General features: G+C 37.4%; 4 protein-coding genes, 2 non-coding genes and 2 pseudogenes across 8 annotated transcripts; 4 read left to right on the top strand and 4 right to left on the bottom strand.

Moving 5' to 3' along the window:
- LOC130973417 (GDSL esterase/lipase WDL1-like) overlaps positions 1 to 12,395 on the top strand; it is a 16,815-nt pseudogene extending 4,420 nt beyond the window's left edge.
- Positions 12,396 to 22,202: 9,807 nt separating this feature from the next.
- Positions 22,203 to 22,306, bottom strand: LOC130977501 (small nucleolar RNA R71). Its single transcript, XR_009085190.1, has one exon. It is a non-coding gene; the product is annotated as a small nucleolar RNA R71 (small nucleolar RNA).
- Positions 22,307 to 31,116: 8,810 nt separating this feature from the next.
- On the bottom strand, positions 31,117 to 32,340 carry LOC130975372 (probable L-type lectin-domain containing receptor kinase VII.2; annotated as a pseudogene).
- A 524-nt stretch (positions 32,341 to 32,864) lies between these two features.
- LOC130973086 (thioredoxin-like 4, chloroplastic) lies at positions 32,865 to 37,616 on the top strand. Of its 2 annotated transcripts, XM_057897483.1 has the most exons (6): positions 32,866 to 33,211; positions 34,698 to 34,761; positions 35,273 to 35,496; positions 35,821 to 36,459; positions 36,559 to 36,612; positions 37,093 to 37,615. In XM_057897483.1, exons 4-6 carry the CDS (start codon positions 35,989 to 35,991, stop codon positions 37,219 to 37,221), a joined length of 654 nt encoding a protein of 217 aa, XP_057753466.1. In that variant the 5' UTR covers positions 32,866 to 33,211; positions 34,698 to 34,761; positions 35,273 to 35,496; positions 35,821 to 35,988; the 3' UTR covers positions 37,222 to 37,615. The 2 variants fall into 2 exon arrangements, with proteins under 2 accessions (XP_057753467.1, XP_057753466.1); XM_057897484.1 differs by lacking the exon at positions 35,273 to 35,496 and having other exon boundaries at positions 32,865 to 33,211; positions 37,093 to 37,616.
- A 146-nt stretch (positions 37,617 to 37,762) lies between these two features.
- Positions 37,763 to 43,626, bottom strand: LOC130975373 (uncharacterized). Its single transcript, XM_057900179.1, has 5 exons — positions 43,602 to 43,626; positions 43,376 to 43,387; positions 38,948 to 39,132; positions 38,348 to 38,476; positions 37,763 to 38,023 (listed from the first exon to the last, which is right to left on the bottom strand). Exons 1-5 carry the CDS (start codon positions 43,624 to 43,626, stop codon positions 37,898 to 37,900), a joined length of 477 nt encoding a protein of 158 aa, XP_057756162.1. The 3' UTR covers positions 37,763 to 37,897.
- An 18,506-nt stretch (positions 43,627 to 62,132) lies between these two features.
- LOC130975374 (uncharacterized) lies at positions 62,133 to 65,738 on the top strand. Its single transcript, XM_057900180.1, has 3 exons — positions 62,133 to 62,894; positions 63,390 to 64,952; positions 65,058 to 65,738. Exons 1-3 carry the CDS (start codon positions 62,133 to 62,135, stop codon positions 65,736 to 65,738), a joined length of 3,006 nt encoding a protein of 1,001 aa, XP_057756163.1.
- Positions 65,739 to 69,718: 3,980 nt separating this feature from the next.
- LOC130976183 (GDSL esterase/lipase WDL1-like) lies at positions 69,719 to 71,780 on the top strand. 2 transcript variants are annotated; one of them, XM_057900964.1, is made up of 6 exons: positions 69,719 to 69,889; positions 70,315 to 70,392; positions 70,507 to 70,647; positions 70,730 to 70,803; positions 70,925 to 71,074; positions 71,425 to 71,780. In XM_057900964.1, the coding sequence occupies exons 1-6, from the start codon at positions 69,779 to 69,781 to the stop codon at positions 71,636 to 71,638; spliced, it is 768 nt and encodes a 255-aa protein (XP_057756947.1). In that variant the 5' UTR covers positions 69,719 to 69,778; the 3' UTR covers positions 71,639 to 71,780. The 2 variants fall into 2 exon arrangements, with proteins under 2 accessions (XP_057756947.1, XP_057756948.1); XM_057900965.1 differs by having other exon boundaries at positions 70,742 to 70,803.
- A 19,444-nt stretch (positions 71,781 to 91,224) lies between these two features.
- LOC130978453 (small nucleolar RNA R71) lies at positions 91,225 to 91,332 on the bottom strand. The gene has a single exon (XR_009086096.1). It is a non-coding gene; the product is annotated as a small nucleolar RNA R71 (small nucleolar RNA).
- Positions 91,333 to 144,179: the final 52,847 nt, after the last annotated feature.

Here is a 144,179-nt window from a genome sequence, read left to right on the forward strand (position 1 = left end):
TGCCTCAACCCGCAAGTTCTTGATCCATCTCTCAACCCGTACCAGAGACATCTTGTACATTGGCGCCGTCTGTGGGAAACTTGCGCCAGCCGAGCCGGATGGGGGACGTTCTGGAGGAAACCCCCTCAAGCCAGGATGACTCCCGACCGCTTCATCCAACCCCAGAACACCAGGAGGTCACAAACCAAGCAAGAATATCAAGCACCGTCCACCACGCGAACAACCACGTCGTTACAAAACAACGACCTCCCGAGAAAACTAGGGACAAAGCGGCACAGATCATCCAGGATCTCTGCCTCCGGGTCCAGGAGCTCGAAGGCAAATTGACCGATAAAAAAAACACAACAACGAACACGGAAGCCAGGCAACTTCCAGATCAAGATCTCGCCGCGGCAGGTCGCCAAACCGATGACACGATAGGAGAGACGGCCGCAGTGCCTCACGCGACCACGGGCGCGAGAAATCGCCAGAACGGCGATACAACAAGAAGCACAACCGCAGTACTTCCCAAGATCTAAGTCGTCAACACGACTCAGACGAAGATCGGAGGTACCGGAATACCAAGCGCACAAGAAACGACCACACAATAATGGGAGCTACACCCTTTACAGAAAGAATCCTAAGAGCAAAACTCCCCAAAGGCTTCGACAAACCTACCGATATGAAGTACGATGGAACCAAGGATCCCCAGGAACATCTAACGGCTTTCGAGGCCAGAATGAACCTAGAAGGAGCGGCCGACGCGGTCCGATGCAGAGCCTTCCCGGTAACCCTTGCGGGGCCAGCGATCAAATGGTTCAACGCCCTCCCAAACGGATCCATAGCCAGTTTCCACGATATAACACGAAAGTTCATGGCCCAGTTCACAACTAGGATCACTAAAGCCAAACACCCCATCAGCTTACTAGGGGTCACGCAAAAACAAGAAGAATCCACAAGGAAATACCTCGACCGCTTCAACGACGAATGCCTAACGGTCGACGGACTCACGGATTCCGTCGCAAGCCTTTGCCTAACCAACGGACTCATGAACGAAGATTTTCGCAAACACCTCACCACCAGACCGGTATGGACCATGCATGAGATCCAGAACGTCGCCAAAGATTACATCAATGACGAAGAAGTCAGCCAGGTCGTCGCCGCCAACAAACGGCAGCACGGCAACACCCAACACGGCAACTCGGCTTCTCGCCAAAACCCACCACCCAGAGAAAATCAAAGGGACCACCCCAGACCGACAAATACAAGCCGACCACCGAGAATAGGCAAATTCTCTAATTACACGCCCCTGACAGCACCAATTACCGAGATATACCACCAAATAGCAGACCGAGGCATCATTCCGAAAGCCCGACAACTCAAAGAAAGGACGGGAGGCAACAAAACCCTCTACTGCGACTACCACCGAGGTTACGGTCACAAAACACAAGATTGTTTCGACCTTAAAGACGCCCTCGAACAAGCCATACGAGACGGCAAACTCCCAGAATTTGCCAAAATCATCAGAGAACCAAGACGTGTGGAAAGAGACAGGTCGTTAGAAAGAGAAGGGCGAAACCCGAGAGCTCAAAAGCAACCCCCCAGGGAAAGCCCAGAGGAAGACCTGACCATCATAGTAAACGTCATCACAGGCAAGGACGTGTCGAGCAAGTCAAAACTAACAATGAAAAAAGATCTCAAAGTAATGGCTGTCAGAAATCAAGCTCCAACCACTGCGACCCATAATACGATAACCTTCTTACCAGAGGATTGCCAGCACGGCACCTCGGCCGAAGATGCCCCGTTCGTCATCTCGGCTGGAATCGGAACAGGACTAGTGCGAAGGATACTGGTAGATACCAGAGCAGACTCGAACATCCTTTTCCGAGAAGCCTTTGATAAACTCGGGCTCCACAACGACAACCTCCAAACACACTGCAACGGTGTCACGGGACTTGGAAACAACTTTCTCAAACCAGATGGCTCAATCACCCTTCCCATCACCATAGTAGCGAGCAACCAGAAGAAGACAATCCTATCTGAATTTGTAGTCCTAAAAGACTCCACGGCCTACAACGTGATTCTCGGAAGAAAAACAATCAATGACTTCTCCGCAGTCATCTTCACCAAATACCTCCTCATAAAGTTTAGAGCCGACGACGGCTCCGTCGGTACCATCCACAGGGACCGAGAAGTCACAGCCGAATGCGACAACACCAGCCTAGCCCTAAGAAAGAAATCCCGAGATACGGCTGGGATATTCCTAGCCGATCTGGATGCCCGACAAGACGGCCAACCCAGGCCAGAGCCAGAAGGAGACATGGAAAAACTACAAATAGGGCCAACCAAAGAAGAATACACCTTCATCAATAGGAACCTCCCATATGATCTTAAAGAAGAGCTCTCCCAACTCCTGAAACAAAACAGAGACCTGTTCGCATTTACACCATCAGACATGCCGGGAATAAACCCCAACCTAATGTCTCACCATCTAGCCGTAGATCCCAAAGCCAAACCAGTGGCACAAAGGAGACGAAAAATGTCACCGGACCGAGCTGCCGAGGTCAAAAAGCAAGTTAAAGCCCTACTCGAAGCCAACTTCATCAGGGAACTCCCCTACACGACCTGGCTAGCGAACGTCGTGCTAGTGAAAAAATCTAACGGGAAATGGCGAATGTGCATCAACTACACGGATCTCAACAAAGCCTGCCCGAAGGACGCCTTTCCCCTACCAAACATCGATGGATTAGTAGACGCCGCATCCGGCCACCGATATATCAGCTTCATGGACGCATATTCTGGCTACAACCAAATCCCGATGCACCGACCAGACGAAGAGAAAACAACATTCATCACCCCAGACGGGACATACTGCTACACAGTGATACCCTTCGGCCTGAAAAATGCTGGAGCCACCTACCAAAGACTCGTCAACAAAATATTTCAAAACCTGTCCGGAAGCAAATTAGAAGTCTACATAGACGACATGCTCGCCAAAACTGAATCCGACGAACAACTCACCAACGACTTCAAAGTCATAATGGACACCCTACGAAAGCACCAAATACGACTCAACCCGGTAAAATGTGCCTTCGGGATAGAGGCAGGGAAGTTCCTCGGCTTTATGATCACGCAACAAGGAGTCGAAGCAAACCCGGAGAAATGTCGCGCCGTCCTCGAAATGACGAGCCCAAGGAACCTTAAAGACATCCAAAAGCTCACCGGCCGACTGACGGCGTTATCACGCTTTCTCGGGGCATCGGCTCAAAAAGCGATCCCTTTCTTCAAACTGATGAAAAAAGGAGCCCCTTTCAAATGGGAGATAGAATGCGAAGAAGCATTCCAACATTTCAAGAGGGTCCTAACGGAACCACCAGTCCTCACCAAACCCCAGACAGGGGAAACACTCTACCTATACCTCTCCATAACAGAAGAGGCACTCGCGGCAGCACTCATCCGTAAAAATGAGAAAAAAGAACAGAAACCCATATACTTCATAAGCAAAGTCTTACAAGACGCGGAAGCTCGCTACTCACGCTTAGAAAAGCTAGCTTTCGCACTCCTTACAGCCTCCCGACGCCTACGACAATACTTCCAAGCTCATCCCGTAACGGTACGAACCGACCAAGCGGTCAAGCAGGTCTTACAAAAACCCGACCTAGCGGGAAGAATGCTAGCGTGGACCATCGAGCTATCCCAGTTCCAGATTAAGTTCGAACCCCGAAACACAATCAAAGCACAAGCCATGGCCGATTTCATCGCCGAAATGACTCCGGGAAAGCTCACCCCCGAATCATGGAAACTGCACGTCGACGGCTCGTCAAACTTCACCTACGGAGGCGCCGGAGTCATACTAGAAAACCAAAACGGGATCACAATCGAACATTCAGTACGATACGAATTCCCAGTATCAAATAACCAAGCAGAATACGAGGCCCTCTTGGCAGGCCTGACCCTAGCCTGGGAATTCGGAGCAAAGGTCCTAGAGGTAAATACCAATTCACAGGTAGTCAGTTTCCAAGTTAACGGAGACTACCAGGCACGAGATCCCCTACTCTAACAATACCTCACCAAGGTAAACAAACTGAAAGAAGGGTTCGAGCACATTACCATACAACATGTTCCCAGGGAGCGAAACGCCAGGGCAGACCTACTTTCCAAACTAGCCAGTACCAAACCAGGACATGGTAACAAATCGTTAATTCAGGAAGTCGTTAGGTCACCCTCCGTGTCAACAACAACCAACGCTCATCTGACATCCTCGAACCAGGAATCTTGGACCTACCCTATCCTACAGTACCTCCTCGACGGAACTTTACCGCCGGACCCGAAAGAGGGAAAGCGAATAAAAAGAGAAGCCGCCAACTATGCCATCGTCGCAGGACAACTATACAAACATGGATTCTCGCAACCCCTAATCAAATGTGTCGAACCCGGGGATACGGAGTACATACTCCGCAAAATTCACGAAAGTTGCTGCGGTCACCACGTCAGAGGTAAAACATTAGCCCAAAAAGTCATCAGGGCAGGCTACTTCTGGCCTACAATTATTCGAGACTCCATACAATTAGTAAAAAACTGCGACAAATGCCAAAGGCACGCCAATATCCACCAAGCCGCCCCACACCAACTCAGCACCATATCGGCAGAGCGGCCATTCGGCACTTGGGGGATCGACCTCGTCGGGCCCTTCCCTACGGCACCCGGCCAACTCAGGTATCTCATTGTCTCCATAGATTACTATACCAAATGGATCGAGGCCGAATCCTTGGCCTCCATAACGGCAACCAAGTGCCGAAAATTCCTCTAGCGACAGATCATCACCCGGTTCGGGATCCCCGAGATCGTTATCTCGGACAACGGAACCCAGTTTGCTGACAAAAAGTTCAGAGAATTTTTAGAGGGGCTACACATATCCCATCGCTTCAGCTCGGTGGAACACCCCCAAACAAATGGACAGGTGGAATCCGCAAACAAAATAATCGTCAAAGGACTCAAAAAACGGCTCGACGAAGCCAAAGGACTGTGGGCAGACGAACTAGGATCAGTTTTATGGTCATACCGAACCACACCTCAAATGACCACGGGAGAAACACCTTTCCGATTAACATACGGTGTAGAGGCAGTCATCCCGGTAGAGATCGGAGACCCGAGCCCCAGAAAAACGGTCGGAGGTAACGACGAGAAAGCAGAACGAGACCTCATTGACGAAGAAAGAAGCATAGCTCATATCAAAGAGCTGGCCCTAAAACAGAGAATTAGCTTGAGATACAATCATGGCGTCGTCCGACGAGAATTTGCAACTGACGACCTCGTCCTACGACAAAACGATATCGGTCCCCTAATCCCGGGAGAAGGAAAACTCACCCCCAACTGGGAAGGGCCATACAGAATCAAGGCTGTAACCGGAAAGGGAGCATACAAACTCGAACGGCTAAACGGTGACGAAGTCCCAAGGACATGGAACGCCGCTAACTTACGGCGATACTACACTTAGACCAACGCCACTAAGTCACCCCTTTATTTTTATTTTTACTTCCGTTTATATATTTTTACTTATCCTCCCCTCTTACGATCCCTAAATTCCTTAAAAATTTTCGCTAAAGTATCAATCTCGGGCACTCTTTCCCGCCTTTAAAACGGAGGGTTTTAACGAGGCCCAACCATCAATAAAAATTCCATTTACAGCTATTTCTATGCTCTTGAGTGTCCCAAATACGGAACAAAGACACGGCCACGACTGGGGGACTGATCACCCCCCAGGCCCAACACACGGATATCCACCAAACCCGACTAAATGACGGTCCGATGGAACAAATAAAACACGGAATAGCTTAAAACGGAACATACAAAGGCCCGGACGGCAAAAAAACACCGTAAAACGGAATATACAAAAAGGCCCGGACAGCCGATAACTACCATTATACGGAAATATGATGTTACGAAATGTCAATTACACGGCCCTTGGCCACCCAAAATGCTCAAAACAATTCAAAATAAAAGGAAAACAAAGATAGAAGCTACTCAAGGTCGACAATCTGGCCGTCATGAACGGTCTTGAAAGCGCCCATCACGGACACATCCACACCCGGAGCCAGCACTAAAGCCTGGGCCCTCATTATCTCCTCAGTAGCCACAATCGCACCCTTTGCATCAGCCAGTAACTTCGTCTTCTCCTTCTTCAAGGCAGCAAAGTCGGCCTTCAAAGTCTCCAATTCACTGAGAAGCACGGCCGCTCGGGATCCCGCTTACGCTCCTCTGCCAATTGGGAAAGAAGTGAAGTCTCAACCTCGGAAAGTCGGAGAATCTCCGCCCCGGCTTCCTCAGAAGACTTCACCGCCTTCTCCTTCGCAGCCTCGGCGGCCTCAAGCTTCTCCTTCAACTTAGCCACCTCAGCCTGGGAATAGCGGAGCTTCTTATCCAACAAACCGACCTGAGCCATCACGGGCTCAGCCTTCCGAACAACAACGGCAGAACAAAGGAGGGCACGATACACCGACTTGGCCTGGAACGAAACATCACAGCCATAAAAAAATGGCTCTGTACCAGGCAACAAGTGTTGATCAATAAAACCCGAGGCATCGAAACGTCGGTCCATCACACTAGGGACAACACCCTCTTCCTCGAAAGTCTCGCTGCTCGGTTCCTCAGGCCTCCCTCTCTTCCGAGAAGCTTCAGCAGCTATGACCACAACGACCTCAGGCGAGTTCGCAGGACCCGGCGAAACCTGGGCATCGGCCTGCACACCCGAAGAAACTACCTCCTGAGAAACAGCCTGGGAATCCACAGCGGGATTAGAGACAAGAGTCGCCGGAGATGACGACCCCTCCTCCCGGGCCATCGCTGCCTTCAGCGTGCCAACGAAGTCAAGCCACCGGCCATCTCAACTGAAAAGAGAAAAAATCCCAGGTTACAAAAACGGGAAAACAAATCTAAAAGCCAAGAAAGGGACAGACACACACCAATATACGCCCAACAAGCCTCGGGATCCCCCATAACGTCTCGAGGATTCAACGGACGCTCGCCAAATAGATGCCACAAGACATTGGCTATGTCCTTATCCTCCGGAGACAAACTGTCATAAGTAACCTTAGTCAAAACTGACGGCCCGGCGCCAAAATTCCAATAAGTCGGAAACCGGTGCTCGCCTTCTACAGATAACCAAAAAGGATGATGCCCCCGAGCTGGGCGCACCTTAAAATACTCCCTCTTAAAACCATGAAAGTAGTCTTCAAACAAACTGAAAATGCGGCGATGAGGCTGAGCCCGGAACGACATATACCCTTTCTTATGTTTCCCCTCCTTAGACGGAAGAGTACATAAGAAAAGGAAAAGGAAGACAGGAACTGTAGCCGGGAGATCGAGATACCAGCACACAAGCTCAAAAGTTCGAACGGCTGCCCAGCTATTCGGATGAAGCTGAGACGGTGCCACGGAACACCGACTCAACAGCTCCTGAACAAACGGCGAAAAAGAAAACCGCACGCCGAGCCGAGTAAACATTGACTCGTAAACCCACATCCAATCCGGAACGGTGGGCGAAGCAAGGTTCAAATAGCAAATACGCTCGTCGGCATCCGGAAGGGCAAGCTCATATTGCCGCTCCATATCGCCGCCACCACAAATCGCCCCCTGATCATGGAGGCGTTGAAGATCGGCCTCCGTCATCCGCGACGGAACGCCCCACACATCGCTAGTCACCCAAGTGTAGCGAGCGGGGACGCCCCTGGAGGGGGCTATCGGATCACCAACACCCTCATTTCTCCGCCGATGCATACCTAAAACAGGGAGGAGCACCACCATCAGCCTACTAACCCTACGTAGAAGCAAGAATAGAAACCTACCACTACTACCAGCCCAACACGGTGGTGCACCGCCACTACTAACCAAACACAACGACACTCAGCCCCCTCAAAACTCAGATACCACCGCCCAAAACACAATGCAACAAGGAAATAACAGAGCAATACACAGCAAATGCAAGAGCGATAGGGGTACCACAAAACAAAAGAAGAAAAGTGAAGCATGCCAACCTGGTAATGCAGAAGATGATCCTGGAAAAGCTCGAGAAGAAGAAGCAGCAAGCAAACACCAAGAGAACAATATCACAAGAAGAGAGGAGATTTTTCAGAAGGAAGAACGAAAAAAGAAAATAAAATGAACAAGGGAACTCAAGTAAAAAGCCAAAACGGTTACAAAAGAAGGGGGCAAAAAGACACAATTGGCCCTAAGCAAGGTTAGACTTGTAGGGGCAAAAAAGGAAAAACGCCCCCCACATTAAATGCCCCCTCGAAAAAAGAAGCTAATAAAGCACACCTCGAAGAACGCAACAGACGCAGTGGACTCGGAAAAGTCGCGACAAACCAAAATGGTCAAACGAGCCTTCAAGCAAAGACGAGGCCGAGACACTGATCTCCCTCCAAAGAACCAAACGAACGCCCGAGAAAAACTAAAGACCTATCCCGCGGTCAACACCACACCTCCCAGCGACAGACCGACCTTGCTCGCTCTCCCGCTGTGGGGGCAACTGTTACGGATCCAGCCCATGGATCCCGGACCCAAGGTTAAGCCCGAATCCGGCACCTCGGGTCCGACCCGCCTCTCTCTTCTGGAAGGCCCAAAAACCGGCCCTCTAGAACTCCTAACCGACTTTCAAATTCAAACATCTCCCTTATCTTAGCCAAATAAGATAAGATAAGATAAGATAAAACACTCACCAACACCTATAAATTGAGGACCCAAGTCCCTCTAGGTATTTATTCATTCCTCACACCTTATACCTCTTAGATCCATTTTGACTTGAGCGTCGGAGTGTCTTTGCAGGTACCTCCCCCCATTGCTCCAGTCAAGTGATCTGACATCTGCCTCAACTCGCAAATTCTCGATCCATCTCTCAACCCGTACCAGAGACATCTTATACAGATATTATTTTATCACGGTATTATTTTCGATAGTCTTTTTTCATAAAAAATGAAAAAATAATTTTGGTCGTTTGACATATATAGACATGCTTGTTAGTTATCATTTGGAAAAATAATTATTGTGAAACGACAATAAGATAATTTGTATCCTTGTATTCAGGAACGAACCCATTCTTATTGAAGAGGGGGCATTTGCCCCCACAATATTTTTTCAAAAAAATTAATACTTATATATATATATATCACTTATTATATTATGTTTATCCTAAAATAAAATATAAATATTTTTTTATATTTTATGTTAAAAAAATATTTTGTTAAATTTAATACATATTAGTAATTATATTATTAAAATTAATTTAGTATAAAAAATAAATAAATAAATTCAAAAAATAGTAATAATTAATTTTATTATATTATTTAATTAATTGATAATTATCAATTAAATTATTAGTGATCTTTTAAAAATTATTTAAGATAAAAAAATATATTATCTATATATTAATATATTATAATTATTTTAGTTAAAAAATTTATTTGCACCATAAAGATTATAATAAGTAAATTTAATAATTAAATATAAGATAATAAAAAGTAAAATAATTTTTAAGAACATATATAAAAAATAACATTTAGTCATGTTAAAAATAAAAATAGTCATTATAAATTATTTTTTATTATTTTGAATATTATTCTGTGTATGAAATTATATTTTTATTATTTTAAATATTATAATAAGTGAGTGTGTGTATATCTCTAGTTCTTATCAATATATATAGATAGTTCTAACTTAAAATTTTAAATATATCTAAATCAATTTGGATTGGTTAAGTGATCACTTAGTCGTCCGTTTAAGTAAGTATTGGATTCGAATTCTGTCTCGTATTTATAACAACTCATTGTTAGTCAATTAGAGACTCTTAAATGAAACTCAAATTCATGACAAATTAATTTTTAACTTGTTGGGTATCATGGAAAATCTAAAAAAAATATTTATACTTAATTTTTATTATATTTTTGCCCCCACTACTAAATTTTTATGGGTCCGTCACTGCTTGTGTTACCTTTTCAGTATTATCATTCTTTGAAAATATACATATTAAAATGGTAGAAACTCAGGTGCAGTCGATTTCACGTGAAGTTGATACCTGAGAATCGTTAGATGATTTGACTGATTTAACTAAATTTTCATCTAACGACTCTCAACTATCAACTTCACGTGAAGTCGACTGCACCTGAATTTTCACTTATTAAAATACATGAACATATTTATATGTGCTTGTTAGGGGTACACGTATAATGCATGAAATGAGTTTAACATAAAAATCTTTCTTTACATAACATAGGCAGACATAGTTTTGAGAGGATACGCTGGTTGGAACTAAAGGCGTGCTCTTCAGGTTCTGGATCAAGTTTTTCCCAAGGTATTTAGCCTTAGCTTGATGATATAGATATTATTATTATTATTTTTCTTTTTACCATTTAGTTTCACACATTTGTGATTTAACATTTCTCTAAAAACTTTTATCCTTTTGCTTGGTACATAATGTTGAACGATCAGAATGCCACTAAGCAACCATCATTGGTTATTGTGTATTTTGGTGGCAATGACTCTGTTATTCCAAATAAATATGGCATTGGTCCTCATGTGCCTCTTCAAGAATACATAGAAAATATGAGGAAGATTGCTCTCCATATACAGGTAATAAATCTTTCAAATGATCTAGTTGGGGGTGTTTTGTTAGATGCATGTAATCTCTGTTCTTTGTATTTCGAATTGATGTAACAAAACTAATCGATTTAATTGTGATCTGTTCTTTTTGCACTATGGAGTTTGACTTAAATCATGTGATTATTTCAGTGCCTTTCAAAGAAGACCCGCATCATATTTCTTAGTACCCCTCCCATCAATGAGGAACAAATCGTTAATAATAGGTCTGTCTTCCATAATCAATTTAAACCTTTTCGTAATTACACATTTATCTATTTGTATACTATATATGACAGTATGAGAAAGATTGGTGTACAATTTTTTTCTCTCTAAAATATTCTTATTATATATAGTTTATAAAAAAATATTTTTTAAATTATTTCCAACACTTTATTTAAGGCACTTTAATTAAGTTATAAAACATTTGCTATCTCAAAAATAAAATTTAAGAATAAATAACTATTTCTAACCATAAAAGAGTCACGCACTTGATAAATCTAACTATAGAAAAATAAAACGAACATTATACTCATAAAAAAATATATTTCGCTTGATATAACAACCCAAATCTTAAAAAACAATTAATTTAAATTACCAAATTAACCTTCTTGATCTAGTATAACCTAATTTAAATCTCCAAACTCCAATCCTTCCTTTATTCTCTTTATTAACAACTAATTCTTTCATGATTATTTACTCTAAATTTAACAAGTGAAAAAATGAAATAACAGATATGAAAGTACCAGTCAATATACTAGTTTCTTATCACGACAAATAGAGGGATTATATATCAGTGATGATCTAACTTTTTATCTAAGAAAATTTTTAAATGGCGATTGCCACTACCAAATGTCATTAACAGTTGTGGCTGTTGAATTATTTATTTGTGAGCAAATCTCTGAAAAATTTTGGGATAGATTAATAAGTTTCTACAAAAAAATTAATAAACATACAGATTTTTTAGTTAAAAAAAAAGGAACATAGAAAATTCAATTACAACATTAGACTTATAATCTAACATTACTATTCTTTAAGAATATATTTGATATTTTTTCATCTTTAGGAAATTTTTATAAGTCCATTTTAAAATTCTTATTTGTTCTATTATTTTTGTTGTTTCTTTGTCTCTTCCAACTTGAAAATTCGTTCAATGTGATTATATTTAAATCAGTCTTTCATTTTTTCTCTAAACCAGTTAAACTCCCAAACAAAGCTAAGTGACATGTTGTTGTCGTTGTTGTATTTGATTTTCAACCTCAAAATCTCAAATACTAACGAATGAAGTGTATGGCTTTAAACCAGAGATCCACAGGGAAATCTGATAAGAACAAATGAAGCTTGTCGAGTATATTCCGAAGCATTGTTGTCACTGTCCCGCAAAATGAACATCAAGGCCATTGATCTCTGGTCTGCAATCCAAACAAGAAAAGATTGGCAAGAGATTTCTTTCATGTAAGTATAATCATTATTATTTCAATTCCATCAATATTATTTGATTCAGTAGTGTTCTATTGGTAACTTTGGTTACTAATTATTATTTCATAGTGATGGAATTCATTTAACATCTGAGGCAAGCATGACAGTGGTAAAGGAGATATTGAAAGTGCTAAAAGAAGCAGAGTGGGAGCCAAGTTTATACTGGAAGTCAATGCCAATTGAGTTTGGAGAAGATTCACCATATGATCCAGTTGCACCTGATGGAAAGTCAACTATAAATATATCTGGATTTGCCTTTCCTAATCCTGCTATGTGGGAGTTGGATTAAGCTTATTTGCAACTGTAGACTGTCTATTGATGATGTATGTGATGATGTGCCTCAATCTCATTGAATTCTTAATCCCAAAAATACTAATAATTGGCCATTATTGAAAGGTCACTTAAATAAATATATTTGAATTACTCTTTGAAGATATGGTTTGAGATAAACTTATTTAGCCAACAAGTTATAGTTCAAATGGCATAGTTTCTCTATACTCACCTAAAAGTTACGGATTCAAATTTTCTTATTTTCTCTTAAAAAAATTGACTTATTTATTCTGATACGTGATCCCAATTATAATAAAAACTTTTTTTATTTGTTATCATTGTGTAGACCTTGTCAGAGGAACACATAAGAAATTGATTTTAACATGGCTTAGCCAGATATATAAAATAAAAAATGAAGTTGAGGATTAATAATTTTAATTTGTATTGACTAGTATTTTTTGTTAATAGTTTAATATTTTTAGTCTAATTGTCCAATACTATATTTTTAACTAATATTTTTAAATATTATTGACTAATTATTAAAAAAAATTGCTATTTTAGTTAAAGTGCTCAAATAAAATTGAAAACAATTTAGATATTCTATATGGGTGTTCTAATAGTTTTAGTTATTAATCTTGATTATAAAAATATATGTAATATATAAATTAAAATCAATGACTAAAATAATTAGAATATCAGTATTTTTGGTATATTTAAAAAAAATTTATAAAATTTTGTACAAGCACGTATAGTGGAGGCCTACCTGGTCGGAAGAAAAGTGGAGAGTGTGGATGCTGGTGTGGATGATCTTGTGACGATAGTCAATTGATGGCTGCGTGAGACAAGGAGTTGTGCCACTTGAACGGGGGAATTTGGTGACCAGTGACCACTGGTCAAGCAACACATAGGGAAGCATGTTGTTTCGGGGGTTATCTGATATTGCTGATTTGGACATGAACGAGAGGTTTAGATGCCTTTTGATGGTGGTGTCGATGTATTCTCTAATGGGACGAAGCCGTCCGAGGTCATCGAGTGAGAATGGAGAGTGGTACTTATAAGGGACTCCGATACTTAAATTAGCAAGAATTTTAAGCAGGTTTAAGTATATTAGGATCAAGAAATACTTGAGTTTGATGATGTATTTATACAATAAGAAAGATAGGATTGCTATCTTTTAGTAACTTATCCACCTATAATGGTGGATGGTTACTTCTTCTTTTATTTAAGGGTTGTTAAGATCTCATATTTGAATTGTGGGTGGATCTGTAGGTGCAGTTAAGATTTTGAACGTGGGTCGGATGTACAAACCAATGGATCCATTTTTCGTGTAGGTCGGACTTGTGAAAATACAAGAAGGCTAAGAGCAAACTTAGGGAGTAAAATAAGGTTTTCAAGGAGTTTTAATAAGAGAGAACTTGTAGGGAGTTTTCATAGGAGGATTTTATTCTTGTTCATTAAAATTATAGCATAGATGATACTATATATATTTCTGTAGCATTGTAATTGAAACATCATCAAAAATAAGAAAGAAAATTAATTCACATCATATTATATAGAGTAATCACATCATATTTTCTCATATTGGCTTTGTTATAGTTAGTGCATTATTGTGAGTAGTGTTCAATTTTATATTACTTTGTATTTATTAAAAGTCCAAATTCCACTGCAGACTCAACAATTGGTATCAAGAGCCAATATTATGTTATTCATTATTTGAGTGGTAAAATTCAAGTTTAAATACAATGGCTTCTACTAGTAAAAATATCAAAGTAGGCAAATATGAAATCGATAAGTTTAATGGAAAAAATAATTTTTCTATTGGAAGATGTAGATGAAAAATTTGCTTATATCACATAAATTGCACAAGGTACTGGCGGGAAAAGAGCAAAAACCAAAGGATATGAATGATGAGGATGGGGAAGAATTAGATCTTGAAGCGCATGCTGCGATAATCTTATGCCTTGAGAGGGATGTTGCTTTCTTGGTGAATGAAGAAGCAACTGCAGCAGGTGTCTAGTTAAAGTTAGAGAGTAACTTCATGACAAAGACTCTAACTAACAGGATCTACTTAAAATCTAAATTGTATATAGGCAAGATGGAGGAAGGTACCTCAATCCGAAAATATATTAATAAGTTTGATAGGATTATATCAAACTTAAAGGATATAGATGTGAAGATTGATGATGAGGATCAGGCACTCATATTATTACTTTCATTACCAAAGTCCTATGAAAATCTAGTGCAGACTTTGATGCTGGTGGGTGACACTCTGACCATGGATGAGACGAGGGCATCACTTTTAGCGGATGATATACGTAAGGTTACTATGAGCGTAATGTCGTCTTCAAATGGAAGAGAGTATAATGATCAAGCACAAGGATTATTTGCAGCTAGAGGAAGGAGTAATGAAAGAGGAAAAGGTAAGCATGAAAAGTCTAGGCTAAAATCTAGACCTCATGCGAAGAGAACATACTTTAAATGTGGTGAGTCTGGATATTTTAAAGCAAATTGCCCAAATAAAAAGATAAATTCCAAGAAACAGAACAATGATAACTCAAAAGAAAAACAAGAAGCAAGTTACATCTCAAATGATGATGAAGATTGTTACTATATAATATATGATTCTTACGAGATATCTAATAAGTAGATGCTTGATTCTGGAGTTTCTCACCATATGTGTCCAAATAGGAAGTGGTTTACTACCTATCAAAGCATTAATGGCGGCACAGTTTTGATGGGCAACAATCATACTTGCAAAACTGTAGGGGTAAGTACTATAAGAATCAAGATGAATGATGGAGTTGTAAAAACCTTAAAGGATGTGAAACATATTCCTGACTTGCGAAAAAATCTGATATCTATAGCTCTGTTAGAGAAAAATGATTGCAAAATTATTGCTAAAATGAGGTTTTAAAAGTTGTTCGTGATTTTTTGTTAATGATGAAGGGGGTTCGTTATGGTAATCTTTATCCTCTTTTGGAGACAACTGTTACAGGTGAGCTAGCAATTGGAATTGGTGAAAGTAAAGACCAAACAGACTGCACGAGAATTTGGCACATGCGGCTTGGGCATATGTCAGAAAAGGGTCTATCATTGCTTAGCGAAAAAGATTTGCTGAAAAATATGAAGAAACCACAAATTGAGTTTTGTGAACACTGTGTATATAGAAAGGCACACAGGGTGAAATTTTCTACAAGCAAACACAAAAGCATAGGTTGTTAGACTACGTGCATACTGATGCTTGGAGTCCGGCTAAAGTTACTTCCAAGGGTGGTTCCATGTACTTTGTTATGTTTGTTGATGATTATTCAAGGTATGCTTGGGTTTACTTCCTCAAGTATAAGAATGAGGTATTCGAAACTTTTAAGCAATGTAGAGCAATGGTTGAAAATAGAACAGGTGGGAAGCTAAAAACTTTTCAAAGAGTTCTGTGATCAGGAAGGTATTGTGAGACACTGGACAGTTAGAGACACACCACAATAGAATCGAGTCGCGGAAAGACTGAATCGTACACTACTTGAGAATGCAAGGTGTATGCGGTCTAATTCTAGGTTAGGCAGAGAATGGTGGGCTGAGTCAGTTGCTACAGCGTGCTACATAATGAAATGATCTCCACATTCTTCTTTAGATGGAGCCACACCTTATAAGGTGTGGTCAGAGAAACATGAAGATTATGAAAAACTCAGAGTCTTTGGATGCACGGGTTATTATCATGTCAAAGACAATAAACTTGATGAAAGAGCTATGAAGACAATCTTTTTGGGGTATCCAAGAGGGGTTCAAGGCTATCGTCTTCGGAGCGTAAGTGATTCTAAGTTTGTAATTAGTAGGGATGTGACCTTTAATAAAAGATCCATAGTAGCTTTGCCTAAAATTATGACACCAAATGATGGTGATGTTAGAAAAACTATAAACACTCAAGTGGTGGAGATAAAGTCTAAAAAACAACTAATAGACTCTAGTCATATTTAGTTGGAGCATCTTAATACTACTCACGAAGATGAGAAAGATGATGAACTTGATCATGAAGAGATTCAGTGAAAAAATACACATGTATTACAACAGCAACAACAAGATTCATTGGTATCCACTATGCCAAAGAGAAATTACAAACTCGTATAGAAGCTTGAATCAGACAAGCCTCTAATGCATTATGGGCAATTAAATTTGGTAGAGTATGCACTCTCAGTGGAGGATGATGAGCCAGTCACCTTCAAACAAGCTAAAAATAAGGATAGTGAGAGCTGGTTGGTTACTATGGAAGAAGAGATGCAATCTCTTCATAAAAACAAGACATGGGAGGTGGTCCCATTGCTTGTGAGAAAGACTGCTATTGGTTGCAAGTGAGTGTATAAAAAAAAATAAGATCCTACTAAATCGGATGGTACAAAATTCAAGGCTAGGTTAGTGGCTCAGGGATTCGCACAGAAAGAAGGAGTTGATTATAATGAGATATTTTCTCATGTGATGAAACACACTTCCATTCGAATGTTTTAAGTCTTGTAGCTCATGGCGATATTAAGTTAGAACAACTAGATGTGAAGACAACGTTCTTACACGGTGATTTAGAGGAAGAAATTTACATGTATCAACCTGAAGGTTTCAAGGTTGAGATTAAAAAAGGTCAGGTTTGTCGCTTGAAGAAATCACTCTATGAATTGAAATAATCCCTTCGATAGTGGTACAAGCGATTTGATTTCTTTATTTTAAAACAAGTTTTCTTTAGAAGTAACTATGATTGTTGCGTATATAAGCTTCCTAGAGGTGATTATATCTATCTTTTATTGTATGTGGATGACATGCTCATTGCTTTCAAGAGCAAGGTGGAGATAAATAGGTTAAAATTTCAACTTGGTGAAGAGTTTGAAACAAAAGATTTGGGTGCTGCGAGAAAAATTTTAGGCATGGAGATTAGAAGAGAGGGATCAAGTCGAAAATTGTTCCTGAGCCAAAAAGGCTACATTGAACAGGTTATCGAAAGGTTTGGGATGAAAAATGCTAAGTCGGTGGTGACTCCATTGGCTCCACATTTCAGGCTCTCAGGTAAACAATCTCCTACAACAGCAGAAGATAAGGCTTACATGGACAATGTACCTTACGCAAGTGCTGTAGGCAGCCTAATGTACGCTATGGTGCGCACACGCCCAGACATTTCACAAGCAGTTAGTGTTGTTAATAGGTTTATGGCAAATCCGGGGAAGACACATTGGGAAGTGGTCAAGTGGATATTAAGATACTTGAAGGGTACCTTTGGCACAGGTTTATGCTTTGGTGGAAAATCATCATGTTAAATTAGCGATTTTGTTGATTCTGATTATACTGGTGATCTAGACAGACGACGATCTACAACTAGTTATGTATATAAAATATATGGTGCTCCGGTTAGTTGGCTATAGATGTTACAAGCTACAGTGACACTATCTACTATAGAGACTAAGTACATTATAGTAGCAGAAGGGGGTAAAGGAGGCATTGTAGTTAAGGGGCTTTTTAGATTATTTGGGTTTTAAGCAAGACTGTGTGAATCTTAGTTGTGATAGCCAAAATGAGATTCATTTGACTAAAAATCAGGTTCATCATGCTCGTACCAAGCATATTGATGTTAGGTATCACTTTGTGCATGATGTTATAGAGAAAGATAACATTTCTCTCGTCAAGGTACACACAAACAAAAATCCAGCAAACATGTTGACTAAAGTAGTATCGGAAAACAAATACCAGCATTGCTTGGATTTACTCAACATTATTCTATGTTAAGTAATAAATGGCGAATAACGGAACTATGTTTCATTAGATCTTAGTAAAGGATACATAGACAGTCATTGTTAAGATGGTGCAATCGGATACGACTACTACAATTTGTTCATTCAAAATTTGAGTTACTTTTTCAAATTGTGACCGAGGTAGAGAATTGTGAGAATACAAAAAGGCTAAGAGCAAATTTAGGAAGTAAAATAAGGTTTGCAAGGATTTTTAATAGGAGAATTTTATTCTAGTTCATTGAAATTTTAGCATAGATGATACTATATATATTTTTGTAGCATTGCAATTGAAACATCATGAAAAATAAGAAAGAAAATTAATTCACATCATATTATATAGAGTAATCACATCATATTTTCTCATATTGGCTTTGTTATAGTTAATGTGTTATTGTAGGTAGTGTTCAATTTCATATTACTTTGTATCTATTAGAAGACTAAATTCTGTTGTAGACTTAATGATGAGCGGATAATTTGTACGCTTTTTGGCATTGTTTTTAGTATGTTTTTAGTATGATCTAGTTAGTTTTTAGTATATTTTTATTAGTTTTTAGCTAAAATTCACTTTTCTGGACTTTACTATGAGTTTGTGTGTTTTTCTGTGATTTCAGGTATTTTCTGGCTGAAATTGAGGGACCTGAGCAAAAATCTGATTCAGAGACTCAAAAGGACTGCAGATGCTATTGGATTCTGACCTCCCTGCACTCGAAATAGATTTTCTGGAGCTACAGAAGCCCAATTGGCGCGCTCTCAACGGCGTTGGAAAGTAGACATCCTGGGCTTTCCAGCAAGATATAATAGTCCATACTTTGCCCAAGATTTGATGGCCCAAACCGGCGTTCAAAGTCACCCTCAGAATTCCCAGCGTTAAACGCCGGAACTGGCACCAAAATGGGAGTTAAACGCCCAAACTGGCATAAAAGCTGGCGTTTAACTCCAAGGAGAGTCTCTACACGAAAATGCTTCATTGTTCAGCCCAAGCACACACCAAGTGGGCCCGGAAGTGGATTTCTATGTCATTTACTCATCTCTGTACACCTTAGGCTACTAGTTCCCTATAAGTAGGACCTTTTACTATTGTATTTTTCATCTTCTGATCTTCGGACACCTAGTTCTTAGATCATTGGGAGGCTGGCCATTCGGCCATGCCTAGACCTTGTTCTTATGTATTTTCAACGGTGGAGTTTCTACACACCATAGATTAAGGTGTGGAGCTCTGCTGTACCTCGAGTATTAATGCAATTACTATTGTTCTTCTATTCAATTCCGCTTGTTCTTTGTCCAAGATATCACTTGTTCTTCAACTTGATGAATGTGATGATCCATGACACTCATCATCATTCTCACCTACGAACAAGGTGACTGACAACCACTTTTTTTCTGCAAGCAACCAAGGCTCTAGTGAATATCTCTTGGATTCCTGATACACGATGCATGGTTGATCGCCTGACAACCGAGTGCTCGCCTGACAAACGAGCCAGCCATTCCGTGAGATCAGAGTCTTCGTGGTATAGGCAAGAACTGATGGCGGCATTCAAGAGAATCCGGAAGGTCTAACCTTGTCTGTGGTATTCTGAGTAGGATTCAATGATTGAATGACTGTGACGTGCTTCAAACTCCTAGCAGGCGGGGCGTTAGTGACAGACGCAAAAGAATCACTGGATTCTATTCCGGCCTGACCGAGAACTGACAGCTGATTAGCCATATGCTGTGACAGAGCATAGGAACGTTTTCACTGAGAGGATGGGAGGTAGCCACTGACAACGGTGAAACCCTACATAAGCTTGCCATGGAAAGGAGTAAGAAGGATTGGATGAAGACAGTAAGAAAGCAGAGAGACGGAAGGGAAGGCATCTTCATACGCTTATCTGAAGTTCCTACCAATGAATTACATAAGTACCTCTATCTTTATCTTTATGCTTTATTCGTACATCACTATACCCATTTGAGTCTGCCTGACTAAGATTTACAAGGTGACCATAGCTTGCTTCATACCAACAATCTCCGTGGGATCGACCCTTACTCGCGTAAGGTTTATTACTTGGACGACCCAGTGCACTTGCTGGTTAGTTGTGCAAAGTTGTGTAGTGATCACAATTTTGCGCACCAAGTTTTTGGCACCGTTGCCGGGGATTGTTTGAGTTTGGACAACTGAAGGTTCATCTTGTTGCTTAGATTAGGTATTTTTCTTCAGAGTTCTTAAGAATAAATTCTAGTGTTTCATGATGATCTGTTGAAGTCTGGCTGGCTGAGAAGCCATGTCTAATCTTATTGGACCGAGGTTTCAACTGAGCATCACAATAGCTTGTTGATTTCTATCAATCTTGCTATTGGAGCAATGATCTGCTAAGGCTTGGCTGGCCATTGGCCATGTCTAGTGTTTTGGACCGAAGCTTTCTTTGAAAGCTTGGCTGGCTGTGAAGCCATGTCTAATTCCTGGACCGGAGTCTTAGACTAACATTGCAATGATTCCTGGAATCCAAATTGAGAATTCTGAAACCTTTATTTTCTATAATTTTCGGAAAAAAAAGAAGCACAAAAAAATTTAAAAATCATAAAAAACCAAAAATATTTTATGTTTCTTGTTTGAGTCTAGTGTCTAATTTTAAGTTTGGTGTCTTGCATGCCTTGTTTATTTGATCTTGGTTCTATTTTCAAGTCAATAGTACAGGGAACTGAAGATTCAGAACATGCAGCAGAGGAATTACACAGAAAAAGCTGGGCGTTCAAAACGCCCAGTGAAGAAGGACAGACTGGCATTTAAACGCCAGCCAAGGTACCTGGTTGGGCGTTTAACGCCCAAAAAGGTAGCATTTTGGGCGTTAAACGCCAGAATGGATACCATTCTGGGCGTTTGACGCCAGGATGGCACAAGGGGGAGGATTTTGTTTTCAAAATCAATTTTTTCAAGTTTTCAAAGTTTTTCAAAATCAAATCTTTTTCAAATCATATCTTTTCAATCAAATGTTTTCAAAATCAATTTCTTTCCTTTTTCAAAGATACTTACTAACAATTAATGATTTGATTGAACATTTTAAGTATGTTGCCTTTTCTGTTGAGAAAGGTTTAATGTTTGAATCATATCTTTTCTTGTTAGGCAAGTCATTAATTTTTAAAATCAAATCTTTTTAAATTGTTTTCAAAATCATATATTTTCAATCATATCTTTTTAAAACCATAACTTTTCAATCACATCTTTTTCAAAATAGTTTTCAAATCATATCTTTTTGATTTCTAATCTCAAAAATCTTTTTCAAAAATTTCTTGATCTCTTTCTCACTCTTGATTTTCGAAAATTAATCAATTTTTTTTAAAATGTGTTCAAAATATTTCACTTGATTTTCGAAAATTTCTTCCTCTCTTCCCACATCCTTCTATTTATGGAGTACCACTCCTTCTTAATGCACAATTCGAACTCTATCTGATCAAGTTCGAATTCTTCTACCTCTTTCTTCTATTTTTCTGTTCTTCTGACACCTCAAGGAATCTCTATACTGTGACATAGAGGATTCCACATTTTCTTGTTCTCTTCTCTTTCATATGAGCAGGAGCAGAGACAAAGGCATTCTTGTTGAAGCTTACCCTGAACCTGAAAGGACCTTGAAGCGAAAGCTAAGAGAAGCTAAGGCACAATTCTCTATAGAGGACCTAACAGAAATCTTCAAAGAAGAAGAACCCATGGCAGCCGAAAACAACAACAATGCCAACAATGCAAGGAAGGTGCTGGGTGACTTTACTGCACCTACTCCCGACTTCTATGGGAGAAGCATCTCTATCCCTGCCATTGGAGCAAACAACTTTGAGCTTAAGCCTCAATTAGTTTCTCTAATGCAACAGAATTGCAAGTTCCATGGACTTCCATTGGAAGATCCTCATCAGTTTTTAGCTGAATTCTTGCAAATCTGTGACACAGTCAAGACTAATGGGGTTGACCCTGAGGTCTACAGACTGATGCTATTCCCTTTTGCTGTAAGAGACAGAGCTAGAATATGGTTGGACTCTCAACCTAAGGAAAGCCTGGACTCTTGGGAAAAGCTAGTCAATGCCTTCTTGGCAAAGTTCTTTCCACCTCAAAAATTGAGTAAGCTTAGAGTGGAAGTCCAAACCTTCAGACAGAAGGATGGAGAATCCCTCTATGAAGCTTGGGAAAGATACAAACAATTGATCAGAAAATGTCCATCTGACATGCTTTCTGAATGGAGCATCATAGGTATTTTCTATGATGGTCTCTCTGAACTATCCAAGATGTCTTTGGATAGCTCTGCTGGAGGATCTCTTCATCTGAAGAAGACGCCTACAGAAGCTCAAGAGCTAATTGAAATGGTTGCAAATAACCAATTCATGTACACTTCTGAAAGGAATCCTGTGAACAATGGGACTAATCAGAAGAAAGGAGTTCTTGAGATTGATACTCTGAATGCCATTTTGGCTCAGAACAAGATATTGACTCAACAAGTCGATTTGATTTCTCAAAGTCTATCTGGAATGCAAAGTGCACCAAGCAGTACTAAGGATGCTTCATCTGAAGAAGAAGCTTATGATCCTGAGAACCCTTCAATGGAAGAGGTGAATTACCTAGGAGAACCCTATGGGAACACCTATAATTCTTCATGGAGAAATCACCCAAATTTCTCATGGAAGAATCAAGAGAAACCTCAACAAGGTTTCAACAACAATAATGGTGGAAGAAACAGGTTTAGCAATGGCAAGCCTTTTCCATCATCTTCTCAGCAACAGACAGAGAATTCTAAGCAGAACCCCTCTGACTTAGCAACTATGGTCTCTGATCTAATCAAAACCACTCAAAGTTTCATGACTGAAACAAGGTCCTCCATTAGGAATTTGGAGGCACAAGTGGGACAGCTGAGCAAGAAAATTACTGAACTCCCTCCAAGCACTCTTCCAAGCAACACAGAAGAAAATCCAAAAGGAGAGTGCAAGGCCATCAACATGGCCGAATTGGGAGAGGAAGGAGAGGAAGTGAACGCCACTGAGGAAGACCTCAGTGGGCGTGCACTAGCCTCCAATGAGTTCCCCAATGAGGAACCATGGGAATCTGAGGCTCAAAATGAGACCATAGAGATTCCATTGGACTTACTTCTGCCTTTCATGAGCTCTGATGAGTATTCTTCCTCTGAAGAGGATGAGTATGTCACTGAAGAGCAAGTTGCTAAATACCTTGGAGCAATCATGAAGCTAAATGACAAGTTATTTGGAAATGAGACTTGGGAGAATGAACCTCCTTTGCTCACCAAAGAACTGGATGACTTGTCTAGGCAGAAATTACCTCAAAAGAGACAAGATCCTGGGAAGTTTTCAATACCTTGTACCATAGGCACCATAACCTTCAAGAAGGCTCTGTGTGACTTAGGATCAAGTGTAAACCTCATGCCTCTCTCTGTAATGGAGAAGCTAGGGATCTTTGAGGTACAAGCTGCAAGAATCTCACTAGAGATGGCAGACAACTCAAGAAAACAAGCTCATGGACTTGTAGTGGATGTTTTGGTGAAGATTGAGGACCATTACATCCCTACTGATTTCATAGTCCTAGAGACTGGGAAGTGCATGGATGAATCCATCATCCTTGGCAGACCCTTCCTAGCCACAGCAAAGGCTGTGATTGATGTTGATAGAGGCGAACTGATCATTCAAGTGAATGAAGAATCCTTTGTGTTTAAGGCTCAAGGATATCCCTCTGTCACCATGGAGAGGAAGCATGAAGAGCTTCTCTCAAATCAGAGTCAAACAGAGCCCCCACAGTCAAACTCTAAGTTTGGTGTTGGGAGGCCACAACCAAACTCTAAGTTTGGTGTTGAACCCCCCACATTCAAACTCTAAGTTGGTGTTGGGAGGTTCCAACATTGCTCTGAGAAAATGTGAGGCTCCATGAGAGCCATCTGTCAAGCTACTGACATTAAAGAAGCGCTTGTTGGGAGGCAACCCAATGTTATATTTTGACTATTTTCTTTTGTTATTTATGTTTTTTGTAGGTTGATGATCATAAGAAGACACAAAATCAATTGAAAAAGCAAAAACGAATGAAAAACAGGAAGAAAAACAGCACACCCTGGAGGAAGAACCCACTGGCGTTTAAACGCCAGTGAGGCTAGCAGTTGGCGTTAACGCCCAGTCTGGCACCATTCTGGGCGTTTAACGCCAGAAAGGGGCACCAGACTGGCGTTAAACGCCATGAAAAGGGCAAGAACCTGGTGTTAAACGCCAGGAATGGGCACCAGCCCGGCGTTTAACGCCAGAAATGGCTCAAAACGTGATTTTGAATGCCATTTGGTGCAGGATGACTTTTCCTTGACACCACAGGATCTGGACCCCACAGGACCCCCATTCTGGGCGTTTAACGCCAGAAAGGGGCACCAGACTGGCGTTAAACGCCAGAAAAGGGCAAGAACCTGGTGTTAAACGCCAGGAATGGGCACCAGCCCGGCGTTTAACGCCAGAAATGGCTCAAAACGTGATTTTGAATGCCATTTGGTGCAGGGATGACTTTTCCTTGACACCACAGGATCTGTGGACCCCACAGGACCCCCACCAACCCCACCACTCTCTCTCTCTTCTTCACCCATTCACCAATCACCTCAATACCTCTTCCCCAAAAACCCTTCACCTATCAAATCACATCTTCCTCTTCACCACTCACATCCACCCTTCATAAAACCCCACCTACCTCACCATTCAAATTCAAACCACTTCCCACCCAAACCCACCCTCACTTGACCGAACCTTACCCACCCCCTCTCCTATATATACCCTTCTTCACCCCTTCATTTTCACACAACCTAAACACCACTTCTCCCCCTCTTTGGCCGAACACAAAAGTCATTTCCTTCTTCCTCATCTCTTCTTCTTCTACTCTCTTCTTTCTTCTTTTGCTCGAGGACGAGCAAACCTTTTAAGTTTGGTGTGGCAAAAGCGTTGCTTTTTCGTTTTTCCATAACCATTTATGGCATCTAAGGCCGGAGAAACCTCTAGAAAGAGGAAAGGGAAGGCAAAAGCTTCCACCTCTGAGTCATGGGAGATGGAGAGATTCATCTCAAGGGTGCATCAAGACCACTTCTATGAAGTTGTGGCCATGAAGAAGGGTCAACTTTGATCAAAGGTTGGACCAAGTCCTCATAGACATTTGTGAAGAGGGCGTTCAATGAAAGAGAGATTCAAGAGGGAAGCCGGTTCAACTGAGAAGGCGTGACCTCAAGCCCATTACTAAGAAAAGGATGGAGCAAACAAGAGACCCCTCTCATCATGAGATCTCTGAGATGCCTCAAGGGATGCACTTTCCTCCACAAGACTATTGGAAGCAAATTAACACCTCCCTAGGAGAGTTGAGTTCCAACATGGGACAACTAAGGGTGGAGCATCAAGAACACTCCATCATCATTAGAGAAGATCAAAGAATCATGAGAGAGGAGCAACAAAGACAAGGAAGAGACATTGAGGAGCTCAAGAACTCCATAAGACCTTCAAGAGGAAGAACAAGCCGCCATCACTAAGGTGGACCCGTTCTTTAATCTCCTTGTTCTTTATTTTTCTGTTTTTCGAAAATTATGCTTTATGTTTATCCATGTTTGTGTCTTATGATCATTAGTGTCTTAGTGTCTATGCCTTAAAGTTATGAATGTCCTATGAATCCATCACCTTTCTTAAAAGAAAACTGTTTTTATTACAAAAGAACAAGAAGTACAGGATTTCGAATTCATCTTTAAAACTAGCTTAATTAGTTTGATGTGGTGACAATACTTTTTGTTTTCTGAATGTATGCTTAAACAGTGCATATGTCTTTTGAATTTGTTATTCATGAATGTTAAAATTGTTGGCTCTTGAAAGAATGATGAAAAAGGAGACATGTTACTGAGGATCTGAAAAATCATAAAAATGATTCTTGAAGCAAGAAAAAGCAGTGAATACAAAAAAAAAGAAGGAGAAAAACAAAAAAAAAGAGAGAAAGAAAGAGAAAAAGAAAGAAAAAGAAAGAAATAAAATTGTGATCCAAGGCAAAAAGAGTGTGCTTAAGAACCTTGGACACCTCTAATTGGGGACTTTAGCAAAGTTAAGTCACAATCTGAAAAGGTTCACCCAATTATGTGTCTGTGGCATGTATGTATCCGGTGGTAATACTGGAAGACAGAGTGCTTTGGGCCACGGCCAAGACTCATAAAGTAGCTGTGTTCAAGAATCATCATACTTAACTAGGAGAATCAATAACACTATCCGGATTCTGAGTTCCTAAAGAAGCCAATCATTCTGAATTTCAAAGGATAAAGTGAGATGCCAAAACTGTTCGGAGGCAAAAAGCTACTAGTCCCGCTCATCTAATTTGGAGCTTAGTTTCATTGATAATTTGGAGTCTATAGTATATTCTCTTCTTTTTATCTTATTTGATTTTCAGTTGCTTGGGGACAAGCAACAATTTAAGTTTGGTGTTGTGATGAGCGGATAATTTGTACGCTTTTTGGCATTGTTTTTAGTATGTTTTTAGTATGGTCTAGTTAGTTTTTAGTATATTTTTATTAGTTTTTAGCTAAAATTCACTTTTCTGGACTTTACTATGAGTTTGTGTATTTTTCTGTGATTTCAGGTATTTTCTGGCTGAAATTGAGGGACCTGAGCAAAAATCTGATTCAGAGACTCAAAAGGACTGCAGATGCTGTTGGATTCTGACCTCCCTGCACTCGAAGTGGATTTTCTGGAGCTACAGAAGCCCAATTGGCGCGCTCTCAATGGCGTTGGAAAGTAGACATCCTGGGCTTTCCAGCAATATATGATAGTTCATACTTTGCCCAAGATTTGATGGCCCAAACCGGCGCTCAAAGTCACCCTCAGAATTCCCAGCGTTAAACGCTGGAACTGGCACCAAAATGGGAGTTAAACGCCCAAACTGGCATAAAAGCTGGCGTTTAACTCCAAGGAGAGTCTCTACACGAAAATGCTTCATTGCTCAGCCCAAGCACACACCAAGTGGGCCCGGAAGTGGATTTCTATGTCATTTACTCATCTCTGTACACCTTAGGCTACTAGTTCCCTATAAGTAGGACCTTTTACTATTGTATTTTTCATCTTCTGATCTTCGGACACCTAGTTCTTAGATCATTGGGAGGCTGGCCATTCGGCCATGCCTAGACCTTGTTCTTATGTATTTTCAACGGTGGAGTTTCTACACACCATAGATTAAGGTGTGGAGCTCTGCTGTACCTCGAGTATTAATGCAATTACTATTGTTCTTCTATTCAATTCCGCTTGTTCTTTGTCCAAGATATCACTTGTTCTCAACTGATGAATGTGATGATCCATGACACTCATCATCATTCTCACCTACGAACAAGGTGACTGACAACCACTTTTTTTCTGCAAGCAACCAAGGCTCTAGTGAATATCTCTTGGATTCCTGATACACGATGCTGGTTGATCGCCTGACAACCGAGTGCTCGCCTGACAAACGAGCCAGCCATTCCGTGAGATCAGAGTCTTCGTGGTATAGGCAAGAACTGATGGCGGCATTCAAGAGAATCCGGAAGGTCTAACCTTGTCTGTGGTATTCTGAGTATGTAGGATTCAATGATGAACTGTGACGTGCTTAAACTCCGGCTGTTAGTGACAGACGCAAAAGAATCACTGATTCTATTCCGGCCTGACCGAGAACTGACAGCTGATTAGCCATATGCTGTGACAGAGCATAGGAACGTTTTCACTGAGAGGAGGGAGGTAGCCACTGACAACGGTGAAACCCTACATAAGCTTGCCATGGAAAGGAGTAAGAAGGATTGGATGAAGACAGTAAGAAAGCAGAGAGACGGAAGGGAAGGCATCTTCATACGCTTATCTGAAGTTCCTACCAATGAATTACATAAGTACCTCTATCTTTATCTTTATGCTTTATTCGTACATCACTATACCCATTTGAGTCTGCCTGACTAAGATTTACAAGGTGACCATAGCTTGCTTCATACCAACAATCTCCGTGGGATCGACCCTTACTCGCGTAAGGTTTATTACTTGGACGACCCAGTGCACTTGCTGGTTAGTTGTGCAAAGTTGTGTAGTGATCACAATTTCGCGCACCACTTAACAATAATTGTGAGAATACAAGAAGGCTAAGAGTAAATTTAGGGAGTAAAATAAGGTTTGTAAGGAGTTTTAATAGGAGAGAACTTGTAGAAAGTTTTCATAAGAGAATTTTATTCTTGTTCATTGAAATTATATCATAGATAATACTATATATATTTCTGTAGCATTTTAATTGAAATCTATTAGAAGTCTAAATTGTACTGCAGACTCAACAATAATTGTGAGAATACATGAAGGTTAAGAGCAAACTTCGGGAGTAAAATAAGGTTTGCAAGGAGTTTTAATAGAAAAGAATTTGTAGGGAGTTTTCATAGGAGGATTTTATTCTGGTTCATTGAAATTATAGCATAGATGATACTATATATATTTCTGTAGCATTATAATTGGAAACATTATAAAAAAAATAAGAAAGAAAATTAATTCACATCATATTATATAGAGTAATCACATCATATTTTTTCATATTGGTTCTGTTATAGTTAGTGCATTATTGCGGATAGTATTCAATTTTATATTACTTTGTATTTATTAGAAGTCTAAATTCTATTGCAGACTCAACAATAATTGTGAGAATACAGGAAGGCTAAGAGCAAACTTTGGGAGCAAAATAAGGTTTGCAAAGAGTTTTAATAGGAGAGAACTTGTAGGAAATTTTTATAGGAGGATTTTATTCTTATTCATTGAAATTATAGCATAGATGATACTATATATATTTCTTTAGCATTGTAATTAAAACATCATGAAAAATAAGAAAGAAAATTAATTCACATCATATTTTCTTATATTGGATTTGTTATAGTTAGTGCATTATTGTAGGTAGTGTTCAATTTCATATTATTTTGTATCTATTAGAAGTCTAAATTTCATTGTAGACTCAACAGGATTGACGAAAAAAATTTTCTAGACTTCTTTTGTGTGTGTTGTGCTTGTTTACTTTGGACCTGACTTTATTATTGGGCTAGTGTATGAAAGCATGTATATCTTTATTGGATGGGATGTCCATTTGCTATACAAAGGAAAAGAAAATGTCAAGAAAGAAAAAAGATGAAAAAATATTTTTTTTTTGTTTTTTGGATGAGGGAAGAAAACTGAGTGGGAAGAAAAAAAAAGATGTTGGATCCATAAAAAAATTTTTCTCCTTAAAGATGAGATGAAAACTAAGAGAATATATGCAAATATTAACAAAATTATAGATTTAACCTTTAATTATTACTTTATTAGACAAAACAAAATATTTAAAGTCATTCTTTACTTGAGCAAAGTCATTGAAAGAGTAAGTATTTGAAATGAATAAGAAAGAGTTGTAGTTATGAATCACTAGTATTTTTATTTGATGTATGCGAATTGTATTTGGATCTAATTCGAACTTGTGAGATAGGACTATAGAATTACTACCTAACTCCTAAGTCCTACCTAATTAATGCTTTTTCAAAAGGTACTTAATTTGATCCAGAAATAAATTATAATTTGAGTAAAAATAAGATAGCAATGATGTCTTACCTGAAAAACACATCGATGCTTTTAATTTACAAATAAAAACAAAACGCTCTAAGGATCAATTTTAGATCGGTGTCAGAATAGAAGAAAATAACAAGTAAGGAAGAAGGTGTAGTTTCTTTTGCTTTAGTGTTAGATGGGATTTGTCCAAAAGCGCGCTTTTGCAATATCTTTTTGCACAATTAACTTCGAATGAGAATTAAGGGTGTTTATGGATCGGATCGGATCTACATATCTATGGTGTTTATCCGAATCCGATCCAAATATTGCGGATATGGATCCAATCGGCAATGTTATTGGATCATATCAGATTCGTATACTAATAGGATCAGATTGCTGATTTTAGGTAGGTATCCGCATATCTGTGGATCCGGAGAAATAAATAAATATTTTTTTATGTTTTATTTCAACTAACAATTATCATATATGTTGTATTATTTTATTTTTATTGTTTAAGAAAAGTATGTTTAATAATATTTTAATAGTAAACATGTTTAAAAGAGTGAAAAAAATATTTTTTTGATATTTTTTAATAAAAATAAACTTTTAAAAATATTTTTCTGTTTTGCGAATATATCCGATATCCGATCCGATGCGCATATTATCGGTTTGGATCGAATTGGATCCAAACTTAAAAAACTGCGAATATTAGATCCGATCTGATCCGCATTCATCCCTAATGAAACAAGACACACATTCACCATATGCTCCCTGTTTTTTCGATTATTTTTTATCTTATTATTAATATTTATTATTATTTTCGTTGTGACGTATAATTCTATTACAGAAGTCAATAATATATCAAAAATTTTTACTTCGATAAAAAATTTATATGTATCGATACTTAAAAATATGAACAAATAACAAAATGACATGTAGACTATGATTTTTACGTCAACATCTATTTTTTTAAAAAAATATATATTATATCAATATTTTTACTAAAACATGCTTATAATTTAATAAAAATAAAAAATATTTTTTAATTTTATAAAAAGACTTAAATATTTTTTTATGTTAGACATAAACTACCTCTTAAAATTAATCAAATTTTAAAATAATTTTAATCTTATAATTTCAAACATTAAATAATTTAAAAAATAAAAAAATGCATTTGATTATTCATCTACACTAAAGGAGATTGCTTAAATCTTATAGTAAAAGACAAATAGGTCCCTGACCTTTTAAAACGGGGACATTTTCGTCCCTCAAGATTAGAAAATACATTTCGATCCTCCACGTTTTAAAACGGCGGACAATTATACCCTTCCGTCCGTTTTGGGCCAAAAAGGGCAACGGAGCCAGCTGACATGGAGGGGCAGTGAATGACCTGACCGTTACACTTGATGAGGTGGATTGGGATGAATTCTTAATGGACAAATTCGTCCCTTAAGGCCAAAACAACGCCGCAGTGAGCCCTATTTCATGAAAATGCAAGGTGGAAGCCATGGCCGCTGCTCGAGGCTCTCCCGGTTCTTAGTAGTTCCGGTGCCATGTAGCCAACCGTTCCGATCACTCGCGAGGTGTTAGGTATCTGCTCATGATGATGCATCCGGGCGAGTCCAAAATCCCCCAACCTTGCATTCATATCCTTCTTAAGTAATACATTGTTTGCTTTTATGTCCCTATGCAACACCTTAACTTTCCAACTCTCATGCAAATACAATACCCCCATAACCACATCCTTCAGCATACCTCCAAACTCAATTATATTATGTTCTGAAAATGCTTTAGTTGCAGCATAAATGTCTTCATAACTAATACAGTGTGGCCAATACTCTAATTTTCAGTCTTCAATATCTCCCTCTTCCTCCATTCTTTTGCTTCTTTTTCTTTTGAGCAAAACAACAAACACCATAGCTGCACTACCAATAACAAAGATAAAAATTCCAAAACTGATCCCTGAAACAAAACCAAATGAAGGCAAATTCGTAGTCACCAAACCATCGCCGATCGAAAAATTTGAGTTGCTAAAGCTCCATGCCAAAATCTTATGACTCTCAACAAGTTGCCCTGTTGCCCCACAAAATCCCACAAACATTTCATCCAAAAAGACATCAGAAAGATTCACAAGTTCACTAATCAAAGGCCTATTAGGCCTTCTTTTCCCTGCAATAGCCATTGCTACATTAACTCTAGAATCTGAATACTCAATCCACACTTGATAGTTCTCACCATTGTTAAACTTCAATTCCTTAAACTTTTCATCATGTTTTTCACTGACCCAAAATTCAGCATCGTGTGAGGCCAAAGAAGTAAGAGAATTCACATCCAAACCCACATGGTTATCATTAATGTCATTGAATTCTTAGTTCTTGAACACATCAAACTCAATCCCAAAAACATAGTTTTTGGGGTTACCATTGTTGGTCAAGTTGAAGAGGCCAAGGTGCTGAGCTGAGCTAACCCCGTTTGCTCCTTCAAAAGGTGAGAACAAGAACACAAAACCATGGCCAGGGAGAAGGTGTTTGAATGGTGCAACGGAGAAGATGAAGGAGGTTGAGAACGGTAAAGGGTTGGAAGAAAAGGAAGATTTTGTTGGGATCTTGGAAGGGTAGAAAGCACGGCCAATAGAAAAAGAGGCATGGTTGGTAAGGGTGAGAATTGAAGAGTGAGAGTGAGAGTGAGAGTGATCATCAATAGTGGCGTTTGCATAGAGTTAAGGGACTAATTTGTCCACTAAAAAATTGTCCCAATCCACCTCATCAAGTGTAACGGCCAGGTCATTTACTGCCCCTCCATGTCAGCTGGCTCCGTTGTTGTTTTTGGTCCAAAACGGACAGAAGGGTATAATTGTCCGCCGTTTTAAAACGTGAGAGATCGAAATGTATTTTTCAATCTTAAGGAACGAAAAAGTCCCCGTTTTAAAAGGTTAGAGACTTATTTGTCTTTTACTCTAAATCTTATTATACTTATCTTTGAACTCTAATTTCTCATAGTCATTCATACCTGGGGTTCTAAAAATTGGATAGAATTGGTCAATCTAATCGGTTCAACCGTGAATTGGCAGCACAAACGGTTCGTTTTGTTTCGAAAAATTGATGCCTCCAAAACCGGACCCGAGCTGCTGAACTGTTTAAGAACCGGTCGGTGGGATAGAACTTGGAACTTGGAACTTGGAACTTGGCCGATTCCCCCAAACGGCGCCGTTTCGTTATCTAAAAACAAAAAACACTTCAGTTCAGTGGCTGAGCCAAGCCCCTTCTCCCCTTCTACAGAACTCAGAAGCAAGGTCTGAGAACCCTTACCTCTCTTCGTCTGTCCGTCCGTCCGTCCGTCCGTCCGTCGCACACAGGGTCTTCCCTTCGTCCATCGAGCCACTGCGCCCCCATCTCCTTCTCCAATCTTCTTCCTTCAGCAGAACTGCGAGTAGCCCTAGCCCCTCACTCAACCTCGTCTTCGTCTGCTAGCCTTCAATTCTCGAACACCTCTCATTCCCCAATCGTGTGGTCGTCCTCTGGTCTTCGTCTGGTCGCCGTCGTTCGTCGTGCTCAACCGCTCTCCGGCGTCCGTCGAAGGTCAGTGCTCACTGGTAGTACTGGTTATTCGTTTTTTATGCTCTGTTCAGAAATCAAACCCTCTTCCTGGTTTTTTTTATGCTCCCTGCTACCATTAGTGTTTTGTGTTTTTATTGAATGATTAATTGATTATTGATTAGCTCTGGCTGCTCTGCTGTGCTGCTGTTTTGTATGATCCACTTACAAATCCTTTTTGTATGATCCACTTTGTATTTGGAATGTGAAGCATAGAAAGAACTAATCTAAATTATTGAAGTGAGTGCAAATTATAATCAGAACATTTTTTATCGGAGAGTTGTGAGAAAAGCCTAGTCGACCATCTAATGAAAAACTGAGGCTGATTTAGATTCTATTTCTCCAACAAATGTTGGTGTGCAAGCTTGAAGCAACAAAACTTTTGAAGAGAATGCTGGGAAGAAGAAACTAGATTAATTGAAACTAATTAGCACTTTTGTTAAAAACTCATCATATGTATTTTGGAAATGTGATTAGTCGTAGGAACTTTTCCAAATCTTAACTAATTATAAGAAATTTCTTCAGGTTAGTTTATATTTCGTTGGTTGGTTAAATTTGTTTCAAAGATGGAAATATCTTGATGTTAATTACTCTGTGTGCTTAGGTTTTTACTTATGCTTTTGGTTCTATCATCATGGAGAACATTAGTAGGGGATCAAGTAGTACTAGTACTTTATTAGCATTTAAGCATCTAATTTGGTTCAGATGGGACAATAATTGCTTAACAAAAAAGTTATTATTATTAATTTCCATTCTCATCAATAATGAGACTAGAGTTAGATTCAAAATATATTCAAAATATATTCTAATTTCATCTATCATGGTGGAGCTAACATAGTGCTTCATTTCTCACTTGATCGTCTATTTATTATGTAGGTGTACTATGAAATGAAAAATTAGATTTTTACTTGTCAAAGTAGACTTTGGGTTTTTCACAATATTTCTATGTTTATTTACTCTTACATGTGCTTTTAATTTATTAACCTTTGTGCATATGTTGACTATGACTAAGATTGTACTATGGTTTATGTCACTGCTGCTGATTCTGATGAAAAGGAATGTTACTTGAAAATTTATCCATGAAATCTTATTGAAATTGACAGGAATGAATTTGGTTATGAAGTAAGACAACATTAATAAAATATAATGCTAGGTTAAAGTACCAAACCTAGTATGCTTTTAGTTCAAAGATTAAGCCAAGCTGCTGCACAATTAGTTTTGCTTTCAAACAAATGCATGCACATTTATCAAACAAGCAGCGCAAATTCAAAAGTTGAATGGTTTAATTTCTTTTAATTTGATGCCTGAAAGTTGCTGCATCTATATTCCGATACTATGAATTAAATTTTGTAGCACTCTTATTCATTGGAGAGAGTGAATTTAGGGAGGATTTGATTTTCTTCTTCTGAATGGAGCTGAAATTATTTCCTTGACTTGTGTAATTAATAATTAAATTCTACTGCCTTTGCAGCCTGTAACTGAAAACAATGCCAATCTAAAGACATGCTTTTTTCATGTTCTCTTCAAGCCTCAAGGTTTGGTTTATCTGATTATGATCTCTTGCCATATCTTCCTCTTCCTATGAGTCATATCTTCCTATTAGTGTGGATGAATAATCAAATGTGTTTTTGTTTTATTTTTTAAATTATTTAAAGTTTGAAATTATAAGATTAAAATTAGTTGAATTTTAAAATTTGATTAATTTAAAGGGGTAGATTTTGTCTAACATAAAGAAAGATATTTAAGTCTTTTCATAACATTTAAAAAAATATTTTTTTTATTTTTTTTAAATTATAAGGGTATTTTAGTAAAAGTATTGATATGATATATATTTTTTAAAAAAAGATTAGATGCTGACGTGGAAAATATAGTCCATGTGTCGTTTTGTTATTTGTCCACGTTCTTAACGTATCGGTACGTATGAATTTATCATTGTACCGAAACAAACACCTTTGATGTATTATTGACTTTTGCAATAGAATTACATGTCACAACGAAAATAATAATAAATATTAATAATAAGATAAAGAATAATTGGAAAAACAGGGAGGATATGGTGGGTGCGTGTCTTGTTCCCATTTGAAGTTAATTGTGCAGAGAGATATCGCAAAAGCGTGCTTTTGGACAAATCCCCTCCAATACCAAAGCAAAAGAAACTACGCCTTCTTCCTTGCTTGCTATTCTCTTCTCTTTTGACACCAATCCGAAATTGATTCTGAGAGCATCTTGTCTTTTTATCTGCAAATTAAAGGCACCAATGTGTTTCCCAGGTAAGACATCATTGCTATCTTGTTTTTGCTCAAATTAAGATTCACCAATGGATCAAGTTAAGTACCTTCTGAAAAAGCATTAGTTAGGTAGAGCTTAGGAGGTAGGTAGTGACGGCCCTCCCTCACGATCCCAAGTTAGATCTAAATACAATTTGCATACATCAAATCAAAATACTACTAGTTTGAAACTACAACTCTTGCTGATTCACTTCAAATGCTTAACCCTTCAGTGGCTTTGTTCTAATCTTAGTAATTTATTCATCACTAGTTGCTACTGAATCACAACCATTTATAATCTTTTATTTATTTTCATTTTCCAAATAGGTGGCGTGTATCGACTTGCGACATTTCATTTGTAAATCGTAATCAATCTAGCTTGGGAAAGTGAAAGTCATGTACACTTATGCTCAACTTTATTAGTCCTTTCTAAGAGATACCAACAGCTAGCAGCAAGGATTATAACATTTTGATCACAAGCCATACAAATAAAAGATGCCACAGGTTGTAAATCCCAGGCAGGATATTTTGCATACCTATTCCTCTGCCTGTTTCAGAGAGCACTTGAAGGAGCCAGCTGATTCTAGGATTTCCCATGTGGTTTTCAGCTTGTTTTCAAGGCACCATCGTGGCAAACTTTGTCTTGGTGACACAAAAGTTAAGCCTTTGAAATTGATGAGGCGCACATTATGCCCTTGTAGTAGAACAGGAGTTGTTGCAGATGAACATCAAGAAGACTTTCCTGATGAAGATGAGGACCTGTGTCCTGTTGATTGTGTAAGGGAATTCACGACGGATGAAGAGTTCTGCAGGATTCTGGACAAGGCTAAAGGAACAGGATCTTTGGTGGTGGTAGATTTCTACCGCACCTCTTGTGGAAGCTGCAAATATATAGAGCAGGGTTTTGCCAAGTTGTGCAAGAAGGCTGGTGATGATGAAGCCCCGGTTATTTTTCTAAAGCATAATGTTAGTATATATAAACATCAGTGATTCTTATCTTTTGTTGATTACTGGACTGAGCACTCATGCTATCTAGAAACTCTTTTATAATGCTATTCCTTGCAGGTAATGGACGAGTATGATGAGCAATCCGAGGTTGCAGAGCGACTAAGAATTAGGGTATCTCTCTTTAGTTTGTTATGACATGTCTTTGTAATTCTTCACAGAATCCTCAGAATTTTAAATCAGACAGTTCGGTCCCAATAAATTTTTATTCACTAGAAGTCCTCAAGAATTATTCTCATAAAGACAAATTGGTGCCTCCATAATGTTCAATTAGGTAAAAAATATTACTATAAGATAAATTAGTTCCTCTTCAAAATGACAAAAGAACCAATATGTCCAACGTGAATAACTCTTGAGGATTTTTAGAGAATAAAAATTTATTAGAGATTCTTTGGGTACCAATTTGAGTGTTTATTCTTTTTTTAATATCTCTCGAAATATTCTCGTTTCTCCCTGCTCCTTTTTGGATGATTCAATCTTCTCTATATATGGGAGTAGGTATTAAATCGTGTATCATTTGTGCTGAAAACAGCATTTTAAGTCTTCATGTTTTATGATCCTAGGAATTCTAAAATAGTAATTCAATTGGTGCAGGCTGTGCCTCTTTTCCAATTCTACAAAGATGGAGTCCTGTTGGAAGCATTCCCAACCAGAGATAAAGAAAAGATTGTCGCAGCCATCCTCAAGTATTCATCTCTTGAGCGTCAAGATATTTTGTGTTAACTTCATGGGAATAGATCACTCATGCAAAATTGGTTCTACATGACACAAGTTCTTTAAAGATAATTTTGTAGACCACACATAAAATATTTTAGCCATGTGATTGTATTTCACTTAATTGGAACACTTGCTTAGTGCAGGGATTCTCAATTTCTCATAACCCTTCAGGGGGTTTCAATAAATATTTTTTTTTGTTAACCTTGTGCGTCTTGTTTGTTTAGCTCACATGGCATTTCGCTCCCTTTGCATCTCAAAGGTTTCGGGCTCAACTTCTACTGACTGAAAAAAAAAAAAATTGACCGAAACCTTTCACTGCATATAGATTTAAATAATAGTACAGGCCTACAATAATTTGTGTGTATTTTCATTGGGAAGAAATATATGTCTTATTTACATAAACAAAGAAGGGATATGCGATAGTTTTTTTCCACTCCAGGTCACTTTTTTTCAGGAAAAAAAATCATGTTAAATTCAGGTCACTTTTAAGATTGTATAGAGTGTATTGTAGAATTCATCTACACAAATTACAAATATCATCGGGTATTAAAAACAGAAATGATCAATCGTATTCATTCAGTATTGGGAGGCACACAATCAAAAACCTTCCCAATTAATGCTGAACCTGTAAATTGATCTTAGTCCTGTTCGAGGCAAGAAACTGATATTCAAACCAATTAAATTATGCCATTTTTCTATATGACCTTTCAAGGACCTGCACCTCTGGTCCATATATTAAACGGCAATGTTTAGTAAATGAACCAACTATCCTAGAGGCTACCTCCTTGAAGAACATAGATGCAATCTGACCAACAGAAAAGGAACATTGATTAGTCACCACCCGAAAAATACATAAAAATATTAACATTAGCGGGGTTTATTGTGATGGAATGGGCTGCATAGTAGATTGTATGAACACAGATGCATGCATATAAGAGGGTTAGTCATGTCAAGTTACTGGTCATGATACTCAGCAAATAAACCCTTGGCACACATGAATTAACTAATTAAGGCCTCAAAAGTCAGGGAAAGAAAAACATAAAAGTGAGGACAGAACATTGATTCCAAAAAAGCATAATGATAGTTAAAACAAGTTCATCAAGACAGATATAGAATGACAGAACCATCCCTATCTGTGAAGAGGTGACTGAAACTTGAAATCCACCAAAACATAAAGATTGCAATTCCCTGTAATTGGGTATGGATTGAATTCCCATATGTTTATCAAATGATCAAACAGTGTACTCTGTGAAACAGTTGTCTAAAAATACAAAATATAAAGTATAAGGCTATAAGCAGAACAAAATAGCAATCAGTAGAAACAAAGAACAAAATTCTATTGCCATAAACGAGTTGATTTCGTGTTGCCCCATTCAACAAACCAGCCAACCCTAATCCTGCTAGTGGTCACTTGGCTTGACCCACTCCATAGAAGTGGAACAATTGTCAAAAGCCCAAATAACACGTGCATTTTCGCCGCCTCTAGTTTTGAGATGTAACATGATACACTCTTAACTCTTTTAGCAATTTTCACATCAGAGTGATACCAATGACTGATGACGTAATACATTATGTAGAGTTCTGTAGCGACGACATATTGGCAAAGCGACTCCATTGCATTGGCATGAACAACATACTGCCAACATTTTTATAGAAGCAGAGTCCAACAGATTTTAATTGTAAAAAAAAGAGAAAGTAACCATAATCATTCTGAGTAGAGAAAATGAACTACCTTTATACGCTTTGGTCTTTCCAATTCAACGTGAGAAACGTAACTTTCAACAAGGAATTTAAATCCATTTTCCAACTCAGCATCAAATGATCCATATGGATAGTGGCTAAGTATCTCCGACCTCTGACACCAGAGAACAAATCCATGGTAGAAGACAACAGCTGCAACAACATCAAATAATTGTTAGGAAATCATTTAAATTTTTAATTTTTTTTGTAGGTAATACATATATTAATTGTAATTATAAATTATGCTATTTCAAATTAAATAACTTATATAATGGTGATCTCATTTATTATTATAAATGTTAAATTGAATAAGTCATAATTATTTTTGATTTTGAATTAAATAAGAATAAAACTAGATATTATATTTATGGACTTTAGATAATATTTTTATTTGGATTTTAGTGTTTAATGGGTGCTATGGTCAAATATAAATAGTGGCTTTAGGATTTGGATTTCTAATATACCAAAGCTGCCTCAACAACTCTTTTCCGATCAGGGGAGTTGCAATTCAGCCATCATATTAGGTATAAAAAAGATTTTGGTGGAGGAAGACTGAGACAACTATTTTATTAATTTTTAATTTTTAATTTTTATAAATAAAAGTATACTTCTACACTATGATATATATAATTCTTAGTAATTCAATATGAATGATCTAGATTAATAAAACAATTTATTATAATAAATGATATCAGAGTCATCCATAATTTAATCATAAAAAATATTAAGTTTTTGTTATTCTTTTGAATTTAACTTCCCGATCAAAATATGTTTATATATGCCTTGCTTACATTAATATTATTGCATCGCGAAGTTATATATATTATGGATAAACACAAAATTTTCTTTTATGGTCCTGCCTATTACTGTTGTACACATATAATATGTTCTCCTTTTGATGTCGTTTAGGTTGCAATTCTTTTGTATGTGTACTGCCATGGCCATTTATATATATTATTACTTGTTTGAAAATATATATATATTGTTGCAGGGTAATACAAGCTAAGCATATTTTAGTTATTTTTTTATTTTTTTATTATTCCGAGAATTATCTAAAATATTGAGTGGGCTTGGACTTGAACGTGAAGTTTAAATTCTGAGTGAGGTGATTTTCGACTTATCTTGCTTCAAGCAGCCATCGTCCGAGTTGTTTGTGAGGAGAAGGGGGTGGTACTTGCAAAACACTCTGATGCCTAAATCAGCAAGGGTCTTAGCATGTTTAAGTATATTGGAACTTAAGTATATCTGAGGGTGTCAGTGTATTTATAGGTGATGAGCCAATAACTATCGTTGGAGTAGTTCTACTTCTGGTGATGGATAACCGTCCCTTTATCTAAGGGTTGTTGAGATTTATCCTCCAGAAGTGGGTGAGAGATATTTGAGATTAGTTATAACTCCTTCAGAGGGGAGTTATCACCTCGTAGTGTTCTGTCCGACCTCTCAAGATGTCGGTTATGTGGTATATGTCTTTTGGGCTTTTATGTGCTTTTAGGTCTGACTTATATTTTTGGGTCAAGTATGAACAGTGTCTCTGTTTGAGTCTGATCTTTTGCTTTAAGTCCGATTCAAATATAAATGAAATCGGGTAGACACCAAGGATTATGATTATCACATCGGGTCTTTCAAGTCGGTTTCTGTGTTCAAGTCAAAAAATAGACGAGATTGTATAATGCCGATTGTTGTGTCTGTTGGCTTTTCTCTTTGACATGTGGGGTGCAATTACATCTGTAACTGTGCACGTTCTTTAACGAGGGGAGGGATTTTTACAGTTTTGTCCCTTGGGTCTTTTAAATACTCTTTTCCTTTCTCTTTCTTTTTTTTCGTCTCTCCATTCCCTCTGTGATACTCGCTCCCTTTCGTTTTCTCAAGCCCCTCTTTTTCCTTCAAAACTCCTTGCATTGAAATTTTGTTCTTTCTTTGAAGAACCTTAAAGAATGTGGAGCATTTTGGGAAACTTCTTTGCTGCTTCTACCATGCCATTATCCTCCTTCAACTTCTTCGAGAAAAGAGGTTAACTTCCTTTTCTGCTTATGTAGTGCTTTTCACTGTATTAGAGTCCATTGTTTAAATGCGGAATCTATGCCAACGAGGCTGCACCTGTTGATAGTTTTATGGAGGTTAAGGTAGTTTTGGTGTATTTTTGCTACCGTATTGATGTCGTGATTCCCCGTGTGTGCTAGGATGTCCCCAAAATTACTGTGTTTTTTTAAAGATGATTTCTTTGTGGCTATTGGTTGCACCCATTTACAAAAAGAAAGTTTGCTTTGTTTCGAACTTGTTTATAATGTTTTTTTTGTGTAATGTAGGTATATTCTTCTATGTGTCTCGTCCAATCCCCTCAAAAATGTCTTCCAAGATTCTTGAAGATTTGTTAAAATGGGTAGACTCTTCGGTTTTGTGTTCGGTTCCTCTAGGAGTGTTTTTGTAGAGGAGTTCCATAAACATCATAGGATTTATAGTTCTAAGGATGATGAGGTGAAGTATGAGTTAGTGGCCCCTGACCCTGAAGACCGAGTTTGTTTTGGCCGAGTTGCTGATTCGAAAAGACATTTTATTTTCATGTATGATTGCCTTTTTACCCGACTTGGGATGGTATTTCCTTTTTCAGATTTTGAAACTGAAGTTTTGTCTTATTGTAAAGTCGCTCCTTCCCAAAGGCATCAAAATTCTTGGGGCTTTATGAAGATCTACCAGCTCGTGAGCTGTGAGCTTAGTTTTCTGATTTTTTAGAAGATATTTTTCTTTTTATTTCATCCCACCAAACCCTTCAGTACCATCTCGAACAAGCAAAAATAGGTTTCCTTCCGAGCTATCTAAGTTCGGAAGGTATTATCTATTTTTGACGAGTCATTTTTTGATTTTAAGAACTTCTTTTTTAAAGTCTGCACTGTTGAGGGTCACCATCCCTTCTTTTTGAGTGAAAATAATGAGCCTCGTTTCCAATTATATTGGGTAGAGGCAGCTCCTGTTGAGAAATATAACTTGGTTGACTTGGATGAAGTCGAGGAGGCTATAGTCGGGTTCTTCTGAGAGGTTTGGGGACGGGCTCCAAACCTTGACACTAAAAAATTCCTTCTTAGAACACCGAATTATGTCCGTACCGAGCTAGGTAGTTTTTACTACTATTTTATGGAAAACTGCTTGTTTTTCTGACTTTTTTGTTGATATCTCTTTGCTTTTTTTTTTGTAGAAAAAATGAAAAACGGTTCTAAGGCCTATCAGAAGGTTAAGGAGGCCAAGAGGAATGCCCAAACTCGAGCTACTCAGCTGCAAGAGGGTGGTAAGCCAGACACTCCCTCTTCGACCAAGTCTGATACGGGTACATCTTCTCAAATAAAATAATCACAATTCTCTTCATATATATGTATAGGAATAGAAACTATTTCTTTTTCTATTAAATAATTATTCAACAATTTTTTACTATTTAACTGAAGAGTTTATTGTACTTATGGTAGAAGTCTTTTAGACAAAAATAATTATTAAATATATATAACACTGCCAAAACTAAATATTTTATATATATATATATATATATATATATATATATATATATATATTATCTCAATCAACTATTAAGAAAAACTATTAAATACTAATAATCTATTTATATTTAAAAAGTTAGATTTAAATTTAAATAATTAGATAATTGGGTTATTATTATTTGTACTTTTTAGTTGAACGAATATAATTTTATTCAATCTCAATAGATTAAATTCATATAATACAATAACTTTTATTATATTAATATTTAATAATATAAATTTTGTACACATAAATTATTTTTTTTAAATACAGAGACAGGACACGCACATTATTACAGTAGACTCTTTATATATTTTTTTTAGGATAAAATACTAAATTAGTCCCCTACGTTTGGGCGTAATCCTGTTTTGATCCTTAAGTTTTAAAGTGTTCTATTTGAATCCAAAAAAGTTTCATTTAACTTTAATTTAGTCCCATTGTGAGGTTAAAGATAAATAATTAACGAAATGTCCTACATGACAGCAGTATAAGAACAAGGTTGATAATTTGAAGAATAAGTACAAGCTCCAGAGGCACAAAATCAACCGTGAATGCATCAATACATGTATTTAATATTTTTTTTAGTTTTATAGAAAATATTTCATTTTAATTATAAGAAAAATGATAAATAAATGTATTGATGCATCCACGGTTGATTGTGTGCCTTTAGAGCTTGTACTTATTCTCTAGATTATCGACCTTGTTCTTATACTGTTGTCATGTAGAACATTTCGTTAATTATTTATCTTTGACCTCTAGTGGGACTAAATTGAAGTTAAATGAAACTTTTTTAGATTCAAATAGGACACTTTAAACCTTAAGGGCCAAAACAGAATTACGTCCAAACGTAGAGGACCAATTTAGTACTTTACCCTATTTTTTTATTTTTAAGATTTAACAGGGGCAAACCCTAGTTGTTACTCACACTGTGTTACCTTCCTCTCTTCTATTCTATACTCTTTAAGACTCTATCACTCTCAAATTATTTTCTCTCACGGATTCATCACTGCCGACCGCCGACCGCCACCTCTTACCCTCAGTCCCTCACCGACAACGCTAAGATCCTCTCTTCTCAGTCTCGACGTCACAGCAGCAGTGATTCGTCACCATCCAAGCATCCGAACCTCTATGCCGCTTCTCAGTCTTCATCGTCTTTGCCGTTGGAGCGTCCAAGCCTCTGCTCTTCCTTCTAGTAAGTAGCTTCTGAATGTTCTTTTTCACTTTGATTTGAAGCATTTGTGATTTTGATATTAATTTTTAGTTTGTGGTTTGAAGCATAAAAAATTTTACTTTTTTTTTTACTTTGATTTTGAGTTAGGTTAACTATAATTTATGTTTTTTATTTTGATTCTAATTTTTATTATTTATGTTAAAGAGAATTCAAACTATTTTATCGACATGAGTGTTTTAAATCAAAAAAGATTTTAACTATCTTTTTTTTAAAACCATTTTTTTATATTAACATGGTGGTAGAAAGAATACTATACTGCATCTAGATTTGAAACTGTCTATGCCTAGCTTTACTTTAATCATGGTAATAGTCCAAAATTGTTAGTTTATAGAGAATCAAAGTGGATTTAATAATGAATCACAAAATGCTATGGTTCTTAAAATTTTTTTTTAATTTATTAAAACTAGATTTTTTTTTTCAGAAGTAATTCGTGGGATCATGCACTTTTTCCTATTTATATATATAAAGAAAAAAGTGCAGTTGGTTATATCTAACATATTCTTGAAATAAATAATTCGCACACACTCCCTTTCTAAAAAAAATCCAATACACTAAGCACTACACTTAGATTTATTGGATTTGTTGCTAAAATATCGATATTAAACCTAAAACTTTCGGCGGATGGCCAGTAACTCAAACAAAGGAAAGAATCGGTTACATTTTTTATATGGTCTCATCTCCTCTTCTATTATGGATAGACTAATTTTATTTCTATGATTCCGAATTTGTTTTATTTAGAATTTTTTTATGTCATTTTATGTGTTTATGTTATAGTTTCTGATTTTAATTCTGATTTATATAATTTATGTGTTTGTGTTATAATCTTTTTGAGTTAGGTTAATTATGATTTATCTTTTTTATTCTGATTCTGATTTGCATGACTTATGTTTGTAATTTCTGTAATTTATGTCTGTAGGATTTAAGTAAATTGGACTTTACTATCACTACCATTACAGCTATTACAGGATGAAAGAAGGTTTGAGAATTATGTTTGGTTGTTTATGGATTATATATATATTATTATTTTTTGTTGTTTTTTAATATAATTTGGGATTATCTTTATTTTTTATTTTTTTTATTATTTTTTTTACAAAAATTCGCAGATATCCGCGGAGATTCCGGTGGATACGGAGTCCCCGTTACTGTAGTGGGGACAGGGACATGTTTTGGAGAAGGGGGGCCAGGGGTAGGGCATATTCCCGCCTTATGGGGACTCGTTGTCATCCCTACCAGATGCCAAATATGGAAGTATGTACATCTTTATTGAATATGATGTTTTTATTTGTTATAATTTTTTTAATTATGTATGTGTATATTAAAATTAGTTATTAATATAAAATAAAAAATAAATTAAATTATATATATAAATATATTGATGATTGATTTTAATGACTAATTTTAATATAAGAATAATATTTTTATTTTATTTTCACTTTTCATTTGCTATATTTAATTTAAGTTTGCAGTATTTAACTTACTATGTTTTGCAGACCATTTTCGTTTATCAATCTAACTCCATATCCAAATATTTTTATAAACCAAATTAATCAAATCAACTCAAATTCATCAAAAATTGCTCATACATATGCGTATGGAATCACGTTTTTTATTTCTCTTTTCATAAAAAATAGTACCAAAACAATTTAATTTTGATACAAAAATTATTTAATTTTGACACAAAGTTTTTAAAGTTTTAAATTGAATGTTGTTTTTTTTCCTTTTTTCTTTATACATAATTTTTTTTTAACGTTGTGTTTATTGTCAAAAATGATAAACTAAAAAACAAAACAAAAAATTATATATTTCTTAATTTCTTCTCTTTTTTATTTTTATTCTTCTTAGGGGTGTCCATGGATCAGATCCGATCCGCATATCCGCGGTGTTTATCCGAATCCGATCCGAAAATTGCGGATATGGATCCGATCCGCAAGGCTTTCGGATCGGTGATAAACCCCATTTTTGAGGTTTATCTTGTATTGAATTTAGGGTATTTTGATAACCTTTTCTCGCATTTAACCTATGAATTGGCATGGTTTTGTAATCTCTCCCGTATTTGTGCCTAAGTGTAAAAACATGCTTTTTAAGCCTTTTTTTGATGAATTCTAGTTCTTCTTTGATTCCATAAGATGCCTTGATGTGCTTGCTAGTAATTTCAGGATGAAATAGGTTAGGCATGGATCAAGGGAGCAAGGAAGAAAGCATGCAAGTGGAGAGAAGCACTAAAAGCCAAAGAATTGATCTAGGCCATGCACGCGCACGCGCACAAGGCGCTCGCGCGCACATTGCGAAAGAAGCCAGGGACGCGCACGCGTACCGTGCGCGCACGCGTCGATGACGGCACATGACCTCACAAATGCAACACGTGCCTGGCGATTTGAGAGGGTTTCTGAACCCATTTTTGGCGCCAATTGCTAAGGGAAAGGAATAAAAGGATGAAGGATTAAGGGGATGATAATCAATCATCAATTAGTTAGTCAATTAGGGAAGCATATAGAGAATATACTTAGGATTAGTTTAGAGAGAGAAGCTCTCACTTCTCTCTAGAATTAGGATTAGGTTTGGTTCTTAGATCTAGATTTTAATCTTTGCTTTCTTCTACTTCTACCTTTCAATTCTTTGTTGTTACATTCATCTTCCTCTATTCTTTTGTTGTAATTTCCTTTATGTTGTTCTTATGTTTTGTTGTAGATCTACTATTGTTCCTTCCATTTTCTTTCAATTCAATAAGAGGTAATTCATGTAGATCTTGTTTCCTTTAATTGTTGTTGTTAATTCTTTACATTTGAATGTTGTTAGATTCTATTCATGTTGTCAATTTGCTTTGCTTTTCTTTTGTGCCTTCCAAGTGTTTGATGAAATGCTTGGTTGAATTTTAGTGTAGGTTTTGTTCCTCTTGGCCTAGGTAGAGTAATTAGTGACTCTTGAGTTATCTAATTCTTTTGTTGGTTGATAATTAGAAGTTGCTAATTGATTTGAATGCCTCTAAAGCTAGTCTTTCCTTTAGGAGTTGATTAGGACTTGAGGAATCAAATTGATTCATCCACTTGACTTTCCACCATGGTAGAGGTTAACTAAGTGGGAGCAATACACAATTCTCATCACAATTGAGAAGGATAACTAGGATAGGACTTCTAGTTCTCATATCTTGTCAAGAGCTTTGTTAGTTGTTAGTTTATTTCCTTTGCCATTTATAATTCTTGTCTATAATCTCAAAAACCCCAAAATAACACACAACCAATAACAAGACACTTTATTGTAAATCCTAGGGAGAACGACCCGAGGTTTAAATACTTCGGTTTATAAATTTTAGAGGTTTGTACTAGTGACAAACAACTTTTTGTATGAAAGGATTATTGTTTGGTTTAGAAACTATACTTTACAACGAGATTTCATTAGTTAAATTCTAAACCGTCAAAAATCAAATCATCAAAATGGCGCCGTTGCCGGGGATTTGCAATGGTGTTATGTTATTGGTTATTGTACATATGTGAATATTGTAAATAGCTTGTCTTTTGCTTGTTTACTAGATTTTGTTAGTTTTATTTTTGCTTTTCCACCATGAATTCTCACTTTGGCTATGAGTTTGGTTCCAACTATGTTGTAGGAAATGAGAGATACAATGAAGATGTGTATCAAGGATGGGACATTCAAAGGTGGGAGGAGCCATATGCATATGATCAACCCTCATGGCAACAACCTCCAACCATGCACTTTGAAGAAGAACCACTCTATGATGCATATCAATCCAATGGCTATGGTGAATCACCTTGTGACTTTCAAGAACCACCACCATATGCCTATGAATCTCATCCTCAACATGAACCTCAACCATACTCACAAGCCTCTCCATATCAAGCGCCTTCCTATAATCCATATCTATCAAATGACCAACCATCCATACCATATTCTCATGACAATTATGAGCAAGAACCCTTAGAACCACCACAACCCTATCAAGATTACTACCAAGAACCACCTCAATACACACAATCTCCACAACCTTACCAAGAAGAACCACCTTCCTATTATGAACCCTCTCTCCAAAATGATCAACCCTCCTACCCACCACAAGCCCCAATAGACGATCCTCTCACTTTGTTACTTCAAGGACAAGAAGCCATGAAGCGGGATACACTTGAGTTTGTGGCCAATTTGACCAAGGTGGTGCATACTCTAGCCCACCAATGTTTGAAGACTCAAAGCAATTCCGTAACCACATGGGAAAGGTCAAAAGAAGAGCAAAGTATGAAGGAGAAATTAGAAAATCCGGTGGAGAAGGAGGAGTCGAATTTTGTGTTAGAATATTTGGAGGAGCCTATGATCATTGAAAAAAAAGAAGAAGTGGTTGAAGATTTAGGAAATGTTGAAAGTCCATGGGAATGTAGCATCATGGAGCACCCTTCCAAGAAGCTTGATATCGATGTTGAGGAGGGTGCGCAACCTCCAAGGCATACCATCGTTGGAGATTTGGAAGAAGCTTATCAAGAAATGGATTCCATCATGGATGAATTTCTCTCTACAATGGAATCCTCTCCCATTGGACATGAAGCCACAATTATAAAAGAGTGTGCACAACCTCCCAAGGAAGACGGAAATGGCATGGTGTATATTGAAATTGAAGAATATGAAGAGGTTGATCAAGAGATGAATTCACTCGTCCATGAATTTCTGTCCAAAATTGAATCACCTCCCATTGGGTAAGATGAAGTTCTTGAAGACAACACCAAGCCAAGTGGAAAAAGGGAAAAGTTTGAAATTGAAGAAGCTTGCGAAGAGGTGGAAGCAACCAAAGAAGAGCCTAAAGAAGTAGACCTTGCATTGTCTAAGTGTGGGGAGGTCTCCCTTCCCAAAGCACCATCCATCACAACATTCAAGTGGGTACAACTCTTATCCCTAAGCTTCACCTTCTCACTTGAATATGGTTTAATTGAAAATGATGGTCAACTTAGAGCTCTTTGTGGAGTTAGGAATAAGAGCGAGTTGTGTAGTGGTTGGAAATTCGGTATAAAAATCATAAAGGTCAAGACTCTAAGGTATGGGAATGAAGATGGAACGGAAATCACCGTATATGGGTCTAGAAGGAAGCATTGGTGGAATAAAGAGAATTCTATGTGCCAATCACCCTTATGTCAACCACCCGTACGGAAATATCAGGAAACTCAACTAACGGACGGGTGTGAAGATAAGATATGGGATCCCGGTTCGCTATGTGAAGACCAACTATGGGGACTCATATCTTGGGTAGAACTTTGCCCAAGCTTGATGAAGACGGTTGGAAATTCTGTCAACCAATTGAGAAGCATGGATCATTAGAGATTCAAGGATGAGTACAAACATAAACCACCATGACAACAAGCATCTCAAAATGTCCAACTTAAGGACTTAAACTAAAAGTGCTAGGTGGGAGACACCCCACCATAGTAAACTCTTTCCACTCTCTTTTAAATTTGCTTAATAAGTGATTTGAGTTGCCATTGTAGGTAGATGTTTCATACAAATTTGTTTGTACAATTTAATTGTTAGCTTAGTCACATGTATGTTGTGTTTAGTAGTAGATGAATAATATCAAATTGCATTTTTTGTGAATTGTATGATGGTTGATTGAATAAAGAGTTGTGAACAGTATGGGGAGCACCCAGCAAAAAAATGTTTCTTAAAAAAAAAGGGGGGGTGGACACGCGCGCACTATGTACGCGCACGCGTCCCTGTGCAAATGCACCACGAGCCACATTCCAGAGAGTTGGGCCTATCTTGGGCAAACATCATGCCCTGAGCCCAACGCAACCCACGCGGACGCGCACAACGTGCGTGCGCGCCGATTATAGGAACAAGGACATGTACGCGGACGCGTACATGCCGCGTCCGCGTCGATTTGCTGCCGCAAGATTTTTGAGCCAAGCCCCAGAGAGTTGAGCCAGCTCTGGGCCATCCTTAAGCCCCTGGCCCAACTTAACCCGTGCGGACGCGTACATGCTGCGTGCGTGTCCATATGCCCAAGGAGGAACAGACACGAGCGCACGCATTGCGCTGGCGCGCCTTATCACAAATCGTCAATGTACGCGGACGCGCGCTTGCCGCGCACGCGTCCCTTACATGCTGCCACCACTCTAGGCTTCTGACCCAAGAGTTAGGCATGCGTCAAGCCCACTCTAAGCCTCAGGCCCAACCTCATGTACGCGTGCGCGCACTGTACGCGCACGCACCGTTGCATAATCTTCCAACCCACGCTAGAGTGCACTGCACGCTCACGCGTGGATCTCCATTTCCCTCAATGCACGCGGACGCGCAAGGTGCGCGCGCGCGTCGCTTCAAAAATGAGATAACCCTAGCACGCGACGCACACTGCGCAGTCGCGCACCCACCTTCTTCCTCTCCTCTCCCTCACCATCTTCTTCTCTTCTGCCATAACCGCCGGCAGCCACCACCGGACGGCCACTCTTTCTTCTTCTCTCATCACCACCTAATCTCTCTCTCTCCCACTCACTTCGTGCTCTCTCTCTTTCCTCCACCCTCTCCCTCCGCCGCAGTCTCTCACCCCTCTCACCGTAACCACCCTCTCCGCCGCCACCCTATCATCACTGCCGGCGGCAACACTCGGCGGCCCCCTCCCTCTCTTTCCTTCCTTCACATTCTCCTATCACTCTCCTCTTTCACCATCGCCGACCCTCCTTCCCTCAGTTTCTCATTCTCCCGTTGCCACCACAGCCGGCCACCCTCACCGCCACCGTCCCCGGCGGTGCGAGCTTCTACCTCTGCTGCCCTTCACAGTCCTTCTCTCAATCCCAATTTTCCTTCCCTTCACAGTTCCTCCCAGCTCCCAGGTTCCTGCTCTATTTCTGTTTGATTTTTCTGTTTTTTTTCTTTTAACTGTTCATTTCTGTAGTTACTGTAATTGTCTGTTAGTTAGTTTAAATTTAAATTTTGCATGATAGGTTAGATAGAAATATTTGCTGTTAGGTAGCTAGGACTGGATAGAGGATTCTAGGCCTGATAAGTGCTCCATACGTGCATCTTTGCTGTCTGTTTTCTTGGGTGTGTATGCTGCTTTTTAGGGTACTATTTTGTGCAATTTGTGTTTCCTGCATACTATTTCACTGTTGCTGTGTTTATTTGATGTTGCCTTCTTGCTATTTGTGCTATTTTGCTATCCGGGAACGTCCAATTTTAAGCCGGAATGCTGCCCGATTTTCAAGAAAATTAGTTTCATTTCGGTCTTTATTTCACTTTTGGGCTAGTTTCCGTTGCCTTTCCATTTCCCGGATTTGCATCATTCATTATGAACATGAACCACAACCTCTCTTTTCTTTTAGCTTATATATCATCATAGCACTAATCCACCTTTCTAACTCACTAATCTCCTTAACCATTTAACTTCCACTCGCCTTTAACCCTCTTTAACAATTCTTTAAATATATATATATATATATATATATATATATAATAAAATAAAATAATATATGATGATATTATTGCCTTTTGAATATGAGTTGTTGACTTTAATGAAGCATTACATCCTTGGTTTACTTGTTCACTTTTGCATATTCACTGCAACATCATGATTGGTATTAGCCAATTGTATCCTGAACATGCCTTCTTTGTTACATGCTAAGTGTTTTATATATTCTATCATATTTTTCAGGATGTCGGATAAAGGAAAGGCCATAGCCACTGCCTCCAAGAAAAGAAAACTCTCTGCACCTTCTATTCCCTCCATCTACAAGCATTATGCTAAGAATCCATTAAATGATGAAGAAAAAGAAAATCAGCAGTTACCTTCTACCGATCCGACTAAGTTTCCCAATCTCTATTGTGAGCTTCGATTTTCCAGATATCGAACAACAAAGCTGAATACTGAGAAGAAATTGCTCCTTCCCAATGATGTGAGACGGTCCATTACTAGTCGCATCTTAGAGTTGGGATTGGACTTTGTTGACCAAGATTTGGGGGATATCAATATATCTTGGGTGAAGGAATTCTACTGCAACTTCTTCCATCCGACTTTGGATTCGGTTCAGGTGAGGGGTAGAGAGGTTATGATTACTGAGACTGCTATAGCGGAGGCATTGCAGTGTCGGCACATTCCTGATGACTTGTGTGCACATCAGCAGGCAGAGATAGCTATCCATACCATGACCTTTGACTATGAGGCGCTTAGGCGCGTGATTGGGTTACCAAATGCTGCATGGGTTATGGATGCGACCAACACCAAGCCCAAGGGGATGTTATTCGTTCACTTGACTAGAGAGGCCAGGACTTGGCAGATGATCTTTGCCCACTACGTCTTCTACTACAGCAGCTCCATCTTCATCTACAGTTCCTCCTGTGGCACCTGAGCCTACTTACCTACTGGTCCAGCGTCTATTCCGATTCCTAGAGCGTGAGAGACTCCATGTCAGACGCCGATTAGATCGGATGGACCAGGCACTTATTTCCCTGGGTGTTGAGTTACCTCCGCTTCCCGATTCTCCGGCCTCCGATGAGCAGGATCATCAGGAGGAGGATGCGGAGGCACCGACTCAGCAGGATGCTCCTCCAGCTGCCCCAGACACCACAGAGCCACAGCCAGAGCCAGTTTCACCGCCCCAGACAGCTTCGGCACCTACCGTTGTACCTTTCACTGATCCTCCGGTTTAGTATCGAGGACGATGCTTGATCTTAAGTGTGGGGAGGGAACCGGTGAACATTTTGGACACTTTCTTAGTTACCTTATTTTGGCATATCTTTTGTATACATTTTGATGCATTTTTAGTTTACTTTGGATACCTTTACTGCTTATTTTAGATTTTAGATATTTTGATGCTTATGGATATCTTTAGATGTTTTAGATGATAGCTTTCATACTTTTAGTTGAATTTTTCTTTATACATTTTTGCATATCTTTATTTTTAGTTTGTGGTTGTGATTAGAAATCATACTTTGAATTGCAAATACTTAGTCACCCTTTTTGCATAAGAAATTGGTTTTAAGTGAAAAAGGAAAGGGTGAACTAAGGAAATTTTTGGATTTTTCAATCACAACAATGCTTAGTCAAACATTGAGATTTTTCAAGAAGTTTAAATATAGGGCATTAACCCAATTGATTGAAAGAAAATTTTTGGTGAAACTTGCTTGAATTTCATACTTTGTGAACCATGTATTGAATTGAGAACACAAGTTTGTGAGACTTGAGCCTATTGATGTGGTTACATTTTATAACCACTTATTTTTCATTCTTGTGTGAAATTGCTCTCTTTCTATAATTGTGATCCTTGATTTGCTTAATTCTATATATCCATTTATTTCTTGTATTTATGCATTTATATGATTGAGGCCATCACTTCATTAGCTCACTTATCCAAATGGCCAACCCTTTTATATTCCTTTGTTAGCCGATTTGAGCCTATGATTAACCAACTTATTCTCATTTTATCACATTACAAGCCCAAGGTGGAAAACCAATGAAAAGTCCTTGTTTGGATCTTTGATTAACCTAGGCTAGTGAGAGTGTTTATTATTCAAAGTTGGTGAGGCTTGGGAACATTGGGTGAATCAAAGGGTAGTACACTTTCATGTTTAGGAATTGGGAACATACTCATGTATTGATTAAATGTATAGACCTTATGCATTGATGTTCTTGTATATAGTTTGAAAGAAAAAGAAATAAAAGTGAAAAAGAAAAAAAGAAAAGAAAAGAATATATATAGAAAAAGAAAGAAAAAAGAAAAGCAATAAAGGGGACAAAATGCCCCAAAGTGAAGCTCAATAAGAATCAATGCATAAGTGTAGTGAAATAAAAAGAAAATGCATGAGTATGTGAAAAAGTGAAGAATGGGTAGTTAGATTAGTACTTAATTGTATAGGTCATTATATAAGATAGGTGGGAAAGTCTATGCTAATCAAAGATTCAAATCCTAGTCCACTTAACCATAAATGATCCTACCTTGACCCTAACCCCATTACAACCTAAATGAAAGACCTCATGATGAATGTATGCATGCATTGAATAAGTGTTGATTGTCAGAAGGAAATCAAATTTTGGAAAACATGACTAGAAGAGAATTGAGTGAATTAACCCTTAAACACTTGAGTGAATAGAGCGGATACACATCCGGTGAGGGTTCAAAGGTTCAATCACATGTGTTCACCCATATTATTTATATTCTTGCAAGTTTGAACTCTTTTTGATAATTCAATACAATTGTGGTTTGGACTTAATTCCTATTGCCTAGCTCTTGTGCTTGCACATGCTCTCTTGGGAATTGATTTGTTTGAACTAAGCACTTCCATTTGCTTAGATAATTGCATTTAGATAGGATTCATATAGTTTAGTTGCATTCAATAAATGTCATAACCCTTAGTTCCTTCTTATTTTAGCATGAGGACATGCTAAGGTTTAAGTGTGGGGAGGTTGATAAACCCCATTTTTGAGGTTTATCTTGTATTGAATTTAGGGTATTTTGATAACCTTTTCTCGCATTTAACCTATGAATTGGCATGGTTTTGTAATCTCTCCCGTATTTGTGCCTAAGTGTAAAAACATGCTTTTTAAGCCTTATTTTGATGAATTCTAGTTCTTCTTTGATTCCATAAGATGCCTTGATGTGCTTGCTAGTAATTTCAGGATGAAATAGGTTAGGCATGGATCAAGGGAGCAAGGAAGAAAGCATGCAAGTGGAGAGAAGCACTAAAAGCCAAAGAATTGATCTAGGCCATGCACGCGCACGCGCACAAGGCGCTCGCGCGCACATTGCAAAAGAAGCCAGGGACGTGCACGCGTCGATGACGGCACATGACCTCACAAATGCAACACGTGCCTGGCGATTTGAGAGGGTTTCTGAACCCATTTTTGGCGCCAATTGCTAAGGGAAAGGAATAAAAGGATGAAGGATTAAGGGGATGATAATCAATCATCAATTAGTTAGTCAATTAGGGAAGCATATAGAGAATATACTTAGGATTAGTTTAGAGAGAGAAGCTCTCACTTCTCTCTAGAATTATGATTAGGTTTGGTTCTTAGATCTAGATTTTAATCTTTGCTTTCTTCTACTTCTACCTTTCAATTCTTTGTTGTTACATTCATCTTCCTCTATTCTTTTGTTGTAATTTCCTTTATGTTGTTCTTATGTTTTGTTGTAGATCTACTATTGTTCCTTCCATTTTCTTTCAATTCAATAAGAGATAACTCATGTAGATCTTGTTTCCTTTAATTGTTGTTGTTAATTCTTTACATTTGAATGTTGTTAGATTCTATTCATGTTGTCAATTTGCTTTGCTTTTCTTTTGTGCCTTCCAAGTGTTTGATGAAATGTTTGGTTGGATTTTAGTGTAGGTTTTGTTCCTCTTGGCCTAGGTAGAGTAATTAGTGACTCTTGAGTTATCTAATTCTTTTGTTGGTTGATAATTAGAAGTTGCTAATTGATTTGAATGCCTCTAAAGCTAGTCTTTCCTTTAGGAGTTGATTAGGACTTGAGGAATCAAATTGATTCATCCACTTGACTTTCCTCCATGGTAGAGGTTAACTAAGTGGGAGCAATACACAATTCTCATCACAATTGAGAAGGATAACTAGGATAGGACTTCTAGTTCTCATATCTTGTCAAGAGCTTTGTTAGTTGTTAGTTTATTTCCTTTGCCATTTATAATTCTTGTCTATAATCTCAAAAACCCTAAAATAACTCACAACCAATAACAAGACACTTTATTGTAAATCCTAGGGAGAACGATCCGAGGTTTAAATACTTCGGTTTATAAATTTTAGGGGTTTGTACTAGTGACAAATAACTTTTTGTATGAAAGGATTATTGTTTGATTTAGAAACTATACTTTACAACGAGATTTCATTAGTGAAATTCTAAACCGTCAAAAATCAAATCATCAATCGGATCGGATCGGATCTGCACACTAATCGGATCGGATTGCGGATTTTGTGTTGATATCCGCATATCCGATCCGCATATCCGCGTACGTATCCGCAAAATTAAAGAAATAAATAAGTAAATATTCTTTTTATATTTTATTTCAATTAATAATTATCATATATGTTATATTATTTTAATTTATTATTTAAGAAAAGTATGTTTAATATTATTTTAAGAGTAAACATATTTAAAAGAATAGAAAAAATAAATTTTATTATTTTTTTAATAAAAATAAGCTTTTAAAAATATTTTTGTGTTTTGCGGATATATCCGATATCCGATATCCGATCCGATCCGATTCGCAAATGTGCGGATCGGATCGGATCGGATCCAACCTTAAAAGCTGCGGATATTGGATCCGATCCAATCTGATTATTTTAATGCGGATCGGATCGAATTTTTGTCCTTATCCGATCCGATCCGATCCGCAGACACCTCTAATTCTTCTTAAAGGATAAAACAATAAGAATTATGCGAGTGTAAGAAGGAGGAGGATTTGTTTAGAAAAAAACATAAAACAGAGCAATGGATTAATCTCTACATGCAAGTGATTTAGCTATACAAGTCTTACAAATCCTCTAATTGATGTTATGCTCAAACGCGTTTGTTATGCATGTATGTTTCACGCACCTCTAACAGATTTTTAACTCAATCAATGCGCGAATATATATCTTTCTTTTTTGAAAATATTTCATTTCTTTTTTCAAATTTCTTGCCTTTTCTCTTCGATCTCTTTCGTGAGTTTCTCTCTGCCTTCTCCTTCGTCGTTTACGTGCGTTTCTCTCTGCTTTCTCCTTCTTCATTTACGTACTTTTCTCTCTCTGTTCTCTTTCTTCGTTATTCTCGATTTCCATTGTTTTTTGACATCAAGCTCTAAAATCGTTTTTGAAGATAATGGATTATTCAACTTCAGATTGTCAGATGAACCAGAGCGAAGTGGATTTTGAAACTGAATCCAATGAAGTTCCTGAGGTATGATTTAGTTTTAGTTAGTAATTGAATCTAAATTTGAATTCAGTGAGTAGTTTTTGATTGTGTAGCTGAATAATGCGTGAACCTTGCCTATGAAATTTGCTGTTAATTCTTCCTTGTTTGAATTGAATCTAATGTATTAGTTCTAATTAGAATTAATATAATTCTGTCCATTTTATATCAGATGTTCAGGCGTAGATCAAGAATATTTGGGTGTATTTTAGGAAAGTTTGGGTGTATTTGCAGTTTATGACTTTTCATCTGATGGAGGGTGAATTGTCTTATTCTTTTAGTTGAATTATTTTAGTTTCTATTTAGTTATGATTCATGAATCTGGTTTCGCTATTTTTTATGATAGTTTTATAGTTGTATTTGCATTCTATAGTTTATGTTTGTTTTAATATGGTGTATTTTGGGTGTATTTTGAAGCTTTTTTGTGGTGTTGATGATCAGTTTGTCCCCAAAACTGGGATGACTTTTAACACCCTTGAAGATGCTGCAAAATTCTACAAGAATTATTCAAAGGTTGCAGGTTTTTCTACAAGAGTTCGGAGCACAAATAACAAGGGAAACGAAATTAAGAATCAATGTATATTTGTATTCGAGTATGTATTTTATACTGGTGGCTGACTTTGGTGGTTGATTTTAGTGTATACGTAACATAACTCATTTATGTATTTGCAGCAAATTTGGGTGTAAAACGAAGATATTTGGGTGTAAAATAAAGATATTTGGGTGTATTTTTATTCTGATAAGTTCTGCATAATTCAGAACTCTTCCTCTTCTTCCTCCTCATCTTCTGCTGCTTCTTCTTGTTTTTTCATCATCATAACCATCATCTTCTTTTTTCTTATTCATCTTTTTCTATTTTGTTTTACCTTCTCAAGTTTCTTCTTGTTTTACTCTCTTAACAAAAATAAAAACAAAAAGATCAAATAAAGAAGAAAAAGAAACACATAATGCTGCAAAATTACTTGGAAGAGGATGAACTTACATTCATTTAACTAAAAGAAAGCAAGAAATAAGGAAAAGAAGAAGAAGAAGAAAATGCAGCATTAGAGGAAATATTTTTCTGTACAAAAATGCTATTTATACACTAAAGTCAGCCATTAAAATCAGCCACCAATGTATTTGTGTATAAATACATGTGTGTTTTAATTTATTTTCAATGTTGTATTCCAGTATGTATTTTATACTGGTGGCTAACTTTGGTGGCTGATTTTAGTATACACATAGCATAATTTATTTCTTTATTTGCAGCAAATTTGGGTGTAAAACGAAGATATTTGGGTGTAAAACGAAGATATTTGTGTGTATTTTTATTCTGATAAGTTCTGCATAATTCAAAACTCTTCCTCTTCCTCCTCCTCATATTCTGCTGCTGCTTCCTCTTCATCTTCTTATTTCATATTCTCGTAATTCTTTTTAGGAGGAAAAAATCAAACAAAGAAAAAAATAGATGATGTTGCAAAATCAAAAGAAGAAAGAGGAGAAACACGACAATGAAGATGAATCACGCAAAAAAAAGGAGGAGAAACACCAAAAAGGAGGAGAAGAAGAAGGAAGAAGAAGAGGATGAGGAAGAGAAACGCGAAAAAAAAATGACAGTTGTGATTTTCATCGAGGAAGAAGAAGAATAGTTGTTCATAATGGTGAGTAGCGCGCTTTGGAAACAGGAAACAGTTGAGTAACGCGCGTGTATTTACTCTCGAATGTGGGAGTGTAATGTGCATGTGTTTTGTTGGGTTTGTGCCAACTTGTAGGACTTGTAAGGCAAAAAAGCTTATATGTGTAGCATACCTGAAACAGAATAGCACTAAAATTTTTTAACTTTGACATTGAAATTTTCTAACACTAACACGTAAGAATTTTAATCCTCTAAATTTTGTTTTTCACTTGAGAGGGTTTGGTGTGATCTATCATATTTGAATGTTTTCTCTTTATTTCACTTATAAAATAAATGGTGAAAGATCATACTTTATCATTTTAAGTGAAAAACAAAATTTACAAGATCCAAATGGGACACGTAAAACATAATGCTACAATTTTTTTTTTGTTTTTCTTAATCTTCTTTTTTTTCTTGTTTGGTGCAGAATTTTTGTGCTTTTATTTATAAAATTATGCATTTTGCTTTTAAAATTTTTTATGTCTAATGTTACAAAGGATAAACCAAAAAATGAAATAAAAAATTGCATATCTTCTTTTTTTTGTTTAATTTTTATTTTTATTTTTCTTAGAAGATAAAATAATAAAAATTATGGAAGTAAAAAACAAAAAAAATATGAAAATAAAGAGGAATTGTTTGAAAAAAATATAAAATAAAAAATAACACCAAAAATTTTTAATTGTAGCATAAGAATTTTTTCTTATTTTGACATCAAAATTTTTTAAGCATGACACAAAATAAAATACTACAATTTTTTTTTTATTTTTTTGAAAGAAAATAATGACGATGACGATTAGGAGAATATTAAAAAAGAATTGTGTAAAAAAAATGATACATAAAACATAATGTTGTATTCTTTTCTTATTCTATTTTAGAAGAAGGAGACGATAACAACAACGACATAACAACGACGTTAAAAAAGAAGAAGATGATGATAATAGTAGTGGTAGTGAAAGAAGAGAAGGTAAAAAAAAAATGATGATAATCATAATAATGATGATAATAAATGAGGAAAAGATTGAAAAAAAGAAAAAAATAAATAAAAAATAAAAAAAGTGTGTGAATGTAAATTTGACTTAATTATTTTTAGTTAAAAAAATTGATCGTCTAATATTTATATATCATTTATAGAGGTGATGAAAAAAGATTATAGCTATCATATAATTATGGAAGCTTTTCACCTATTTCAGTATATTTATTGGAACATGATTTAATATAAAAAAAAATCCTAAATGATCTAGATTTAAGGGACGAGATTTGTTGTGGACATCAATAAAAGAAGAGCATAGAGGATATCAACGGTTTCATCCTTTATGTAAGTTATTTAGCTTGAAAATGTTTTTTTCGTCCATGTTGGCTTCAAAAAGATCAAAGTGTTTATAGTTCTTTCATATTTTTTTGGTCTTAAATCTAAAATAGTTACCGTGAGAAATCAATACCTGATTCATTGAAGTTATACTATTTAAACATTCTTTAACCATTAAATTATAACAATTTTGTAGTGATTGTTTTATATGAAAAAAAGCAGCACAATAATCATGTTAGTGCCTGTTGGAATATCAATAATAGAGTGAATCTTCCTTATATGGAAAAAAGGTGAACAGTATTAGCATGTGTGAAATATTGAAAATGAACCGTCAAAATTTAACAGTCCAGATTGTATTTTTCTGCTGCCAAGTCGCGATCATAAAAGAAAAATATTAAAAATTTATTAAAATTTGTTACGGCCCGACCCGGAGACCCGACGGGTCGACCCTGGCCCGAGCTCCACCCGACCCGACTCCTCGCCTTTCAAACGACCCGGACACGTGTCCTGTACGACCCACACGCGGCTGCAGGACAGTGTCCTTGGGAATATGGGCCTGTCCTCATAAGGGGCCCACTACTGACATGTATATAAGGGGAAGATTGGCTCTCCCTTCGAGGTACGTCACTTTTCCACATCACTTTTCCCGCCTGCACATTTTCTGACTTAGGCGTCGGAGTGTCTTTGCAGGTGGCACCCCCCCCTCGTCCATTCACCAGAACAAGTGCTCGCTAGCTCGGCAAACCCACAATCAGCGCGACCAAGGCTAAGGCACCCTCACCTATCCACCTCTTCATTTGTGTACCCGACCTGTCCGGAATCCGACTACCGAACATTGGCGCCGTCTGTGGGGACCTTTGCCTGAATGGAAGTCGCGCCAGGTCCCGGCGACCGAGCTCGAGCAGCCGGAGCGGAGGGGGCAGCCTCCGTCGCCTCGCAAAGAGGAGGGCGGAGATCCCCTCAACAACGCACGAGAACACGACCATTCGGGGGAACGGGCGGCGATAGCGCCATAATAATGCAGGAGCTACGCCACAGAGTCCAGAACCTAGAGCGACAGCTAGCCGACCGGGAGAGGGATGGACTGTCTACCGATCCAAGCTACACCCCATCTCCCGGGAACGAGGAGGAGAGCTCTCACCGAAGCCGCTCACGGCGCATATCTGCATCCCGGATGGAAGCAGAGAGCACGCGAGAGGAGTCACCCATTCCGAGAAGACGGAATGACACAGTCATCTACTCTCGCGGCAGACAATCCCGCCGAACGGCAAGAGGTCGTGAAGACGGAGAAGGGAGATCCGAGAGAACACGACAACCTGTGATAATGGGCGTCACGCCGTTCCACCGATCTATCCTCGAGGTCCGGTTGCCGAAACACTTCGACAAACCAACGGACATGAGATACGACGGAACTCAAGACCCTCTCGAACACCTCACGGCCTTTGAGGCCAGGATGAATCTGGAAGGAGTGGGGGACGAAGTGAGATGCCGCGCCTTCCCGGTAACATTAGCAGGGCCAGCGATCAGATGGTTTAACGGCCTCCCTCAAGGTTCCATATACAGTTTCTCAGACATCAGCCGTGCATTCCTGGCCCAATTTACAACGCGGATCGTGAAGGCCAAGCACCCTATCAACCTTCTAGGGGTAACCCAGAGACCGGGAGAGCCGACCAGGAGGTACTTAGATCGGTTCAACGATGAATGCTTGGAAATCGACGGCTTAACCGACTCAGTGGCCAGTCTCTGCCTGACAAACGGCCTCCTCAACGAGAACTTCCGAAAACACCTTACCACGAAGCCGGTTAGGACAATGCATGAAATCCAGACGGTGGCCAAGGAGTACATAAACGACGAGGAAGTCAGCCGAGTCGTGGCTGCCAATAAACGGCAGTCCGTCTACGGCCAGGCTCGGCAGTCCGGTGGCGACGGTGAGAGAACAAAAGAAAAGGGCAGAGAAGAGACATCAAACAAAACACCTAGGCCGTTCCCTCGAGTCGGAAAATTTACCAACTACACTCCACTCACCCTCCCCATCGTGGAAGTCTATCAACAAATAGCTGAGAAGGGAATTCTTCCGAAACCCCGACCACTTAAGGACCGTACGGGTGGAAACAAGAACCTTTATTGTGATTACCATAAGGGGTATGGCCATCAAACACAGGACTGTTTCGACCTGAAGGATGCACTGGAACAAGCGATAAGGGAAGGAAAGCTAGCAGCGTTCTCCCATCTCATCAGGGAGCCGAGAAGACGTTATCGTGATCAAGACGAGGAAGGCAAGACACGCTCGGCCAAGCGGCGACAGGAGCCTGAAGACAGAGACCATGGCCTCACTGTGATAAACGTGGTAACGGCAAAAAACACTGCACCAAAATCCCGGTCGGCACACAAGAAAGACGCCAAGGTTCTGGCGATCTCATCCCCACCGGTGCAAAGTACCAAAAAACCTCCGTCCATTTCCTTCGGCCCAGAAGACCAATGGTTCAGCGACGCCCCGGAAAACCCCCCATGGTCATAACGGCCAGAGTGGGAACCGGCCTCGTCAAACGGATCCTTGTCGACACAGGAGCTGATTCAAACATCATGTTCCGCAACGTGTTCGACGCACTAGGGCTAAAGGATGCCGACCTGACGACTCACCAGCACGGGGTTATCGGGTTAGGCGACCACTTCATCAAACCGGACGGAGTTATTTCCCTACCGATCTCGGTGGGACAGATGCAAGGCCGAAGATCGGCGATGGCCGAATTCGTAATTCTCCGAGACTCCACAGCCTACAACATCATCTTGGGAAGAAAAACAATCAATGATTTTGAGGCCATAATCAATACCAAGCTGCTAGTTATGAAGTTTGTTACCGATGATGGATCCATAGGGACCATAAGAGGAGACCTCGAGACGGCGGTCGCTTGTGACAACGCCAGCCTTTCCCTTAGAAAAAAGTCCAAAGAAGCATCCGGCGTATTCCTAGCCGACCTTGATGCCAGAGTAGAGGACAAGCCGAGGCCAGAACCAGAAGGGGACCTGGAGAAGCTTAGAATCGGTGACGAAGGGGAAAAGTTCACATTCGTTAACAAGAACCTCCCACCTGAGCTGAAGGAGCCCTTGATTGAAATGATAAGGGCCAACAGGGACTTGTTTGCCTGGACACCAGCCGACATGCCGGGCATAGATCCAAAAATCATCTCACATCATCTAGCCGTCAAGCCGGAAGCACGCCCAGTGGCTCAACGGAGGAGAAAGATGTCGGCGGAAAGAGCAGAGGAGGTAGCCAAGCAAACGGCCGGCCTCCTAGAAGCAGGCTTCATACGGGAAGTGGACTACTCGACGTGGCTCTCAAATGTGGTATTGGTGAAAAAACACAATGGCGGGTGGAGAATGTGCGTGGACTACTCTGACCTTAACAAAGCATGCCCCAAAGATTGCTTCCCCCTCCCCAACATAGATGCACTCGTCGACGCCGCGGCGGGATACCGGTATCTGAGTTTCATGGACGCCTACTCCGGTTACAATCAAATACCGATGCACCGACCAGACGAAGACAAAACGGCGTTCATAACGCCAGGAGGAACTTTCTGCTATAAGGTAATGCCATTCGGCTTGAAAAATGCGGGGACGACATATCAAAGGCTGATGAACAGGATATTCCACGACCTCATAGGGAAAACAGTTGAAGTTTACGTGGACGACATCCTGGCAAAATCAACACGACCTGACGACCTCTTAAACGACCTGGCAAGTGTATTTGCGTCCCTCCGTCAACACGGTATGAGGCTGAACCCCCTCAAGTGCGCCTTCGCCATGGAAGCCGGCAAGTTCCTGGGATTTATGATAACTCAGAGAGGGGTAGAAGCTAACCCAAAGAAATGCCAGGCAATACTCCAGATGAAGAGTCCGGGCTGTATCAAGGACGTCCAGAGGTTGGCAGGACGGTTGACCTCACTTTCCCGGTTTCTTGGAGCCTCGGCGACAAAGGCCCTGCCATTTTTTAACCTCATGAAGAAAGGGATGGCGTTTGAGTGGACACCCGCATGCGAAGAAGCCTTTCAACACTTCAAGCAAATCCTGGCGGCACCTCCCGTTCTTGGGAAGCCAAGGGACGGGGAACCACTATACCTATACCTTGCCGTAACAAGCGAAGCCCTGGCCGCAGTACTGGTACGGGAGGACGGGAAAGCCCAACAGCCAGTCTACTTCATAAGCAGGGCCCTGCAAGGAGCAGAATTAAGGTATAGCAAGTTGGAAAAGCTAGCCTTAGCACTCCTAACTTCCTCGAGAAGGTTAAAACAGTACTTCCAAAGTCACCAAGTTGTCGTCAGAACGGACCAAGGGATCCGGCAAGTTCTCCAGAAACCCGACCTGACGGGAAGAATGATGACTTGGTCTATCGAACTCTCTCAATATGACATACGGTACGAGCCCCGGCAAGCCATCAAGGCGCAGGCCATGGTGGATTTTTTGGTTGAAGTAACAGGAGACCCAGGCGAAGACATGGGTACACGGTGGAAGCTCCATGTGGACGGAGCCTCCAACCAGACCTACGGAGGTGCCGGGATCATCCTGGAGAGCCCGATCGGGGTTGTATACGAACAGTCGGTTAGATTCGAGTTTCCCATCTCGAACAACCAAGCAGAATACGAAGCCCTCATAGGAGGCTTGACCCTAGCGGCAGAGGTCGGAGCAAGAAGGCTGGAAGTATGCAGCGATTCCCAAGTCGTCACTTCCCAAGTAAACGGCAGCTACCAAGCCAAGGACCCCTTGTTACAGAAGCACTTGGAAAAGGTTAAAAGCTTGAGCCAGAAGTTCGAAGAGGTCACGGTCCAACACGTACCCAGAGAAAGGAACACACGGGCAGACCTTCTATCAAAATTGGCCAGCACAAAGCCAGGGGAGGGGAACCGGTCTCTCATCCAAGGCATGACAAGAGAACCAGCAATTGCACTACACATAACAACCCTAAGTTCTTCATGGCTAGACCCCATCACCAACTTCCTAGAACACGGCCAAATCCCTGGTGATGAAAAGGATGCGACGAAATTAAGGAGAGAAGCGGCCAAATACGCCGTCATCCAAGGACAGCTGTTCAGAAAAGGGCTTAGCCAACCCCTACTGAAGTGCCTACACCCCGACCAGACGGACTATGTCCTCAGGGAAGTCCATGAGGGTTGCTGTGGGCACCACATCGGAGGCAAAGCCCTAGCAAGGAAATTAATCCGAGCTGGGTACTACTGGCCGTCGATGATGGCAGATTCCAAAGAGTTTGTCAAAAAGTGCATAAAGTGCCAACAGAACGCCAACTTTGCCAAGGCACCGGCCTCCGAGTTAAGCTTGCTAACGACCTCCCGGCCATTCGCTCAGTGGGGAGTCGACCTCTTAGGGCCCTTCCCGGTCGGCCCTGGGCAGGTCAAATATCTCATAGTGGCAATTGATTACTATACCAAATGGATAGAAGCCGAACCACTGGCTAGCATATCCTCGGCCAATTGCAGAAAATTCATGTGGAGGCAGGTGATAACACGATTCGGGATACCAGAAGTCGTCATCTCGGACAACGGCACACAGTTTACTGACAAGAAGTTCACTGAATTTCTCAGCGGCCTGGGTGTAAGGCAAAGGTTCTCTTCGGTAGAACACCCTCAGACGAACGGACAAGTGGAGTCCGCCAACAGGGTTATCCTTTCAGGGCTAAAAAAGAGGTTGGACAATAAAAAGGGTGCTTGGGCCGATGAACTAGCAGCGGTCCTTTGGTCCTACCGAACGACCGAACAGTCATCTACTAAAGAAACTCCTTTCCGGCTGACGTACGGTGTGGACGCGGTAATACCCGTGGAGATCGGGGAACCAAGCCCGCGGTTGCTCCTAAAGGGAGTGGAGGAAACCGTAGAAAAGGACCTGATAGATGAAACCAGGGAAATGGCCCATTTGACAGAAACGGCGCTAAAACAAAGAGTGGCTCTGCGCTACAACACCAAAGTGCTCAAGAGGGAATTCGAGCCAAACGATCTCGTCCTGAGACGAAATGATATCGGCCTGCCGACCCCTGGAGAAGGCAAGCTAGCGGCCAACTGGGAAGGCCCATATAGAATCAAGAAAGCGATGGGAAAAGGAGCATTCAAGCTAGAAAGACTTGACGGCAAGGAAGTCCCGAGAACATGGAATGCGGACAACCTAAGAAGATTCTACTCCTAGGGGAAGGCCCGACAAACCGACCAGGCTAGGTAAGTGGTCAATTCGCAAATTTATCTTTTGAACTTCTCATAGCGACTTACCTGTCCTTTATACAATTACCGAATAAGATATACTTGTGCAAATTTTCTCTCCTATTTTTTCACTTAATTTTCCAGATAAACCATCACGACCAACGACGACGCACGTCCCCGGGACTGATCACCCCGGGAACCCGTTAACCACAACCGGAACCACTACGCAAAAGGCCATGGGCCATCGACATAAGTGACGACAATAAACCAAAAACGGTTAAAAGAAACATACCACCAAACGAATAAAGAAAAGTTCACCACGACAACACGAACAGACGATTAAAACGAACATTGATCGCAAAGCCAAAATAAAACGGCTAACGTAAAATTGTTCACAAGCCAAAAACGGCTAAAAAACTAAATAAAGTTTACAAGTCAAGACAAAGCAGCTAGGCAAAAACTGTAAACAAAGGATTCATTTTTTAGGGACGTCGACAACCTTGCCATCCTGGATAACTTTGCGGACACCAATAGCCGACGTGTCGAAGTCAGGAGCAACAATTTTGATTTGAGCTTTGAGGGCTTCCTCGGTAGCCAAGATCGCACCCTTGCCCTGTTTGACGACGTCCTTATACTTTGCCTTCCAGGTCGACAGCTCGGCCTCCACGGCCTGCTTCTCTTTCTCAACCTCGGCCACACGCTTTTGCGCCTCGCCGACCTGACCCTCCAGAGCCATCTCACGCTCGACTAAACGTTCAACCGTCGTGGCCGACTCTTTCAGCTTCTTCTCAGCAGCGGTTGCCTTTTGTTCAGTGGCGGTAGCTTTCTGCTCGGCAGTGGTGGATTTCTTCTCGGCAGCATCCAACTTTTCCGAAGATTGAGTCAATTGCTCCCGAAGGGTCTCAACTTCACTTTTTAGCTGGTTATTGGCCTTCCCGGCAGAATCCAACCTCCGGCGGAGAGACTCCATACCGGACAGTTCGAACTCGGCCTTCCGAGCTATGACCGCGCCACGCAGGAGAGTGCGATACATCCACCTCGCCTGCCCGGCAAGAGACGACTCGTGGAAGTACTCTTCGGTACCGGGGATCAGCTGGGAGTCTATGAAGTGCCCGGCGTCGAAATTCCTCTCCATGACAGTAAGGACTCCCTCAGGGCTAGACGACGCCGTGGAGGCCTTCTTTCTCTTCTTCGGGTTGGGAACCTCTTCCACCTCAACATCCGGGTTAGACTCGGAACCCCCGGTTCCGATCACCTCGCGGAGAGGGGAGACATGGATCGCCTTGCCACCTTCAACCGCGGCGCCCTGAGCCGAGGTGCCGATCTCGTCGGTCGCGGCCTTTTGCTCGGAAACATCCTTGTCCTCCGGAGGAGCATCAGGCCCCTCGGGGGCGGGTTGCTCGTCACCCTCCTCGTCATCACCACCACCAAGAAAGGTTTGAAACAAGTCGGGAAGACCCGTCACCGACGCAGACATATCCACTGCAGAAAAGCAAAGAGGTCGGTTAGTCGTCACACGAATATCAATAAAAGGAAAAAAGGTAAAGGGTAAAGTTAAAAGCTTCTCACAAATATAATTACGACCGGACTCCCGGTCACCCATGAGGAGATGGGGATTTACTGGGTTCTTCCCAAAAACCGCCATCAACACCTCGGCAATCTGCTTATCCACCGCCGACATGCTTCTATAAGTTACCTTAATAAAAGTGTTGGACCCTGCCCCGAAACTCCAATAAGTCGGGATGAGTCGTACCCCCTCCAAAGACAACCAAAAGGGATGACGACCTTTGGCAGGACGGACCTTAAAATACTTGTCCTTAAACCCATGGTAGGAATCTTCAAACAATCCGAAAATCTTCCGACCCTGGGCAGCCCGGAAGGACATGAACCCTTTCCTGTGTTTCCCCTCCTTGGAAGGGTTTGTGAGGGTGAAGAAGAAGAGGAAGACATCCACGGACACCGGCAGTTCGAGATATTCACAGACCATCTCGAAACAGCGGATCGAGGCCCAACTGTTCGGATGCAACTGCGACGGTGACACGGAAATCCGATTTAAAAGCGCCATTTGAAAGGCTGAAAACGGAATACGAACTCCGACTTGAGTGAACATGGCTTTATAGAACCAGATCCAGTCGGCGACCTGACGGGGTTGGAAGTTGATTTCGTACAATCGCTCGTGAGGAGCCGGGACGAAAACATCGTAATTGGCCTCCTCGTCGGTCCCACCACATAAGTACCCGGCTTATCGGAACTCGGTGAGCTCCTCCTCGCCCATTTGATTGGGAGAATCCCTCACATCGGATACGACCCAAGCATATTGATCGTATGCTGCGGGGTTAACGGAAGCCCGGGAAACCGTGCGAGCCATACCTACATGGGGGGACCATCCAGTCAGTCTAAGAGATCGGTTGCTCAGGCCGAATACAAACACTACCCTCACGACCCCCCGACCAAGGCCAATCAGGACTAAAATGGCGAAAAGAACAAGAAAAAGCCTACCCTGGAATGGTATCTTCCCCCCTAACACGTCTACTCGCAACTAAAAGGCTACGCAACAATAGCAAAAAACCAAACAACAACGCGCAAAAATAATGCATAAAAAGGAGATTGATTCGAAAGTTACCTAAATTGATGAAAGGAAGATGAAGTTGCAAGTCTGGGAGAATGCAGGAAGAATGAACAAAGACGCCGCAACAACACTCTGAGGTCTTATGTCAAATAAGAAGAAGGAGAGGAATGGGAAGTGCAGAGAAATGCAGAAACACAAAACCAAACAGTTTAAAAACTGCTTCCCAAAAAGCGCGAAACGGCTGGGGGCAAAATGGTCCTTTCAACAAGGGTTTTTACCCCATTAAGAGCACTTAATGCTCTGCACGGAGAACGATGCGACGAAACGGTTGCTGGCGCAACCAAAGGACACGCACGCAGAGGGCACGTCCTTATCACGAACGGCCGACCAGGCGACCCCAAGTAAGAGACAAGACAACGCGCCATCGACAGCCTCCACGGCTACCATTGGCGCGTGGGGGCACTGTTACGGCCCGACCCGGAGACCCGACGGGTCGACCCTGGCCCGAGCTCCACCCGACCCGACTCCTCGCCTTTCAAACGACCCGGACACGTGTCCTGTACGACCCACACGCGGCTGCAGGACAGTGTCCTTGGGAATATGGGCCTGTCCTCATAAGGGGCCCACTACTGACATGTATATAAGGGGAAGATTGGCTCTCCCCTCGAGGTACGTCACTTTTCCACATCACTTTTTCCGCCTGCACATTTTCTGACTTAGGCGTCGGAGTGTCTTTGCAGGTGGCACCCCCCCTCGTCCATTCACCAGAACAAGTGCTCGCTAGCTCGGCAAACCCACAATTAGCGCGACCAAGGCTAAGGCACCCTCACCTATCCACCTCTTCATTTGTGTACCCAACCTGTCCGGAATCCGACTACCGAACAAAATTTATTATCTTTTATTATTATTTATTTATTAATTCAATTTTTTAATTTAATTTTTTAATTTAATAATTTAATAATATATTTTATTATATATTTTTAAATATTATTGATTAACTGAAAATTAAATATAATTCATTTTATGATCCTCTCGTCTGGCATTTATCCTCATAAAATACTAGTATTACTAATTGATGGATTTTTCAGGGGCGGGTTCCTAAAGTTGAGGACCAACACGAAAGCCCCATGATAAGGAGGGCGGACAGCCCTTTCACAGTTTCACAAACATCCAAATGCCAAGTTGCCAACTGAATAAAAAAAAAATTAATTACTAAAATAGTAAAATCAATCATTAGAATCTAATATCCACTGTCCAAAAAAAAAATCATTAGAATCTAATATAAAATATATATTAAAAATAAATCAAATTATGGTAATTAATTTTGGTTTATAAATAATATTTAAAAAATAATAATAATAAATAAAAAAGAGCAGAAAGGATCTCATATCAAGTCTATACACGTTGATCACATTGTCCATCATTCAGTGAGTGTGAAGTAATCACTAATCACTAAGAAGATGGTTGGACCAAAGAGGCCTCAGTTCGTGCTGTTTGGTTCTTCTATCGTTCAGCACAGCTTCTACGACCAAGGCTGGGCTGCCATCCTTTCTCACTTGTATGCTCGCAAGGTACACTCCTTTTCTTTCAAATAAAATTACTGTTTCTGAGGATTATCCTTACTCCAGGATTCTTTTAGGATGTGGTGCTAGTAGCAGTCTTCATTCTCAAGGCTTTCTTCTTTTTTTGGAACAAATTATCGTAGTAATATTTAATTGTTTTACGAAAGAGACTATTAAAAGGCTCATTCATAATAGTTAGACAATGAACAGCCTTTTTGAGGAAACAAGAAAAAAAAAAAGACTCAACCAACTTTTAGTTGGTGAACCGTTAGCAAAATTTAAGGTTTATAATTAAGATTTATGATTTAGGGTAATAAACCAAAAAATTTTAAAGAAGTTAGCTGATGAAATTAGTTCTAAGAAAATGATTTTAGGGATAATTGGAGTTTTGATGGAATAACAACTCATTTGACATTGATTTTGACATGGCATAGGCGGATATAGTTTTGAGAGGATACACTGGTTGGAATTCAAGGCGTGCTCTCCAGGTTCTCCAAGACATTTTCCCCAAGGTACTCTCATCCGCTACCAAATCGAATTTGAGCATTTGAAGAATCTTGAAGTTTTTGTAGTGATTAAGTTGTGTCACAAATTGATCTGTTACCCTATATATTCTCTTGATACAGGATGCCACTGAACAACCATCATTGATAATTGTGTACTTCGGTGGCAACGATTCCGTTCTTGCTCATCCGAGTGGACTCGGACAACATGTACCTCTCCAAGAATACATTCAAAATATGACCAAAATTGCTATCTATCTAAAGGTAACAAAAGTTTCACAGCAGAGCAGCATTTTCTTTTTATACAATCACTGCAAAGTTTGACATGAATGTCAATGATTGCTAGAGCCTTTCGAAGAAGACGCGCATCATATTTCTCGGTTCTCCTCCTGTCAATGAGCCACAACTTCTTGGAAACAGGTTTCGCGTTCTACCTGTACCTGAATTGCTATCATTGATTTTATAATTTCGGACACAAAAATTGTACACAAGTTATTATGCATTTTACATATGATTACTATAATTGTTGGAATGAAACCAGTGATCTACTAGGCCGGCCATTTAGGACGAACGAATCGTGTCGAATATACTCCGAGGCATGTTTGTCACTCTGCCGGGACCTGAATATCAAGGCCATTGACATCTGGTCTGCTATTCAGAGAAGGAAAGACTGGCGAGAGGTTTGCTTCATGTAAGTGGGCTCTCGTATCATTTGTAGTTAATTTCAAAGGTGGCTACTGATACAAAAATGTTTTCATGCAAAGATGATTGATAAAATACGGTATTACTAGAAAGACAAAAAAAAGTTAGAACTCTTATTTAGCATTCATTAATTATTTCAACAATTAATAAATACTAAATAAGACAAATTCTGGCTAAATGTTTTTGGTTATCAAACATTTCCGAGTAAAATATGTCAAATGTCTTGATTCTTAACTATCATCTTTATATAAAGACATTTTTATTGAAGTAGTCACCAATTTCAAAATGATTCGAATATGCATTTCCTTTAATTTGATTAGCCGTTCGGCTATTCGATAGCGATGGGATTCATCTGACAGCTGAGGGAAGCAAGATAGTGGCAAAGGAGATATTGAAGGTCCTCAAAGAAGCAGAGTGGGAACCAAGTCTGAATTGGAAGTCGATGCCAATCGAATTCGCAGAAGATTCGACCTATGATCCAATCGCGCCAGATGGAAAGACAACTATAAATATCTCTGGTTCTCCTTTCCATGGAGATTCGGAATGGGACTAGATATCTTGATCTTTTATGGCATTTCTTAGAATCTTTATGCAGCATTCCAAAAATTTAAAGCCTTTCGTGCTTTGGCTTGAAGATACAAGATTTCATATGTTTCTTTATGTTCAATAATGAAGAGGAATAATTTTTTTTTTTTTGGTGAAGACTCAAGTGCAATTGAATTGCATTTGTTTTTACATCTTTTTTCTTTCCGTTGCCATGATAATGTTATTGCTTTCTAAATCAATTGCATTTGCGTTTTTCTTTTATTGGCGGGATTTATCCTCAAACAAATGAAGTTTCTCCAAGTGTAGCAGCTACATAACATACAAATCGTAACCACAATCGTAGTTTGAAATCATATTTTAGACACACAAAACTCTTGATGATTTTGGAAGGTTCATTTCACATTGTTCAACTTCAGCCATGTATTCATGGGGAAGCAGCATGGATTTGAAGATTGGCGTGTTAACCAAGTTGTTCTTGTGTTCTGTTGTTTGTGGTGAACCTTTAACTGATGTTGTAAGAAAGTAAAATTAACTACTTTTACTGGCACATGCTGAACACGGTGTGGAAGCTAGAAGGTTAGACAACAACATAGTGGGTGTGTTACATGCTCAAAGAGGAAAAGAATTTGAGTTGTTCACGTAAAACTTACACAGTTCTATATAGATAAAATTAAAAAAGTAAAATGACTAGTCTGTCTAAATTTGCGAGTTAATCAAGTGTTGTTCAAAATAAAAGTTTATCTATTTAAAAGAAAGTTTATCAGGTTAAACAGATCAATTTGTTTATTTTTTTAAATAGATAATTTTTAATTTAAAAAAAAAAAGACATTTTCTTTAGTTAAAAATCAACTTTAAGGCAAATGTTTCCTTTTTAACAGGTTATTGGATGAAATTTGAGATATTTTGGCTGAATTGTTAAGAATATTAAAGAAATGAAAAAAAATAACAAAAAATTTAAACAGCTAAACTAACTTAAATTAGTCATTAGTTCACTTGTCTATCTAAGAAAGTGTCGATATTTTGAAGAAGTGGTGTTGGTAGTAAATTGGTAATGTTAGAAAATATGAAATTTTTGCATAACTACCAATAAAGTGTATGGAATTGTATTAAGTAATACTATGATAAGTGAGTTATCGTTTTCATAAATATTAACGGATTAAGCAACCATGATAATTGATTATTCAAGTAAGATGATTCATATTCGAGTGAGAATTAATCAAAGAACATAAATATAAAACTAAATAATTTGGCATTAAAATAAATAACTAGAAATAAATGACTGGAATTTAAATAACTTGAAGCAAAATTAATAGAAGTATTTTTACAAACATTTAGAAGATATAAAAGTAAAATATAATAAAATTGTAATAATAATAAAATCTAAAAATATCAAATGTAACAAAGTAATAAAATAATAAGAATTAAATCAACTGAAAGACATATTGTGCATAAGTAAATAAAGCAATAAACATGTATAAGTAAATGACCAGAATTTAAAGAGAACAATTAAATGACAAGAATTAAAGATAAGAAATAAATGACAAGCATTACAGGGCAAGAATTAAATAAAAGCTAGTAAATGACATGAATCTTAAAAAAACAATAAATAAATTAGAAGAGTAATATGAATTAAAACATTAAGGGTTGGAGATATTGAATCTTCATGAATCAATGAGACACACTCCCCTTTCAATCATACAAAGTTAGATTTATGACAAATCATAAGTAACTGAACTTCAATTTCTTAGTGATTCAATTTCTTTTGACTTTTTCAATTGTCAATTTATTAATCAATTGCTCATGAGAAGAGATAAAGTTTGATTTTTAATTCAAAATCACATCATTCTTGAGATTTAGATTTAGATTGATTCAATGTCACTTATCAAATTCTAAATCCAAAATCCAAAGAATGATGAGAGAAGAGTTTCAAGTTCAATTTATATGATTCCTTTTTCAAGTTCTCATAAAATTTAAGTGAGATTCAAATTATTTTCGAATAAATTTGAATCCTTGTAATAAAGAATAAAACTCTCTTTCAAAACAATAAAGCTTGAATCAAAAAGAAGAGAAAGATAACATCAATTCATTATTATTCAATAGAGCTCCTCTCCTTAATGGAGGAATTAACTACTCATAATTGAAGAAAAGAAAAATGAGTATGGAGTATGTAAAAAAAAGAATTATAAAGAAGAAGATAATGAAAAATGGGTGTGCCCAAAGAAATGGGTAAAGAGGTGTCCCTCACAATATATTATCTATGAGCTTTTATACTATTCTAGAACTTAAATTCAAATGCAAACCAAATTCAAATTACATCAAATTCAGATCTTTTAACAATTTCTAGAAGATTTTTGCTTGTTAATGGGTCTTTTGTGACTTTGATTGATTGTGAATTGTGGCTTGAATGAAGGTTTGAGTGTGTTTGTTGTATTGCCTTGCAGTGAGTTTTTTGGGCTAAAAGATGCCCGTTGTTCATTGCCCAAATGAATCTCCACTATAAATTATTATATATCGTTGAAAAGCTCTGGATGTTATTTTCTAACACCGCTGAGAGCACATCATTTGAACCTCTGAAACTCATGTTATGTTCCTTCAAAGGTGAAGAGGTTAGAGTATTGGTGGTGGCTGGTACTATGCTCAGCTCTCTTTCCATAGCAAAGAATGGTGCATTATACTCTTAGATTTAGTATCCACTATAAATGATTATATATCATTAGAAAGTTTTAGATGTCAGATTTCTAATGATACTAGAATCACTTTATTTGGAGTTTTGTAGCTCAAATTATTATTGATAGAGTATGAAGAGGTCACGGTTGCAAATTCTCTTTGAACTTCTCTTTAGTTTGTTTTCAACTTTTGTCACTTTTCTTGCTTCTCCAAAGGTCTTTTTGGTTGTCCATTTTTTTCTTTGTTCTTATCTAACATCTTTCACTAATTTCTTATAATAATCAAAGTACAAAACAACTTTAAAAGGTATTGATTAAAGCACCAAAAAACTTAACTAAAATAAGAAAATCACTAATTTTGTCCAAAGAAAGAAATTTTCAAAAACATTGATTAAAAACATAAAAATCTTAATGAAAGTACGAGATTACTACCTTTATTTAAAGAAATAATAACTAAAAATAACTAAAATGCTCTATTACTAAGAAGACAAAAAAAACAGCTAAAATAATAATTAATGAATACTAATTAAAGACAAATTTTAGCTATTTTTGGTTAATTTTATTTTATTATTAAACATTTTCAGTAGACAACAATAATATATACGTCTAATATAAATACAACAATTTTGTGTGTATTAGATGTGTCATAATTTTATAAAACTATTGAATTTCATTAAACATATATAAATCAAAAGCTACAAGCCTACATCCTACTATAAAAGAAGAACATTGACATTGATAAGTTATAATAAATATAAAATACATTAAGCATTATTAATACATAAATAAATAAATATCTTTTATAATATTTTAAATGGCAAATATATTTTTTTAAATAATAAATATAAAATATATAAATACAAAAACTATAAATCTTTTATTTATTTATTAAGATCAATTATCATGCAATGCAATTTTTATAATATTAAAAAATTATATTGAAATAATATTCTTAACTACAATACAAAAATATAAAATGATTAAATTTATTTTATACTACTTAACAAATAATTAAATTGTTATATTAAAATTTTATTAATTGATTACTTTGTTAAAAATATTATTATATAATACAAATTTTTATTGAAATATTTATAAAATATAATTTACTTTAAAATTTTATATATAATATATGAAAATATTGACATTTTTTTAAATTTTTTTAAGAAATTTGTTTTGAATAAAAAAGGAAAAAAAGAAAATAAAGAATACCCACATCTTTTATAAAAAAGAGCACATTGAAAAATAAATAAATAAATAAATCATAAGACACAACACTGCAACAAATTAAACGCAACTTTTAACAATTTTTCTTATTTTTTCCTTTTTTTTCATAAAAGATATGCGCATTCCTTATTTTCTTTTGTTTTTTCCATTTTTATTCAAAACATTTTTCTTAAAAAACTTGAAAAAAAAAAGACAATATTTTTATGTATTATATGCAATATTTTAAATAAATTATATTTTGTAAATATTTTAATAAAAAATTATATTATACGTATTTTAATAAAATAATTAGTTAATAAAATTTTAATATAATAATCTAATTATTTTTAAAGTAATATAAAATAAAATTTAATTATTTTATATTTTTATTTGCAGTTTAGAATATTATTTTAATATAATTTTTTAATATTATAAAAATTTTATTGTATGATAATTAATCTTATAAATAAAAAATTTATATTTTTTGTATTTATATATTTTATATTTATTATTTAAAATTAAAAGACTATGTTTATTATTAAAAGTATTGTATATTAAAAGATATTTTATTTATTTATGTACTAATAATGTTTAGTGTATTCTATATTTATTACAATCTATCAATATAAGTATTGATAGACTGTAATAAATATTTAAAATATCTAATAAACATAATCATTAACTTGGTTTTAAAATCGTCTTTACCTTAGAAACTAAAACTGTACGAAGGTGGCGACGAAAATTGAGATAAAGGTGGAGCTCCTTCTTCTTCTTTCCTTCCACTTTTTTCTTCTTCTCTTCTCCCTTTACAAGAGTAAAAACATTCTCTTTCTCTTCTTCTTTCTTTTTTTTATTTTATAATTTTTTTATTATGAGTAACTTGGTACAAAATTTTAATATTTAAGTAAAAATAACGATTTTAAAATTTAGTTTTAAATATTAAGAACGATTTTGTATACAAAAAAATTATTAAGGATGAAAAAAATTTTTAACCTATACCTTAAAAACTAAAATCGTACTTAATTCAAACATTTATAAGACTTCTTCCCTTCATCATTGATAGGTGCGAATATGTTTTACAAAAATAAAGAATTCATATCAGATAAAAAAATCAGTTTTTCCTTAAATTAAATTGATCAAAGAAATATCGGCAGTTAAACGTAAATTAAGTAACTTCAATAAAACTAAATAAAATTTGTAATATCAAAGATGTTGAAAGTAAAAAAATGATGACAATAAGAGAAATACAACAAAATGCATTGAACTGGCAAAAGAGAAGCAGCAAGAATAAATTAAATGAAATTATAAAAAAAAGAAATAAAAAAAATATTTTTTATGATTTAAAAAATAAATAATTAAAATGAGGCTACATTACTAGTCAGATCATTAAAGTACAATACTGTATTCACATACATACTCAGAATAACACAATACAAATAAAAATTAACATAAAATTAAACAAAACATAATTTAAATAAATACCTCAAACTATAATAAGATTCATAAAAAATTATTTATTACTGATTAAACACGTGTTAGCTTTTAATTATTCTTTTTTTTTATTTTATATATAGTCCAAAAATCAACCTTTTGAGTTGTTATCTAATTTAAGACATCATAAAAACTTATTTAGATAATTATTAAAAGATAAATAAGCAGAATCTAAAAAATTGTGAAAAAAAAAAAAGAGATTGTAGGAGTAAAAAATTGAACAGAGATTATGCGTAAAATTTTTGTAACTGTTAGTGAAATAGCTAACTGTAAAATAATTTTAAATTATGTTAGTAAGATTAAAATAGGAAATAGAAAATTGGATACCAAACTTCATCTATTAGCATTATACATTGTTATAGATTATAGATTAGTTTTTCTTCAAAGAAAAATAAATATTTAACTTTTGAAAAACATCTCAACTTGTCCTAGCCTACTGATTGGTACTCTGTCTAAATTAATGACAGATTTTTATTTATTTATTTACCGCTATTATCTCTGGATTATCATTCTCCTCTCGCAATTATATATCTCCCCCAAAGGCCAAAACCCAACTCAAAACCCAGGGAGCTCGTTACTTTTAAATTGCACAAAGTTAAAAAGTACACAAATAAAGAATAGAAAACTACAAGGGTTTTTTTTTTTTGGCAGTATTTTTTTCATGATTTTGGCTATTCTGGAGGTTCTGATCCACACGGATAACAAAATTAAGGAGACATGCCTCACAAAATAGAAGCTATCTAGATAAACTATGTTCTAATTTCGTTACATTACATTAATTGATAAATAAAGATGATATAATACCTAATTTGAAGAAGTTAGTAAAAGGGGGAGATTCATTCGAATATTGTACCACCCTCTTTTACATAAACCTACGAACTTCCACCAAGCTTTAGCAAGAAACCTAACACATTTAGGTCTTGTCATCCTATGGTACTTTTGTTGATGATCCTTTCGTCTTGAATCATCTAAAACAAATAATGGTTTTGACGATGATATTGAATAATCCACCCAAAGAAAGTGGAGATTCATTCGGATCTTGTACCACGCTCTCTTCCACAAACCTATGAATTTCCATCCAGGTTTAGCAAGACGTGAATCACCTAATAAACTATGTTGTTGTCTTGAAGGATTTGAAGCCATCTCACAAATTTGCAAGAGGAATCCTTTGATTATAGCTAGAGGAGAAAACTTGTTTTTTGATTTCCTCTAGGTTCTTTTTATATATTACATGTTGTGGCTGTTATTAACTAAATATATCCAAAGTAACAGATCTTGTATTGCCATTGTTTTATGGTTACTTGTTAGTTATTATGTTAATCCTCAGTTGTTAATTGCTGTACTTTCTTCTGTTTTGTTTAATTTAATTTATTACTAATCATCCTTTCTATTCTTGGCTTTTATTGGATTAACTTGTGGTCCATATCTAACTTGTTTAACCAAGATAACTAGTAGATATGAAGAAGAAAAATAGGTAAATATTATAAAAATTTAATTTATGTCTTTAAATAACGCCTTAATTATTTTGTTTATGAATTGTTTAGTGGTGTATTTCTTGTTGAAGATAAGTGTATATGTATGTTTTGTTGAAAAATTATTTAATTTTATAATTTGTTTGTGGATAATACATATATTAATTATAATAACAAATTATGCTATTTTAAATTAAATGATTTATATAATGATGATCTTATTTATTGTTATAAATGTTAAATTGAATAAGTTATAACTACTTTTGATTTGGAATTAAATGAGAATAAAACCAAATAATATCTTTTAGGTTTTAGATACTATTTTTATTTGAATTTTAGGGTTTTAATTAATTCTATTCCGAAGGTTACCTGAAACAGTGGTTTGAGCCTGAACGCAAAGTCCAGACTCCTTGTGAGGCAGCGTCCGACTTGTTTTTATACTGAGGTGCGCCGTCCGAGTTCCTCGTGAGGAGGTGAAGGGTGGTACTTGCAAGAGATTTCAATGCTTAAGTTAGTAAAGGTTTTAAGCAGATTTTTAGTAGATTAGAACGTGAATATACCTGAGAGGTGTTAGTGTATTTACAGTAGAGTTGGTAACCACCTTTTTGGAGTAGTTCCACCTTTGTTGGTAGATAACTGTTTCCTTTATTTTGGGAGTTTATTGGGTTCTATCTTTAAGTGGAGATAAAGATAGTAGGAGAGATTTGGGGAGGTAATTACTTATTATGGATAAGTAAAGCTAGACCATTTTGTTGTGTTCGACCTCTTAGGAGGTCCGATAAGTTTGGAGAGGCCATCCTTTTTGGATGGACCTTTTATCTTTATTGGGCTTGACTTTGTTTCTGAGTCAGTGTATGAACAGTACCCCTGTTTGAATCCGAGCTTTCACGAGGTCGGGTTCAAGCATTTATGATTCCTACTTCCTATTTCGGGTACGCCACCTTTATGAGGTCGGATACTTGACGTGTTTCAAATTTTGAAATGTTGTCACTTTAATGATATGGCGAACGTTACGTGGCAGTATTTTTGAAAATCTGCGCGTGGCTTTAAAGAGGGGTGCGAAATATATTTTTTTCCCTTGTTTCTTATAAAAGTGGTGCACGAAATTGTGATACACAATGGCGCTAACAACTTGGTACGCACAATTGTAATCTCAACTCTTTTTCACAACTTTTCACAACTAACTAGCAAGTGCACTGGGTCGTCCAAGTAATAAAACCTTACGTGAGTAAGGGTCGATCCCACGGAGATTGTCGGCTTGAAGCAAGCTATAGTCATCTTGTAAATCTCAATCAGGCGGATTCAAATGGTTATGGAGTTTTAATAATTAAAATATAAATAAAACATAAAATAAAGATAGAGATACTTATGTAATTCATTGGTGGGAATTTCAGATAAGCGTATGGAGATGCGTTGTTCCTTCTGAATCCTTGCTTTCCTATTGCCTTCATCCAATCCTTCATACTCCTTTCCATGGCAAGCTGTACGTTAGGTGTCACCGTTGTCAATGGCTACTTCCCATCCTCTCAGTGAAAATGGTCCTCTACAATTTCTGTACGGCTAATCAACTGTCGGATTGCTCGTTTCGGATGAAAAATACCATGCACAGATATCGTAAGGCTAATCAGCTGTTGGTTCTCGATCGTGTAAGAATAGGATTTACTATCCTTTTGCGTCTGTCACCACGCCCTACAGTCGTGAGTTTGAAGCTCGTCACAGTCATCCCATCCCAGATCCTACTCGGAATACCACAGACAAGGTTTAGACTTTCCGGATCTCAAGAATGCTGCCAATGGATTCTAGCCTATACCACGAAGACTCTAATCTCATATTCAGATGCCCCATTGTCAGAGGGGAGTCAATGTGAATCATTGATTAGAAACCCAAGAGATATACATTCAAGCTTGTTTTCATGTAGAACGGAAGTGGTTGTCAATCACGCGTTCATAAGTGAGAATGGTGATGAGTGTCACATAATCATCACATTCATCATGTTCTTGTGTGCGAATGAATATCTTAGAAAAAGAATAAGCATGAATTGAATAAAAGAATAATAGTACTTTGCATTAATACTCGAGGAACAGCAGAGCTCTACACCTTAATCTATGGTGTGTAGAAACTCCACCGTTGAAAATACATAAGTGAAAATAAGATAGGCATGGTCGTGAGGCCAGCCCCCAATGTCTAAGGACTAACAATGATCAAAGATGTTCCAAAAGCTCGTCCAAAGATCGTCTAAAGATGATCTAAGGATAATCCAAAGATAATATGAGTACAATAGTAAAAAGTCCTATTTATACTAAACTAGTTACTAGTATACTAAACTAGTTACTAGGGTTACAGAAATAAGTAAATGATGCAGAAATCCACTTCCGGGCCCATTTGGTGTGTGCTTGGGCTGAGAATTGAAGCTTTCATGTGTAGAGGTCTTCCTTGGAGTTAAACGCCAGTTTGTAACTTGTTTTTGGCGTTTGACTCTAGCTTGCAACTTGTTTCTGGCGTTTAACGCCAGAATAGGGCAGAAAGCTGGCGTTGAACGCCAGTTTGCGTCATCTAAACTCGGGTAAAGTATGGACTATTATATATTGCTGGAAAGCCCTAGATGTCTACTTTCTAATGCAATTAAGAACGCGCCATTTGGGTTTCTGTAGCTCCAAAAATTCCATTTTGAGTGTAGGAAGGTCAAAATTCAACAGCATCAGCAGTCCTTTTTCAACCTCTGAATCAGATTTTTGCTCAGGTCCCTCAATTTCAGCCAGAAAATACCCGAAATTACAGAAAAACACACAAATTCATAGTAAAGTCTAGAAATATGATTTTTGCATAAAAACTAATAAAAATATACTAAAAAGTAGCTAGATCCTACTAAAAACTACCTAAAAATAATGCCAAAAAGCGTATAAATTATCCGCTCATCACAACACCAAACTTAAATTGTTGCTTGTCCCCAAGCAACTGAAAATAAAATAGGATAAAAAGAAGAGAATATACAATAAATCTCACAATATCAATGAAACTTAGTCCCAATTAGATGAGCGGGACTAGTAGCTTTTTGCCTCTGAACAGTTTTGGCATCTCACTTTATCCTTTGAAATTCAGAATGATTGGCATCTATAGGAACTCAGAATTTTAGATAGTGTTATTGATTCTCCTAATCCAGTGCATTGATTTTTGAACACAGCTACTTCATGAGTCTTGGCTGTGGCCCTAAGCACTTTGTTTTCCAGTATTACCACCGGATACATAAATGCCACAGACACATAACTAAGTGAACCTTTTTAGATTGTGACTCAGCTTTGCTAAAGTCTCCAATTAGAGGTGTCCAGAGTTCTTAAGCACACACTTTTTGCTTTGGATCACGACTTTAACCACTCAGTCTCAAGCTTTTCATTTGGACCTTCATGACACAAGCATATGGTTAGGGACAACTTGATTTAGCCGCTTAGTCCTGGATTTTATTTCCTTGGGCCCTCCTATCCATTAATGCTCAAAGCCTTGGATCCTTTTTACCCTTGCCTTTTGGTTTAAAGGGCTATTGGCTTTTTCTGCTTGCTTTCTCTTTTTTTTCGTTTTCTTTTTTGCCATTTTTCTTTTTTTCTTTTTTTTGCCACTTTTTTTTCACTGCTTTTTCTTGCTTCAAGAATCAATTTCATGATTTTTCAGATTACCAACAACATTTCTCTTTGTTCATCATTCTTTCAAGAGCCAACAATTTTAACATTCATAAACTTCACTATAAAAAATATGCACTGTTCAAGCATTCATTCAGAAAACAAAAAGTATTGCCACCACATCAAAATAATTAAACTAATTTCAAGATAAAATTTAAAATTCAAGTACTTCTTGTTCTTTTGTAATTGGGCACATTTTTCATTTAAGAGAGGTGAAGGATTCATGGAATTATTCACAGCTTTAAGACATAGACACTAGATACTAATGATCATGTAATGGAGACACAAACATGGATAAACATGAAGCATAAAAATCAAAAAACAGAAAAATAAGAGCAAGGAGATTAAGGAATGAGTCCACCTTAGTGAGGGTGGCGTCTTCCTCTTGAAGAACCAATAGTGCTCTTGAGCTTCTCTATGTCTCTTCCTTGCCTCTGTTGCTCCTCCCTCATAGCTCTTTGATCTTCTCTAATATCATGGAGAATGATGGAGTGCTCTTGGTGCTCCACCCTTAGTTGGTCCATGTTGTAACTAAATATTTCAGGTAAAAAACATGTTACCTGAAACGATGGTTTGAGCCTGAACGCAAAGTCCAGACTCATTGTGAGGCAGTGTTCGACTTGTTCTTATACCGAGGTGCCGCCGTCTGAATTCCTCGTGAGGAGACGAGGGGTGGTACTTGCAAGAGATTTCAATGCTTAAGTTAGCAAAGGCTTTAAGCATATTTTTAGTAGATTAGAACGTGAATATACCTAAGAGGTGTTAGTGTATTTACAGTGGAGTCGGTAACCACCTTTTCGGAGTAGTTCCATCTTTGTTGGTAGATGACTATTTCCTTTATTTTGGGAATTTGTTGGATTCTATCTTTAAGTGGAAATAAAGATAGTAGGAAAGATTTGGGGAAGCAATTACTTATTTTGGATAAGTAAAGTTGGACCATTTTGTTGTGTCCGACCTCTTAAGAGGTCGGATAAGTTTGGAGAGGTCATCCTTTTTGAATGGACCTTTTATCTTTATTGGACTTGACTTTATTTCTGAATCAGGGTATAAACATTGCCCCTATTTAAATCCGAGCTTTCATGAGGTCGGGTTCAAGCATTTATGATTCTTGCTTCCTATTTCGGGTACGCCGCCTTTATGAAGTCGGATACTCGACGTGTTTCAAATTTTGAAACATTGCCACTTTAATGATATGGCGAACGTTACGCGGCAGTATTTTTGAAAATTTGCGCGTGGCTTTAAAGAGGGGTGCGAAATGTCTTTTTTTCCTTGTTTCTTATAAAAGCTTGGTGCCTTTCTTCTTTTATCTTTTCCATTTTTTGAAAACACATCTTTTTGCTTCATTTCCTTTATCCAAAACCATTTGCTCTTCTTCCCCTGTTCTTACTTCACAACAACATTCTTAGCTCAAGATTTCTCCATCTGAATCTTTTGGAGATTTTTGTGTGCTTCGAAGAGGAACGTTCGAGCTTTCTTGCTGTTTGATGTGCCTTTCCATTCATGCGTTTTTTCAAAATTGGTGTTTTTATCCATCTTCTTTGTTGTTTTCAATTGTTCTGGATTCTTGTATCTATTTTGAATGATACTTTGAATGATGTTTGAAAATATTTGTTGATGAGGAGTTTTGTTTTTCCCTTTAATTACCACTGCTTGTTTGTTCTTGAAAATGTTTTTCAATTTGTCTATTGTTTGAGATTGTTGCTATAGACTTTGATTGTGTTTCTCCCAAATGATGTCGGGTTTGCTTGCTCGAAAGTGACATCATTTTCTAACTGTTGAATTTTGTTATGAAAAATTCTTTTGAAATCGTGTTTTTAACGCTATTCTATGAAAATCCAACTTTCTTTGCTTGGTGTCCGAGTTCGTTTCATGATGGTTTCTTTGTTTGTTGTATTTGTAGATATATCTTGATTTCTCGATCTATTATTCACGATATGTCAACAAAAGTCTCCTCTTCTCTTTTAACTTGGGTAGATACTTCTGTCCTTATTCCTGTTCCTGTGATTGATAGAGAATATACCAAAACTTTTCGTAGGCACCATAGGTTGTGTGAGAATCGGGAAGATGAGCAAAACTATGAAATAGTAGTGGCTGATCCCGAGGAGAGGGTATGTTTTTCCCCCATTAGATAGGTCAGAACGCCCATTATTTTACACTTATGATTGCTTTTTCACTAAGCTAGACATTAGGCTCCTTTTTTCCAACTTTAAGATGAATGTCCTCTAGACTTGCAACGTCACTCCTTCCCAACTTCACCATAACTCGTGGGCCTTTCTGAAAGTATACCAACTTTTATGTCGGGAGCTTGATGTCTGACCTTTCCTCAAAGTTTTCTTTTACCTCTTTGTTCTAACCAAGCCCTTTGGTTCAAAAAAATTAGCTTGGCTTTCCTTTTGTGCTATTTAAGGTAGGAAGGTTTTCTCTATCTTTGATAAGACCTTTCATGATTTTAAAAATTACTTCTTCAAAATCCAAGCTATCAAGGATGCTCGACTTTTCTTCTTAGATGAGAATAATAAACCCTATTTTCCGTTATATTGGGAAGAGAAACATGTGATAGCCAAATACAATGTAGATGTCTAGATGATTTAGTTGATCTTCAGAAGAGTGTAGTTTGCTTGTTTCAAGAATGCTGGGGCCGAGCTCCTTATTTGGATGGCAAAAGATTTTAGGGGATCCAAGTCAACTTCAATCTGAGCTAGGTAGCTTTCTTACCTTGTGCTTATAAATTTTGGTTGTAAGTTTGTATTGACGACTAATGTGCTTTTACTTGCAAAAAGAATGGCTCCCAAGTCGACTGCCATGAAGACACTCTGGGCCACCAGAAAGAACATCGTGGCTCGTGGCATACAACTAAAGGAAACTGGTGATACCTCTGCTCGATCTTTTCCCTCTAAGTTGGACTCAGGCACCGCAGCTTTGAAAAAGATTATACCCGTCCTGGCATCTCGGCTAATTCCTCCTGACTTTCCTTCAGACAGTGTCACGTGGTCTGTCCTTCTCATTCTTCCTATGAACCTCCTCCGAAAAGACACAAGGCTGATGAGGGAGAGAGTATTTATGACAAAGGCTTTGATGGGTTAGCTTGGAGAGAAAAAACACATTCTTCCCCACAACCATATCAGTATAGATGATGTGGCCTTTAATAACCATCTCTAACTCCTAGCCTAAGGCAGAATTTGAACGGCAGGTGTATGAGCTGCCTTGGCAAAAGATTGCAAAAAACTCCCCTTAGTGCCACCCACAAATTCTTGGTGGCTGCTCATGTTGAGGTGGAGAGGTTGAAGGTGATAAAGAAGGAGCTTGAGGAGGAGAGAGATGGGTTGACGTCTGACTTGAATAAAGCTCGGGCCAAGGCAAAGAAGGCGGAAGCGGCCTTGGCCATGTAGGAAGGACTCGCAGAGGAGAGATATATTCATGTTTTTGGGGAGAGGCTTGACCTTGAGGAGGAGCTGGCTAAGGCCCGGGATAAATATGCAACACTTGAAGAGTCTGTGGCAGAGAGAATGGATGAGATGTTTGCGAACCTGAAAGCTCAGGTCCAAATCATTGCTCCCAAGGCAGATCTTTCTTTGTTCAGCTAAAATAATATTGTAGTAGATGGGAAGATCGTCCCAGCTCCTGACAATGATGATGAGATTCTTTTGCCTGACCCGAAGGCTTCGGGTGCAGAGGTCGGTCCGACTTCTCAGAATCCCAAGGTTCTTCCCAAGATCGTTAATGTCGAACTTTGTCCTTCACCGACTGGTTCTGTCCCAGCTGTTCTAGTTTCTAAATATGACCCGACTCCTTCTGCCCAAGCCATGGACGTTGTTACTGGGGACGATCTTAATCTTTTGTAGTTTCTTTTCATAGTTTTTGAATGGCCCGAATTGTGGGTCTCGAACAAATTTTTATTTGTAATAGCTTTGTAGCTTTCTGAAACATTTTATTTTGCTTTAGTTGTAGTTTAAACAACTTTTGGAATTTTCTTTTAGAACCTTTCTTTATTTTGACTATGCTTATAGACTTTTTGTTTATCTTAGCTCTTAGCTTATACTGTCACTTAGTTGGAAATTGTATTTTGATAACTTTCAATACTTTTTTTTTGCTAAGTTTAATATTGATGTCAGCGAGGTAAATCAGTAGAGAATATTGTATTTTCCTTTGTAAGTTCCGACTTTGTGTAATCGGACTTTGTTAAGTTATTTCTACACTTCGCTTTTACTCCACCTTAATTTTAAGGCTAATCTTATGAATTTATTATATAACTTTTTACATTAATTTGTACCTTGTCGCTTCATCTTGCCGACCCTCAGGGTCGGGCAATAATTTTTGTGGTTTGTCGAGTTTAAATTAATGTGTTTTTATGAGAAACTTTTAAGAAGGTGGATTTATCATTGATAAATAAAAAATTCCTTTACAAAAATTTGCTACTAAGGATGTTAACCATCCTTAACCCTTTGATGCCTCATTAAAACTCCCTTAAACAAAACCATTTTTGAAAAAATATCTCTCAGGTTGGGAAAAAGGTTAATGACGAATCGAATTTCCTACGGGTAAAGAAATTCACAAATATATAATCGCGTTGTAAGTATAGCTTCTAAACCAACAGAAAATTCTTTCGTACAAACGTTTGGTTGTCACAAGTAACAAACCCAATAAAATTTATAAACCGAAGTATTCAAACCTCGGGTCGTCTTCTCAAGAACTTGCAAGGAAGTATGATTTATTATTGGTTATGGAAAAAGGTATATTTTTGGGTTTTAAAAAGGTTTGAACAAGAGAAATAATTTGCAGGAATTAATAAATTAATAACTAATAAATCTCTTGGCAAGGTATGAAAACTGGAAGTCCTATCCTACTTATCCTTATCAATGGTGATGAGAATTATATTTTTGCTCCCACTAAATCAACCTCTAACTATGAAGGTAAGTCAAGTGGCTAAATCAATTTAACACATAAAGTCCTAGTCAACTCCTGAGGAAAGACTAGAGTTATAGGAATCTAAATCAATCAGCAAAGATATCAACTATCAATCACGATGAGTTTGATAACTCAAGAGTTACCAATTAATCAACCAAAGCCCAGAATGTAGAAAGCTAAATTAAAATCATATATCTGAAAATACCTCAAATTACATTAGTTAAGAAAATCATAACATGAATGGTCCATATGCCAATTTGGCAACATAAGTAATTAACAAATAAAAGCATTAGAGTATCTAAAAGTAGAAGAGAAATATAAAGTAAAAGGAATATTGAACCTGTGACTGAAGAAAAAATCCTAATCCTAATCCTAAGAGAGAGGAGAGAACCTCTTTCTCTAAAACTACATCTAATCCTAAAATTATGTATGAATGTATGTTCTATCAAGTATATCATGAATGGATGCTGATGAGCGGATAATTTATACGCTTTTTGGCATTGTTTTTAGTATGTTTTTATTATATTTTTATTAGTTTTTAGTTAAAATTCACTTTTCTGGACTTTACTATGAGCTATGATTTTGTGTATTTTTCTGTGATTTCAGGTATTTTCTGGCTGAAATTGAGGGACTTGAGTAAAAATCTGATTCAGAGGCTAAAAAGGACTGCAGATGCTGTTGGATTCTGACCTCCCTGCACTCAAAGTGGATTTTCTGGAGCTATAGAAGCTCAATTGGCGCGCTCTCAACGGCGTTGGAAAGTAGACATCCTGGGCTTTCCATCAATGTATAATAGTCCATACTTTTCCCAAGATTTGATGGCTCAAACTGGCGTTCCAAATCAGCTCAAAACTGCCCGGCGTTAAACGCCGGAACTGGCACAAGAATGGGAGTTAAACGCCCAAACTGGCACAAAAGCTGGCGTTTAACTCCAAGAAAAGTCTCTACACATGAAAGCTTCAATGCTCAGCCCAAGAACACACCAGTGGGCCCGGAAGTGGATTTTTATGTCATTTACTCATCTTTGTAAACCCTAGGCTACTAGTTCTCTACAAATAGGACCTTTTGCTATTGTATTTCTCATCTTGGTAGCTATCTTTGAGTAGTCTGATGCTATCTTAGATCATTGGGAGGCTGGCCTCACGGCCATGCCTAGACCTTGTTCTTATGTATTTTCAACGGTGGAGTTTCTACACACCATAGATTAAGGTGTGGAGCTCTGCTGTACCTTGAGTATTAATGCAATTACTATTGTTCTTCTATTCAATTCAGCTTGTTCTTATTCTAAGATATCACTTGTTCTTCAACTTGATGAATGTGATGATCCGTGACACTCATCATCATTCTCACCTATGAACGTGTGCCTGACAACCACCTCCGTTCTACCTTAGATTGAGTGGATATCTCTTGGATCCCTTAATCGGAATCTTCGTGGTATAAGCTAGAATTGATGGCGGCATTCAAGAGAATCCAGAAGGTCTAAACCTTGTCTGTGGTGTTCTGAGTAGGATTCAATAATTGAATGACTGTGACAAGCTTCAAACTCCTGAAGGCTGGGCGTTAGTGACAGACGCAAAAGAATCAATGGATTCTATTCCAACCTGATTGAGAACCGACAGATGATTAGCCGTGCCGTGACAGGGTGCGTTGAACATTTTCACTGAGAGGACGGGACTGTAGCCATTGACAACGGTGATGCCCAACATACAGCTTGCCATGGAAAGGAGTAAGAAGGATTGGATGAAGACAATAGGAAAGCAGAGAGACAGAAGGGACAAAGCATCTCCATACGCTTATCTGAAATTCTCACCAATGAATTACATAAGTATCTCTATCCTTATTTTATGTTTTATTCATAAATCATTCATGACCATTTGAATATGCCTGACTAAGATTTACAAGATGACCATAGCTTGCTTCATACCAACAATCTCCGTGGGATCGACCCTTACTCGCGTAAGGTTTATTACTTGGACGACCCAGTGCACTTGCTGGTTAGTTGTGCGAAGTTGTGATAAAGAGTTGAGATTGCAATTGAGCGTACCATGTTGATGGCGCCATTGTTGATCACAATTTCGTGCACTAAGTTTTTGGCATCGTTGCCAGGGATTGTTTGAGTTTGGACAACTGACGGTTCATCTTGTTGCTTAGATTAGGTATTTATCTTCAGAGTTCTTAAGAATGAATTCTAGTGTTTCAAGGTGATGTTCTTATCATCACCAAAGCTGATTGATTCTCATCAATTTAGCTCTTGAATGCAATGTCCTGCTGAAGCTTAGCTAGCCATGTCTAATTCCTTTAGACTGAAGCTTTAGACTAACATTGCATGATTCCTGGAATTCTCATTAAGAATTTTGATATCTTTATTTTCTTTTCCACTTAATTTTCGAAAAATCCAAAAAAATTACAAAATCATAAAAACCAAAAATATTTTATGTTTCTTGTTGAGTCTAGTGTCTCATGTTAAGTTTGGTGTCAATTGCATGTTTCTATTCTTCTTGCATTCATTCATGTGTCTTAAGTGATCTTCAAGATGTTCTTGATAGTTTCCTTGCTCTGATCTTTGAATTCTCTTTACTTGAGTGTTTTGTTATATGCATTCTCATTTTGTTAGTGTCAGTAGTATACAAACTTCTAAGTTTGGTGTCTTGCATGCATTGTTTATTTGATTTTAGTTGCATTTTGATTATTCCTCATTATTAAAAATCCAAAAATATTTTTAATTTGTGTCTTTTCAAGTCAATAATATAGAGAATTGAAGATTCAGAACATACAGCAGAGGAATTATACAGAAAAAGCTGGACGTTCAAAACGCCCAGTGAAGAAGGAAAACTGGAGTTTAAACGCCAGCCAGGGTGCCTGGCTGGGCGTTTAACGCCCAAAAGGGTAGTGTTTTGGGCGTTAAACGCCAGAATGTATACCATTCTGGGCGTTTAACGCCAGGATGGCACAAGAGGGAAGATTCTGTTTTTAACTCAAATTTTTTTCAAGTTTTCAAATTTTTTCAAAATCAAATCTTTTTCAAATCATATCTTTTCAATCATATATTTTCAAAATCAATTTCTTTCCATTTTCAAAAATACTTGCTATCAATTAATGATTTGATTCAACATCTCAGAATATGTTGCCTTTTCTATTGAGAAAGGTTTAATGTCTGAATCATATCTTTCTTGTTAGCCAAGTCATTAGTTTTCAAAATCAAATTTTTTTTTAAAATTGTTTTTCAAATCATATCTTCTCAATCATATCTTTTTAAAACCATAACTTTTCAATCATATCTTTTTAATCACATCTTTTTCAAAATAGTTTTCAATCATATCTTTTTGATTTCTAATTTCAAAATCTTTTTCAAAAATCACTTGATTTCTTTTCCACTCTTAGTTTTTGAAAATCAATTAGTATTTTTCAAAATGTTTTTAAAATGTTTTTAATTTATTTTCAAAAATTTCTTCCCCTCTTCTTACATCCTTCTATTTATAGACTAACACTCCTCCTCAATGCACAATTCGAACTCTATCTTTCTTGATAAGTTTGAATTCTTCTACCTCTCCTTCTATTCTTCTTTTCCTCTGACACCTTAAGGAATCTCTATACTGTGACATAGAGGATTCCATATTTTCTTGTTCTCTTCTCTTTCATATGAGCAGGAACAAAGACAAAAGCATTCTTGTTGAGGCTGACCCTGAACCTGAAAGGACCTTGAAGCGAAAGCTAAGAGAAGCAAAAGCACAACTCTCTGTAGAAGACCTAATAGAAATCTTCAAAGAAGAAGAACCCATGGCAGCCGAAAACAACAACAATGCCAACAATGCAAGGAAAGTGCTGGGTGACTTTACTGCACCTACTCCCGACTTCTATGGGAGAAGCATCTCTATCCCTGCCATTGGAGCAAACAACTTTGAGCTTAAGCCTCAATTAGTTTCTCTAATGCAACAGAATTGCAAGTTCCATGGACTTCCATTGGAAGATCCCCATCAGTTTTTAGCTGAATTCTTGCAAATCTGTGACACTGTCAAGACTAATGGGGTTGACCCTGAGGTCTACAGACTTATGCTATTCCCTTTTGCTGTAAGAGACAGAGCTAGGATATGGTTGGACTCACAACCTAAAGAAAGCATGAACTCTTGGGAAAAGCTAGTCAATGCCTTCTTGGCAAAGTTCTTTCCACCTCAAAAATTGAGTAAGCTTAGAGTGGAAGTCCAAACCTTCAGACAGAAGGAAGGTGAATCCCTCTATGAAGCTTGGGAAAGATACAAACAATTAATCAGAAAGTGTCCCTCTGACATGCTTTCTGAATGGAACATCATAGGTATCTTCTATGATGGTCTATCTGAACTGTCCAAGATGTCATTGGATAGCTCTGCTGGAGGATCTCTTCATCTGAAAAAGACGCCTGCAGAAGCTCAAGAACTCATTGAAATGGTTGCAAATAACCAATTTATGTACACTTCTGAAAGGAATCCTGTGAACAATAGGACGAATCCGAAGAAAGGAGTTCTTGAGATTGATACTCTGAATGCCATACTGGCTCAGAACAAAATATTGACTCAGCAAGTCAATATGATTTCTCAAAGTCTGTCTGGAATGCAAGCTGCACCAGGCAGTACAAAGGACGCTTCATCTGAAGAAGAAGCTTATGATCTTGAGAACCCTTCAATGGAAGAGGTGAATTACATGGGAGAACCCCATGGAAACACCTATAATCCTTCATGGAGAAATCATCCAAATCTCTCATGGAAGGATCAATAGAGACCTCAACAAGGTTTCAACAATAATAATGGTGGAAGAAACAGGTTTAGCAATGGCAAGCCTTTTTCATCATCTTCTCAGCAACAGACAGAGAGTTCTACGCAGAGCCACTCTGACTTAGCAACCATGGTTTCTGATCTAATCAAAACCACTCAAAGTTTTATGACTGAAACAAGGTCCTCTATTAGAAACTTGAAGGCACAAGTGGGTCAGCTGAGTAAAAAAGTTACTGAACTCCCTCCTAGTACTCTTCCAAGCAATACAGAAGAGAATCCAAAAGGAGAGTGTAAGGCCATCAACATGGCCGAATTTGGAGAGGAGAAAAAGGCAGTGAGTGCCACTGAGGAAGACCTCAATAGACGTCCACTGACCTCTAATGAGTTCCCTAATGAGAAACTATGGGAATCTGAGACTCACACTGAGACCATAGAGATTTCATTAGATTTACTTCTGCCATTCATGAGCTCTGATGAGTATTCTTCCTCTGAAGAGGATGAAGATGTCACTGAAGAGCAAGTTGCCAAGTACCTTGGAGCAATCATGAAGCTAAATGACAAATTATTTGGTAATGAGACTTGGGAGGATGAACCCCCTTTGCTCACCAAAGAACTAGATGACTTGACTAGGCAGAGATTACCTCAAAAGAGACAGGATCCTGGAAAATTTTCAGTACCTTGTACCATAGGCACCATGACCTTTAAGAAGGCTCTGTGTGACTTAGGGTCAAGCATAAACCTCATGCCTCTCTCTGTAATGGAGAAGCTAGGGATTTTTGAGGTACAAGCTGCAAGAATCTCACTAGAGATGGCAGACAATTCAAGAAAACAAGCTTATGGGCTTGTAGAGGATGTTCTAGTAAAGATTGAAAACCATTACATCCCTGTTGATTTCATAGTCCTAGAAACTGGGAAGTGCATGGATGAATCCATCATCATTGGCAGACCCTTCCTAGCCACAGCAAAGGCTGTGATTGATGTGGACAGAGGAGAATTAATCATTCAAGTGAATGAAGGATCCTTTGTGTTTAAGGCTCAAGGATATCCTTCTGTCACCATGGAGAGGAAGCATGAAGAGCTTCTCTCAAAACAGAGTCAAACAGAGCCCCCACAGTCAAACTCTAAGTTTGCTGTTGGGAGGCCGCAACCAAATTCTAAGTTTGGTGTTGAACCCCCATATTCAAACTCTAAGTTTGGTGTTGGAAGGTTCCAACATTGCTCTAAGTATCTGTGAGGCTCCATGAGAGCCCACTGTCAAGCTACTGACATTAAAGAAGCGCTTGTTGAGAGGCAACCCAATGTTATATTTAATTTATTTTCTTTTGTTATTTTATGTTTTCTATAAGTTGATGATCATGAGAAGTCACAAAATCAATTGAAAAAGCAAAAACAGACTGAAAAACAGAAAGAAAAATAGCACACCCTGGAGGAAGACCAACGCCAGTAAGGGCAGCAAATGGGCGTTTAACGCCCAGTCTAGCACCATTCTGGGCGTTTAACGCCAGAAAGGGGCACCAGACTGGCGTTAAACGCCAGGAAAGGGCAAGAAGTTGGCGTTAAACGCCAGAAAGGGGCACCAGCCCGGCGTTTAACGCTAGAATTGGCATAGAGAGCATTTTTGCTCGCCACTTGGTGCAGGGATGACTTTTCCTTGACACCTCAGGATCTGTGGACCCCACAGGATCCCCACCTACCCCACCACCCTCTCTCTTCTTCTTCACCCATTCACCAATCACCTCAACCACTCTTTCCCAAAAAACCCCTCACCTATCAAATCCCATCTTTCTCTTCACCACTCACATCCATCCTTCATAAAACCCCACCTACCTCACCATTCAAATTCAAACCACTTTCCCTCCCAAACCCACCCATTCATAACCGAACCCTACCCCTCTCCCACCCCTATATAAACCCATCTTCACTCCTTCATTTTCACACACTCTAAACACTACTTCTCCCCCTTTGGCCGAACCACAAAGCCATCTCCATCTCCTCTATTTCTTCTTCTTCTACTCTCTTCTTTCTTCTTTTGCTCGAGGACGAGCAAACCTTTTAAGTTTGGTGTGGTAAAAGCATTGCTTTTTGTTTTTTCATAACCATTTATGGCATCCAAGGCCGGAGAAACCTCTAGAAAGAGGAAAGGGAAGGCAAAAGCTTTCACCTCCGAGTCATGGGAGATGGAGAGATTCATCTCAAGGGTGCATCAAGACCACTTCTATAAAGTTGTGGCCTTGAAGAAAGTGATCCCCGAGGTCCCTTTCAAACTCAAAAAGAGTGAATATCCGGAGATCCGACATGAGATCCGAAGAAGAGGTTGGGAAGTTCTTACCAACCCTATTCAACAAGTCGGAATCTTAATGGTTCAAGAGTTCTATGCCAATGCATGGATCACCAAGAGCCATGATCAAAGTGTGAACCCGAACCCAAAGAATTGGCTTACAATGGTTCGGGGGAAATGCTTAGATTTTAGTCCGGAAAATATAAGGTTGGCATTCAACTTGCCCATGATGCAAGGAGATGAACACCCTTACACTAGAAGGGTCAACTTTGATCAAAGGTTGGACCAAGTCCTCATAGACATCTGTGAAGAGGGCGCTCAATGGAAGAGAGATTCAAGAGGGAAGCCGGTTCAACGGAGAAGGCATGACCTCAAACCCGTGGCTAGGGGATGGTTAGAGTTTATCCAACACTCAATCATTCCCACTAGCAACCGGTCTAAAGTTACTATAGACCGAGCTATCATGATTCATAGCATCATGATTGGAGAAGAATTGGAAGTTCATGAGGTTATAGCCCAAGAACTTTATAAGGTGGCGGACAAGTTCTCTACCTTGGCAAGGTTAGCCTTTCCTCATCTCATCTGTCACCTCTGTTATTCCGTTGGAGTTGACATAGAGGGAGACATCCCCATTGATGAGGACAAGCCCATCACTAAGAAAAGGATGGAGCAAACAAGAGATCCCACTCATCATGAAATCCCTGAGATGCCTCAAGGGATGCACTTTCCTCCACAAAACTATTGGGAGCAAATCAACACCTCCCTAGGAGAATTGAGTTCCAACATGGGACAACTAAGGGTGGAGCACCAAGAACATTCCATCATCCTCCATGAAATTAGAGAAGATCAAAGAATCATGAGAGAGGAGCAACAAAGGCAAGGAAGAGACATTGAGGAGCTCAAGCACTCCATAAGATCTTCAAGAGGAAGAACAAGCCGCCATCACTAAGGTGGACCCGTTCTTTAATTTCCTTGTTCTTTATTTTCTTGTTTTTCAAATTTTATGCTTATGTTTATCCATGTTTGTGTCTTATTACATGATCATTAGTGTCTTAGTGTCTATGCCTTAAAGTTATGAATGTCCTATGAATCCATCACCTTTCTTAAATGAAAAATGTTCTTAATTGAAAAAGAGAAGAATTGCATGAATTTTGAATTTTATAACAGATTAATTATTTTGATGTGGTGGCAATACTTTTGTTTTCTGAATGTATGCTTGAACAATGCATATGTCTTTTGAATTTGTTGTTCATGAATATTGGCTCTTGAAAGAATGATGAAAAAGGAGACATGTTACCGAGGATCTGAAAAATCATAAAAATGATTCTTGAAGCAAGAAAAAGCAGTGAATACAAAAAAAAAAAAACAAATAAAAAGAGGAGAAAAAAGAAAAAAAAAGAAAAAAATAAAGTTGTGATCCAAGGCAAAAAGAGTGTGCTTAAGAACCCTGGACACCTCTAATTGGGGACTCTAGCAAAGCTGAGTCACAATCTGAAAAGGTTCACCCAATTATGTGTCTGTGGCATGTATGTATCCGGTGGTAATACTGGAAGACAGAGTGCTTTGGGCCACGGCCAAGACTCATAAAGTAGCTGTGTTCAAGAATCATCATACTTAACTAGGAGAATCAATTACACTATCTGGATTCTGAGTTCTTATAGAAGCCAATCATTCTGAATTTCAAAGGATAGAGTGAGATGCCAAAACTGTTCAGAGGCAAAAAGCTAAAAGCCCCGCTCATCTAATTAATACTGATCTTCATAGATGTTTTTGGAATTCATTGCACATTCTCTTCTTTTTATCTTACTTGGTTTTCAGTTGCTTGGGGACAAGCATCAATTTAAGTTTGGTGTTGTGAAGAGCGAATAATTTATACGCTTTTTGGCATTGTTTTTAGTATGTTTTTAGTATTGTTTAGTTAGTTTTTATTATATTTTAATTAGTTTTTAGTTAAAATTTACTTTTCTGGACTTTACTATGAGTTTTTGTGTTTTTCTATGATTTCAGGTATTTTCTGGCTGAAATTGAGGGACCTGAGCAAAAATCTGATTCAGAAGCTGAAAAGGACTGCAGATGCTGTTGGATTCTGACCTCTTTGCACTCGAAGTGGATTTTCTGGAGCTTCAGAAGCCCAATTGGTGCGCTCTCAACGGCGTTGAAAATTAGACATCCTGGGCTTTCCAGCAATATATAATAGTCCATACTTTGCCCGATATTTGATGGCCCAAACTGGTGTTCTAAATTAGCTCAAAACTGCCCGGCGTTAAACGCCGGAACTGGCACAAAAGCTGGCGTTTAACTCCAAGAAAAGTCTCTACACATGAAAGCTTCAATTCTCAGCCCAAGCACACACCAAGTGGGCCCGGAAGTGGATTTTTATGTCATTTACTCATCTTTGTAAACCCTAGGCTACTAGTTCTCTACAAATAGGACCTTTTGCTATTGTATTTCTCATCTTGGTAGCTATCTTTGAGTAGTCTGATGCTATCTTAGATCATTGGGAGGCTGGCCTCACGGCCATGCCTAGACCTTGTTCTTATGTATTTTCAACGGTGGAGATTCTACACACCATAGATTAAGGTGTGGAGCTCTGCTGTACCTCGAGTATTAATGCAATTACTATTGTTCTTCTATTCAATTCATCTTGTTCTTGTTCTTCAACTTGATGAATGTGATGATCCGTGACACTCAAGAGAATCCGGAAGGTCTAAACCTTTTCTGTGGTATTCTGAGTAGGATTCAATGATTGAATGACTGTGACGAGCTTCAAACTCCTGAAGGCTGGGCGTTAGTGACAGACGCAAAAGAATCAATGGATTCTATTCCAACCTAATTGAGACCCGACAGATGATTAGCCGTGCCGTGACAGGGTGCGTTGAACATTTTCACTGAGAGGACGGGATTGTAGCCACTGACAACGGTGATGCCCAACATACAGCTTGCCATGGAAAGGAGTAAGAAGGATTGGATGAAGACAATAGGAAAGCAGAGAGACGGAAGGGACAAAGCATCTCCATACGCTTATCTGAAATTCTCACCAATGAATTACATAAGTATCTCTATCCTTGTTTTATGTTTTATTCATAAATCATTCATGACCATTTGAATCTGCTTGACTAAGATTTACAAGATGACCATAGCTTGCTTCATACCAACAATCTCCGTGGGATCGACCCTTACTCGCGTAAGGTTTATTACTTGGACGACCCAGTGCACTTGCTGGTTAGTTGTGTGAAGTTGTGATAAAGAGTTGAGATTGCAATTGAGCATACCATGTTGATGGCGCTATTGTTGATCACAATTTCGTGCACCAGATGCATTTCCTCAGTTTATAGCCTCTAATTTATATTTTCTGGGCCGAAAACGGGATCAAAAACAGCCCAGAAGTCACTGCTAGTTCGTACAGGTCGCGGCAAAGTGATGCAGAGGCGTCGTCCACGCGTTTGCGTGGATTAAAATTCGCAGATGCGATGCGGGCGTGTCATCCACGCGTCTGCATCACCTATCTTCGAGGCAGCTATGACAATTTATATATCGTTGCGAAGCTCCAGATGTTATCTTTCCAACACAACTAAAAGCGCATCATTTGGACCTCTGTAGCTCAAGTTATGACCATTTGAGTGCGAAGAGGTCACGCTAACAGCTTTGGCAATTCCTTCAGTTTCTTGTATTCCTTCCACTTTTGCATGCTTCCTTTCCATCCTCTGAGCCATTCCTATCCTGTAATCTCTGAAAACACTTAACATACATATCAAGGTATCGAATGGTAATAAGAGAATATTAAACATATCAAAATTAAGACCAAAGAAGCATGTTTTCAATCATAGCACAAATCAGGAAGGAAAACGTAAACTCATGCAAATCATATGAATAAGTGTATAAAAGATTGATAAAATTCACACAATTGAGCACAAGATAAACCATAAAATAGTGGTTTATCAGTTACACCAGGGAACAAGGTGCGCTATCTAATTGTAGTACTTCTTTAGGTTACACACGTGCCACAACCTCGGGAGTTCCCTTCCTTATAGGACAGACACTTTATTGTAACCTTTTCCTAAGATTTTAGTAATCTTGTAGGGTCCTTTCTAGTTTGCAGTTAGCTTTCCTTCGCTCGACTTCTAGATCCTAATGTCATTTTGGATCAGTATTAGGTCGTTTATAGTAAAGCTTATTTTGATCACCTTTTGGTTATACCGCAAGGTCATCCTTTGCTTTAGTGCTTTCTCTTTGATCCGAGTTTGTTCTCGGGCTTTTGGGAGGAGGTCGAGCTCTTTCTTTTGTGCTTGGATATTGCCCCTTCATTGTAGAATATAGCCCTAGGTGACTCTTCAATGACTTCTATGGGAATCATGGCTTCTACTCCATAAGCAAGTCGAAAAGGTGACTCCCCTGTTGTGGAATCAGGGGTTGTCCGATATGCCCATAAAACTTGAGGGAGCTCGTTTGCCCATGCTCCCTTTGCATCTTGTAGTCGACACTTTAACCCAACCAGTATGACTTTATTTGCGGCTTCGACTTGTCCATTGGCTTGAGGGTATTCTATCGATGTGAATTGGTGCTTTATCTTGAGGCCGGCCACCAAATTCCTAAAAGTTAAGTCGGTAAATTGAGTCCCATTGTCCGTGGTAATGGAGTGAAATACTCCAAAACTTATGACAATGTTCTTGTACAGAAACTTTTGACTTCAGTAGGCCGTAATGATTGCTTATAGTTCTACCTCGATCCACTTAGTAAAATAGTCGATCCTATTATGAAATATTTTAGTTGTCCTGGAGCTTGAGGGAATGGCTCGAGAAGATTGAGACCCCATTTTATGAATGGCCATGGTAAGGTGACACTGATAAGCTCTTCGAGAGCTACAACATGGAAGTTGGCATGCTTTTGGCAAGACAGGCAATTTTTGACAAACTCGGCCGCTTCTCTTTGTAAGGTCAGCCAGAAGAAGTCGGTTCGGATAACCTTCTTGGCTAGTGATCGGGCTCCCAGGTGGTTCTCACATATGCCATTATGTACTTTCTCTAGGACTTCTTTCATATTAGAGGTCGGGATGCACTTTAGGAGAGGTGTTGATATCCTTCTTTTGTATAGAATGTTGTGGACCAAGGTATAATTTTGTGCTTCTCTTATGAGCCTTCGAGCCTCTTTTTCTTCATCAAGAATAATATCAAACTTAAGATAATTGACTATAGGGGTCATCCATCCTAAATTTTGGTTAGATATGACCATTATGTCCAAGTTGTCATCTCCCTTTGATATCGATGGTTCATGGAGAGTTTCCTAGATGAGGCTTCTATTATTACCCTTTGACTTGGTACTGGCTAACTTGGAGAGAGAATCTGCTCGGGCATTTGACTCCCGAGTTATATGTCAGACCTCTCTTTCCGAGAACTGGGCTAGTTGTTCTCGTGCTTCATCTAGGTATTTCTTCATGTTGGGGTCTTTGGCTTGATAAGTACCATTAGTCTGTGAAGTTACTATTTGAGAATCACTAAAAACTATCAACCTTTGTACCCTTACTTCTTTAGTTAGCTTCAAGCCAGTAAGCAAGGCTTCATATTCCGCTTGGTTATTAGAAGCAAGGAACTCGAACCTAAACGACAATTATAACTGAGTTCCTTGTTCACTTTCCAAGATGACGCCTGCTCCACGACCAACTTTATTGGATGACCCATCTAAATATAAGCTCCAAGTCGTTGGACTTTCCCGACTTTTAGTGTATTTAGCTATAAAGTTGGTTAGATACTGAGATTTGATTGATGTCCGGGCTTCATACTTCCAATTGAACTCGGACAGTTCTATAACCCATTGTAGAATTTTTCCTGCTAGGTCCATTATTTGTAGAATATGCCTCATTGGTTGATTAGTACAAACTTTTATTATATGAGCTTGGAAATAAGGTCAGAGCCTTCAGGAGGTGAGGATAAGAGCATACAAAAACTTTTCTATCTTTTGATAATTCAATTTTACTCCTTGTAAGGCATTGTTGACAAAGTATATAGGTTGCTGCCCACTCTCATCTTCTCGGATCAAGGCTGAAGTTATAGCTCGGTTTGCTACTACCAAGTAGAGGATGAGCTCTTCTCCCACGATAGGTTGGGTAAGTATGGGTGGTGTGGCTTAGAAATGCTTTGAAATCTTGAAAGACTTGTTCGCATTCCTGGGTCCATTCAAATCGATTCCCCTTTTCGAGGATCGAATATAACGGTAGGGACTTCAATGCTGATCCTGCTAAAAACCTGGACAGTGCTGCCAACATTCTGTTTAGTTGTTAGACTTCTTTGAGACAAGTTGAACTCTTCATTTCTAGTATGGTTGTGCACTTGTTCGGGTTTGTCTCTATGCCTCTTTGAGTGAGTATGAAATCTAAGAACTTTTCGGCATCTACTGCAAAGGTGCATTTTGAGGAGTTTAGCCTCATCCCATACTTTGTTATTGTGGAGAATACCTCGGAGAGGTCAGATAAGAGTGTTGAGTCATCCTTGATTTTGACAAACATGTAATCCACATATACTTTCATGAGTTTCCCTAAGTGGGGAGGAAAGCACTTTGTTCATCCGTCATTGGTATGTGGCTCCGAAATTTTTTAATCCAAAAGGCATTACTACATAACAATAGTTAGCCTTGGGGGTGATGAAAGAGGTCTTTTCTTGGTCTGGCTTATACATCAGAATTTGGTTATATCCCGAGTATACGTCCATGAAGGATAAATACCGGTAACTTGAGGCCGAGTCAACCAAGGCATCAATGCTCAGGAGAGGGTATGTATCCTTTGAGACAAGCTTTGTTTAGATCTGTGTAGTCTACATACATCATCCACTTTCCATTATGTTTTTTTTACTAGAACCACGTTGGCCAACTACAATGGATCTTTTATCTCTCTTATGAATTCAACTTCTAATTATACTTGCACCTGTTCTTCCACGACTGTGTCCTTTTAGGCCCAAGTTTCCGATGCTTTTGCTGAATAGGTCTGGAATCCGGGTATACAGAGAGCTTATGAGATATCAAATCAGGATCTATGCTAGGCATATTGGAGGCTTTCCAACCAAAGAGGTCGGAGTTTTTTCATAGGATTTCAATGAGACGTGCTTTCAGACATCCTTCTAGGTTAGCTCATATATTTGTTGTCTTTTTAGGGTGAACCCAAATTTGCACCTCCTCTATCTTTCCTCCAGCTTGAGGTCGTAGCGCTTTCTGAGTTTGAACACCATCAAGCTTGATAGTGTTGACTTCTTTTCCACCTGGGATGCCTTTTAGATTAAGACTTTCACTATAATACTTTTGTGCCAATATTTTATCTCACTTTATGGTGGTAATTCTTTTTGAAGTAGAAAACTTCATACACAAGTGCGGTATAGAGATGATTGTTGCAAGTTGGTTTAAAGTGGTCTGACCTGTTAAGGCGTTGTATGCTAACATGACGTCGACCATGATATAGTTGATGCTTAACGTTCTAGACTTCGTAACCTTTCCAAAGGTGGTATATAGGGAGACAAATTCAAGAGGTTGGATCGGCATGTCTCCAACCCAAAGAGGTTGTCTAGGTACGCCTTTAGATCCTTTTCTTTCAGCCCAAATTTGTTGAAGGCAGGCTTAAACAGTATATCTGCCGAGCTACCTTAATCCACTAGGGTTCTATGGAGGTTTGCATTAGCGAGGATCATTGTTATTACCACTGGGTCATCATGGTTAAACGTTACCTCTTGAGCATCTTCTTTAGTGAATGAGATGGTTGGTAAGTTGGATGTTTTGTTACCTTCTCTGACTTGATACACTTCTTTAAGATGCCTTTTTCGTGATCATTCGAGGTTCCTTCTCTAGAAAACCCACCATTAATCATGTGTATATGTCATTCAGGGATTTGTGCGGGGCGTTCTTGCCATCTCCTATCTTCAACCCTTTTTTTCTCTGCTCATCCAATCTCTCAACCAAGTACCTATTTAGTCGACCTTCTCCAGCCAACTTTTCAATGACATTCTTTAAATCATAACAATCATTGGTAGATTGTCCATAAAGCTTGTGATACTCGCAGTATTCTGTCTGACTTCTTGCCTTTTGTATTTGATTGGGCAAGGAGGTGGAAGCTTCTCGGTGTGGTATATCTCCCTGTAAGCATGTACAAGAAAGACTCGAAGTGGAGTATAATTATGATACCTTTGAGATTTTTCCGAGTTGTACTCCTCTTTTTCCTTGGCTTCTTTCTCTTTTTTCCGAGGGGGATAGGGCAGGCTGGGTCATGGGAGAGGCTCTCTTAGTCGTGAATTCTCCTTCATGTTAATGTACTTTGAAGAACTGAAGATTGACGGTTTAAAAGTTATAGTAAACTCTCGTTGTAAGTATAGTTACTAAACCAAGCAATCAACCTTTCTTACAAACGTTTTGGTTGTCACAAGTAACAAACCCTTTTAAAATTGATAACCGAGTATTCAAACCTTGGGTCGTCTTCTCAAGGAATTGCAGGGAGGTATGTTCTTATTATTGGTTATGGGTTTTATAAATTGGGGTTTTGAAAGTGAGGAACAAGTAAATTAAATGACAAATAAAATAAATAATTAACTATAAAATAAACTCTTGGCAAGATATGAAAATTCGGAAGTCCTATCCTAGTTACTCCTATAAGAATGGAAGTTGATCCCACTTAGTTAACCTTTGCGTAAGCAAGGGAAAGTCAAGTGAACCAATTGGTTAGATTTCCCAAGTCCTAGCCAACTCCTAAGGAAAGACTAGAGTTAGTGGAATTCCAGTTAATTAGCTGACATAACAATCAATCATGAATAGTTGATAACTCAAGAGCTTCCAGTTAATCAATTTAAAGCCAATAATATAAAAAGCTAAATAAGAATCATAAATATCTGGAATACCTCAAATAACATTCATTCAAAGCAGTCAAATCTAACATGAAAAATATTCATAAGCCAATTGGGCAACATAAATCAAACATAAATAAAAGCATTAAAGTATCTCAAAGTAGAAGAGAAATATAAAATAAAAGGAATATTGAACCTGATGAAAAGTTGAAATCCTAAATCCTTTAAGAGGAATCCTAATTCTAAAATCCTAAGAGAGAGGAGAGAGCCTCTCTCTCTCTAAAAACTACATCTATAACTAAAAATTATGAATTATGAAAAGCATCCTCATGAATGGATGCATTCCCCCACTTTATAGCCTCTAATCTGTGTTCTCTGGGCCAAAAACTGGGTCAGAAATAGCCCATAAGTCGCTGATTGTGAAATCTGGTCCGTACAGGTCGCGGCAAAGTGACACGGAGGAGTCGTCCACGTGTCCGCGCGGATTGAAGTTCGCAGATGCGATGCGGGCGCGTTATTCACGCGTTCGCATCGCCTAAATTCGGGGCAGCTATGGTAAATTATATATCAAATCGAAGCCCCAGACGTTAGCTTTCTAACGCAACTAGAACCGTGTCATTTGGATCTCTGTAGCTAAAGTTATAGCAGTTTGAGTGCGAAGAGGTCAGGCTGGACAGCTTAGCAGTTTCTCCAACTTCTTGTATTCCTTCCACTTTTACATGCTTCCTTTCTATCCTCTGAGCCATTCCTGCCCTGTAATCTCTGAAATCACTTAACACACATATCAAGGCATCTAATGGTAATAAGAAAGGATTAAACATAGGGAACTTAAGGCCAAAGAGGCATGTTTTCAATCAAAGCACATAATTAGGAAGGTAAATGTAAAACCATGCAAATAGTATGAATAAGTGGGTAAAGAGTTGATAAAAACCACTCAATTGAGCACAAGATAAACCATAAAATAGTGGTTTATCAATCTCCCCATACTTAAATATTAGCATGTCCTCATGCTAAGCTCAAGAGAAGCTATAAAGGAATGAAGGGGAATGGTAAAATGTATGAAATGCAACCTATCTATATGAATGCAAAAATGTTTCTATCTACTTGGTTAAAAGTAAGCAAGTTCTTCAAGACAAATATGAATCAATTCCACTAATTCAATTTTTTCAATAAAAGACAAGTAAACTTGTAAGAAGATAGCTCATAAAAGCAGGGAACATAGAATCAAGCATTGAACCCTCACTGGTAGTGTATATCACTCTAGTCTCTCTAGTGTATAGGGTAATCACTCTACTCTTCCCTAGTCATGCTTTCTAAATTTTGTTCTTCATCTAACCAATCAACAAGTGTTTAATGTACCAATGCAAACATCATGAGGTCTTTTCAAGGTTGTAATGGGGCCAAGGAAAGGGTGAGGATATATGTATGGCTAAGTGAGCTATAAATTGAATCCTTGACTAACATAAGCTCTCACATAAACACACACACACACTATATAACTTCTTAAATCATGCCTAGGTACCCATAATTTCCACTTTTGTATCACATACTCATATACCAAACTTTTGATATTTTTTTACTTTTATCACATATGCATTGATCTTTCTATTAAAGCTTAACATTGGGGTAATTTTGTCCCCTTATTTATTGATTTTTTTTCGAATCATAAAAAATAAACATAACATTGTCAATGCACATGGATTTTTTTTATTATTTTTCTATTTTGGTTTTTCATGAGTAGGTTCCCAAATTCCCAATATTAGAAACATGATACATTCCCTTATTAACCCATGTTCCCACAGTTTCTCCACACTTAGTTGATACACAATCTTTATCTTAAGCTAACCAAAGATTTAATTGGAATATTTAATTTGTTTTTCTGCTTAAGGCTAGTGATGTGGTTATAGAACAGAAGGGGATTAAAAAGCTCAAAGCGGCTAACAAAGGTTATTTAAAGGGTAGGCTTATTTGGGATAAGTGAGCTAAAACAAATAATGGCATCAATCATATGCAAGCATGTAAATACACTAAATAATGGACATATAGAATGAAACAAAGTAAAGATTGCAATCATAGAGAAGAAAACACACAAGAATAAAATATTTATGGTTAAACAATGTAACCATGTAATTAAGCTCAAATCTCACAGGTTGTGTATTTTTTTAGCTCAAAAATCATGTTCCAAATACAACTTCAAACAAATTTAACACATAGAAAATTTTAAATTTTTTTTTATTTAAATTAGTAAAATTTTTCAAAAATAGGGTCTTAACAAGAAACTTATTATTTTAACCAAGTAGTAACTAAATGCATAAAATCAAACAAACATGCAAATGCAACAATTAACAAATTAAGAAAATAGAGTATTGGTGTTGAAAAGAAGGTAACTAACCCCTGGAAGTCGGTATCAACCTCCCCACACTTAAAGATTGCACCGTCCTCGGTGCATGCTAAGATGTGCAAGTGGATGGGGGTTGTGGTTCCTTAGCTGGGGCTCTTTTTGTTCTTTTCCTTGTCGGTGGTTTGGGAGTAGCTTTCTCTTTACCCTTCTTGGTGGCCATCCTGAAAAGGAAAAAAGAAAGTAACTTTAAAAGCTAAGGGTTAGAGTAAGGAAGAGAGCGGGAAAGGTGGTAATCAATGCATAATAAAGAAGAATGACGTTACCACATGGTCATGACTACATGTGAAAAGTTCATCAATGGAAATATAGCAAGTGCATGTAATAACAATTAAATGCAAGATGTTTATTGGCATGCTGGCAAAGGCATGAGTAGCATAGATCAAGCATTTAATGTCCAAGTTAGATTACCAAGTCTTTCAAACTAACATGTTTGTAATGACAATTATATTTAATGAATATGATATGAAAAAGGGTTTCGTGAAAAGCAAGCATTTAGAGTAGTAGGATAAAAGATACTGAAAAACAGTGCATAATGTCATACGGGCGTTTTCACAAACACTTAGCATGCATGGTAAATAATCGAATGAAAATAATAAATTGAACATGCAAGCAACCATTTAAAAATTAATATATAATTGCCAAACAATTTTGCAACAATCCACAATGAACCAAATAAATTTCCAACACCAATTAAAAAGAAAAAGAAAGAAAAAGAAAACATATGCAATGAAAGTAAAAAGAAAGAGAAAGGAAGAAAAAAACATAAAATAAAGAAGAAGAATAGAAAAGTAAGGATTTGGGGAAGAGAAAGATAAGATATTTGGCAAATTAGGATAAGCTGTGCGGCGCAGGCGACGCGGACGCGTGGGTGACGCGTTCGCACGAATGCGCTTAGATGGATTGACGCGGTCGCGTGACTCGTTTTATGCGATTGGAGCGAGGGAAGCCTCGCGCTCGCACAACTCTCTGTTCGAAAATCATGTTGCCACTTTTGAGGGTGACGTGGTCGCGTGGTTGATGCAATCGCGTGGATGGCTAAATTATGAAAACAGCGCGGACGCGTGGGGCACGCATACGCGTGGTAGGGCTTGTGCGTCTAGCACGAGTCCAACCCCATTCCAGCCCAACTTTCGGCCTTACACCCTTTTTACGTCGATGTTGAGGCACGCGTTCACGTGGGTGACGCGGACGCGTGGGAGGCGTTTTTCCCGCTTGACGCGGTCGCGTAGACTAATTTGTGCCAAAGACATGCCTCCAGCCACGCTCTCGCGTGACTCTCTGTTCACTTTTCTTTTCTCACTAATGCACCTGCGACGCGGACGCGTCGGCGACGCTGTCGCATCGTGTGTGAAATTTTTTTTAATGCAGTATGCAGAATGCAATGCTTAATATGAGTGCTATGCAAGTATGCATGATTCCAGACAAAATAGACTAGAATTAAAATTGAAAGAGGAACGATAATACCATGGTGGGTTGTCTCCCACCTAGCACTTTTAGTTAAATTCCTTAAGTTGGACATTCTGGTGAGCTCCTTGTTATGGTGGCTTGTGCTTGTACTGATCCAGGAATCTTCACCAGTGTTTGGAATTCCAGTAGCCTCCGGGATCCCAAACTAGGCGTAGAAGGCCTTCAAGTAAGCTGAAGCAAGTGACAAGGCCCCAAGAGTATTGATTTCTAGATTGAATTCCGGGGTCCCAAACCTTGCTTTTGCACCCGTCTTCTTGTTGATCATTAGTGTTCCAACCGGGTGGCAGGCAATCTGAATTCTCACTAAAGCGGCCAAACAACTTCTTAGACCCATTCAGTTGAGCTTTACACCAACCTTTGCGTTTAAATTTTGAGCACACAACCATGTTGAACCTTGCAGGATAACTCTTACCACAAACCATCTTCCTTTTACTCTTGATGCCACAGAGAGCTCTAAGTTGACCATCCGTCTCCAGTAGCCCATATTCAAGTGGAATTAGAAAGCTAAGGGATATGAATTTTACCCACTTGAATGTTGTGAAGGATGATGGCAACTTAGGGGGAGGTGTTTCTAATGAACGTGCAAGCTCCACTTCCTTGTTCTCTTCGTCGACATCTTCCACCTTTTTGCAAGCTTCTTCAATATCAACCTCTTCCTCTTGGTGGATTTCTTCCAATTCAATCTCTTCTTCATTGTTCACCAAGGGCATGGGAGGTTGTGCTTCTTCTTGTTTCAACTCCATATCAAGTCCAATGGAAGAGGATTCAAATGTAGATAAGAATTCATCAATGATTGAATCCATCTCTTGATCATCTCCTTCAAAGTCTTCAACCATGAGATGTCTTGGAGGTTGTACACCCTCCTCAACATCAGTTTCAAACGTCTTTGAAGGAGGCTCTATGAATGGACTTTCCAATGGAGGCTCAGCATCTCCTAAATCTTCGACCACTTCTTCTTCTTTAATAATTCCGGCTTCCTCCACTTGTTCCAGTACAAAGTCATGATCCTTACTGTCCACTGGAGTTTCTAGTATCTCCTTCATGCTACGTTCTTCATTAGATTCTTCACATGAAGCCATGGGTATGGGTGTTCAAAACCGATCCGGACCGAACTAAACCGCAGAACCGAACCGAAGAAACCGAAAACCGAATTAACCGAAAACCGAACAAACCGAAAAAAATAATGTTTTGCTGTTTTTTTGCGGTTCGGTTCGGTTTTTGGTTCTTGCCACTAAAACCCTAACCGAACCGGTTCTTTCCAAAACCCTAAAAAATAAAAACTACCTAGCCGGCTAGCCCACCCCCAGACCCCCACCTCCCCCCCCCAAACGCGTTAGTGCGTTACCTTGCTACGCAGTCCCTCCCCAAAATCCCCAAATCCCTAACCCCCAAATCCCAGATCGGAGCCACCAGCCCACCACATCTCGCCCTCTGGGTAGCACACCTACTCACCCAGACCCAGCCACGGAGCCAGCCTGAGCCACCCAGTCACCCACTGAACCAAAAGCCACAGGGGACCCCTAGCAGACAGCACCGATCTCGCCACCTCCGACCTCGCCAGTCGCCACCTCCGACCTCACCGCCTGCACCTAGCAGCGTTTCTGGGTTCTGTAGGGTCACCCACGATCAAGACAGCACCGATTTCGCTAGGCGCCACCTCCGACCTCGCCAGTCGCCACCTCCGATCAAGTGCATATGGAGCCCGAGCCATCTATTCAGGTAAACTTTACTGATGTTTTGTTGGTTATTGATTTGAACTTCAGTTGCTGCTGCCTGCTTGCTGGTTTCTGTCCCTCAAATGTTTTGCTTGCTGATTTACTGGTTTAGGGTTTTGTTTAGTTTATTGCTTGTTTATTGATTTAAACTTCAGTAGGTTTTGTTCAGTTTATTGATTTAAACTTCTCACCGGGATCTCATCGGAAAATTCCTACCGAAAAAAAAAACAAAAAAACACTTCCCACCACCATTGCTATTGCTGTTTCAAGCAGAATTTGATAACAAACACTATGTTTTGTGTTTCCTTTCTCTCTAATTGAGTTCAACACAATGCCATTGAAAACTCTTGAGAGTTAGTCTCAATATCCAATGCTTCATGCTTATGCAGTTGCATTGCTCCTTCACTGCAACTAATGAAAGCTACATTGCCAACATAGCTTAGTGTTTCACGAGCACTGAAAATTTCATCTAGTGTTTTTATGGTTCCAAGGTGTTACCTGCATATGTGAATTTTATGATATGATAGGAGGTCAAAGATTTTTTTTTAATTAGCATTTATTTTTTCTATGTTGTAAAATCCAAACTTTCCTCAGTATTGGTTTTGGTGTTTATTCTGGGAATTTATTATGCATCACTAAGTCCAAGGAGATTATCAGGTTTTGTTCAATATTGCTTGTTTAGTCTTGTTTTGTTTACTGCTGGTTATTGCTTGTTTATTGCTTGTTTATTGATAGCTTATTGCTTGTTTATTGATAGCTTATTGCTTGTTTATTGGTTTTTTATTGCTGGTTTTGTTTATTGCTTGTTTAGATCATCAGGATTTGTTCAGTTTTATTTATTGCTGGTTTATGTACTTGATTTATTGTTTTATTTATTGCTGGTTTATTGATAGCTTATTGCTTGTTTATTGGTTTTTTACTGCTGGTTTTGTTTATTGTTTTGTTTATTGCTGGTTTCTGTCCTTGATTTATTGTATTTGTTTATGTAGTTTGACGTCAGTTCAAGTGAGAATATGGGCGACACTGGATTGCCTCCCGTTCCTATTCCGAATGAATCAACAAGCATCAGATCTCCGACTGCATTGCCTCCTGTGCCAGCTCCTCATCGAAACACAAGGAAGCTTGCTAGTAGAGGCCGAGGGAAAAGGCAGGCTGTTGAAGAAGCTCCCGTTGATGACTCTGCTGAAACTGAGACCGATGAAGGTAAGAGAAAACCTTGTAGACCTAGGTCTTAGACATGGGATCACTTTACTAAAGATGAAACTAGTAATCCACAATATCCTAGAGCTAAATGTAATTGGTGTGGGGCTAGTTATGCATGTGATACACATAAAAATGGCACTAGTAACATGAAAAATCACTTGTTGTCGCAATGCAAAAAATTTTCGAAGGAGGCATTAGATCCTACCCAAAAGATTCTTTGTTTTCAAGATGTGGTAAAAGATGATAGGAAAGGGATAGGTAGTTCACTTTCTGCCGTGTCATTTGATGTTGATCGTTGTAGACAAGCGCTTGCTAGAATGATTATTGTGGATGAATTGCCTTTTTCGCATGTTGAGGGGGAGGGTTTTTGTTATTATACGAGTTGTTTGCAACCCAAGTTTCCAATTCCTGGAAGGCTCACAGTTGCTAGGGATTGTTGGAAGCTTTATTTGAATGAAAAAGTTAAGTTGAAGTCTGTTTTCTTTCAACCAAATCAAAATGTTTGTTTGACAACTGATTGTTGGTCATCTGTGCAAAACTTGAACTATCTTTGCCTTACTGCTCATTACATTGATGCTAATTGGAAATTGCAAAAAAAGAATCTTGAATTTTTGTGCTATCAAGAATCACAAGGGGGAAACAATTGGTAGGAAGATTGAGAGATGTTTGTTGAGCTGGGGGATATCCCGGGTTTTTTCTATCACTGTTGATAATGCTAGTTCAAATGATGTTGCACTTTCTTACTTGAAAAATAGAATGGAGGATTGGAACTCACATCCATTAAGGGGAGAGTTTTTACATGTTAGATGTTGTGCTCATATTTTAAATCTTGTTGTGAATGATGGGTTGAGAGAAATGCATGAGTCAATTTTAAAGATTAGAAATGCAGTTCGGCATGTGCATGCATCACCTGGTCGTACTGAGAGGTTTAAAAGTATGATTAAGGAAGCTAGAATTTTGGAAAAAGGCACTGTCCATTTAGATGTTCCTACTAGGTGGAACTCTACCTTTTTAATGCTTGAAAGTGCTTTGAAGTTTCAAAAGGCATTTAAACGTTTGGGGGAGAGAGATTCTGAGTATGCTATGATGGCTGGTGGGATTCCTAGGTCTGAGGATTGGGAGAATGCAAGGCATTTTGTGAAGTTTTTAAAAATATTTTACGAGGTTACTAACAAAGTTTCTGGTTCAACGTTTGTGACATCTTCTCAACACTTTAATGACTTTTGTAAAATATTGTCTACACTTAAGCATTGGATGGGAAGCTTGGATATGGTACTTTCAAGCATGGCTGAGAAAATGAAGTCCAAGTATGATAAGTATTGGGGAAATATAAAGAACACAAACATGATGATTTTCATTGCAGTTGTTCTTGATCCTAGGTATAAGCTTCAATTGATTAAGTGGAGTTTTAAAAAGTTGTATGAAAAAGAAGATGCTGAATTCTTAACTTCAAAGGTGAAGGAGATGCTTTTTAGGGTGTTTGATAGCTACAGGCTGTTTGGTGGTAACTATCAAAGGTCTACTCGACAAGATCCTCCTGAAATTAGCACACAAGAGCTTGAGGCACATGAAACTTCTTTTGCTATGGAATTTGAGAAGGAAATGCAATTCAATGAAAGTGCTAACAAGAATGAGGTGGAGTTATATCTTTTGGAGGCATTAGAGAAGAGTGGCGTGCAATTCGACATTCTAAATTGGTGGAAAGTGAATTCCACTAAATTTCCAATCCTTGGGCAGATTGCAAGAGACGTCTTAGCCATTCCAGTTTCCACAGTTGCTTCAGAATCGGCATTTAGTACTGGAGAAATGGTGTTGAATAATTATAGGAGTTCTCTAACACCGATGACAGATGAAGCGTTAATTTGTACCCAAAATTGGCTCCGAAACTCTCCAAAACTTGTCCTCGAGGAACTCATCGAGGAATTGGAGAAGTTGGAATTAGGTATGGTTAAGTTTCTACTTATAATTTTCTTTATTTTAATCTAGTTTTTATTAATATATAATTGTTATCATTGTTTCTTGTTTTATATATTTTGTAGAAGTTGCACCCACTCGTGATCCCAATGAAGAAGATTCTGGTGTTGAGTCTGATTAAAGTACATCTTGTTAAGTTGTTATGGTAGGACTTTTTTTCCTTATATTATTATTATTATTATTGTTGTTGTTGTTGTTGTTGTTGTTGTTGTTGTTGTTGTTGTTGTTGTTGTTGTTGTTGTTGTTGTTGTTATGTAACTATTTTTTTTTTAATTTTAGGTTGGTTTGCATTACGAAGTTTAGCTATTTTGTTGGAGAAGACACCATAACTTTGCTAATGACAATTTATTTTTATTTTCAGTTGTGTTTACTGTTGAACTATTAAACTTCTTTAATTGTCGTATTTGAATTCTGTTGTCGTTATATTTCCTTAGATCAAGACTTTGTTGGCTATTGTGTATTTTGGTTTGTCGATTTCAATGTTATGACTTTGTTAGCTATTTTGTATGACTTTGCATAATAGTATGGTAGAATTTTTTTTTTGAATGAAAAAACCGAACAAACCGAACCAAACCAAACCGATTTTAATTGGTTTGGTTTGGTTCGGATGACCTTGGAAAAAAAAACTGAACCAAACCGAACCGCAGCTTAATTAAACGATCGGATCGGATGGCTTTTCCTTCAAAAACCGAACCAAACCGCACCGCGAACACCCCTAGCCATGGGGGTTCCTTGAGTGTCTGAACGTCTGGAAGCTAATTGATTTATTGCTTACTCCAGTTGATGAAGGGTTGCGTGAAATTGATCTACAGATTCCTTGAGGCGAGCCTGTGATTCTTGGGTCGATCCAAAAATTGGCAGTGGTGGTTCTTGGGAGTAATTGGGGTGGGATTGGGGTGGTTCTACATATGGTTCATACGGTTCATAGGGTGGTTGGTATGGTGGATATGGATTAGGGTCATATGAAGGTGAGTGGCGGAAAGGGGCTTGTGAGTGTGGTGGTTCAAAGTTATGTTGTGAGGATGGTCTCTGAGCATACGGTGGGGCTTGTTGGTAGCTACTAGGCGGTCCACTATATCTATCATCTTGGTATGCATTGTAGAATGGTCTTTGTCTGTGATATCTAGGAGGGTGTTGTTGCCTAAAGGGTTGATCAGATCCTCTTGGCTCCGTCCATCTTTGATTGCCTTGACCTTGATGCATATTCCTGTTATAGCTTTCTCTTCCTGCAGCATAGTTGTAACCAGACTCATAGCCAAAGGGGTGAGAGTTCATAGTAGTAGGAGAAAATAAAAACAAAAACTAACAAAAAGAAGATATTTTGAAAAAGATAAGATAGGATTTCGAAAAAGATATGATTTTTTGAAAAAGGATAAGATAAGATTTTGAAAAAGATATAATTTTTGAAAAATAAGATAAGATAAGATAAAAATTTTAAAATTTGAATTTTTTTTTTTGAAAAATATTTACAATAACCAATAATAAGGGACACGTTTGCAATTTTCCGGCAACGGCGCCATTTTGAAGAACTGAAGATTGACAGTTTAGAAGTTATAGTAAACTCTCGTTGTAAGTATAGTTACTAAACCAAGCAATCAACCTTTCTTACAAACGTTTTGGTTGTCACAAGTAACAAACCCTTTTAAAATTGATAACCGAGTATTCAAACCTCGGGTCATCTTCTCAAGGAATTGCAGGGAGGTATGTTCTTATTATTGGTTATGGGTTTTGTAAATTGAGGTTTTGAAAGTGAGGAACAAGTAAATTAAATGACAAATAAAATAAATAATTAACTATAAAATAAACTCTTGGCAAGATATGAAAATTCGGAAGTCCTATCCTAGTTACTCCTATAAGAATGGAAGTTGATCCCACTTAGTTAACCTTTGCGTAAGCAAGGGAAAGTCAAGTGAACCAATTGGTTAGATTTCCCAAGTCCTAGCCAACTCCTAAGGAAAGACTAGAGTTAGTGGAATTCCAGTTAATTAGCCGACATAACAATCAATCATGAATAGTTGATAACTCAAGAGCTTCTAGTTAATCAATTTAAAGCCAATAATATAAAAAGCTAAATAAGAATCATAAATATCTGGAATGCCTCAAATAACATTCATTCAAAGCAGTCAAATCTAACATGGAAAATATTCATAAGCCAATTGGGCAACATAAATCAAACATAAATAAAAGCATTAAAGTATCTCAAAGTAGAAGAGAAATATAAAATAAAAGGAATATTGAACCTGATGAAAAGTTGAAATCCTAAATCCTTTAAGAGGAATCCTAATCCTAAAATCCTAAGAGAGAAGAGAGAGCCTCTCTTTCTAAAAACTACATCTATAACTAAAAATTATGAATTATGAAAAGCATCCTCATGAATAGATGCATTCCCCTACTTTATAGCCTCTAATCAGTGTTCTCTGGGCCAAAAACTGGGTCAGAAACAGCCCATAAGTCGCTGATTGTGAAATCTGGTCCGTACAGGTCGCGACAAAGTGACGCGGAGGAGTCGTCCACGCGTCCGCGTGGATTGAAGTTCACAGATGCGATGCGGGAGCGTCATTCACGCGTTCGCGTCGCCTAACTTTGGGACAGCTATGGTAAATTATATATCAAATCGAAGCGCCAGACGTTAGCTTTCCAACGCAACTAGAACCGCGTCATTTGGACCTCTGTAGCTAAAGTTATAGCCGTTTGAGTGCGAAGAGGTCAGGCTGGACAGCTTAGCAATTTCTCCAACTTCTTGTATTCCTTTCACTTTTACATGCTTCCTTTCCATCCTCTGAGCCATTCCTGCCCTGTAATTTCTGAAATCACTTAACACACATATCAAGGTATCTAATGGTAATAAGAGAGGATTAAACATAGGGAACTTAAGGCCAAAGAGGCATGTTTTCAATAAAAGCACATAATTAGGAACGTAAATGTAAAACCATGCAAATAGTATGAATAAGTGGGTAAAGAGTTGATAAAAACCACTCAATTGAGCACAAGATAAACCATAAAATAGTGGTTTATCATACTTCTTTGTCCATTCTTGTACTTCGTACAAAAAGCTGGGTGTCGCTTGGATATGGATTGAGAGAACGACCCTTCTTTAAGGTCATTAACTAATCCTATAGTCACTGCTTTAGTAGGTAAGTTTTGTTTTCTAAGCATGCTTTGTTAAACCTTTCCATGTAATCTTAGAGTGTTTCATCAATTTCTTGTTTAACTTCTACCAAGCTCTGGGCATGCTTCACCTTATCCTTCTGAATTAAGAATCTAGTAAGAAACTTCCTTGCCAGGTCATCAAAACAAGTTACCGACCCGGGAGGTAAGTTATCAAACCACTTCATCGCGGTTTTGGTCAGAGTCGTCGGGAAGGCTTTCCAACGAGTAGTATCAGAGGCATTGGCTAGGTACATCCGACTTTTGAAGTTGCTATTGGGTTGGTCATTTTGTTATAGAGATCCATGTTGGGGGTTTTGAAGTTTCTTGGAACCTTGGCTAGCATGATCTCTTCAACGAATGGATCTTCACCTCCCAGAGGACTTTCCTTTCGATCTACTCGATTGCTTCGCCTTCGGAGGTCAGCCTCCAACCTCAAGAGCTTTTTTTTCACCTCTTTTTGTCGTCGTACTTCCCTTTGCAATTTCTGTTCTGCTTTCCGTTATCGTTCAGTTTTCAATTTGAGTTGCTCTAATTGTCCGTGGTGGTCGTGGACTAACCCTAGTATTTCTATTGGATGGGAAGGTTCTTCATCTTTGGAGTATGGACCTTTGATTAAATCTGCCTCGATTGAGGGTTTTCCAATGTTTCTTCTCCGTGGAGAACATGCGTTCTCTCTCGAGTATGAGGTAGGGCTAGCGTGAGGTCATTGTGGTAGGACTCTGGTTCTAGTTCAGACATTGTGTAGCCGTCTTCATATTGATTATCCGCCATTATTAAGAGTTGAACTCCAGGTCCCCAACAACAGTGCCAATATTCTGAGGGTTACTTGAAACGGTGGTTGGGCCAGAATGCAAGGTCCAAACTCCTTGTGAGACAGCGTCTGACTTGTTCTTATGCTAAGGTTCCGCCGTCCGAGTTCCTTGAGGTGAGGGATGGTACCTGCAAGACACTCTGATGCTTAAGTTAGCAAGGACTTTAAGCACATTTTTAGTATATTAGAACGTGAATATACCTGAGGGGTGTTAGTGCATTTATAGTAGAGTCGGCAACCACCTTTTTGGAGTAGTTCCACCTTTATTAATGGATGATCATTCTTTTTATCTTAGAAGTTTATTAGGATCTATCTTTAAGTGTAAAGATAGAAATAGTATGAGAGATTAAGGGAAGCTGTTACTTATTTTGAATAAGTAAAATTGGATCTTTTTATCGTGTTCAATCTCTTAAGAAGTCGGATAAATTTGGAGAGATAATCTTTTTTAAATGGATCTTTTATCTTTATTAGTCATTATTTTATTTCTGGATTAGGGTATGAACAAATATATATGCGTTGTTTTCATTAATATTATTGCAAACAAAGTTATATCTATTCTTTGATGATTTTGTCTAATATTATTGCACATATATAATATATATTCTGTATAATATATATTACTTGTTACTCGTTTGGTTTTATATATTATTGCGTGCACATATACAAGCATATTTTGGTTACTATTTTTCTTATATATGATATAATATTCATAATATTTATGTTCATTGTGACCGTATAAGGACTCAGCATTTGATTTTAATATATATATATATATATATATATATATATATATATATATATATATCGTATCCAATTTTTAATTTGATATAATAATAATTGATTCGTTTTGAAACATTATTAGAGATTTTTACATACTATAATTATTTCGGATTTAATTATGTATCCATTAATTTAGTATATTTTTTTTTTAGAAATAAAAATTAGTGTGCATATTACTTATGTAAATATTAATCGACTTAAAAGGAGGTTTATATTTAGCCGAATTATATGTACACATTATAATATTTGAGTAATAAAAGATAATATTTATTATTTATGCAAACAATAATTGGTCAAAAAAAGTTTATTGATTGATCAAATAATAAGCTTTATACACTTTTGTTTATTTTTTTATTATATATGCGGTCAATAATCGATTCAAAGGAAGATTATTGTTTGGCCAATTAATAGAAAATATATGCTGTAATAAATAGGTTGTGAAGTTTAAGTTTTTATGTGCGCATTCAGTCGATCCAAAGAAACGCTTATTGTGTGACAAAATTTTTTGACAATATTTGATTACTGCAATGAGAGTATCACTTACAGTTAATTTTTCTATCAAAAGATTAAAAATTAATATTGTTCTAAATATCTCAATATGAATTTTTTTTCCATTATTTAACTAATGTTTACTGCATAATTTTTTGTTCAAATCTAGAAACTGTCTTTCAACTACTAATATTTCTGCACAAATTAGCAGTATTTCTATACTGAATGGTTCAAATGTTAAGATTTTCAAGGATATTGTGGAGATTGTCCTTGGTTGTATGAATGTGAATATAACCTTTTGAGAGAAGAAACTCACTTTCACTCTAAAAAAATTCAATGAGGTTAAAATATAGAAGTGGGAGAGATCTAATCAAATGAGCATTATGATTATAAAACGCTCAATTCCTCAAGTATTTCGGGGTTCAATTACTGAAAATAAAGATGCCAAAAAGTTTTTACAAGATGTTGAAAAACTCTTTGCTAAGAATGAAAAGGCGAAGATAAGTAATCTTTTGAATAAACTTATCTCCATGAGGTATAAAGGTAAAGGAAATATAAGAGAGTACATTATGGAAATATCTCATCTTGCTTCTGAATTGAAAGCACTAAAATTAGAGTTGTTTGAGAATTTACTCATGTATTTCATGCACACTTTGGACAATTTAAAGTGAGTTATAACACTCCGAAAGATAATTAGCCCCTAAATAAGCTTAAATCTCACTATGTGCAAGAAGAAGAGACTATAGTAAAATAAGACTGAGAGTAAAAAAACTATCTATAGATATTGATATTATAGAAGTTATATGTTCTCCTTATTAAGCATTAGTCTTTCTCTTAAAAAATGCATTAATTTTTTTATTTTTTATAATTATTTTGTATAAAATTTTGAATATATATTCTATAAAATATGTAAAAAAAATTGAAAAAAATAAATATTAAAATTTATAATATTTATTAAATTTTTTTATCAATTTATATAAATATAATAATATCAATATTTATTGAATATTCTAATTTTTTTATCATATAAAAAATTAAATTAAATTAACAATAAAATATAAAATAATATTAAATTAAATAAATAAAAATATCTAAGTTTTTATATTTGAATTCAAAAATAGAGTATTACGGATTAAATAAAGAAGGTGTTACGTGAATAGAAACGTAAAACCATATATTTTTGTAATGATGATTTTTATCTTTTATTTTGTTAGATAATTTTTTTATTCTTATCTTTTGTTTTTTTAGATATTTTTTTTGAATTTTTATTTTCTTTTGTTAGATGACTTTTTTTATTTAATTTAATTTTATCTTTTAATTTTAATATATTATAAAACCAACAAAAATTCACTTTTTAATATTTAAAACTAAAAATTATTATACAAGATTCACCTCACTTAAACTCTGCCTATATATATACACAAAACGGTAGAGTTTTTTATGAATAATGGGAGGTTATGACTCCTCAAACTTTTTATAAAAAAATTGACTAGATTCATATAAGAGAGTATAGTAGCTTAGTTGGTTAAAATCTCATGCTAATAATCCACTAGTTCAAGTACCACTTCTCTCATTCGTTCTAGTCCTTTTTTTTTTTTTTCTGTTCAGATTTAGTATTTTTAGAAATAAAAGTTTCACTTCTTCCATTCACTCTAGTATTTTTTTTATATATATATAAGTAGATAAAATTAAAGTTTAAAATAAGAAAAGATTTCTTTTTTTCAATACACAATTTTTTCTTTTTTACTTCTACATACACAAATAATTAATTTTTTCATAAATGATCTATTATACAAGGAGCTCTAAGAAATTTTTCGATTAAATTTATTAGTCAAAAAATTGACAATAAAAATTAGCCTCAATGAAGATATACACAATGTATGCTTTTCTATTATCAAAAGAAAAAATTATTTTGCTAACTTACTCTGATATTTATAAATGAATAGTATTACTTTATTATTTTTATTATGTATTATAAACCTTCTGTAATTTTTTAATTTTTGTTTTTTTTGTCGTTCATAAGGATACAGGTAGTTTTATACGATCAATTTTTCAAGCTATCATTTTTTTTTCTTTTGAATAAAGTATGCTTTTTAATTTGGTCTTAACGTTTACAATTTTATTTAAAAATATTTCTAATATTTAGTTATATTTAATTTTGTCCCTAATATTTTTAATTTGAGTCAAAATTATCATTAGACGTTAATTTCATGTAAAATGTTGGGAATAAAATTAAAAATTTCTAAGAATAGTTTTGATACAAATCAAAAATATTAAGGACAAAATTAAATTAATCGAAAACATTAGAGATAAAAAATTGAATGAAATTAAATAATAAAAATATTTAAAAAAATCATAAACATTAGAAACAAAAAATATATTTTACTTTTTTTTGGTATCTAGACTATCTGTTTGGGTTTTTGGTGCCAAATAATAACGCTAAAGATAAAGATAAATTATGGAATAATATATATATATATATATATCCAAAGTCGAAGGCGAAAATTAAATCTCATCATTGGCCTAAAAGCAAAAAAAATATTAGTAAACAAATTAATGAGCTAATATTATATGCATTGTGTGCTCATACAAATGATACAACATATTTTACCTTTTTGTCTTTTTATTTATTTATTATAATATTTCTTTTAAAATTTCTGCCAACAAATTTAGGAACTATTGAATTTTCAGCTTTTTAAAAATTAATATTTTGGATTAAATAAAAAATAAAATTAAAGTATCGTTAAATTTATTTTTCTTCTACAAATATATGCTCGAAACTAATTAAGATGAAATTGGCGGCTTACATTAATTTGCTCACTATTAAAGTAGTTTACTTTTCATAGCTAATATATATATATATCGCCAAAAGTATGATGAATATTATAAATGTTTTTTTTAAATATTGAGGTTTGAACTTGTTTATATAGATAGCACAAAATAACCAAGTAAACCATGGAAACAAGATAGAAAGAGACTACAAATATTATTTTAAAAAAGTATAAAAAATTAATTTTTAATTAATTAATATTAATTAATTTTAAAATTTATTATAATTTAAGATTTAACGTTAAGTATTTATGATTTAGAACATAAAATATAGAATTTAAAATAAATAAAATAACTTAAAAAATTGACTAATATTAGTTATAAAAATTAATTTTCTAGCTAGTATAATTATATTATTTTTTATTTGGACGAATTGGATATAACACATATGTCAAGTGTAAAAAACATCAAGTACCCTCCTATTAAGAAGAAAGAAGATTTATGCAGAGATAGATAGAAACCAAGAAATGATAAATTGCGTTTGTCACTATCTTTCCTTTTTTTTTAATAATAAAGTGATAATTATATCTCTAAAAATTTTAATTTTGAATTAATTAATTCTTAAAAAAAATATTAATTTGATTCTTCACGTATCAATTTATCACTTAAAATTTAAGTGTAGTATTTATATGTAACATTAATTATCGTAATCTGTCTATTTTTAAAAGATTATTATATAGGTAATATTTTTAGAGCAAAACTTCATCTGTTTTAATAAGATTCATGATAAATAAAAAATAATTGATAAATATTATACGAAAATTTAAAAGATAATGAATGTTTTATTGTCCAAAACTACATCATTTTTATACTTATATGATAACAACAAAACATACACCAATGTAGATAATGAAATATATGGACAATTTCATTTCATTTCACACTATCTATGGACAAAAAAACATATATATATATATATATATATATATATATATATATATATATATATATATATATTTTTGTTTACTACCGTGAATGATCTAATTAGTATTTTTTTAAAGAATAATTATTCTTATATCAAAATTCTGAGTATCTAATTGTCATTTTACTTTTTTTTTTCAATAATTGCATTATTTTCCCTTTATGCGACTTTTATTTAATTATCAATTCAAGTATTCGGAACTCTTATAGTTTTGCCCCTATTTAATTGAATTCTTATAATAACTTAAGAAATTTTAGATACGGTTAAAATAAAGTACCAAAAGCAATTAGAAATAACGTGTTATTGAAAATCCTATAACTTTTTTGTGACCATTTAAGCATTGTGTTACTGAAAATCCTATTTTGTATGATAAGATTAAAATATTTTCAAGTTGACGTTCAGTTTGTTAGAAACAAGATGAAGAATAAGTTGTTTCATATGTTCATTACCAGCTATGAAAAGATCGCAAACATATTGACAAATCCCCCAGCAGCAGCATCATTTGAAATGTTAAGATACAGTATGAGAGTTGTTTAGAGACCAAATCATAGTTTGAAGGAAAATATTAGGAATAAACATATATATAAGTAGTGAGAGTTACGTAAGTGTAGATAATGACTAAATTCTTCTATTGAAATAATGTTCAGTTTGGTCTTTCAAATTTTTAATGCTAATTAAAATAATCCTTAATATTTAGAAATGGCCAAATTGGTTTTTAAATTTACAAAACGTCAATCTTCGTTCGTCCATAATTTGACTGTTGCTAACACTGAAGTGTTATAATGACATCTTCACCTGTAAGCTAAGGTAATGTGGCTAAAACTTAATATAATTAAATAAGCTTCAAATACCATAGAAGTTTATAGCATTCAACGGTATAAAAATATAGCTAACAAAAACAAGATGAAAATACTAGCTATTATTATGGAATTTCACAAATCCCACAAATTTTACTAAAAGTGGAATTTCATTCGTATCTTATACCACCCTTTCTTACACAATCCCACAAATTTCCAACCAGCTTTTCTAGCAAGAAATCTAACTCTTTTACATGATATCCAATTATGGCGCTTTTGTTGATGATGTCTATGCCTTGAATCATCATCTAAAAGCGGTTGATGATCTTTTTGCCTCAAATAATCAAAAAGAGATTGTCTTGGCGATTTTGAATCCATAACGCAAATGTATAAGCTAAGAGGGATCTTTAGATTAATTAGATTATAACCTTTTCTGAAAAAGAAATTAGAAAAGGTAATAGAAAATTAAAGGGATTATAAGGGGCGATGCCTTCTATATAATACTAATAATTACACAACTCTTGTTCTTTGATTTCTTCTATGTTGTCTTTTTATATTGCATGTTTATGTTGGACCTACGACAAACTATATCTAGTAAAGTAGTAACAGAATTTGTTTTGTCTTTGTTACGTCGATGGTTATTATTAATTAGCTTTAGAGTTTGTTTTACCAATTATAACTGAAGTTAATTGTATGAGAATCCTCACTCCAGTTCGTTTGTAGGAGCAATGTGTGTAGTTTTTGCTTTAGTTTTTGGCTGACAGATTCTGCTTTTGTTTAGAAGCAATGCTACATTACTGTAAATATTATTTTTTATCAGTATTTATCAGTATTTAGTCATCAGTAATAATTTATACTCATATTTATAGATATTTTATATACAAAAAATATATAATTTATATCTATATTTATTAAAATTTTATACACATAAATTAATATAATTTATACTTACATTTTTTAAAATTTGTATATATAAATTAACAAAATTTATTTGTTAAAAATAATTTAGTGTTTATATTAGCAAAATGATGATAAAAAATACTAAAGGTTATTCAAGAATCAGTTTTTATTACCAAAAATATTATTCTTAGAAATATAATGTTTAAGAATAAGATTACTTGGTATATAAAATTTCTATGATTGGTTATAAAATTTAATGCTTTAGAATATTATGTAATAATTTTAGGAATGAATAAATTTTTATTTGGTTGAATTTAAATTTTTTGATCATATTATGTAATATGTTAAAATTATCCTTAATTATTTAAATTAAAATATTAATGACTAAAAATTAAATATAAACCTAATTAAATATTATTATTTTTTTACATTGAAGTTTTTTCAAATTTACAAAAATACCTCTAATAACAAATATGTTTAATTAAAATTATTATAGGTTTTGTTGAGTTTAAAGAATTAAACTATGATTAAAATGATGACAAAACATTATTGGATTATTATCCAATTGTTTGTGTGATTGGTTTTATTTAATGTGCAGGAATTAATTGAATTGAAACCGGACACACACACGCACACACACTTTGACCCAATATCATTATGCAAGTTACTGAACCATATGAAAGAAAAACAAGAAATTTAGCCTAAGATCATCACAAGCCCAATCGATGGACCACACCCAAATTCATTCACTCTACTTTGTAAAAACCTAGGTAATTCAATTTTATTTCAATTTGAAACACATCACGCATCACCCACTGATAGGGGTGTACGCAGATCGGATCGGATCGAATCGGATATGACCGAAAATTCGATTCGATCCGCACAATTTCCATCGAATCGGATCGAATATTATATCTGATGAGCGGATATTTTATACGTTTTTTTGGCATCACTTTCATATAGTTTTTAGTGTGTTTTATTTAGTTTTTATTATAATTTTATAGGTTTTAGTGCTAAATTCATATTTTTAGATTCTACTACAAGTTTTTATGTTTTTGGACAATTTCAGGTATTTTCTGGCTGATATTGAGGAGTTGGAGCAGATGTTTGATTCAGAGACAGAGAAAGCACTACAGATATTGTCTGGATCTGACCTACCTGCATTCGGAAGAGCTTTTCTAAAGTTATAGAAGTCCAAATAGAGCGTTCTCAACGGCTATAGAAAGCTGACTTCTAGAGCTTTCCAGAAATATATAATAGTTTATACTTTGCTTTAGATTATAAGGCCTAAAATTGGCGTCCAACACCAGCTTCTTGCCCAATTCCTGGCGTCCAGCGTCCAAAGAGCAGAGACCAATGTACAAACGCCCAGAGAGGACCTCCTAGCTGGCGTTCCACACCCAAGGAGCCTCATAACATGTAGATTTCACTAAAGCTCAGCCCAAACACTCACTAAGTGGGCCCTAGAAGTGGATTTTAGCACTAAATAAACTGTTTTACCCTTATTAGTCATCTGTATAGTATTTAAGGGATTTAATTCATGTTATCCGAACCGGGAATCAATATCACGCACATTATTCAGCCCTTTTTTGTTATCCATTGTATTTTACTTCAGTATGAGTTTCTAAACCTTCTAAGTTGAGGGGAGGAGCTAGCCCTGCTGAATCCTATGAATTAATAAAAGTACTACTGTTTCTCTTCGATCCATGTTTGATTAATTCTAAGATGTATATTCATACTTCATCGTGGTGAATAGGATGATCTAACAAATTAGCTCTGTTCATCACATTAAGACGAATGTACCTGACAAACACCCGCGTCTACTTAGGTTCAGAGTGTGTCTGTCACCAGACAATGACGAACCAACAGCTTGAATAAACATCTCTCAGACGGCTAATCCACGACTTCGTTGGAGACTTCTCGAGACATCAGTTCAGCCGATTTCCGGGGAGATTAGGGTCTCTGTGGTAGAGGCTAGAACCCAAAGATGTGGCATTCTCTAATCCGAAAGATCCAACCTTGTCTGTGGCATTTTGAGTAGGATCATAAAGGAGAATGGATTGCACGCGCTTCACCCTCAAGTAGAGATGGATCCGCACTAAACCTGGGGTTCAAATCCGGAGGAATATTGGCGGCCTCTCAACCAGCGTCAAACACATACAGCCTACCGTTGAAAAAATCACTCACAAGCAAACAGAGCAGTAATACCAGAGTTAATTCAGAAAGACAAAGCAACTCCAATCCTCAACTCTATTTCTATCCTTTATTACAATTCAATATTCTTTTCACAATCAAACTGCATCTAAACATAAACCTTCTGATTCTGCCTGACTAAGACCTGCAAGATAACCATAAGCTTGCTTCAAACCACAATCTCCATGGGATCGACCCTGACTCGCTCAGGTATTACTTGGACGACCCAGTGCACTTGCTGGTACAACTGTACGAAAAGTGTAGGGTTTACATATGCACCAATATCCGAGTTTTTTAGTGTCGGATCCGATTCGATCCGATCCGCAAATGTGCGGATTGGATTGGATATTGGATATCGCATATATCTGCATAATTGAACCTTCTCTTTTTAATCATATTTCTATGTAAAAAATTCAATAAAAACATTTCTTTCACACTTTAAACTTATTTATTCCTAAAATATTTTTAATTAAACTTTTCCTAAATAACAAAAATAAAATAATATAATATATGAATAATAATTACTAACTAAAATATACAAACAAATAAATATAATACTAACATATATATTTATTTATTTTATTATTATTATTGTACAAATCTGCGGATTAGATATGCAGATGTAGAGCAGATATCCGCGATCCGATCTGCAAAGGGTGCGGATCGGATCCTATCCAATCTGATCAATCTGTGGATCGAATTGTATCCGTAATTTTTGGATTAGATGTGGATATTTACTGCGGATCTACGAATACAATCCGATTTATGAACACCCGGTCACCGAACCAAACTTCCTCTTCTTTCACGCCACATCACTTGAGCTTTCTGAAATAAGAAGAAAGAAAAAAAACTCTGAAGTTAAGGAAAAATGAAGAATAAAAAGCAAGCTTCCAATTTCAAGCAAGAAGAGAAGGTTAAAGAGGCTATTGCAAAAAAGAGAAATCACATCAGAAAAGAAAATCACAAATTTTTTTCCATTTTTGCTTTATCAAGGAGCGTTGAAGAAATCAATTGGGCTACCAGCACCGATTTGAAAATAAAGAAAGTAAACTTGAAGGTGCTCTGCTGTAAATCAACGTTCAAAAACAAAATTTAGATCCAAAGAAAGAATGAACGGCTCAGATTCAAGAAACAAGAAGAAAATGGTTGAAAGAGAATATTGAAGGTATGGTTACATGTCACTACTTCTACCCTCTCTCTCCTCTGAGAAAGTCGCTGCTGCATTTGATATTGGAAGAAGAAGACCAACAAGTGATGAAGCAAGTTTCAAGCCTAGAAAACTTCACTCCTCTATCAAAGGAGTGGACGGTCAAGGATTAGAGTAAGGAGTGAAGAGCACAAATGTTTGGGTTCTCATATCTCACTGAGCTGTTTATTATTCTTCTTCATGTTTTTCATTGAGTATTTCTTTTTTTTCAATTTAATCTTTCTGTGTTTTAATGGTAAAAGGCAAATTGGTGAGGTTTGTAAGTAAAAGCCATTAAGTGGTAAAGGGCAGAGAGTTAGACTTGGAGAAAAAGCCTAAATTATTTTAGAATTTTTTTGTATGTATTTCTGTTTTGTGTCATGATTCTGAGGAGATTTTCTTACACGTTAGAGTAGCACTTGTTGTTAAAAAGCTAGGGTGAGTTTCTAGTCAAGTCTAGTTTAGGTTAGAAATTCGACTTGTCCTAGATAAGATTGGGTAGAATCCTAGGGAGAATTGATGATTGTAATCTGTTGAAAAGATAGTGAAATTCTATCATTATTGTGATGGAGACTGGATGTAGGCTATATTGTACTGAGTAGCTAAATCATGATACATTTGTGTGTTGAAAACGTTTTCAAAGTTAAAACTAAAAATACTAAAAATATAAAAATAACGTTTTTAACTTTGTTCTTTTTTTTTTAAATATTTTTGTTAAAAATATTTTTAAAATGTTTAATCAATCATATTTTCATGTCTTATTTTTATGAAAATAAAAAAAACACTCAAATCAATCAATCCCCTAATCGTGTAGCCTTAAAAGTATGGTCATAATATTCTAGATGCCAATACAAGAGCAAAAATATATTTTCAATCTTCTAATAATTGAGTTCAACTCTTTGTAGTACTTTACTTTCATTGTGAAGTATATAGGTTGTTGCTCTCTTTCTTCCTCTCAGACAAGGATTATTGCTACAGTTTTGGCGACTACAACTAGATCAATTACCAGCTAATCCCTGACTTTGGGTTTGATAAGATTGAAGGTTGAGTTAGATATGTTATGAATTCTTGAAATGCCCTTTCACACTCTTCGATCCAAACAAAGTTAGTATTCTTTTTTAACAAGGAAAATAGGAGTAATGACCCGATGGTTGATCTTGCAAGAAATTGAGAGAGAGAGAGAGAGTCGCCAACCTCCCATTCAATTGTTGTACTTCTTTGAGGCAAGTTGGACTTAAGATGTTTAAAATGGCTAAATATTTGTCCAGATTTGCCTCTATTTCTCTTTGAGTGAGCATGAATCCTAAGAACTTTTCTGCTTTTATTGCAAATGCAAATTTCACTGAGTTAAGACTCATGTTATGCTTTCTGATCATATGAAATACCTTCTGCAGGTCGAATACTGATGAGCGGATAATTTATAGGCTTTTTGGCATTGTTTTTAGGTAGTTTATAGTATGTTTTAGTTACTTTTTAGTATATTATTATTAGTTTTTATGAAAAAATCACATTTATGAACTTTACTATGAGTTTGTATGTTTTTCTATGATTTCAGGTATTTTCTGGCTGAAATTGAGGGACCTGAGCAAAAATCTGATTCAGAGGCTGAGAAAGGACTGCAGATGCTATTGGATTCTGACCTCCCTGCACTCAAAGTGGATTTTATGGAGTTAGAGATACCTAATTGGTGTGCTCTCAATTGCATTGGAAAGTAGACATCTTGAGATTTCCAGCAATGTATAATAGTTCATACTTTGCTCGATATTTGATGGCCCAAACTGGCGTCCAAACGCCCACCAGAGACCCTTTTCTGGCGTAAAATGCCGGAACTGGCACCAAAGCTAGAGTTAAACGCCCAAACTGGCATCCAAGCTGACGTTTAACTCCAAGGATGGGCTATGCACGTGAAAGCTTCAAAGCTCAGCCAAACACACACCAAGTGGGCCCCGGAAGTGGATTTCTACACTATCTACTCATTTTCTGTAAACCTAGTTTACTAGTTTAGTATAAATAGCACTTTTTACTATTGTATTCATATCTTTGGACCACTTTTCGATCCTTTGATCAGGTCTTCTTCCCCTGTTTTGAATTCTTTTGACCTTTTGGGAGTTCTTCGAACCCTTTTTGGAGGCTGGCCATTCGGCCATGCCTAGACCCTTTGTTCTTATGTATTTTCAACGGTGGAGTTTCTATACCTCATAGATTAAGGTGAGGAGCTCTGCTATTCCTCAAGTATTACTACAAGTATTATTGTTTTTCTATTCAATTCATGCCTACTTCCCCTCCAAGATATACTCTTGTACTTAATTCAGTTAAGTCAGAATGAATGGGTGACCCGTGACAATCACTCAATCTTCGTTACTCGCTTAGCCAATATCCGCGTGCCTGAAAACCACAAAGCGGTCTACATGATGTTGAACGCAGTCATTGGACGACAGCTAGAGTATATTCTCTTTGGTCTCTAACCAACGGATCTAAACCACCTCTCCTGATAACGGAGCTTTCGAATCCGTGACGTTAGAACCTTCGTGGTATAAGCTAGAACCAATTGGCAGCATTCTTGAGATCTGGAAAGTCTAAACCTTGTCTGTGGTATTCCGAGTAGGATCTGGGATGGGATGACTATGACGAGCTTCAAACTCGTAACTGCTAGGCGCAATGACAGTGTACAAAAGAATAAATGTATTCTATTTCGACACGATCGAGAACTGACAGCTGATTAGCCATGCGGGAAATCGTAGAGGACATGTTTTCACTGAGAGGATGGATGGTAGCCATTGACAACGGTAATCCACCAACATACAGCTTGCCATGGAAGGGAGTACGCATGATTGGATGAGGACTGTAGGAAAGCAGAGGTTCAAAGGCAACAAAGCATCTCCAAACGCTTATCTGAAATTCTCACCAAGGAACTACAGAAGTGACTTTATTTTATTTTATGTTTTATTGATCTTTTTACTATCAAACCTCATAACCATTTGAATCCGCCCGACTGAGATTTACAAGATGACCATAGCTTGCTTCAAACCGACAATCTCCGTGGGATCGACCCTTATTCACGTAAGGTATTACTTGGACGACCGAGTGCACTTGCTAGTCAGCTATGCGGAGTTGTGAAAAGTGTGAATCACAATTTTGCATACCAAGTTTTTGGCGCCGTTGCCGGGGATTGTTCGAGTTTGGACAACTGACGGTTCATCTTGTTGCTTAGATTGGGTAATTTTATTTTTATTTTCGAAAAATAAATATAAAAATACAAAAAAATTAATAAAATCATAAAAAAAAACAAAAAATTTTTGTGTTTCTTGTTTGAGTCTAGTATTAAATTTTAAGTTTGGTGTCAATTGCATGCTTCAATTTTTCTTAATTTTCGAAAATATATGCATTGTGTTCTTCATTGATCTTCAAGTTGTTCTTGATGATTTTCCTTGTTCTGATCTTTAAATTCTCCTGTTTTGTGTCTTTTTTTTTGTTTTTCATATGCATTCTCAAATCCATTGTGTCTAAACATTAAAAATTTCTAGGTTTGGTGTCTTGCATATCTTTCTTTTCTTAAAAATTTTCAAAAATATGTCCTTGATGTTCATCATGATCTTCAAAGTGTTCTTGGTGTTCATCTTGACATTCAAAGTGTCCTTGCATGCATTGCTTGTTTTGATCTTGCATTTTTATGTTTTATTTCATTTTGTTGTTTTTCTCTCTCTTCATTAAAAAGTTCAAAAATAAAAAATATCTCTTTTCAAGTAAATAATACAGAAAAATGAAGATTCAGAACATACAGTAGAGGAATCACAGAGAAAAAGCTAGGCATTTAGAAAAACACCCAGTAAGGAAGGAATTCTGGCGTTTAACGCCAGCCAGGGTATCTGGCTGGGCGTTAAACGCCCAAAGAGGTACCATTCTGGGCGTTAAACACCAGAATGGATAGCATCCTGGGCGTTTAATGCCAAGATGACACAGGGGAGGTAATTTCGCTTCAATTTCAATTTTTTTTTCAAATTTTGATATTTTAATTCATAATTTTAAAATCTTATCTTTCCACATTTTCAAAAATCCTTGCTAACAATTAATGTTTTGATTCAAAAAAAAAATTTCAAGTTTGTTACTTTTTTGTTAAGAAATGATCAATCTTTGAATTTTAGAATCATATCCTTTAGTTTTTTGTTAGTCAAGTCATCAATTTTAAAAATCAAATCTTTTTCAATCATATCTTTTCAATCATATCTTTTTAAAATCATATCTTTTTCAATCAAATCTTTTTCAATCAAATCTTTTTCAATCATATCTTTCTAAAATCATATCTTTTTCAATCAAATCTTTTTCAATCATATCTTTTTAAATTTTGATTTCAAAATCTTTTTTTCCAACTTCTTATTTTTTCAAAATTTATTTTCAAATCTTTTTTAACTAATTACTATTTCTTATCTTTTTCAAAACCACCTAACCACTTTTCAACTTCCAATTTTCGAAAATTACTAACCACTTTTTTAAAAATCTTTTTAATTAACTAATTATTTTAAATTCTAATTTTATTTCTTTTTTGTATTTTTTGAAAACTCTCTATCCCTTCTCTTTTTATTTATTTTATTTAACTAACACTCCTCTTCTACTCATCTAAAAAAAATTCGAACACACCTCCTCTCTCTTCTCATTCTTCTACACTTTTTTTCCTCTGACACATCAAAGAGTCTCTATACTGTGACATAAAAGATTCCACTAGTCCCTTTTATTCTCTTCTTTTTTATATGAGCAGAAGCAGGGATAAAAAACATTCTTGTTGAAGATGATCTTGAACCTGAAAGGACTTTGAAGAAGAAGCTAAGAGAAGCTAAAGCACAACACTCCAGAGAGGACCTTATAGAGAATTTTGAAAAAGAAGCAGACATGGCAGCAGAACCCAACAACAATGCTAGAGATGCAAGGAAGATGCTTGGTGACTATACTGCACCAACTTCCAATTTCTATGGAAGAAGCATCTCAATTCCTGCCATTAGAGCAAATAACTTTGAGCTTAAGCCTCAATTAGTTTCTCTAATGTAGCAGAATTGCAAGTTTCATGGACTTCCATCAGAAGATCATCATTAGTTCTTAGCTGAATTCTTGCAGATCTGTGATACTTTCAAGATCAATGGGGTTGATCCCGAGGTCTACAGACTTATGCTTTTCCCTTTTGCTATAAGAGACAGAGCTAGGATATGGTTGGACTCACAACCTAGAGAAAGCCTGAACTCTTGGGAAAAGTTGGTCAATGCTTTCTTGACCAAATTCTTTCCACCTCAAAAGATGAGCAAGCTTAGAGTGGAAGTCTAAACCTTCAGACAGAAGGAAGTGAATCCCTCTAAGAAGCTTGGGAAAGATACAAGCAATTAACCAAAAGGTGTCCTTCTGACATGCTTCTAGAATGGAGCATCATATGTATATTCTATGATGGTCTGTCTGAATTGTCCAAAATGTCATTGGACCATTCTGCTGGTGGATCTCTTCACCTGAAAACCCCTGCAGAAGCGCAGGAACTCATTGAGATGGTTGCAAATAACCAGTTCATGTACACTTCTGAAAGAAATCCTGTGAATAATGAGATGACTCAGAAGAAAGGAGTTCTTGAGATTGATATTCTAAATGCCATATTGGCTCAGAACAAAATATTGGCCTAGCAAGTCAATATGATTTCTCAGAATCTGACTGGATTGCAAGCTGCATCCGGCAGCGCTAAAGAAGCCTCCTCTGAAGGAGAAGCTTATGATCATGAGAATCTTGCAATAGAAGAGGTGAATTACATGGGAGAATCCTAAGGAAACACCTATAATCCTTCATGGAGGAATCATCCAAATTACTCATGGAAGGATCAACAGAAGCCTCAACAAGGCTTCAATAATAATAATAGTGGGAAAAATAGGTTTGGCAATAGCAAGCCTTTTCCATCATCTTCTCAGCAATAGACAAAGAATTATGAGAAGAGCTTCTCTGGCTTAGCAATCATAGTCTCTGATCTATCTAAGACCACTCTCAGTTTCATGATTGAGGCACGATCCTCCATAAGAAATTTGGAGGCACAAGTGGATCAACTGAGTAAAAGAGTTACTAAAACTCCTTCTAGTACTCTCCCAAGCAATACAGAAAAGAATCCAAAAAGAAAGTGTAAGGCCATTACTATAACCAAAATGGCCGAACCTGGAGAGAGTGAAAAGACAGTAATTCCCAGTGAGAAAGACCTCATGGGACGTCCACTAGCCAATAAGGAGTTTTCTATTGAGGAACCAAAGGAGTCTGAGGCTCATACAGAGACCATAGAGATTCCACTGAACTTCCTATTACCATTCAAGAGCTTTGATGAGTATTCTTCCTCTGAAGAAGATGAAGTTATTGCTGAAGAGCAAATTGCTCAGTATCTAGGAGCAATCATGAAGTTGAATACCAAATTATTTGGTAATGAGACTTGGGAGGATGAACCTCTATTGCTCATCAATGAACTGAATACATGGATTCAGCAGACATTGCCTCAAAAGAAACTGGATCCCAGAAAGTTCTTAATACCTTGCACCATAGGCACCATGACCTTTGAGAAGGCTTTGTGTGACCTGGGGTCAGGTATCAACCTCATGCCACTCTCTGTAATGGAGAAACTAGGGATCTTTGAGGTGCAAGCTGCAAGAATCTCACTAGAGATGGCAGACAAATCAATGAAACAGGCTTATGGACTTGTAGAGGATGTCTTAGTGAAGGTTGAAGGCCTTTACGTCCATGCTGACTTCATAATCCTAGACACTGGGAAGGATGAGGATGAATTCATCATCCTTGGAAGACCCTTCCTAGCCACAGCAAGGGCTGTGATTGATGTGGACAGAGGAGAGTTAGTCCTTCAACTGAATGAGGACTACCTTGTGTTTAAGACTCAAGGATCTTCCTCTGTACCCATGGAGAGGAAGCATGAAAAGCTTCTCTCAATACAAAGTCAAGTAGAGCCCCCAACACTCAAACTTTAAGTTTGGTGTTGGGAGGCCATAACCATGCTCTAAGCATCTGTGAAGCTCTGTAAGAGCTTCCTGTCAAGCTATTGACATTAAAGAAACGCTTATTGGAGGCAACCCAATTTTATTTATCTATGTTAATTTATGTTTTCTATAGGTTGATGATCACGTGAAGTCATAAAAACAACTGCAAAATTTAAGCAGAATGAAAAATAGCATCAAAAATAGCACACCCTGGAGGACAGGCTTACTCGCGTTTAAACGCCAGTAAGGATAGCAGAATGGGTATTTAACGCCCAGTCTGGCAGCATTCTGGGTGTTAAACGCCAGAATTGGCAACCAGCCTGGCGTTTAACGCCAGGAAAGGTAGCAGAACTGGCATTTAACACCAGATTTGGCACACAATGGGCGTTTAAACGCCAGGAAGGTGCAGGGATGAGAATTTCTTGACACTTCAGGATCTGTGGACCCCACAGGATCTCCACCTACCCCGCCTCACTCTCCCTCTTCTTCACACCTTTCCATAACACTATTCCCTAACATTCACCTACCTCACCATTCAAATTCTAACCATTGCCCTCCCAAACCCACCCATTCTCCACACGGTTACCCTTTCTCCCTTACCCTATAAATAACCTTCCTTACCACCTTCCATTTCACACATCTCTAACACTTCACCCCCTTGGCCGAATTCCTATACACCTCTATCTCCTCTATTTCTTCTTCTTCTCCCCCTTTCTTTCATATTTTGCTCGAGGATGAGCAAACTTTTTAAGTTTGGTATGGAAAAAGTGTTGCTTTTTATTTTTCCATAACCATAAATGGCACCTAAGACCGGAGAAATCTCTAGAAAGAGGAAAGGGAAGGCAGTTACTTCTAACTCTGACTCATGGAAGATGGAGAGATTCATCTCAAAAGCCCATCACTAAAAAGAGGATGGAGCAAACAAGAGAGCCCTCTCATGGACCTCAATAAGAGCATGAGGAAGTCCCTCATCAAGAAATCCCTGAGATGCCTCAAGGGATGCATTTTCCTCCACACAACTATTGGGAGCAACTAAGGATGGAGCACCAAGAGAACTCCATTATCCTCTATGAAATTAGAGAGGACCGAAGAGCCATGAGGGAGGAGCAACAAAGGCAAGGAAGAGATATTGAGGAGCTTAAGCACTCCATAGGATCTTCAAGAGGAAGAACTAGCCGCCATCACTAAGGTGGACCCGTTCTTTAATTTCCTTGTTATTTGTTTTTCTGTTTTTCGATTTTTTATGCTTTATGTTTGTCTATGTTTGTGTCTTTATTGCATGATCATTACTCTCTAGTGTCTATGCCTTGAAGCTATGAATGTCCCAGGAATCCTTCACCTTTCTTAAATGAAAAATGTTTCTAATTGCAAAAGAACAAGAAGTACATAAATTTCGATTTCTATACTGAAATTAGTTTAATTATTTTGATGTGGTAGCAATACTTTTTGTTTTCTGAATGAATGCTTGAACAGTGCATATTTTTTATAGTGAAGTTTATGAATGTTAAAATCGTTGGCTCTTGAAAGAATAATGAAAAAAGAGAAATGTTATTGATAATCTGAAAAATCATAAAATTGATTCTTGAAGCAAGAAAAAGCAGTGAAAAATACAAAGCTTGCGAAAATAAGGGGGCAAAAAAAATAAAGGAAAAAAGAAGAAGAAAAAGCAAGAAGAAAAAGCCAATAGCTCTTTAAACCAAAAGGCAAGAGCAAAAAGCCAGTAACCCTTTAAACTAAAAGGCAAGGGTAAAGAGGATCCAAGACTTTGAGCATTAATGGATAGGAGGGCCCAAAGGAATAAAATCCTGGCCTAAGCAGCTAAATCAAGCTGTCCCTAACCATGTGCTTGTGTCAAGAAGGTCCAAGTGAAAAGCTTGAGACTGAGTGGTTAAAGTCGTGATCCAAAGCAAAAAGAGTGTGCTTAAGCACTCTGGACACCTCTAACTGGGGACTCTAGCAAAGCTAAGTCACAATCTGAAAATGTTCACCCAGTTATGTGTCTGTGGCATTTATGTATCCGGTGGTAATACTGGAAAATGATGAGCGGATAATTTATACGCTTTTTGGCATTGTTTTTAGGTAGTTTTTAGTAAGTTTAAGCTACTTTTAGGGATGTTTTCATTAGTTTTTATGTTAAATTCACATTTCTGGACTTTACTATGAGTTTGTGTGTTTTTCTGTGATTTCAGGTAATTTCTGGCTGAAATTGAAGGACTTGAGCAAAACTCTGAAAAAGGCTGACAAAAAGGACTGCTGATGCTGTTGGAATCTGACCTCCCTGCACTCGAAATGGATTTTCTGGAGCTACAAAACTCCAAATGGAGCGCTCTCAACGGCGTTGGAAATTAGACATCCAGGGCTTTCCCGCAATATATAATAGTCCATACTTTATTCGGAAATTGAGGACGTAACTTGGCGTTGAACGCCAAGTACATGCTGCAGTCTGGAGTTAAACGCCAGAAAAACGTCATGATCTGGAGTTGAACGCCCAAAACACGTCATAACTCGGAGTTCAACTCCAAGAGAAGCCTCAGCTCATGGACTGATCAAGCTCAGCCCAAGCATACACCAAGTGGGCCCCGGAAGTGGATTTATGCATCAATTACTTACTCATGTAAACCCTAGGAGCTAGTTTATTATAAATAGAACATTTAACTAATGTATAAAACATCTTTTGATCACTTTAGATCTGAAGAGCATCTTGGGACGATTAGTTCTCAGATCATGGGGGCTGGCCATTCGGCCATGCCTGAACCTTTTACTTATGTATTTTCAACGGTGGAGTTTCTGCACACCATAGATTAAGGGTGTGGAGCTCTGCTGTACCTCAAGTATTAATGCAATTCTATTTTCTTTTATTCAATTCTCTCTAATTCTTATTCCAAGATATTCATTCGCACCCAAAAACATGATGAATGTGATGATTATGTGACGCTCATCATCATTCTCACCTATGAACGCGTGTGATTGACAACCACTTCCGTTCTACATGCAACAGAGCTTGAATGTGTATCTCTTATATTCCCCAACAGAATCTTTGTGGTATAAGCTAGATAGATGGCGGCATTTATGAGGATCCGGAAAGTCTCACCTTGTCTGTGGTATTCCGAGTAGGATCCTAGGAATCCGGAAAGTCTAACCTTGTCTGTGGTATTTCGAGTAGGATTCCGGTAATGAATGACTGTGACGTGCTTCAGACTCGCAAGTGCTGGGCGTTAGTGACAGATGCAAAAGAATCAAGGGATTCTATTCCAGTAGGCGCGGGAACCAACCAGTGATTAGCCGTGCTGTGACAGAGCGCGTGAGCGTAGTTTTCACTGTGAGGATGGGATGTAGCCTTCGGCCAGGTGATGCCTCCAGACGATTAGCCATGCGAGTGATAGCCGCAGAGGACCATTTTCCCGAGAGGATTAAAAGTAGCCATCGTCGAACAGTGAACCCCTATACACAGCTTGCCATGGAAAGGAGTAAGAAGGATTGAGTTGAAGCAGTAGGAAAGTAGGCGTCCTTGAGCCATACAGTATCTCCATATGCTTATCTGAAATTCCCACCAATGAATCTGCATAAGTATTCTATCCCTTTTTATTTTCTGTTTATTATTTATTTTAGAAAATCCATAATCAATTGGTTTAATCTGCCTAACTGAGATTTACAAGGTGACCATAGCTTGCTTCATACCAACAATCTCTGTGGGATCGACCCTTACTCGCGTAAGGTTTATTACTTGGACGACCCAGTACACTTGCTGGTTAGTTGAACGGAGTTGTGAAAACAACCGATGCCATAATAATGATTTCATACAAGTACAAAAGAACATGGATCACAATTTCGTCCACCAAGTTTTTGGCGCCGTTGCCGGGGATTGTTCGAGTATGGACAACTGACGGTTCATCTTGTTGCTCAGATTAGGTAATTTTCTTTTCAAAAATCTTTTTCAAAATTTTTCTTTTATTTTTCGTTTTTCTAACATTATTTTCGAAAAAATTAATAAAAATCCAAAAAAATTAGAAAATCATAAAAATCAAAAATATTTTGTGTTTCTTGTTTGAGTCTTGAGTCAATTTTTAAGTTTGGTGTCAATTGCATGCTTTAAAATTTTTCTTGCATTTTTTCGAAAAATCCATACATTCATAGTATTCTTGTTTGATCTTGATGATTTCTTGTTTTGTGTTGTTTGTTGTTTTTCATGTGCATCTTGGCATTCATATTTTCCATGCATTAAAGATTTCTAAGTTTAGTGTCTTGCATGTTTTTTTTGCATAAAAAATTTTTCAAAATTATGTTCTTGATGTTCATCATGATCTTCAAAGTGTTCTTGGTGTTCATCTTGACATTCATAGTGTTCTTGCATGCATCTTGTGTTTTGATCCAAAATTTTCATGTTTTGGGTCATTTTTGTGTTTTTCTCTCTCCTCATTAAAAATTCAAAAATAAAAAAAAACATCTTTTCCTTATTTCCCTCCAAATTTTCGAAATTTTGGGTTGACTTGGTCAAAAATTTTCAAAATTAGTTGTTTGTTACAAGTCAAGTCAAAATTTCAATTTTAAAAATCTTATCTTTTCAAAATCTTTTTCAAAAATCATATCTTTTTCATTTTTTTCTATTTTTCGAAAATTTTAAAAAATTATTTTTCAAAAATCTTTTTCTTATCTTTTATATCTAATTTTCGAAAATTAGCTAACAATTAATGTGATTGGTTCAAAAATTTGAAGTTTGTTACTTTCTTGATAAGAAAGGTTTAATCTTTAAATTCTAGGATCTTATCTTGTAGTTTCTTGTTAGTTAAGTCATTTTAAAAATTAAACCTTTTTCAAAATATCTTTTTTTTAAAAAATATTATCTTTTTATCTTATCTTTTTCAAAATTTTATCTTTTTCAAAAATTTGATTTCAAAAAAATATCTTATCTATCTTCTTATCTTCTTATCTTTTTAAAATTTAAATTCAATATCTTTTTCAATCAACTAACTAACTTTTAGTTTGTTTCTTATCTTTTTCAAAACCACCTAACTACTTCTTCCCCTCAATTTTCGAAAATATCTCTCTCTTTTTCAAAAATTCTTTTTAATTAATTAATTGTTTCATGTTTTAATTTTAATTACATTTTATCTCTAATTTTCGAAAATTACTAACCTCTTTTTCAAAATTATTTTCGAAAATTCTCCTTCTCTCTTCTTCTTCTATTTAATTATTTTTTTACTAACACTTCTCTTCACCTCTCTTCATCCATAAATCCGAATCCATCATTCTTCATTCTTCTACCCCCTTCTTCTTCTACTAACATAAAGGAATCTTTATACTGTGACATAGAGGATTCCTCTTTCTTTTCTTGTTTTCTTCTCTTTCATATGAGCAGGAACAGGGATAAAGGCACTCTTGTTGAAATTGATCCAGAACCTGAAAGGACTCTGAAGAGAAAATTAAGAGAAGCTAAATTACAGCAATCCAGAAGCAACCTTTTAGAAATTTTCAAACAAGAGAAGGAGATGGCAGCCGAAAATAATAATAATGCAAGGAGAATGCTTGGTGACTTCACAAAGCCAACATCCAAGTTTGATGGAAGAAGCATCTCCATTCCTGCCATTGGAGCCAACAACTTTGAGCTGAAACCTCAGCTAGTTGCCTTAATGCAACAAAACTGCAAGTTTTATGGACTTCCATCTGAAGATCCTTATCAGTTTTTAACTGAGTTCTTGCAGATCTGTGAGACTGTAAAGACGAATGGGGTTGATCCTGAAGTCTACAGACTCATGCTTTTCCCTTTTGCTGTAAGAGACAGTGCTAGAGTATGGTTGGATTCACAACCCAAGGATAGCCTGGACTCATGGGATAAGCTGGTCACTGCCTTTTTGGATAAATTCTTCCTCCTCAAAAGCTGAGCAAGCTGAGAGTGGATGTTCAAACCTTCAAACAAAAAGATGGTGAATCCCTCTATGAAGCTTGGGAAAGATACAAGCAGCTGACCAAAGATGTCCATCTGACATGTTTTCAGAAGGACCATTTTAGATATTCTATTATGGTCTCTCTGAATTTTCGAAAATGTCATTGGACCATTCTGCAGGTGGATCTATTCACCTGAGGAAAACGCCTGAAGAGGCTCAAGAACTCATTGACATGGTTGCAAATAACCAGTTCATGTGCACTTCTGAGAGGAATTCCGTGAACAATGGGATACCTCAGAAGAAAGGAGTTCTTGAAATTGATACTCTGAATGCCATATTGGCTCAGAACAAAGTATTGACTCAACAGGTCAACATGATCTCTCAAAATCTGAATGGATGGCAACATGCATCCAACAGTACTAGAGAGGCAGCTTCTGAAGAAGCTTATGATCCTGAGAACCCTGCCATGGCAGAGGTTAATTACATGGGTGAACCTTATGGAAACACCTATAACTTATCACGGAGAAATCATCCAAATTTCTCATGGAAGGATCAACAGAAACCTCAACAAGGTTTTAACAATGGTGGACGCAACAGGCTGAACAATAGCAAGCCATATCCATCATCTTCTCAGCAACAGACAGAGAATTCTGAACAAAACACTTCTAATTTAGCCAATGTAGTCTCTGATCTGTCAAAGGCCACCTTCAGTTTCATGAGTGAAACAAGATCCTCCATTAGAAATCTGGAGGCACAAGTGGGTGATGAGCGGATAATTTATACGCTTTTTGGCATTGTTTTTAGGTAGTTTTTAGTAAGTTCAAGCTACTTTTAGGGATGTTTTCATTAGTTTTTATGTTAAATTCACATTTCTGGACTTTACTAGGAGTTTGTGTGTTTTTCTGTGATTTCAGGTAATTTCTGGCTGAAATTGAGGGACCTGAGTAAAACTCTGAAAGCAAAGCTGACAAAGGACTGTTGATGCTGTTGGATTCTGACCTCCCTGCACTCAAAATGGATTTTCTGGAGCTACAGAAATCCAAATGGAGCGCTCTCAACGGCGTTGGAAAGTAGACATCCAGGGCTTTCCAGCAATATATAATAGTCCATACTTTATTCGGAAATTGACGACGTAACTTGGCGTTGAACGCCAAGTTCATGCTGCTGTCTGGAGTTAAACGCCAGAAAAACGTCATGATCCGGAGTTGAACGCCCAAAACACGTCATAACTCGGAGTTCAACTCCAAGAGAAGCCTCAGCTCGTGGATTGATCAAGCTCAGCCCAAACATACACCAAGTGGGCCCCGGAAGTGGATTTATGCATCAATTACTTACTCATGTAAACCCTAGGAGCCAGTTTATTATAAATAGAACATTTAACTAATGTATTTGACATCTTGGTTTTAATCTCTGGACGCCTAGTCCTTAGACCTTGGGGGCTGGCCTCTCGGCCATGCCTGAACCTTTCACTTATGTATTTTCAACGGTGGAGTTTCTGCACACCATAGATTAAGGGTGTGGAGCTCTGCTGTATCTCAAGTTTCAATGCAATTACTATTATATCCTATTCAATTCCATTTATTCCTATTCCAAGATATACGTTGCACTTCAACTTGATGAATGTGATGATCGTGACACTCATCATCATTCTCACCTATGAACGCGCGTGATTGACAACCACTTCCGTTCTACCTTAGGCCGGGCGCATATCTCTTAGATTCCCCAACAGAATCTTCGTAGTATAAGCTAGATAGATGGCGGCATTCATGAGGATCCGGAAAGTCTAAACCTTGTCTATGGTATTCCGAGTAGGATTCTGGGATTAAATGACTGTGACGAGCTTCAAACTCCTGAAGGCTGGGCGTGATGACAAGCGCAAAAGAATCAATGGATTCTATTCCAACCTGATTGAGAACCGACAGATGATTAGCCATGCGAGTGACAGCCGCAGAGGACCATTTTCACTGAGAGGATGGGATGTAGCCATTGACAACGGTGATGCCCTACAAACAGCTTGCCATGGAAAGGAGTAAGAAGAATTGGATGAATGTAATAGGAAAGTAGAGATTCAAGAGGAGCACAGCATCTCCATACACTTATCTGAAATTCCTACCAATGAGGCTGCATAAGTATCCCTTTTATTATTTCTTTTTATTATTTATTTTAGAAAATCCATAATCAATTGGTTTAATCTGCCTAACTGAGATTTACAAGGTGACCATAGCTTGCTTCATACCAACAATCTCCGTGGGATCGACCCTTACTCACGTAAGGTATTACTTGGACGACCCAGTGCACTTGCTGGTTAGTTGAACGGAGTTGTGAAACAAACTGTGAAGTTGATTTTGGACCAGGTTCTGAGCACCAAGTTTTTGGAGCCATTACCGGGGATTGTTGAAGTGAAAAGAATGTGATCACAATTTCGTCCACCAGTGGGCCAGCTGAGTAAGAAAGTCATTGAAACTCCTCCCAGTACTCTCCCAAGCAATACAGAAGAGAATCCAAAAGGAGAGTGCAAAGCCATTGACATAGTCAATATGGCCAAATGCACAAAGGAGGAGGAGGACGAAAATCCTAGTGAGAATGACCTTCTGGGACGTCCCTCAAGCAAGAAGGAGTTTCCTATTAAGGATCCAAAAGAATCTGAGGCTCATATAGAGACCATAGAGATTCCATTAAATCTCCTTCTGCCATTCATGAGCTCTGAAGACTATTCATCCTCTGAAGAGGATGAAGATGTAATTGGAGAGCAAGTTGCTCAATATTTAGGAGCTATCATGAAGCTGAATGCCAAGTTATTTGGTAATGAGACTTGGGAAAGTGAACCTCCCTTGCTCATTAATGAACTGGATACTTGGATTCAGAAAATTCTACCTCAAAAGAAACAAGATCCTGGCAAGTTCTTAATACCATGTACCATAGGCACCATGATCTTTGAAAAAGCTCTGTGTGATCTGGGGTCAGGGATAAATCTTATGCCACTCTCTGTAATGGAGAAGCTGGGGATCATTGAGGTACAACCTGCCTTGTTTCATTACAACTGGCAGACAAGTCATTGAGACAAGCTTATGGATTAGTAGAGGACGTGCTAGTAAAGTTGAAGGCCTTACATCCCTGCTGATTCATAATCTTAGACACTAGGAAGGAAGATGATTGCATTGCATTGGATCCTTGGAAGACCTTTCTAGCCACAGCAGGAGCTGTGATAGATGTCAACAGAGGTGAATAGTCCTTCAATTGAATGGGGACTACCTTGTGTTTAAGGCACATGGCCATCCCTCTGTGACAGAAGAGAGTAAGCATAAGAGCTTCTCTCAGTTCAGAGTCAAGAAGAGCCCACACAGTCAAACTCTAAGTTTGGTGTTGTGAGGCCACAACCAACTCTAAGTTTGGTGTTAAGAACCACATCCAAACTCTAAGTTTGGTGTTGGCAACTATACACATTGACTGATCACCTGTGGCTCCATGAGAGCCACTGTCAAGCTATTGACATTAAAGAACACTTGTTGGGAGGCAACCCAATTTTATTTATCTAATTTATTTTATTCTTTTTATTGTTATTTTGTGTTTTATTAGGTACATGATCATGAGGAGTCACGAAAAAATCATAAAAATTAAAAACAGAATCAAAACAGCAGAAGAAAAATTCACACCCTGGAGGACGCACAGGCTGGCGTTCAATGCCAGTAAGATGCATCTGGCTGGCGTTCAACGCCAGAACAGAGCATCATTCTGCGCTGAAACGCCAGAAACAAGCAACATTCTGGCTGAACGCAGGAATGTGCCCAGAGAGGAAAACTGGCGCTGAACGCCAGTAACAAGCATGAAACTGGCGTTCAACGCCAGAAACATGCTTTACATGGGCGTTGAACGCCCAGAATGTGCACCAATGGGCGTTTAAATGCCAGAATGATGCACGAAGGCATTTTACATGCCTATTTGGTGCAGGGATGGAATTCCTTGACACCTCAGGATCTGTGGACCCCACAGCATCACCTCAGGATCTGTGGACTCCACAGGATCCCCACCTACCATATTCCCACCTTACCTCCTAATCCTAATTAAACTCTCCTAATCCTATTTCACTCTTCCTCATGTCACACTTCCCAACAACTTTCACCAATCACCTCAATTCCTCTTCCCAATTACCCAATTCACCACTCACATCCATCCACTCTTCCCCATAAACCCCACCTACCTTCAAAAATTCAAAACCAATTTCCCTCCCATTCCCACCCTAAATAGCCGAACACAACCTCCCCCCTCTCCCTATAAATACCCTTCCATTCTACTTCATTTTCACACAACACAACCCCTCCTTCTTCACTTAAGCCGAACCTACCTCTCTCTCTTTCTACCATATTTTCTTCTTCTTCTTCTTCTCTTCTTTCTTTTATTGCTCGAGGGCGAGCAATATTTTAAGTTTGGTGTGGTAAAAGCATAAGCTTTTTTTTGTTTTTCCATTACCAATGGCGCCAAAGGCCGGAGTATCCTCTAGAAAAGGAAAAGGGAAGACAAAAGCTTCCACCTCCGAGTCATGGGAGATGGAAAGGTTCATCTCCAAGAGCCATCAAGACCACTTCTATGATGTTGTGGCAAAGAAGAAGGTGATCCCTGAGGTCCCTTTCAAGCTCAAGAAAAATGAGTATCCGGAGATCCGACATGAAGTCCGAAGAAGAGGTTGGGAAGTCTTAACCAACCCCATGCAACAAGTCGGAATCTTAATGATTCAAGAGTTCTATGCCAATGCATGGATCACTAGGAACCATGATCAAGGTATGAACCCGAGTCCAAAGAACTATCTCACAATGGTTCGGGAGAAATACTTGGATTTCAGTCCGGAAAATGTAAGGTTGGCATTCCACTTGCCCATGATGCAAGGAGATGAACGCCCCTACACTAGAAGGGTCAACTTTGATCAAAGGTTGGACCAAGTCCTTATGGACATTTGTGTGGAAGGAGCTCAATGGAAGAGACTCAAAAGGCAAGCCAGTCCACTAAGAAGACTGGACCTCAAGCCTATAGCTAGAGGATGGTTGGGTTCATTCAACGCTCCATCATTCCTACTAGCAACCGATCTGAAGTTACTGTGGATCGGGCCATCATGATTCATGGCATCATGATTGGAGAGGAAGTAGAAGTTCATGAGGTCATCTCCAATGAAATCTACAAAATAGCCGACAAGCCTTCACCCATGGCACGGTTAGCTTTTCCTCACCTTATTTGCCATCTATGTTACTCAGCTGGAGTTATCATAGAAGGAGACATCTCCATTGAAGAGGACAAGCCCATCACCAAGAAAAGGATGGAGCAAGCAAGAGAAGTCCCTCACAGTTCTCAAGAGGTGCATGAGGAAGCTCATCATCAAGAAATCCCTGAGATGCCTCAAGGGATGCACTTTCCTCCAAACAACTATTGGGAAACAACTCAATACTTCCTTAGAAGGGTTGAGCCACAATGTTGAACAACTAAGGGTGGAACATCATGAGCACTCCATCATTCTCCAAGAAATAAGAGAAGATCAAAGAGCAATGAGGGAGGAGCAACAAAGGCAAGGAAGGGACATAGAAGAGCTTAAGGACATTGTTGGACCTTCAAGAAGAAGACGCCACT

Source organism: Arachis stenosperma, chromosome 4, assembly GCF_014773155.1.
Source record: "Arachis stenosperma cultivar V10309 chromosome 4, arast.V10309.gnm1.PFL2, whole genome shotgun sequence".
Taxonomy (NCBI): Eukaryota; Viridiplantae; Streptophyta; class Magnoliopsida; order Fabales; family Fabaceae; genus Arachis; species Arachis stenosperma.

What these genes read in the sequence shown, in the direction of transcription:
- LOC130975374 (XM_057900180.1), top strand. Translation starts at nt 62,133, where the DNA reads ATGTTCCGCAACGTGTTCGACGCACTAGGGCTAAAGGATGCCGACCTG. An exon ending in CGACGTGGCTCTCAAATGTG is followed by an intron (nt 62,895 to 63,389) that starts GTATTGGTGAAA and finishes ATGATAACTCAG; the next exon opens with AGAGGGGTAGAAGCTAACCC. An exon ending in TCCCGGTCGGCCCTGGGCAG is followed by an intron (nt 64,953 to 65,057) that starts GTCAAATATCTC and finishes ATGTGGAGGCAG; the next exon opens with GTGATAACACGATTCGGGAT.
- LOC130973086 (XM_057897484.1), top strand. Translation starts at nt 35,989, where the DNA reads ATGCCACAGGTTGTAAATCCCAGGCAGGATATTTTGCATACCTATTCC. An exon ending in TTATTTTTCTAAAGCATAAT is followed by an intron (nt 36,460 to 36,558) that starts GTTAGTATATAT and finishes TATTCCTTGCAG; the next exon opens with GTAATGGACGAGTATGATGA. An exon ending in CAGAGCGACTAAGAATTAGG is followed by an intron (nt 36,613 to 37,092) that starts GTATCTCTCTTT and finishes CAATTGGTGCAG; the next exon opens with GCTGTGCCTCTTTTCCAATT.
- LOC130975373 (XM_057900179.1), bottom strand. Translation starts at nt 43,626, where the DNA reads ATGAAGACTGAGAAGCGGCATAGAG. An exon ending in AAAGACCAAAGCGTATAAAG is followed by an intron (nt 38,477 to 38,947) that starts GTAGTTCATTTT and finishes TTGTATTTTTAG; the next exon opens with ACAACTGTTTCACAGAGTAC. An exon ending in TTCAGTCACCTCTTCACAGA is followed by an intron (nt 38,024 to 38,347) that starts TAGGGATGGTTC and finishes TTTTCTGTTGGT; the next exon opens with CAGATTGCATCTATGTTCTT.
- LOC130976183 (XM_057900964.1), top strand. Translation starts at nt 69,779, where the DNA reads ATGGTTGGACCAAAGAGGCCTCAGTTCGTGCTGTTTGGTTCTTCTATC. An exon ending in AAATTGCTATCTATCTAAAG is followed by an intron (nt 70,648 to 70,729) that starts GTAACAAAAGTT and finishes AATGATTGCTAG; the next exon opens with AGCCTTTCGAAGAAGACGCG. An exon ending in CCACAACTTCTTGGAAACAG is followed by an intron (nt 70,804 to 70,924) that starts GTTTCGCGTTCT and finishes GAATGAAACCAG; the next exon opens with TGATCTACTAGGCCGGCCAT.